General features: G+C 45.7%; 4 protein-coding genes across 4 annotated transcripts; 2 read left to right on the forward strand and 2 right to left on the reverse strand.

Annotated features, from left to right (window-relative positions):
• The first annotated feature begins 741 nt into the window (after positions 1 to 741).
• Positions 742 to 32,852, forward strand: LOC130474750 (beta/gamma crystallin domain-containing protein 2-like). The gene is made up of 19 exons (XM_056846445.1): positions 742 to 1,755; positions 7,348 to 7,392; positions 7,506 to 7,624; positions 9,394 to 9,550; positions 11,930 to 12,069; positions 13,219 to 13,345; positions 14,741 to 14,776; positions 15,558 to 15,694; positions 16,908 to 17,034; positions 17,949 to 18,091; positions 19,728 to 19,854; positions 21,939 to 21,971; positions 22,637 to 22,749; positions 23,406 to 23,535; positions 25,742 to 25,881; positions 27,350 to 27,473; positions 29,010 to 29,168; positions 29,982 to 30,141; positions 32,722 to 32,852. The coding sequence occupies exons 1-19, from the start codon at positions 742 to 744 to the stop codon at positions 32,808 to 32,810; spliced, it is 3,120 nt and encodes a 1,039-aa protein (XP_056702423.1). The 3' UTR covers positions 32,811 to 32,852.
• A 20,922-nt stretch (positions 32,853 to 53,774) lies between these two features.
• Positions 53,775 to 88,721, forward strand: UBXN11 (UBX domain protein 11). Its single transcript, XM_056847295.1, has 15 exons — positions 53,775 to 53,854; positions 56,736 to 56,827; positions 57,426 to 57,463; positions 58,426 to 58,536; positions 64,993 to 65,093; positions 67,257 to 67,311; positions 68,176 to 68,255; positions 69,429 to 69,543; positions 70,399 to 70,616; positions 72,724 to 72,801; positions 78,592 to 78,712; positions 80,309 to 80,412; positions 82,622 to 82,692; positions 83,455 to 83,601; positions 88,562 to 88,721. Exons 2-15 carry the CDS (start codon positions 56,763 to 56,765, stop codon positions 88,719 to 88,721), a joined length of 1,464 nt encoding a protein of 487 aa, XP_056703273.1. The 5' UTR covers positions 53,775 to 53,854; positions 56,736 to 56,762.
• A 2,990-nt stretch (positions 88,722 to 91,711) lies between these two features.
• Positions 91,712 to 95,233, reverse strand: SH3BGRL3 (SH3 domain binding glutamate rich protein like 3). The gene is made up of 3 exons (XM_056847296.1): positions 95,163 to 95,233; positions 94,269 to 94,436; positions 91,712 to 91,829 (listed from the first exon to the last, which is right to left on the reverse strand). The coding sequence occupies exons 1-3, from the start codon at positions 95,208 to 95,210 to the stop codon at positions 91,764 to 91,766; spliced, it is 282 nt and encodes a 93-aa protein (XP_056703274.1). The 5' UTR covers positions 95,211 to 95,233; the 3' UTR covers positions 91,712 to 91,763.
• Positions 95,234 to 100,720: 5,487 nt separating this feature from the next.
• On the reverse strand, positions 100,721 to 114,080 carry CEP85 (centrosomal protein 85). Its single transcript, XM_056846777.1, has 12 exons — positions 113,973 to 114,080; positions 109,276 to 109,955; positions 107,628 to 107,761; positions 106,787 to 106,904; positions 106,427 to 106,612; positions 105,508 to 105,660; positions 105,157 to 105,311; positions 103,099 to 103,216; positions 102,753 to 102,803; positions 102,551 to 102,658; positions 101,325 to 101,550; positions 100,721 to 101,000 (listed from the first exon to the last, which is right to left on the reverse strand). Exons 1-12 carry the CDS (start codon positions 114,025 to 114,027, stop codon positions 100,837 to 100,839), a joined length of 2,148 nt encoding a protein of 715 aa, XP_056702755.1. The 5' UTR covers positions 114,028 to 114,080; the 3' UTR covers positions 100,721 to 100,836.
• Positions 114,081 to 121,922: the final 7,842 nt, after the last annotated feature.

The raw sequence follows: 121,922 nt of genomic DNA on the forward strand, positions 1-121,922 counted from the left end.
TCCCAGACCCAGTGGTACAATTCGAAAGGGGGTAGCACAGTGGTCTTTAGATCTGAACGGCAAGTCATCGTGCCCAAAGGTGAAAGTGGAACTCTGTACAGAGCAGGTCGAGAAGTTATTGTGTCCAGTTCTGGGCCAGGGAGGCGGAGCAAATCCCAGCAACAGACGGGTCTTATGCCAAACGCCGCGGACAACGTTGTGCCGAAAGAAAACCACCACCAGCTGCAAGATGACCCCACTGATGCCAAGTCCTCTAAAATAAACCTCACATCCGTCACCGGTGTTTGCAACAGCTCCTCGGCGGAGCCACAACCACAAAATTGCATGACTCAACCCAGAAGTACTGGTGTGAACAATGCCCAAAGGCAAAGGTGTATGCTTGCGCCGAGCCCAATCCCATCAAACAGAGATGCTACCACATGTAGGGAGGGAGCAGTTCATTCTAGCACACCCCAAAGTGACTGCAGCATACACAACAAAGCCGTATTCCAAAAGCACAGCATCCCAGTCGCAGCAAGCACATCTGAGAAGGTAGGAAGCATGCCTGATTCAGGGGGCCCTCAAGCTAGAGGATCAAATCAGGAGAGTTATCTGACAAGAGGAGAGAAGGTTACTGCCTCTGGATTCAAAATAACTTGGTGCACATCTGGTGTTGGGGGAGCTGCAGGAGAAAGCAGCACGTCGAGAGCCTTACTAGGATCTCAGAAAACTGCTCCAGAGGGTCAGAAAGTCACCACCCAGATGGAGTTGAAGACAGAATGGAGTGATCCAGCCAAGGATGCCCACATCTTTGCACAAGGGCTGTCCGTTCATCTTATGGAGACAGACTCTTCCCATGAACCCCTGAGCCAGGAAACAGGAAGAAACGACACAACAGCAGAAGAGGAACCTGAGGAAGCTGTTGACATGGAACTTTTTGTGGACACTCTGCGCAACATGGAGCCTGCTGAATTCCACAAGCCTTTGAAGATTCATGCGAGGCCACCACGGCCTTCCATACTTGCCAAGCAGGCTGCCTTGCCGCCGATCCATGAACACCGTGTCACTCCCAAGTCCAAAGTTCCTCTCCCAACTGCCCTTGGTGAGCTGTTTGCTCTCACTGAAGAGAGGAGCTCAGAGAAGGAATCCAAGAAGGAAGACGATGGATTTGCAGAAGAGATAGAAGAGGTAGAGAATCCATACCTTATCGAAGATGAGAAGTCACAGGCTAACAAACAAGCCAAGAAACCCTACCCATGGGAAAACAAGCCATACAAGACTGAGGAGGAGATAGGCACGTTCTTGGGAAAGCTGCAGCAAGCCTCTGTGGAGTACAAAGTCATAGCTCCTAAAGCAGTAGGGAATCAGACCAATCTTATCAGGGCCAACATTCTCAAAGGGGCCTCACTTCTGTGTGGTTTTGTGGACAAGAAGGCTATGGAAGATAAGCCTTATTCCCGCCTGGACAACAGCCTCCTTTACAGCAAGTTCATCAGCTCTGAGAAGTCCCAAATCACAGCCCCAGAGAAAGGGAAGGATGGGAGCAGCTCACCTCTGCTACCTGTTGTTCTAAAGGTCAACCGGGAATGCCAGACATCCCCAAATGGGTCACAAGTTGGCACAAATGAACGCCTGAGGTCTGAGTCATCGCCGGCTGGGCTCCAAGTTCACTCTTCCTCCAGGACTCCGGCTGCAAAGATTAGTTCTAGCCAGATTCCTCTCCTTTCCAAGGAGGTACACCCTCTTCCCCAGTCACCGTCTTGCCTGGAAACTCAGGTGAGTAAATAAAAGTGTAAAAGCTTTGGGGGAAATAGACAAGTGAGGTTCTCCACTATCATCCTTCACTGGTAACAAGTGCAGTCATTTCCCACCACTGGAAGACCTTGTCTTGGTTGCTCAGGCCCATTTGATCTATTTGAGGCCAATTCTAGGAGGGGGTAGCCAGGTAGCTGTAGCACAGTACAAACAAACAGGAGTTATGTCCCCAGAATTTCCCCTTTCATCCTGCAAGAGGACTGATGATACAGCATCATATTTGCACTAAGAGGACTGACAAACCTTCAGGGTAACTGGTTGGCCACTGTGTGAGACAGGATGCTTGGCTAGATGGACCTCTGGTCTGATCCAGCAGGGCTCTTATATTCAGTTCAAAAGGACTGGGATTACAGGATGAAAACCACCGACATCTTTACTCAGGTGTACAGATCCACCCGAGCAAAGGGTGCAGGAGCTTAAGTGTCATTATTTTGTTATTGGTTTTCTTCTTTACTGGGTGCTACTGAGTCAGTGATGCTCATTAAAGAAATTGACCCAGGGGGTGATGGGAAACCAAGAGATGTTGTAAGGACAGGAATATGTGAAGAAAGGCTACATATAGACTGATTGGTCGGTTGGTCCATGACACAAATCATGATGCTTTTAAATTTGGGTACCCACTTTTGGCACTAGCTCACAGCATGGCCCCCTCATTTAATGCTTTACCATAGATGGGTATCTCTTTCTGTCTTTCTCTTTTTCTGTCTTTTCCTTCTTCTGAAAGATGTAAATTAAAAGAGAAATGGGCATTCCTTGATCTCTATTTCATTTAAGCTGAAAATTACTTGCCTCCCCTCTACAAGCTGCAAGTAGTTGTTTTATAAATAATACCAATAGGACCTTTGTTAACATTACCAGCCCACATCAATTCAAAAGCAGGACCGAAACAGGCATTGACCGGTATCCTGTACCACTACCAAAACGGACAACAGCCTAACTTTATTCAAAAGGAAGAAAGAACTTAAGAATATTAGATAATTATTTTGTGCCTCTTTGCAGTTATATATAGCTTTATTAACTGGTGGTGTATTATGTACATGGTGAAGAACATAACCATGATGCATTTATGTTAACATTATGAAATTAATAATGTGATTACAACATACATCTCATACTAAATATTCAATTGAAAAATATACTGATTTATTGATTTATTTTATACCCTATAAGTTGTCTATAACTTTTAAAAAATAAGCCTACAACTGTAATCTTGATTACTACCATTATCTACACAGCTGAAATTACTTGTTTGAATAATATCCCCTCTACAAGCTGCAAGTAGTTGTTTTATAAATAATACCAATAGGACCTTTGTTAACATTACCAACCCACATCAATTCAAAAGCAGACTTATCCCTTATATGGTAATATTTCCATTGCAATGCTATAATAATACTTTGCTTTAATGTCTCAATTGCTATATAATAGAAGACTGGATTCAAGTTTATAAAATCATAGATATTGAAAGAAAAGGGTATTGTTTGTAATGTTTTGGAATAACAAATACTAGGGAAATGTTCAGCCCTAGGTTGTTTTTGCAATGGTTGTGATTCCACTAGTGTAAGCCTGAGCTCGATACACTGGCTGCTCACAACCCACTAGTTGGAAGACCAATGATCTATGAGAGTAATCCTAAACAAGTTAATTTTATTTATGCATTTATTTGTTTCATTTATACTCACCTTTCTCCCCGACGGGAACCAAAAAGCGGGTTAAATTGTTCTCCTCTGCTCCATTTTATCCTCATGAAAAACCTGTGAGGTAGGTCAGGATAAGATTGTTTGACTGGCCCAAAATCATCCAGCAAGCTTCCACGGCAGAGTAGGGATTTGCGCCTGGGTCTCCCAGATCCTAGTCCGACTACAATACAACAATCGGAACTTAGTTTCATTTTATTCAGCAGGGCTTCGCTGCTGTCATCTTAGGGCCGAACCATGTGTTGTGCTGGAAGGTTTTATTTAGATATACCCTGCTTTTCTCCTCAGTGAGACCCAAGGCGGCCTTACATCACTCTCCTCTGCTCCATTGCACCCTTACAATAACAACCCTGTGAAGCAGATTAGGCTGAGGGTATGGGACTGGCCCCAGGTCACCCTAGGGTTGCCAACCTCCCGGTACTAGCTGGAGATCTGCTATTACAGCTGATCTCCAGCTGATAGAGATCAGGTCACCTGGAGAAAACGGTCGCTTTGGCAATTGGACTCTATGGCAGTGAAGTTCCTCCCCTTCCCAAACCCTGCCCTCCTCAGGGTCCACTCCAAAAACCTCCCGCCGGTGGCGAAGAAAGACCTGGTAACCCTAAGTCACCCAGTGAATTTCCATGGGAGAGTGGGGATTAAAACCTGGGTCTCCCAGATTCTAGTTCAGCATTCTAACCACACTAGCTCTCTATGATTGGTCTCCCAGTTAAGACTATGGGGTACAGCTACTTGTGGTTGTCAGTTCAGAGTAGTTGTCGAGGGAGGGGAGAGTTTTCTTAATCCCTCCCCCTGTGCCATTTTCCAATCCAAAATCCCATCCCATTCCAAACACCTTGTGTGGGCAGGGGGAGCTACTCAGTTTGCCATGCTGTGCCTGGCAAGAGCTTGGGAGCAGTGCCATGGTGGACACATGGCAGTGTATGCACCATGGTGTTACTTCCGGGAAAACTCGGAAGTGATATCATGTTGCTCTAGGAAATGATGTCACGCTGCTCGTAATGCCGGCTTTTCCCACTACCACCACCACTTGGAGCAGAGGTGGGCAACAGTCGGGGCTGGTGGGAAGCCCCCCACCATAGCAACCCTAGGGGTTTCTCTGTTGTTTTCTCTGTAAGGCAAATAGCAGCTCAGGAGGGTTGGTTTTGATTAGGAAAATGGCATGTGGGGGGGGGGGAGAATGTGAAATGCCCTCCCTCCCTTGCCCCCACCACTTCAAACAAATTGCCAACCCCACTGATGTCTGCATTCCAGTAAAACAGGAAAATGAGATCAATCGGGGATCTCCCAGAGCTATGGGCATTTTGACCCACTAGCTCACAAGAATCCAGTTGCTTCCTAACCTTCATTCTTGCAAGGGTGTGACTGTCACTCATGTTCAGAGAAGCACCTTTCCTCTCCTGTTTATCACTGAGGTTGGTAGCACAGACCGACATGCAATTGATACAGCTGAAGAAGGGTAGAAGAAGAGACACCAGGCTTTTCATGTGTGAGTAACAAGCACAACACAGAAATTAAGATGAAAGATACAAAAGGTGGACAGGTAGGGCAGAGTATTTATGGGTGGCACACAGGTATGAGCAGATACCTGGGGATTTGGAAGGAATAACGATATTAAAATACACAATATTTTATTGTTACCAGCATAGGGTACTGACTAGAGGGTCGGACTAGGGTCTGGGAGACCCAGGTTCAAATCCCCTCTCTGCCACTCCGCTGGGTGACCAATCACACATTCGCAGACTAACCTTCTTCACAGGGTTGTTGTTGAGAGGATAAAATGGAGGCGGGTAGAATGCTTTGGGTTTCCATTGGGGAGAAAAGTGGGATATAAATGAAGTAAATTAATATTTTGGGTTTCACAACAAGCACGTGCAAATCATTTCCCAGTAAGTACAGGGCTGTAGCCAGGGTTAAAGATCAAAATTGACGTGATGTTGAGGATCTGTGATTGGACCCCTCCCTGGAGTATTGTTTAGCCTTTAAAAGTTGCCACAGGAGATGAGGGGAATTAGATCTGGGTGTCAAGCTGAGAAATGGGGGAGATGTACTCTTTCTGTTTCCCTGATCGAAAATGCCTCCTGCCCCAGGCTGCCATTATTCTACCTTGGGGGAAACCATCAAACAAATATATGGTTTTTTCGTTTTTTTCCTGGGAGGGGGAAAGGAGACAAGGGTTTCAGTTAAAGAAATAGGGGGAACTCCCTCTCTTAAAGCTCCCTGAAAGCAAACTAAATATTGGGGCACCCTGTCACCAATCCCTGGGGAAATGTGTAGTTTGTCTCACATTTTCCCCAATTTACAGATCGAGTGCTAAGAGTGAGCACACCTAAGGACATCCAGTGAATTCACTGAATGGCTGAGGTGAAATTCGAACTAGGGACAGCACAGCCCATGACTTGCAGTCTGAGATAATACACTGAGTGCCAAGTTTCTAATGGACACGGGCAGATATATATTCTGATAATGACAGTGGAGTAAGAAGTTTGTTTGAGCTGCGGAGGATACTGGAATTTGAAACTTGCTCTCAGGCATATCTCCTCTAGTGACAGTTTTAAGTTATTCCATCTCCTCCAGGGAACCCTGGGAACCCTGAAGTTCTGTGGAGCGGAACTGAAATCTCTACCAGAAATCTCTACCCTTGCCAAATGATCATTCCCAGGACTCCTTGGGGGCAGCCACTGGGATTGCCTGCCTGTGGCAGGTAACCGGTGGGAATTCAGTGGGGGCAGGAACTTACCTTTTTGGCATAATCCCGACGTGATGTCATCCCTTCCGGCATGACCTGGAAATGACATCATTGTATCAGGGTGATGCTCTAGCATTCTCCTCAATCTCTGTGGTTTAAACTTATTTTTGGGTGTGCCAATCCTGGTATTGCTTTGGCTGTGGCCAAATTCCTGGCATCGGTTGCTCTTCTATGCATGGATGGACATACAGGGTGATATTTCTCCCTAGAAGCTACAATTGGAACAAAACCAATATTTACTTGTAGAAAGTCAACACAGGGTAGTGTAGGCTTTTCATTAACCCACATAAGACATGTGGTAGGTTAACCTCTGCCCCCACACCCTTGATAAACTGAGGAGCAGGACAAAACATGGCCAGAAAATGGCTGCCATAGTGATGCTTTAGGAATTTTCCCATGTGTTGGTGGTCTTTACAATATAGATTAGGGGAGGTTCCTAGACCATCACATGGAAGTACCATCACATCCTCCCCAAGCTCCACCCACCCCAGGCACCAACCCCAAAATCTCCTGCATTTGTAGAGGCAGTGCTAGCAACTCTTTGGGGTTGCCAACTTTGAGATGGGAAATTCCTGGAGATTTGGGGGTGGAGCCTGGGGAGGGTGGAGTTTGAAGAGGTGAGGGGGCTCAGCAAGGATAGGAAGCCACAAACTCTGAAGCTGCCATTTTCTCCAAGGGAACTGATCTCTGGTCTGGAGATCATAATTCTGGGAGAACTCCATGCCTCACCTGGAGGCACCCCTAGACCATAGTGTAGTGGTTAGCCTGTTGGCGGAAAAGTAGGAAAAAAAATCAGCTGTGGTGTAGTTATACCTACAGAAGCCTGGTGACATTCTTATCATTTTCTTCAAGGAATAACTACCCACCCCTTCCCCTGTGGAGGGTCATGCCTGGTCTCTGCTTGCAACAGAATGAGATGGTGACTAGGGGCAAAGGGCTGAGGTGAAAGAATGGACTATTCCACTTCACATTGTAGGGAAGGGTTTCCACAAGTATTAGGGTTGCCACCCTCCAAGTGCTCCAGGTGAGGCATTTCTCATGAGGAATTCAAACCCTTCTGGATATGTGATCTCACACTGTTTTCCCGTATTTATTTTTAAATTATAGCAAACGGAGGACAGAGTTTTGAAGATTAACGTGCGACCTGGGAAGGTATGTTTGCAAAAAGTGAAATTGGCTGGGGTGGTAAGTATGTGGAGAAGGGAGGGGTGACACCACCCAGTTTGATAATTATTCTCCCCACCACCATTTCTCTCCCACTCAAGATCATCTTGTACTCCGAGGCAGCCTTTGGGGGACAGAAGAGAGAAATCTGGGGTGATATCATCGATGCTACAGCCTGGGTCCTTTCCCACACCATCTCCGTCCGAGTTATCCGAGGAGGGTAAGTGAACCACGAGTGTTGACGTGCTCCCCCCATTATCGTAGAGTCCAATAAGAGCAATGAGGGCAAGGCGGTTGGTTGATTACAGCTTGCTTTATTGGCCAAGAAGTCATAACTGGGTGAGCCAGGATCCAGACAAACAGCTCTGCAATCCTGTCACCCCGAGGCAGGGCAAATGCAATAGGTTTTATAGACATTTGACATTCCAATACAACAATGATACATTTTCTTAACATCCGATGTTAGCTTGTCAATGCCACGTCATTAGTTTCTACAGCGCGTGCGTGAGCCTCGCTACATTAATGAATGGAGCCTATCTTATTGAGCAGTTCAGAGTGTTCCCTTGCAGGGCGAAGGGAAAGTATCAAAAAGGAGGAATAGGTGGGAGGGATGCTGTTGGAGCGTTCCCTTATGTGAGAGGAAAGTTTCCAGCCTTTGGAATGTGTGTGTGCCTATGTGCTTGGTGCCAAAGGAAAGGGGGGGGGCACTGGGAAGCGACTTCTGTGATTTTGCTTGTAAGCAGCTTATGTGTATAGCTTGCGTGTATATCTGTGATTCAGGTATGATTACTCAGGCACAACAGTGTTGAGCTCAAGAGGAGAGGATTGAGCACTGTCTAGATGGGCAGAAAGTTATGGGGGAAAGCTGTGGCTCAGGGGAAGAGCACATATTTGGCATGTGGAAGGTCCCAGGATAAAGGATCACTGAAAAGACCTTTCTGTACCTGAGACCTTGGAGTGATGCTGATAATCAGGCCCAAGTCACACATTACAAAGTCTTGTGGCTCCCATAAGGAGTTTCTATCAGACATGCACCTGGAGTGCCTTGCTGGAAACTTAATCCCCTGGTACACACAAGCCCAATTCAGATCAGGACCATGTCACACAGGGAGGCTTAAACTTTAGTATAGTTTTTCCAACCTCAGATGGCCAGAGAGCTGCTATTTGCTGTGATAAGCAATGAATAGTTCCCCAGGTCCATTTGAAGTAAGCAAATGGGCAAGGAGGAAAGCTTTAAGCCCCTTCTCCCTATGCATTATGGTCCCAATCTAAATCAGGTCCACACATGCCTGGGAACTACTAGGCCACAGCTTCTCCTCTAACCAGGTCTGGGTGTTCTTTGACTGCTCTGGAATCCAGGAGCCACAGCTGCTCCAGCTAGGGTTGCCAAGTGCCAGGTGGTGGAGGGCAAACCCCCGCCAATCCACCCGGCTGCCCGCCAACCAGCTGAGGGTTGGCGGGCAACAGCGTGCACGCGCGCCTGCCCATGGCACCACGTCATTTCCGGTTTACACCCGGATGTGCTGCATCGCAAGGGGCTGTTTACCACTCAAACTCTCAGTTTGAGTGGTAAAGGCTCCTTGCGAAGTGGCACTTCAGGGGGTAAACCGGAAGTAACACAATTGCGTTGGCACGGCCGCACACGCACGATCTCACCTCATCTTCACCCGAAAAACCTTCCTCCAGAGGAGGGAAGGGATCTGGTAAGCCTAGCTCCAGCTGATTTTACTGGACAGAAGCAGAGTCTGGACATTTCAAAGGACTGCCCTTGGAAAATGAGGACACAGAGAACAGACGCCAGAAAAGAGGACTGTACTCTGGCAGCCTTCGAAAAGAAAGCATCTGGGCAATACTCGACCTTTCACAAAGCCACAACTATAAGGGATCTCCCAGGCTATTCAGCTGTCATAATTCCTGGGCCACAGAATATTAGTTATGTGCATGACTCTCTGTGGGGTTTACCAAATGTCACCTTCTTGGATTCCCCAGCTGGGTGATGTATGAGAAACCTCGGTTCCTCGGGCGCAAGTGTGTACTGGCGGAAGGCGATGTGGAGATCACCAACCCTTGGAAAATGTACCATATAGAAGGAGAAGCAGTTGAGAATACGCCGTTCCATATTGGTTCCCTCAAGAGGGTTGTACGGGTAAGCAGGCCAGAGAGTAAGGTCTTTCTCCCCCTGGTAGTTAGTTGGTCAGTGATCCAGGTTGCACATGTGGAAAACTGTTCTTCTATACATTGGTACCTGGGCTGTTATTTGATTAAAGAAATCTTAGGGTCAAAATAGGTGAGACACTTGGAGATACATGAATAGATTTTTACTGACATCTTTTAAAGTTACATTTCAACTGTAGGGTCCCAATTTGGACCGTACTGGGGAGAGTGGGGCTCTCCCTAATCAGGAAGTAGACAATGGCAAACCACCTCTGTTAGTCTCTTGCCTTGAAAACCTTATGGGGTTGCCATAAATCAGCTGCGATTTGATGGCACTTTATACACATGGCTGAAATGTAGGATTGCCAACCTCCAGGTACTAGCTGGAGATCTCCTGCTATTACAACTGATCTCCAGCCAATAGAGATCAGGTTCCCTGGAGAAGATGGCCGCTTTGGCAATTGGACTCTATGGCGTGGCGAAGAGGGACCTGGCAAGCCTACATTGAAGTACTTCCCTCCCCAAACCCCGCCCTCCTCGGGCTCCGCCCCAAAAACCTCCTGCCGGTGGCAAAGAGGGATCTGGCAACCCTACTGAAATTTAGTTTTCAAAGATCTTCCCAGCATCTTGTCTGTTTTGACTCTTAGACAATTAGTTTAAGCTTGAAACTGATCAGTTGACAAAATCTGCATAGGTTTGTTCATTGGTAGAAAATTGTTCTGAAGGGGGGGGAATTGGATTTTTCCCCCACTTTGCTTTTGAATGATGCACATGTGTCCCAGTTGTTAGCCAATTGTTAACACTAGCAGAACAATGGCCTGCTTGGGCCCTACAATGATCAAGGTGGCCCTTCCATCCCTGTGGCTCCCTGGCTTATTTGGCCACCCCATTTTTACTAGTCCGCTTGAGTGGTAGACTTCAACCATCATATTTTCAGCCCCACCCTCGGCACAATTCATGAGATTTCTTGGGTATATCAGTCCCTTATTGGAAGGTGAGAGAGGTAGATTAAAATTTAAGGTGTATCTGGCCCCTCTGCTCCAAGTGGAGTGTTCTGCTAGATCCTACTAGAGCCCCACTCCCCCGAAAGTAATTGGTGCTGCCCACATTGTTGTTTTGCTGCCTTATGCGGCTGGGGGTGGGGGTGGGGATGCTGTCAGCAGGCAGGGACATTTCTCTGCTGTCACTAGAATACTGATTGTAGTTTTTTTGAAGATTCAGCAGCTGGCTTTAATTAAAAATACACAGAGTAAATAGGCAGACCCCTGCACACTAGCCATTTAGCCTATCGTTGCCGTCATCTAATCACTTAATTTTAATAGAGAATGCAGACAATGTTGTTGGTAGCCTATTGCGTTCAATTGTTTCCCTTGTCATCCTTTCATCTTCTTTCAGACCTGAGTTGTGGTGGGTTTTTTTTAAACATAAGATGCAATTGTCCAGTATGGATGTTTGACGTTTCCAAGAGTTACTGTTTCTTTAAAAAATTCTCCTTCCCTTCTACTTCCCCAAAATTGTCCATTATCTGTTCTTGGTGGGGTTTTGGGGAGGGGGTGGGGGAGAGAAAATTAAATATTGTTTTTCACTTGGCAGCCAAAGGCAGTCTCATTATTTTAAATATTTTTATCCTTAGTATGAAATTATGACAATGTTTTTTTAAAGAGCACTCTATTTTGTCTGCATGGTGAAATCAGTATTTAATCCAACCCTCCCCCCCCTTGATAATTAAACGTTGACTCAGGAATGCTGCAGCCCCAGGAAGCAACTAATTAAGTTATAAGGAAAATTGCACGGTGAACAGAACCTTTGCTGAATGGGAATTACTTCTAGATAAACATATAGTACAGCTTTGCTCATGGGGACAGGCATGGCTGGATTGTTATAGGGAAAGAGTGCTATTTTAAGTGCCAATTTCTGCTTGCACCCAATTGCAGAGAAGGAATGACTAAGAAGTAAAAAAAAGTGTATTCAATAGAGAAATTACTTGACCGTTCAAAGATTTAGAGGGCAGTACTGGAGTATATTTCTGTGAACGTGAACAAGAGATTGCCAGCTCTTTCCCTCTTAACTGGACAATAATACACCAGTTGGTGAGGTGTAGTGGTTAGAGGGCTGGACTAGGGTCTGGGAGACCCAGGTTCAAATCCCCACTCTTCCATGGAATATCACTGGGTGATCTTGGGTCAGTCACTCTCTCTCTCAGCCTAACCTACCTCACAGGGTTGCTGTTAGGTCAAAATGGGGAGAGAGAACAATGTTGTATTCCGTTTTGGGTCTGTGTGTGTGTGTGTGTGTGTGTGTGTGAGAGAGAGAGAGAGAGAGAGAGGGGTGTGTGTGTATAAATAAATAAATAAATGTACTCTGTTCACAGGACTACAGGATTCCTGAGATCAGTTTGTTTATGGAAGAAAATGGAGAAGGCTCCAAAAAGAAGTTCACTGATTCCTCAGAGGACATGCGGACTTATGGCCAGGCCTTGAAGGCAGCTTCTATCATTGTACACTCTGGCTTGTAAGGGACACATTTAAAGTGCTTTGGGCATTCACGGTATGAAGGGACCTTGAGTTCACAGAGTGTGAAGTGGACCACCGGGGCCATCACACTATGTATTGGTCCTTGAGGTGGAAAACTCCAAAAAGGGTCACCCTTTTCCATTAAATAATTTGGGGCATCCTCCACCGGGAGGTTCTCCTGCACAGCTTCCACTGAGATGAATCAGGAGCTGTGTAAGGGTTTAGCGGTTTAAGAGCTGAGCAGCACCCTTACAGATGGGCATTGAGAGGTGGTGATGGACCTGCTGAGGCCACAGCTGCAGCATCAAACACAAACATGCAGCTAACCGAGTGGCTGGTGCAAACTGGCATGGGCGCAGGGTGATGACATCAGTTGCTGGGGCCTGGTTCCACTAGCCACTGGGCAGCTGTGAGGCTCTGGCAAGAACTGGAAAGTCATGGCCCTAGCAAGTCCACTGTTCCCTTCCAATTCAGGTGGCTTGGATCAGACAATAAAGTCTCCCTCAGACCAAGCCAAAACAGTAAAACACTAAAATTCACTGAGCAGGCCAGATGATTACTTCAAAGTAAACACAGAGAAACCTTTTGGGCTCATAGGTGTGGGCCCCATAGATAGGGTTGCCAACCTCCAGGTACTAGCTGGAGATCCCCTGCTGTTACAACTGATCTCCAGCCAATAGAGATCAGTTTACCTGGAGAAAATGGCTGCTTTGGTAATCGGATTCTATGGCATTGAAGTCCCTCCCCTCTCCAAACTCCGCCCTCCTCAGACTCCACCCCCAAAACCTCCCACTGGTATGAAAGAGGGACCTGGCAACCCTACCCATAGGTCACAGCATGAGGCACAGGACCTAGAGTGTGTCTTCTCCAGGGTGGATGAAACATGTTGCTAGCCTGACCTGGCGGCTTCAGGCTGGAAATTTATCCGGTGAGAGGTTCTGCTGCAGTGACCTAGTGCTAAACAGAAGGCCAGGCTCCTGCCGTTTATATCTGGGCTGGCCAATCCAGAGGCCTCATCTTGTCTGCCTCCCAATTGCACAGATTGATGGAGCACACCTTTGTTCCCTTCTGGGGCTACTGTCTGAACTTGCTTTCCAGTTCAGGTTGCCAGCCATTCATTGGTTCTCTCTGTATTTCTGCACTGCAGGTGGCTTGTTTATTCAAAACCATTCTTTGATGATGACCCATATGTCTTAGAGCCGGGTGGATATCCCAGTTTGCAAGCCTGGGGGGCAAAGGACCCCACTGTCTGCTCCATTCATCCAATTAAGCTAGTAAGTATTTTATGGCAGTGTCTGATGAAATCTTAGGTACATGTAGGAGTGGGTGGTTCCCAGTAATCCACTTGCTCGCTGTAGAAAGCTTGTTTGTTGTAGGGGCTCATATAACATTAGGAGTGGGAAGACCCAGGTTCAGATCTCCTGTCAGCTTTGAAACGTGTTGGGCTAAAGAAGGTGATGTCCCTTGACCTAGGCCCGTGTTGGCACCTATGGCATGCATGCCAAGTCTGGCACGTCAAGCCCTCTCTGTGGGCACGCGCAGGGGCGGCAGGGGCTTTCAAGGGAGCGCGGAGCCCTTCAAAGCCCCCCCTTCCCTGGACTCCCTGCGCCCCCCCCCCTGCCGAGCTGGGAGGAAACCTCAGTATTCAGATTAAATTGCTGTGTTGGCACTTTATGATAAATAAGTGGGTTTTGGGTTGCAGTTTGGGCACTCGGTCTCTAAAAGGTTCTCCATCACTGACCTAGGCTAAAATCCATTTATATTTATCCAGTTCCAGTGCAAAAAGAACGCCTGTATGCAAATGAGCATTTAGGCGTAACTTGATTATAACTTTCGACGTTATCTTCAAAGCGGCTGTTAAGTAGTAAACTACTGATAGCTACTACTGATAAATAACCTTATCATTACCAGACAGCAGATAGATTAAGTGGTAGTCATGAGAACATACAGGAAAGTGTGAAATCAATGGAGTAATCAAAGAAGATCTTATAGAAGAATATAAATCACAACTGAATAAAAAAATGAGTAAGTATTTCTGTCTTTGCCTTTCCACATGGGCAGACCCTCTGTTCGATTGAGGTCTATTTATACTTATACCCCACCTTTCTTCCCAATGGGGACCCAAAGCAGTTTAAGTCGTTCTCTTTTCTTCCATTTTACCCTCACAACAATCCTGTGAGTTAGGTTAGGCTGAGAGTACGTGTCTAGCCCAAGGTCACCCAGCAAGCTTCTATGGAAGAGTGGGGATTTGAACCTGGGTCTCCCAGATACTAGTCTAAGCACTACACCACACTGGCTAGTGTAGTAGGTAGCTTGTACAGTACTTGGATGGTCTCATTAGATCTTGGCTGCTAAGCAGGGTCTGGCCTGGGTAGGTACTTAGATGGGTGACCACTAAGGAAGTCCAGGGTTGCTGAGCAGAGGCAGGCAATGGCAAACCACCTCTGATTGTCTCTTGCCTTGAAAAGTTCACGGGGTCACCATAAGTTGGCTGCAACTTGATGTCACTTTCCTCCACCACCACCAGGTGTTATCCACCACCACAAGGTAGTGTTTCTCCCAACAAAAACCAGAATATTTACAGATCCAATCCAGCAGAGAACTGAAAAGGAAGACACAGTGTGTGGATCCCCTCACAGAGCTCTCACTTTGATTTGTTCTAATTTCAGGGTTGTCCTGTTGTAGAGAAACCCGGGGAGCCCAAGGTAAGAGGAAAAGCAAACTGCTCCTACTTCTAAGCATAGGGTGGAAATATTTCCCAGCAGTAAAGGGCAGTAGAGATCCTAGGGCCATATTAGATGTGACGGCAGCTTCATGGCCACCACATAGGGTTGCCAACCTCCAAGTGGGGCCCGGAGGTCTCCTGGAATTACATCTGATCTCCAGATGACAGAGGTCAGTTTCACTGGAGAAAATGGCTGCTTTGGAGGGTGGACTCTATGGCATTATATCCCATTGGGGCCTCCTCCCTCTCCAAACCGCACCCTGAACTGTCATTCAGGAAGTGACTGCGAGGCCGGCGCATACCTGCTTCAAATTTCTTAAGAGCCCCTTTAATGCAACCTTTTGTGTTTGCTCCGCCCCCGCCTCGAAGAATCCCCTCAAGGAAGAATGCAAAATGACAGCCACATGTTAGCTATGCAAACGGTGATTGGCTAATGGAAGGAAGGATCAGGCGAGTGGGGGGGATTTCTCCTTTTGTGTTGGGACTGTGAATAGGCACTTTAAAGGTTGCAATTAAAAAAAGAGCTTTGAGCGAGCATCAACATTGACCCTGCATAAATGGTCTGGGACTTTTCCCAGTGGGCTGATGGCCTCCCACCCCACAACGTGGGCTGCACCAACCAAGTGGAAGCAGGCTGTCTCTCATCCCCCCTCCATTTTTTTTCCAGGTTGCTGGCTACACAAGGCATAAGCCGTGCTTGATGAAATAGCTCTTCCCCTCCACCTCTGATCCCTGTTTCTCACTCCTTGTTCTTGCTACAGGTTATGATTTATGAGCTGCCACATTTCCAGGGCCACTGCTGGGAAGTGAGTCGCGACATTTATGATTTAAAGAAGCTGGCAAACAATGAGGACTTCCAGATGGCCGCTATGGGATCTCTGAAAATTGAGGGAGGCTGGTGAGTGTCTGGCTGCTGCAGGCATCAAGAAGGGCCATTTAATGGAACATGTCAAGCCAGGTTGGCCCAGGTTGGTGCGCCCCCCTCCCCTTCAATAGAGAGAAAAGGGAGAAGTCTGGAATGAATGTTTTTACTGACTGGGCATTCAAAATGAACAATGTAAAAATCCTTCCATGTTCCAGCTGTAGAAGACCAGAATCAACAGATACAGGGATTGTAGAAGCCAGTTAATGCCAAGCTTCATTTCAAGCTGGTAGAGAAGGTTCCTCTTATCTTTTTGGTGCTCCTCAGAATCTGGCACCATAGGGGATCGCCTAGGTTTGCCTAGAGGTTGGGCCTACCCTGGTCTGAACAGACAATTTGGGTCTCTCTAGCTCAGGGTTATCTACTGGCAGTGGCTCTACAAGGCCTTGAGCCAAAGGCCTTTTATGCAGGGATGTTTCCCTGTATTCACCCCCACTGACTGCTTCGGGGTTTCCTTTTGATTATGCAAGCCTTTCCTGCCTGTCAGAGGTCACCTTGCTCTCCCCGCACGTTTTGCCTATGTTTTCCAGATGCTGTTTAGCCAGAATCTGGAAAACGCAGGCAAAATGCGTGGGGAGAGTGAGACGACCTCTGACAGGCGAAAAAGGCATAGGGCCCTGCATAAAAGGCCAAAGTCTTCCTTCACTGCCTTTTAACTGGAGATGTAAATGACTATTGAACCAGAAATAAATTCCTTCTGTCAGCAAATTGGCCTGCATTGACCTCCATTAGCTAGCACATCAATACGAGAGAGAGGAAGAAATTTATCTCCACTTGATGCTGCAGAAATAAATGGTCAGTAGCCTGAAGGTGCAGGAGAGATGCCAAGATGGCGAAGTTCTTCTTCTTTCTTTTTTTTTACACTGCCTCCTGGTAGAAGCTGCACAGCCTGTTTACTGCAGGCTGTGAGAAGACAGTCTATGCCCATAGGAACCCCGCTAAGATTGGAGACCTGTTAATGAGGACCTGCTTCAGTTTCCATCCCACCTTGTGGAATGACCTGCTTGTGGAGGTCAGGAGGGCTTCCACTCCTGTCATTCCACAAACTATGTAAAGTGGAGTTGTTCAGGAGAGGTTATAGGACGATACTAAAGTAGAGGCAATAAATAAATTGGAAGTGGTTATGTAGCTGAATGGCAAGGGTGAATTAACTTGTCCCCACCCTTTTCTGCCCACTTGCCCTGCTCAGCTGGGTCGGTTATGAGAAGGAAGGCTTCCGTGGCCATCAGTACTTGCTGGAGGAGGGAGAGTACTTTGACTCATCCCAGTGGGGAGGCTACAATAAACAGCTGGTGTCCCTTCGGCTGATCCGGACGGTGAGCATACCTGCCTGCTTGTAGAGCTGAGGAGTGGGGAACATAATGCTGCGGGGAAAGAAAGCGTCCCTTGCCTCTGTAGCCAGTGCTTAATTTCTAAAATTAGAAATCCTATGGCTCCCCTGGAAGTTGCAGCTGTATCTTAGGAACAGATGTAAGAGGGGGTAGTTTCTAAAGTTCTGGAGCTGTCTCCTAGCAAGCCCTGTGGGGTAAGGTTGACAGCTGGCCAGGAAAAAGAAATGTCCTGTTCCTTTAACTGAGATTTAATACATAGAAATGAGCCGTTGAAGCTTTTCATGGCATGAAGGTAAATAACATTGCCTAATAACTGCTGCAGATCAAACGGATACTAAAAAGACAGCTACAGGGACGTATATGAAAACTAGCAATCCTATATATGGGCACAATCTGTACTTAACAATGAACTGTTTATTTTCAAAAAAATCCCCTATCTGGACAATCCCGGAAAAAAGCTTAAGGCGGAGGCAGTCAACGACAAAACATCTTATTTCTGCATGCCTTTTGGGTCTACCTCCTCCTGCGTCTATTAAGATCAGTGGCCATCAGCCTTTCCAAAATCAGGATCCACCTTTCATTCTGAACTGGCAGCAGGGTTCCACTGAACCGCTGACATGTGACATCAGAGGTTACAACAGAGTCACGTGACAGGAAGAGGAGCGGAGGTCTCTGGACCTGCCTGCGCTAAAAAGGAATCCTCTTTGGATTCTCGGAGTGACCACTGAGTGGTGTGTAGGGCTGCCAACCTCCAGGTGGCGCCTGGAAATTCCCCAGAGTTGCAACTAATCTCTAGACTACAGAGATCAGTTCCCCTGGAGAAAATGGCCGCTTTGGAGGATGGGCGCTATGGCATTATACCCCGCTGCATTCTATGTCCGTTTTTCTCCCCTGAGCAGGATTTCTTGGACCCTGCACTTGTCCTGTTTGAGGCCATGGACCTCGAAGATGGCCCCAGCGTTGAGCTCTGTGAAGCCCTGCCGAATGTCGAGCTGGCTGGTTATGGGACCACAACGCAGTCTCTCCATGTACTGAGTGGCGTGTGAGTACCTCAGGGTAGGGTGGAGGCAAGTGGGCCAGGAGGGAGAAGGAGGTTGCCTGATTGGGAAGGTGATCCCACAGAAAACTGGCATTGATTTGGGACCATGGTGCATGAAGAGAGGCGGCTTCGGCCTTCACTCCCATGTTGTTTTTGCAGCTGAAAGGGCCCCAGACACCCACTCTTTGTCCCATTTGGGGAAACTTACGTGTAGCCTTCAGTGCACATTAAGTTTCCCAAGTGTGGCAAATAATGGCTCCTCAGGGCTATTTCAGATCTGGAAAATGGCAGGAAGGTGAAAGGTGACGCCTCTTCACCCCAAGTGCCATGGTTCTGATATAAATAAAGTTAACTTCCGGTCCACATCTGTGAACTGACCTTGTGGATTTTTGTGTGTGCATGGATTGTCTAACATCCTAATCAGTCATCTGTGAACTGGAGTTGGTTCACTCCACGCAAGTCAGATTTCTAAACTAGAATTCGAGGTTTAGGATCTGCATTGTTTTTGGGGAAAACAAACTGTAATTTGCCAAGGCGTTTACATTCAGGAGTAATGGCAAATTGGAACTTGGATAAAGCTGTTCTATTGAGATCCCTTGCTGTAGAGGAGGAAGGAGGTGGAAGCGGTATGTGCCAGCTCAGAAACAAACTTTGGGCGAAAACACATGGTCGCTTTAGCCTCCTTTATTCCCTGTTTCAGCCAGGATTCAGCCAGGATTGAACGCATGCGTTTCGCCGAACATGCATTCCATCCTGGCTGAATCCTGGCTGAAACAGGGAATAAAGGAGGCTAAAGCGACCATGCGTTTTCGCCCTTTATTTGTGTTGTTGGAGTTTAATTGCAACTTGTTGTATGTCTGAACACAGCTGGTGACTTGAGCAGAGTCCCATCTGTGGATTTTGGAAATTGAGACACTTCATATGAGAGTATTCCCTTCCTCAGGTACCTTGGTCTGAAACCGTTGGGAGCTTTAAAGGTCAAAATTGGCACCTTGAATCTTCTCAGGAGCAAATAGGTAGCTGAAAAGTTGATGAAGCACAAGAATAAGAGTCATCTGTCTTGATAGCAAACAGGCAGCATTTATTTGGACTAAAGTTTCTGGACAGTCTCTGAGGATGAAGAACTCAGACCCAAAATTGTTGCTGTTTATAGTGGAGTGAAGGGGTTATTACGCAGACTGGATTAGATTAGTCAATGCTTGGTGTACAAACTTCTCAGGTTGCACAAAGACTCCAGGGACAAAGAAGCCCGACTATATTCATCTGCTCTTAAGAAGAGGTATAGATTTCACATGTCAAGGCAGATTGGTCCCCAAGGCTGGGAAGGAAAGGTTTCCAGTACAAAGGGAATAGGGAATATTGAGATCTGGATTGAATTTAGGGAGCTGAGCTAATCCAGTTTGGTGTAGTGGATTAATTAAAGTGTCAGATTAGGAGACTCAGGTTCAGATCCTGTCTCTGCCTTGGGTGACCTTGGGTCTGTCACACTTTTAGCCTTAACTACCTTGAAGGATTGTTGTGAGGATACAATGGAGAAGAAGAGAATGATGCAAGCTACTTTGGGGTCCCGATTGGGGAGGAAGGCAGGGTATAAATGAAGTAAGTAAATAAATAAATCCTCTTCCATTTCCATGTCCAGGTGGGTGGCCTATGAAGACAAGAATTACTCAGGGGAGCAGTACATCCTAGAAAAAGGGGTGTACCGCAACTGTGAAGACTGGGGAGCTGGCAGCTGCAAGATCTCCTCTGTACAACCCATCCTTCAGGTGAGAATCCATGTTTCTGCATTCATCTCTCCCCAGAAGAAATCAGGTCTTCACACTCACCTGAAGCAAGAGCCTCGAGTCTCTTCCAATCTTATGGAGAGCCCGTGTGGTGTAGTGGTGAGAGTGGTGGACATTTGGGTTCCGGGACACTTGGGCCACTATGCAATCCCCATTCTGCTATGGAGCCTCTTTGAGTGACCTCAGGCCAGTCAAAGACTCACAGAGCTGATTCATACGTTACAAAATTCTTGTGGCCATCTCAAGGACTTTAGACAAATGGGTTCTGGGAGTTTCCTGTTGGGAAATTAACTCCCAGGTGCATATGGGCCCGATTTTGATCAGGACCATGCTTCATGGGGAGAGGCAGCTTATGACTTTCCTCCTGCAATGTTTTCCCTAGCTGAAATGGCCCCAGGGGAGTTGCTGTTTGCCCTGATAGGAAAACTTATGTGTAGCTGTCAGTACATACAGGTTTCCCCAACAGTCTAATATTGGCTTCATGGAGTTGTTTCAGGTCAGGAGAATGACATGGTGGGGAAGGCTTTCCCCTTTCCCCTGCATGCTGTGATTTCAATCTGAATTGGGTCACTGTGCGCCTGGGAATTAAATTCCCTGCAGAGAATTCACAATGTATGTCTGATTAAATGTCCTCACGTCAGCCACAAGGACTTTATAACATGTGAATCGGGCTTTAGTCAAGCCTACCTCACAAAATTGTTGTGAGGAGGAAGTGGAGAACATTGTACACTGTCCTGAGCTCCTTGGAGGAAGAGCAAGATAGAAATGTGCTAGATAGATCTAGATATCCAAATCTGCAGGTTATTATTCCCCCATTGGTTTGTGTTTCTCCCCCACCACTGAGAGCTCTGTTCCATCGAAAACATCTGTCATCCAGATGCCTGGCCTCTATCCCTGTGCTCCTCTGTGTGCATCTTGTGTCCAAGCATGTCCAAGCCTAAGGAGCAGCGGGCAAGGAAGGAATGACATAAAAGAAAAAAATAAGTTTAGTCTTCAATATACACATTTAAATGAATAAAAGTATATTGGCACAAAATATAACTTGCATCTTATGAAAACAAAAAGTTAACCTGTTCCTATTATTTCCTGTGTGGCTTGTGTAGGAGAACTTTCTGGTGGGTTATGCCCCATGCACGGGTCAGATATGCCTCTTCCTCTGCTGCCTTTGATGGCAACCAAATAGGTTGGCTCAGTGGTAGAGCATCTGCCTGGTATGCAGAAGGTCCCAGGTTCAATTCCCAGCATCTCCAATTCAAAATCAAGTAGCAAATTCGAAAGTTTCTACCTGAGACCCTGGAGAGCCAGTCAGAGTAGCCAAGACTGACCTTGATCGACCAATGGTCTGATTCAGAAGAAGACAGCTTCTTCTGGATCACACGTGTGGTCGTGTGATCCACTACAAGAGATGTCTTGTGATAGAACCATTCTTGCGGGCTCTGTGCTCTAAATGACACATAAGAACGGGAGATTCTGGAGACTCTGGAACTTTATTGTCTGGTAAAAGGGGGCTAAGGGGAGCCATGGTAGACATTTATAACATTATGCATGGGGATAGATAAAGTGGATAAAGAGCATTTTCTCCTCTCCTTCAGAGGCACCCAATGAGAAGTGGGTTTGGGACAGACAAAAAGAAACACTTCTTTATTCAACAAGTTATTAAGCTGCGGAAATCATTGTCAGTGGATGTCCTTGACCATAGATCACTTTAAAAAGGAGTTAGACAGATTCGTGGAGCAGAGGTCTATCAATGGCTACTAGCCATGACGACTGATGGAAGCCTCCACATACAGAGGCAAGACATCTCTGAAGACCAATGCTGGGGGGGGGGAGCAGCGGGGGGGAGCCTTGGCCTCTATGCCCTGTTTGTTTGGCCCTCAGTGCAGCTGGTTTGCTCCTGTGTTAACAATATGCTGGCTGGACTAGATGGGCCATTGGTCAGATTCATGTTCTTATGAGATAGATGCCTCTTTAGGGCACTTACCTTTGGAAACATCAAGGCACAAACATCCATTTCTCTATTTGTGGCCAAAAGTTGTCTCATGGACCCCCCCTCTTTTTTTTTCCAGGTTGGAGAACACAGTCTGCACTTTATTTCTGTGGTAAGTAGTATATAAGGTAGGAGGATGGTTCTTATGCCTACCATATAATGAACAGAAATGACAATTGGTTCTTGTAGGTTATCCGGGCTGTGTAACCGTGGTCTTGGCATTTTCTTTCCTGACATTTCAGGAAAGAAATGACAATATTTCTTTGTTTTTATGAAGGCAAAGGATGGATGTATAAATATATATTTGTAAATGTACACAGGTGGCATGTAAAAACAAAATCTGAAAAGGCAGCCTGCCTGAAACTTGTGGGATGTGGCAAGACAGACAACTGAACCAGCGTTGGGTTCATTGATATGTATAGCAGTCATTCAAATTGCAAAACTGGACGGGTAGTGCCAGGCTCAGACTGTGGATGAAGAACTTGCTGTTGCTTCTCTTTTATATTATATTGGTTTTTACCCTTACATATGGGTTGTGGCTCTCCACCAAAGAATCCTGGGAACTGTAGTTTGAGGCAGGTACAAAATATCCTCTGCTTGAGACTCGTAAACTCCATCACAGAATTACAGTTCCCAGGTTTCCTTGGGGAGAGGGAAAGACTATTGAATCCATCAGTGTCTATAAGTATGCAGATATTCTTCTGTGGTCAAGTTTTGAAGTTTGCACCTGTATTGTAACCCCCATGTGGCTTCATATATCACCTTTTGGCTCCCCAGATCCAGTTGTTTTCAGGCCCAGACTTCTCAGGGGTCCAGATGTCTTTCAAGGAAGACCAGTCTTCCCTGCCAGACCTTTTCATTCCTCGCTCCTGCAGGGTCCATGGAGGCAGGTAATGATGTTTCGCTGCTAGGGCATCTGAGTGTGTCTGAAGGCTGTGATGGGGAAAACTTATGCTGGTTCCAGGGACTAGGAGTTCTTTATATACAGTTGTACCATGGGTAACTTTTTAAAATATTACAAATGTCTTTTTATATAGTGCATCTGTCTTTATATTTATGTATGTCTGTTAGCTTTTTCACAGTGTGGCTTCCCCTAAAAAATCCTGGTTTGATGAAGATGCTGAGTAGCTTCTATTTGAAACCCTGAGACAGAACCACGGTTCCCAGGGCTCTTTGGGGAGGAGAAATGACCACCAAACCATTTTATTTCTGTGGTATTGACGTATTGTAAATATATTTTCTAGTGTGGTATGATTTGAAGTTTTCTGGGCAGGGAATTGCAGAGATGCCCCCCCCCCCCATACAGACCCTGTTCTGATCGCCTGTGGGACACTTAGGGCTGGACTTTAAACGATGATCTCAAAATTTGAAGGGTCACATAGGAGTAGGCAGTTTGTCAGTCCCAAGGCATTTAGGGTTTGAAAGGTCAAAAATGGCACTTTGAATGGTTCTTGAAAGCATATTGTGTTTTGAACCAGAGTTGCTATAGAGAGCATGGACTGCTGCCCCTTGTGTGACCATAGTTAAGTGTGTCTCTCCTTCACAGCTGGATTCTCTATGACAGCCACCATTTTGAGGGTGAGCAGCATGTGATCTCTGAAGGCGAGTATCCAACGCTGACCTCCATGGGCTGTCTCTCTGCCACAGCGATCTGCTCCCTGAAGAAGGTCCCCCTTGTAAGTTCCACACCCTGCAAGCTACCTGTTAAATAGGGCTCTTCATACAATGCAGTATTGGTCAGTGGTAAATTCAGTACTTTTCTCTTGCAATGCATAATAGTTGGTTTGTGGAATGTGCAACCAAAAGATGTAGCAATTAGAAGGCCATACGAAGCACAGGGAATGGGATTTCCCACTGATGTCACCACTGAGGTTCTCTACTCAGCCTAAATGGAATGTTTGACTTATCTTGCAGGATAGCTGTTGTGGGCTTAGGTCACAGACTCTTAAATTTGACAGGGTGCTGTTGGTGTCAGGGGTCAGCATCTGCCAAGACCTAAAGCCCAGCAGAGGGTCCATCAAAGATGCTTTGCCCATCAGCTCCCACCAGGAAATGAGAGACTGACACAGAGGATCCTGCTCCCCATGATGATGCAAGGCAAATGGGTCTCTGGGACAGTTTCCCATTTTCTGGCAATCTAGTTGTGGCATTCACTGCCAGTGGACATAGTGGGGTGGATCCAACCAACCAACCGAGGAGCCTTCATCCTAAGGAGCTTTCCTCCAGCTTAAGTGGCTCTTCCTTCAATGGAAGCCTCTTTAGGCTGGAGGAAGGCTTCCAAACTTTGCTCAGGGGAGTGGGAGGACATGGATCCACCCTGGTGATAACTAAGAGCACAGATGGCTTAAAAATGGGGTAAGACAGAACCATGGAAGAGAGGTCAATCCATGGCTGCTAGCCATGGAGCCTAAAGGAAGCCTTAATGTCCAGTCAGGGAAGCCCACAGCCAGGATCTGCATGCAGCAACCCTCACCTGATGATTGGATCTGACAGTCCTGCCCCTGAACCCAGAGGTCCCATTTGGCCGTTGTTGCTCATTGCCAATGACAGACCTGTTTTCCTTAAGTCTGTCCAACCCCCTTTTAACTCCAGCTAAGCCAGTGGCCACATGGGCGCCTGCTGCCCCTAGCCCACCGCTTGCCCCATCATTGTGACTGCTATACCACTAAAGGGCCTGCTAGGCCTCAGTGAGAAGAGGGGTGGGGGTTGCAGCACCAGGATCCTCCTCCTGTTCACTGTCCAGTACTCTGAGCAGGATCGGCTGCATCAGCCTTGGCCTGCTTCTGGGACCTTCTTAAACAACCAGTGTAGGAAAGTTCTCATTGGCCTGGGCAGGTTCCTCCCACCCCTGCCCCATCTGACATTATGCCAGATGCCTTTCCCCACCACCTCTCTGCAGGGCTGCCTCCTGCTTCAGAGGCCAGCCCCCCATTGCTGCTTACAGCTCCACCCCCATCTAGAGTTGCCCACTCTGGGTTGGGAAGCCCTGGGAAATACCTGGGGTGGAGCCTAGGAAGGGTGAGGTTTGTGATGGGGAGGGACCTCAGCAGGGTATAATGCTTTAAAGTCCATCCTCCATAGCAGCCATTTTCTCCAGGGGAACTGATCTTGGGCATCTGGGGATCAGTTGTAATAGTGGGAGATCTCCAAGTGCCATTTGTAGGGTTGCCAGCTCTGGGTTGGGAAATACCTGGAGATTTTTGGGACGGAGCCTGAGGAGGGGAGGGACTTCAATGGCATAGAGTCCAGTGGCCACAGCTGCCATTTTCTCCAGGTGAACTGGCCTCTATCGTCTGGAGATCAGTTGTAATAGCAGGAGATTTCCATCTAGTACCTGGAGGTTGGCAACCCTGGCCACTTGGAGGTTGGCAATCGTAAGACAGGGTGGTGGGGATCGGGGAGGGGAGGGGCTTCAGTGGGGTATAATGCCATAGAGTCCACCTTCCAAAGCAGCCATTTTTTCCAGGTGAACCGAACTTTATCTCCTGGAGATCTCCGGCCACCCCCTGGAGGTTGGCAACCCTAGCCCGCCTTCTAGATAGCTTCTTTCCTCAGGCTCCATGCCCGCAGCCTGCCCCTTCCTCACCCTCCATGAGCCCACTCTGGTTGTCCTGTGGCTCGGGTGGGTGGCGCCAGGCCAGCCTCGCTCCTGGTCAAGCAGTGGAGCACGGCCTGGCTAGTGGTGCAAGAGGGCTGTCTTGGCTGTCTCTGCTATAATCATGGAGGAGAAAGGAGGGCCTTGCATTGCAGCAGTTGATAAGGTTGGGTGGGGACCTACTGCCCGAAAGGCCATCAGTGCATCTCGCGGCAAGTCAATAATCCATTGTGAGATGTAGCACTTTGGTTCCCTCTCTACCTGTCACCCGTCTCCCTTTTTCACAGTTCTTCTCGGAGCCCTCCATCTCCCTGCACGGGCTGGAATGTTTCGAAGGGAAGGAGATTGAGCTGAACGGCGAAGTGCGTAGCCTGCAGGCTGAGGGGTTCAACAACCACGTGCTCTCTGTGCGCGTCAAGGGAGGCATGTAAGTGCACAGTCACCCGTTCTTGCTCGTGCCAGCCTCCTCTTGTGGGACTGCCAGCTGTGAGACCTGAGGAGCCTTGTCCAGCCTTTTGTAATCAAAGAGCCAAGCTACGTCAAAATTCAGAGCAAGAGATCAACAAAAAGCCATGATAAGAAACGCTGTTTGCATAACTGAAAATATACAGTTTAGCTTTACCGGTAATGACATGTTGATCAATAATCCATGAAGTTTCTACAGCCCAAATGCTGATTGCTGCAAGTCCTTTATCAGGAAATGGCACAAGTGAGGTCTTACAATCAGTAATAAATAGACATGGGAGTGTCCTAAGAGATGGTTTAGAGTAGCGGTATAAATCTGCGCATGTTTTGCACTTGTTTTCCTGGCAACTGATGGCTTCTATCATATCTCTCAAAAGTCCTTTAGTCGCAAAAGAATTGTTGCTTGCCATTCCTTTGACGCACAGTTTATTCTAGCATCCACCTTGCCCTTTCAGTGGACCCGGACATAAAGATTTCTTGGTTCTGTGCTGAGCCACATTTGGTCCTTGAGCCGCAGTTTGCAGAGCTCTGTGCCTGGGAGGTCAAGGAGCTGCTACTGCGAGCCTTTCCAAGATGATGGCCGAGGGGCAGCCGTGTTGATCTGTTATAGCACATTAAAACAAAAATCCACTGGCATCCTAAAGACGAACAACGTTTATTTAAGTCCGAGTTTTCCTGAGTCACACTGAAATAAATGTTGTTCGCTTGTAGGGTGCCAATGGATTTTTGTCACACTTCTGAGGAATTCAGCACTGACACTTGAAAACTCAAACTGAAATAAAGATGTAGAAAAGACAAGAGTCCAGTAGCACCTTAAAGACTAACAAAATTTCTGGCAGGGTGTGAGCTTTCATGAGGTAAAATGAGGTAAAGTCCAGTTGATCAGGCAAAATGCAGGATATAAATATCATAAACAAACAAAACGAACACTAAAGGAATTGTAAAGTGCAGCCGAGCCCCTAGACTCAGAATTCCAGACTCGTAGAAGGCCTTATAGGCTGACTGTTCTGACCCTCTGCTCAGCACAGGAATCTCAGACCTTGACTATTCCCGGTGGATGGCTGTCCTCTGTTCGAAGGCCTCCACTAAGTGAGACCCCATTACCCCCTAGTATTTTTGTTTTACCATCGAACCACTCTCAGCCACCAAAACCTACCCTCTGGTAACCTAAAACCTATTTGGCCTAGTCTTGTCCACTGGAGAAACAGGGAACGAGTCCTTCTTCCTTGGTACTTCCTGTAGGATATTTCAAGAGGACGATCATGTCTCTCTTCAGGGTTCTCCAGTTGTGGTTACGCCACCCACACCACAATTGCTCTTGTGATTGTCCTTGGTGTCTGCAAGCAAGGGATGGGGCTGTGTGCTCCTTAAAAACATGGGCTAATTATCTTTCTCTCCCATGCTTTCCCCCCGCTGATTTCCCCGTGCAGATGGGTGCTGTGTGAACACAGCGACTTTCGAGGCCGGCAGTGGATGCTGGACTGCACGGAGATCACCAACTGGCAGACATACAGTGGGCTTCAGCACATTGGATCCCTTTATCCCATCAGGCAGGTAAGTGCCCTGTTCTGTGGTCCAAAGAGTTTGGGAGGGGGGAATGCTGTATCTTCTATGGTTAGGGTTGCCAACCTCCAGCTAGTAGCTGGAGATCTCCCGCTATCACAACTGAGCTCCAGCTGATAGAGATCAGTTAACTTTGGCAATTGGGCTCTACGGCATTGAAGTCCCTCCCCTCCCCAAACCCCACCCACCTCAGGCTCCACCCCCAAAACCTCCCGTCGGTGGCGAAGAGGGACCTGGCAACCCTATCCATGGTGGGAGAATTAACTGAAGCCTTGCCACCAAGTATTTCTCTATGTCTGGGGTCCCCAACCTTTTTGAGCCTGCGGGCACATTTGTAATTCTGGCACAGCATGGTGGGCGCAGCAACAAAATGGCTGCCACAAAATGGCTGCTGCAGGAGGTGGAGCCAGCCACAATTGTCACAGCTTAACTTCAGTAACACAGTGCAGATCCTTGTGCTGCGGTGGCAGCTGCTGCCAAACAGGGCCGGATTTAGGTTTGATGAGGCCCTAAACTATTGAAGGTAATGGGGCCCTTTATATGTCCAGATGTCCTTTGTCAACAACAAATTGTCGCTGTTTTTTGTGTTGAATATATGCTATATGGTAATTTATGGACCTAATAGGTATCTAAAGCCATTTGCACATAACAAAATATGTATTTTATCAAAGTAATTGTTGAACTGAAATACAATTAAGATAACCAGTGATATTTTAGGGAGCAAACCAGTGATATTTTAGGGAGCAGGCTGTCAGGCAGGGCCCATTACTTACATCATAGGAGCCTACACAACACAAAACACTGTTGCTCTATGTAGGTTTTATTGTATTTGTTTTTTATCTTATATTTTGGAAATGTACATCCAGACTTTTTTTCCTTTAAATTTTTTTGGGGGCCCCAAGAGAGTGGGGCCCTAAGCTATAGCTTGTTTAGCTTATACGTAAATCCGGCACTGCTGCCAAAGCACCATTTAAAAAAATCTGCACAGCCAATCCAGTCTCCAGTAGTCAATCAGAAGCCTTGCGAAGCAAAAGCCCTACCTGGCCCTGCCCACTTCTCAAAAACACTTGGCAGCCACCAGAAAAGGTGTTGATGGGCACCATGCTGGGGACCCTTGCTTTATGCCCTATTGAGTTGATGCTGTGCAGGTGGGTAGTTCTTGTTGCCAGAGATGATAGATCTGGGGGTGCCTTGAGATCGATTCTCACTTTTTGATACACAGATGGAGGCATGGCTCCTGCTGATGTTAACATCCTGTGGGATGGCCTGACTCAGTGACCTTGGGCCAGTGGCTCTCACAGGGCATTGGAGAGGATAATACAGGGAAGGGAGAACCGTGGACACTTCTGATTTTCTTGGAGGAAGGGCATGATAAAATGCAACTGAGAAATAGATGTTTAGATACATAGACAGCCCCGGCAACATGTGCTGTGGAGAGATTGCTCCGCTTAATTAAGGTACTTGTAGGACTAATGAGCTTGGACATGAGAGATTCCTTTCTGCTTTTACCATCACCGCTCCTCACAGAGGCGGGTCTACTTTCGAATGAAGAACGGAGAGCTGAAGTCCTTCCTGTCTGTCCCGGACGATGTGGAAGACATGAAAGCAGGACGTGTGCTGGTCTCGGAGCTCAATGACCAGAGCAGCTCCATCTGGTACTACGAGGAAGGACTCCTGAAGAACCAGGTGAGGGTTCCCCACTTCCCTTTGAACTAGGAGAGTAACACTGAACTGATGAGTTGCATGGATATATTGCTACACCTCCTGATCCGGGGCTTGTGTTTTGTGTTTCTAATGCTCTCTTGTACCCATAGTCTTGTACTTTGACCCTGGTGAAGTCATAACTCTTCCCGTCATGTGACATTGCGTAACTGTCATGTGTTTGCAGCTCAGTGGGCCTCATGCTGCTTGTGTGTGTTATGTGTGAAGTGCCATCAAGTCGCTTCCGACTCATGGTGACCCTATGAGTCAATGTCGTCCAAAATGTCCTATCTTTGACAGCCTTGCTCAGGTCTTGCAAATTGAGGGCTGTGGCTTCCTTTATTGAGTCAATCCATGTCTTGTTGGGTCTTCCTCTTTTCCTGCTGCCCTCAACTTTTCCTAGTATGACTGTCTTTTCTAGTGACGTTTGCCTTCTCATAATGTGACCAAAATACGATAGCCTCAGTTGTCATTTTAGCTTTTAGGGTCAGTTCAGGCTTGATTTGATCTATAACCCTCTGATTTGTTTTTTTGGCAGTCCACGGTATCCATAATACTCTCCTCCAACACCACATTTCAAAGGAGTCTACTTTCTTCCTGTCAGCTTTCTTCTTGCTGCTTCCTGGGGGTTAAAGACGTATCTGGAAAGGTTGAAAACCACTGGGGTAGACTAATATTGGTGCACACCTGTCATGTGTGAAGCAGATTCAAACCCTTCTGAGTCCTTTCAGTGAGGGTAAGGTCTTTGTCACGTGTCTGTTTTCATTGTGCCTTCCCTTGCTCTTTCTCCCTGTTTAGATCGCTCCTGGCATGAGCTTGCAAGTGATTGGTCCAGCCAAGATGGGTACCAAGGTGGTATTATGGTCTGAGACCCGAACGCCGAGGCAGACATGGCGAATTGATTCTTTTGGGAGGATCTGCAGCCAGATGTTTGAGAACATGGTTGTAGATGTGAAAGGTAAGAGCTTATTTTCTGGGGAATCCAGAATTAAGTATCAGGAGAAGGTTCCTGAAGACAGGGGGAAAGTACTTGGACTCTATGGTTGTTTATGCATAGGAGTTTCACCTGTGGTTCGTTGCTCGCTGGACCCACACTTTCCTGTTGGGAATCTATGCACCAGCAGTCTCCAAGCTCAACTCAAGAAGCATTTGAGTCCCCGACCCTTGAAATTCTGCTTTTTAATTGGCTGTAGTGAGAGAAAAGCCCCCCCAACCCAATTGCCACATAAAAAAGTATTTTAAGAACAAAAAACAGAGCTATCTGAAAGGAACGGGATTGGGGGAGAAACCCGAGCTTCGTTTTTAAAAGCTTTCTTCTGCTCAGACCTCTGAGGAAGCATTTGAATCCCCGCCCCGTGACACACTGCTTTGTAATTGGCTGTACTGCTTGCTGTGAGAAAAGCCAAGCTTCTGTGGCCTGCGCTTTGCCTTATGCATGGGGATTTCACCCTGGCTGAGCTCAGGGGAGATGGAAGAATTGAATTAATAGAGGAACGGAAAGTCCCTGGATTTGTGAGGGCTGGCAACAAGGTCATCTCTAATGGATGGAAAACTCATGCATAACTCCAAGAAAAAACTGAGACAGACCAGGGGCAAACTTGAGTGAAAGTACCCATGCATAAATGACCTATGTGTCTCTTCCATTACTTCTGCATGGTGTGACAGCAGGTAGACTTCCCCTGACTATGGAAGATCCACTGATTTAGCAATTTGTAATAATCTCTTTTCCTTTCTGTAAAATGTATTAGGACAGCCAGGGAATAGCTTGTTGCTGGGCAGAATATCCCTGTATGTCTGTGTGCTAAGGAAGTGGGTTAAGAGTCATGGAGAGTCAGAGTGAACTATAAACATTGATAGGAGAAACTGGATAGAACTGAACTGTACTGCGCCGCCTCTATGTCTGGAGTGTTATCAATGCTACCCTGAATGTTGATGGGTTGTCATATCTTGAATTTGGATAAATATCCCTTCCTCAGTATGATCGGGGCTCAGAGATTTCTGCCCATTAGGGCCTCTGAGTCAGCAGCTGCAATAAACTGTTTTCTTGTAATATTGATCTCAGGTCTCTCTCTCCCCCCACGAACGCTTGTTTGCCGTATCAATGGGGAGACCCATTTTGGTCTCATTGCTGCTGCAAATGCAAAGTTGTTCACAGTAGCAAGGGAGCTTCCACACAGGGAAATTCCCTGTTCTTTCCCTCATGCCTACCATCCCCCCACACACACACACACCTCTGGCAGGCTTTTGGAAGTCTGAATATCACTATGTTGAAACACTACCAATAGTTTTAAAAAGGCAAAAAGCCTACCAGCAGTGTGTGTGTGTGTGTGGGATGGGGCCAGATGTGGGTGGAGAGGACCGGAAATTCACAGCTCCCCCCAAAAAAACTTTACCAAGCCCACTCTGGATATGGTCTTTCAAAAAAGATCATACCAAATTAGGTTTGGAAAAACCTGCAGAGGAGCTGGGAACATCCAGAAGGGGACAACCAGATTTTGATGTCATGAAGAAGCTGCAGAAAGATACGCTGTAGTTTGGGAGGCAGTGTGGATGGAGCAAGAGCTCCATTTGGAAGGAACCTAGCAGGAGGTGCAAACAGGGTGGTTGCCTCGGCTGGCTCACAGGCCGGATAAGAGCTCTCAAGGGGCCGGATCCAGCCCGTGGACACCCCTGCTCTAGTCCTTTGCCTTGAGAAAGGCATATCTCTGTGAGGAAAAGGGATAGAGACCTACTTTTTTTTCCTAAATTAAAGCTGAGAATTCAGAGAACTTGCTAAACCTAAAACTTTTGTGCATGCTTCTATCAATATATCAATATAAGGGTTGTGGGTTTGTTTGTTTTTAAATAGAAAACAAAACCACTCATCTTCAGGGTGGGGCAGAACAACCGCCCAGTAATTGAAAAGTGGGCGGGACAAAGAAAACCGACAGAAACATTATGCATGAGGGAAAAGGTGGCTCAAAATCGGCTTCCAGAAAAAGATTGGCGTAACAGTGGCATCAAAAGAACAAAAAAAAGTGGGGGGGGCTGGGGACACAAACAAACGAAGTGAAAACTAAGGGCACAAAAATGTGTGCGGAAATCAAGGGATAAACTGAACTGATTGGGGGGGGGGGAAACATGTGGAAAAGCCCCTGGCATGTGGCATAGCTACAGTTCAGTTTGGGGCTGTGTAGGGAAGTTGGAAGGGTTGAACTCTTCAGTCTCTGGTCTGTTTCACTAATCAAACTTGCGATTCCTGTGTTTTTATTACCATTTTAAAGGGTGGGGAGGTATGTTTTTTAGGAACATGTTCCCCCTTTCAAACACTAATAACAGCACAGGGACCCCAGTTTCAGTGAGCCGAAGTGAATGTGACTTGAAGGGTTAATTCCCAACCCCTGCAGGTCTGATCTGAATCCTTTCAGCACAGTGTACCCTACAGACGGACGCAGAGACCTCAATTTTGCCCCTCAGAAGGGATGGAGAGAAGGCGCTGAGTGTGGGAGAGATGGAGAGAAATTTATTTCTCATGTCACATTCTCTTTGTTTTCCACAGGAGGACAAACCTATGACCAGCATCATGCCATCTTATGGGATTCGTTTGACGAAAGACCCACACAGATATGGGATATTCAGGTGCTCTGAAGAAGGCAGAGACAGGAGGGCATGTGTCACACACAGAACTTAATTTTATTGGGGGGTGATACAGATGCTTGTCCCTGCATGACTGAGGTTTATGGCCAAAATGGAGGTGTGTGTGGTTTGCATCGTCGGATCAGCACAGGCAATCCTTTCCCCACAGAGCACGGTCCAGAAAGTCATGATGGTTCTGAACGTGGACCCAGAAGTGACTCTGCTCTCTTGAGTTTCTTCATTCTTCCAGCAATGGGCCTGTGTTGGGGAAAGGAGGCAGAAGCAAATCGTGTTTTTTGCAGATCTAAGCTGCTCAAGGCAGAGAGCATTTGAGAGCTCCAAGATGCGGTTCATTCATGGAAGGGCACGTGGCATCTGTGTGAGCCATAGGGAAAGAGCCAACGAACGTGGATAGGTGGCCTGAACCCAGATGCCTTCGCTTTCCAAGGCAAAATCTGAAATGGACACTCACTTTGCACACAAATAAACTTGCTTTTGTCTCTCTTCTTTCTAAAGGGATGGCTTCCCTGAACTCTATTTATGTACTTGTGTATTATAGGATGTCTTTTATAAAGCTATTTGTCTGCCTCATATTGTTTAATTGCGTTATTTACCACAAGGTTATGCATGCATGGTATCAGGTACCAAAGGGCTGCTCTATGCCCAACAAGAGACCGTGTGGACTTGGACCAGCGTGTCTTGGGTTCAAATATGCACTCAGCTGAGAAGGATATACTCAGCTGAGAAGGACCTGCGGCCAGTTTCTCTCTCGTGGGTTAAACTACGTCAGAGGGTTGTTGTGAAGGTAAAAGTAGAGGTCAGGTTATATATGCTGCCCATAGAAGAAGGGTGGGATTAAAAAATGTATTTAATATATGTACCCCTCCGCTCTGCACCTGGAGAGAACTGTTCTGCTCCCTTTAATGGAGGCTTAACGTGGAAATAGGCAGCTGAAGCTTTTCATGGCCTAGAGGTAAACAACATGCATTAAGTCTCTGTAAAAACGGTCAGGACATTATTCTCCAGGCCTGTTGGCAACCTGTTACCCAAATTAGGCAGTCTCCACTTTAACTGGGGGAATTAGCTGTAGAAACTGAGTTTAGCAAGAGGTGGGTAACGGATCTGTAATCTATGTACACCAGCATTAATCCTGGGGGAAACTCTCAAATGATCAGGCAGTAATTCAATAAAATGGATTTTTATTACAAAATAATAAAGCATATTTCTTTCAAGCAGTGATAAAACGCACACACAATTCATACAAGAGCTAAGAAGGTAAGGGTGGGAAACTGGATGAATAGCCTTAGGGCTGGGCGATATTTACCAGTCCACAAGAGACATCTAGGGAAAGCAGCACTGAAGACGGAAACGGCCAGCATTTCTGAGAGCGAAAAGGAGAAACCCACATGCAAATGGGGGTGTATGCTCAGATCCAGGACACACACATGCTATAAATGCCAACAGGACTAGTATTTATACTCCAAAATGAGTCTTGAGGCAGTATGAGGTAAGCTGGCGGTGGAAACTCATCAGGGACAAAGATTTGATTGCTTTTCCAGGGTCCGAACAAAAAGACAGGAGAGGTTTGATGAGTCATCAGGATGCAAGAGAATATCTAGACTATTCTCCTGAATACTGATTGATTGCCCAGATGGGTGCAGCTGAGATAATTAATGGTCAGCTGGGAGTGCTGATTAAATCAGATTAGTTAGCTCCGTTGTGTAGCCAGGCGTACACCTTGGACCATGGGAAAATGCATAGCTGCCAACCACCTTCCTGTCTGTGTGTATCATGTGCACAAAATAGCTCCTAAACATCTCTAAGAGGCCTCCATTTTGTGTGGAGCAGTGTCTTGCTCTTTGCCAGGCTTTTGGCCTCGTGCCTTTATGGCACCCTTTAGCAGGAGAGATCTGGCTGCTGACAAACCTTAAGGATGGCACAGCAGCTTACCAAAATCTGAATATATGAAACATATATACAGATTTTAGTAAGGTCATGTCTGCATCCCCACATCGTTGAATATTGTGCAATCATGGCACTATAGCAATCATGCACAACTGAGTTTTCCCTGTATAGACAAGACCAGTTGTGAATCATTACTATAGCACAATACCCAGCAATGTGTGGATGAAGCTTAATATTTCCTAGTGTTCAGATCATCAAGGTTGATGCTCTGCTATTGATGATCGCTATAATAGGATCTGCTTCATCCCTCTGATAGATGTCGGGCCCTTAAATAGCTGGGAAAGCAGAGATGTTCTGTTGTTCCCCCTTTCACTCAGTAGAGGTCACTGTGTGTTTCAAAACAACATATTGCACATGGATTTGTCGAGAGGGCGCATCTGCAGGCTGCTTCAGATGGATGTGTTAAGAGATGGGGTGGAGGAAGTAACTTAAATTTCTTACCCATTCTCTTGGGGTCTCAGAGGAAAAGATGGACTTACCACTTCCTTTCTTACCGGGATGCAGTACTGGTGTGTACTGGTTTACTTTCCTCCTGGGTGCCTATGCATATTAATTTCCCAGCAGGGACATTGCAAAGGCAAACCTTGCAGAGCTGGGGCTGACTTGCTCCTAAATCCCCACGGCACTTTGTGAAATAAATAAATGCATTTTCTTAACTTGTTACAGAATTCACTGTGGGTACAGGCTAACTGATGAAAGGGTACATCACCTGCGCTGACATGGTTGATGGGCCAACCATGTAGGATATATTTTCACTATATTGGAGAAATTGAGTCATTTCTACCACACATTCAGTTCTTACGGATCAGGCCAGCCCTTTTAGGGGAGGCACGAAGGAAGCCTAACTGATTTTGTGGTTTTCTTTCAAAACTGAAACCATTTCAGAGGCAACAATACATTGTTCTCTCTGCGGTTTCTCCATGACCTTGGTACAAGGTGTTCCGTTTTCTGAGAGAACGAGAACCAAAGAGTCTGAGTTAAAAGCGCAGTCCCCCTCCCTATAACTGAATAGAAGAAAATGTGAGTGAATTTTAAGTTTGCATAAGTGCAGGATTTTTGGGAAAGTTCAAACCCTTTACTTCTATCCCTGGCACGAGGGAGGCTCATAGCTCACCCACCCTCCAGCCTCTTCAGTGGCAGCTGTATTAAGGTAAGAACCGCCTGCCAACCATAAACCCAACTGGGCAATGGCCTTTATGGCACCCTTTAGCAGGAGAGGTCTGGCTGCTGACAAACCTTGCCCAGTTTCCTGGAACATGGAACAGATGCCACCTTGGAAAACAATGTTCAGAAGAGCCACATGTGGCTTTTGAGTAACTGAATATCACTGGAGTGTCGGGCTAGGATCCCGGATACCAAATCCCCACACTGCCATAGAAGCTCGATGGCTGCCCTTGGGCCAGTCGCATACTCTCAACCTAACTTACTTCACAGGGTTGTTACGAGGAGGAAATGGAGGAAAAGAGAACAATGTAAGCCGCTTTGGTCCCCCGTGGGGGAGAAGGGCAGAGAGTAAATGAAGTAAAGTAAAGTAAATAAATAAACTTGAACCAGACCTCACTTTGAGTCCTAGCTCCTCATTTCCCTGGCAGGATTCAACTAAAGAACACATCAAATATGGATGCGCTGAAGTCAGCCTCTCCTGCTGGGAGCATCTCCTAGGTCCTGCTTGGGAAGGGAAATTCTTACTCAAGAGGAAGCCATAATCCAGGCTAGAACAGTGTGCCACAAGCGCAGACTGAGAAATACAAATGTGTGCAGAGCCGGTCATAATATACTCTGCTTAATGTGTGTGTGTGGAAAACATTCGGATTAAAATAAAATTACCATCCCTCCCAATTAATTTTCTATGTATTTCTTTGGTTTTTTGTCAAGCATAAGTAAAAGGGTTAAAAGAGACTCGAAATAATGAATAACTAGATAGGCCAGGGCCACTGTTTAAAATAACTAGGTAAGCCAGTATGGACGTAACATGTGTCTGGCTTTAAGACTGATTGGTGGGGGAGGTTTTTTAAGGCATTAGCCTCACCCTGGGGACAACTGCCCCCCCCCCCATCTTCTGACGGCCTTCACTAGAGAGTAGGACGGTTTCATTTGCTTGTTATTAATCGAGAGCATTTTCTTTCTTTTCTTTAAAATAGACACCGTTTTACAAAACTAACGAGAGGAGCTGTGGGTGTTGTGAGTGCAGCTTTCCCGGGGATGAACCGAAGGCCAGAGAGAGAAGGCTTTGGCAAAGAAAAGCTCTCGGCCTAATTATTAACGAACCACACGTTGCCCATTGGGAGTCTGAAAGGGCTGTCGTCAGCATTTTGGACCTGGGCGAGAGGTTGCCAGTTGACCCAAAGCCCCACCACCCCATTTTAGTCCTGACCCTGCTTGTGGGAATAGAGTCTCTGGGCGGAAACGCATGGGAGGCTTTGCCTTGGGTTTGCCGCTCTCTGGATGCACATTTTCCCCATCCGAATTCTGGAAACTCTGCATGGGGGCTTATTTTTGAGTTTTGAGAATTTGGCTGGAGAAAATGTGCATTTTTAGAGAGTGGCAAATCCAAGGCAAAACCTCCCATGCGTTTTCACCCTCTAAGAGCAGGATTCTGGTATACGATTTCAAAGGAGATGTAACCAAAGGAGCACCTTCTCTGACTAGATTTTGTAGCGTGTGGATGGCCAGGCTAGGCTACGTGTGTCATTTTGTGTTGAAATGCCGTTATTCTGACAGGAATGTTTCCAAGTCTGACTTTTTGTGTTATGTATGTTGGCAGGGTGGTGGTGAAGTTTTTCTTTTCCTTGTTGTCTGCCGTGAATTATTGTTTTGTGTTCTTTATTGTGTAAGCCACTTTGAGTTTTAGGTATGAGGTGGGATGTTTACCTATCTAACCCTTTTTTTATCAGGGTGCTGAAGGTGGTATACTATGCTGCTCAAGATTTATGACTAGAGCCCCGCTTGCAACAGAAAGTGACATGTTTAAACCAGCAGAGCGACAGCATCCTGTTTTGGGGGGTGTCGGCCGTTAAACTAGCAGGCACCACATACTGACTTAGCAACCTCACTAAAGTGGAACTCACCTCTGAACGTGTACAGAATAACTTGAAATCCGGGGGTGGGGGGGAGAGAGAGATTCAATTGCTAAAGAGATTCAGAAACCAAACCTGCTTCCCATCTCCATCCTCCTGCATGAATCCCACCAATGGGAATCAGTTCACCTGTGGTTGAAAATGGGGTGGGGGACTTATCTTTAGTTGATCTGAAAGTGCCGTTTGTGGTTTTTCATGCATTTCATAGGAAACACTGCATGGGTGTGTATATGTATCACAGCAGAATAAATAAGCCACACAGGCATCCTGTTTTAAACAGGAAAAAAACCCTAACCCATTTGCAGCTGCAGAAGTTCCATCACCTACAACTGGGGTTCTGTGAAGCTGAGCTTTGAAGAAAAAAAGAAAGAAGAAATGTACCGCCCTTTGATTTCGTTTTCAACTGTTCAGGCTGTAGCCTTTTTGCTTAGGGCTTGGATATGAAGATCCATAAGTGAATGATTTGTGAAATAATGTCTGCAATAGATAGTAGGTTCAATCCCATGATTCACCCACCCTCATCCTACTCGTCTTGTACTGCACTAAACAAGCATGTCCTGACATTATTATAAATCAGACTTATAGCTGGCCGACATCTACGCACTGGCCCCAACAACTCCATGTGCTGATTTCTATGCATCAGCCTCTGTTAAAGATTCAGGAACAATCTCAGTCAAACTCTTCCCTGGCTTAGAACCCATCTGCTGAGGAATCTGGGGTGGGTGTTAAATAGGGATGCCAGCCTCCAGGTGGGACCTGGAGAGCCCCCAGAATTACAGCTCATCTCCAGACTACAGAGATCAGTTCCCCTGGAGAAAATGGCAGCTTTGGAGGGTGGACTCTATGGCATTGTACCCCACTAAAGTCCCCGTCCTCCCAAGGCTCCATCCCCAAATATCCAGGAGTGACCCAACCTGGATATGGCAACCTTACACCCCCATCCCCCACCAGTGGCCAGGGGCGACCTGGCAACCTCAAAATCGTACAAGAACATGCATCTTCCTTCTGTGATTTTGCACTGGTCCCAACTGGGCTTGCTAGAATAAGACAAGTCTGGCCTGCCCATATATGTTTGACTGATAGACAGAAATCAGCGCTTGAATCTTTTTGTGGCCTGGAGTTCAAGCTGACAATTTGTTGTTTGCTGCAGCTCTCATGGATTAAAGGGTCTGTTTAGGCCTAACCCTGAGATAAACACTTCTGAAGAAGCCATATGTCGTCATTTACCGGCATCTGCAGATTTTCTGAAATCCCTAAATCTGTGTCTCTCTTCTTGCCTTTTAGAGAACTGTTGCAGATACCCTTTTGAAAAGGTAAATCAGTCTTGTAGGGCACCTTAAAGACAAGATTTTATTCCAAGTATAAAATGTTGCGCACTAGAGCCTAGTTGTGTCATCTATGGACAAAGTGGCTCTATGTGAGTTTTCAGGCTTCATCTCTCTCCCCAGGCTCTCTCAAAATTAAATTTCTGACAGCGGAGGTGGATGCCTCTAGTTTCTAGAGGACATCCACCCGTGCGAACTGTAGAGTCAGTGAGGTCAGAGCTAGGGTTGCCAGGTCACTCTTCACCACTGGCGGGAGGTTTTTTGGGCGGAGCCTAAGGAGGGGAGGGTTTGGGGAGAGGAGGGACTTCAATGCCATAGAGTCCAATAGCCAAAGTGGCCATTTTCTCCAAGGGAACTGATCTCTATTGGCTGAAGATCAGTTGTAATAGTAGGAGATCTCCAGCTAGTACCTGGAGGTTGGCAACCCTAGTCAGAGCTTTAGCCAGGTTGGGTCTAGAGGGTGCACTGGCTCATCTCAAATTAGATTTTATTTACATGTTTTAATTTGCAATATAAATATTAGAACAGGAAACTGCTTGTTCGTTGTTGTTTTTTAAAGTAGTGGCTGATGGTTATTTCCCTGGCGGTAGTACTCTATCTTTCACTTTCCTGACCACAGCCACCACTGACGCAGAGTGGCTTTTTCGAGATCACTGTCACCCTTGTGCTCTGACTGAGTTGCCAACCCTTGGAAGGAATAAATCTGGTGAGGGACTGGTTGGGGGGGGGGCATTTACCCAAAGTTAGGACCAGTGGGACCAAGGGGTGGGGCCTATATGCCCAAGGACAGCTGAGGGGCTCAGAGGGCAGGGCCAGCGGAAAATACAAATTCATCTAAGGTCAGCCTTGATCAGTACTTGGAAGTGAGACATCGATTGCTATGCAGAGGCAGGCAATGGCAAACCACCTCTGTTTGTCTCTTGCCTTGAAAACCCTGCGGGGTTGCCATAGCTTGGCTGCAACTTGGCAGCACTTTTCACCTCCAGCAGAGACAACAAAAAGGCAGGTTTGTCAGCTATGAAGACTTCATTTTATTGAATAAACCAAGCAGGCAGCACCCTGACTTTGGGAGAGGGGGGGAGTACAGAAGGCAGTAGAGCTTGAAGGGGTATCACTTTTATCTTGCATTTGCATCTGATCTTGAACCATTTTTTGCAATCATGTGAGGTCTGCCAGTTTACCAGAGGCTTCATCTTCTCAGACTGCACAACTCAAGGATGGGACTTCCAGTCTTGGCCACTGGACATTTCCCCAAACGCTTCTGGAGCCAGGTGAGAACATACAGCAGATCTTCTCAGGAACAGCAGATCTTCTTAGGAGACACAGAATGGGACTGCTTGAGGTGGTCCATTTGGGTACCATTAAGGATGGCAGATCTTGAACCATCATGGGCATGATCCTCCATGATATTCTTCTGTGCACGCCCCACTTCAATGGACAGGAGCCCTTTCTGTCCAGTCGTGGCCTAGGATAACAAGAATGCTTGGGGAGGCGCCATCTGGGTTTTCTGCCTTGGTCATCAAGACACTGTTATGAAGTCTTTGGTGTGGTGACTTTTTCTAAGCAGGCTTCTGCTTCTGAGAGAAAACCGTCCACCATTCTGGCTTTCTTGGTATGAACCTCGGGCACTTGGAAAGGGATCCTTTCTGGCATTTATTTTGTGGGCAAGGAGCCTCGGATCACGGAGAAGAGCACATGGCACAGCGTTACGGAAGGACGACAATTACAGTACAGCCGGTTTGTCAGGGGGTCAGCAGCGGCAAGGAGGGATTCTTCCAAGGTGGATAAGAGTGGGAGGATCCTCCTGGGATTTCCCTTAGAGGAGGGAAGCTCCAGGCTCAGAAGACTTGCAGAAAGTGACCCAAGGCCATCAGGAATGACAGAAGGAAAGAAGCTGGTCCAGGGAAGAAGCACATGGCCTGGCTCTGAGTTGGGGCAGGGGCAACGGCAGGTTCATCAACTTTAGTATTTTTGTCTGAGCTGGGGTCCTGGAAGAGGGATTCATAAGAACATTTTATACAGAATGAGAGGTATTTGGAACAACCAGTGATTTATAGTTGCAGGCTAATACCATGAAACTTGAGTGAACTTCCCTTCCTGAACTCATAACTTACCATGAAAATCTAAAACTTCCCCCCTGCACAGATCCTAGATTCCACCCTTTGCATGCTATTAGGGTATGCCATTCCAGCTTACCCAAGAGCATCATTAACATTCAAAGCGTCTTTTCTTATTGTACCAGGTCCAGTTGCACGCAAGCACGTGTGATGGATCCCTGACAACCTTTTGTTTGCTAGAGAAAACTGCTTTGGGAGAAACACAAGTTGCCTCACACTAAGGTCATTTATGCATGGGTACTTGGACTCATGTTCGTCCCTGGACTGTCTCTGTTGTTGGAGTAATGCATGAGTTTTCTGTCCATTAGAGATGACCTCACGCTCAGCCCTCACAAACCCGATTCTTCGATCTCCCCTGAGATCAGCCTGGGTGAAATCTTGATGCATAAACCAAAGCACGAGAAAATGAAGCTGGGGGAAGTTACTTTTCTCTCCCAGCAAGCACTGCAGCCAATCTTAAATGCTTCCTGGTTTGTCTCCCATGGAGTTCTTTACTGAGCAGACATTTGCCTCAGTACTGGCTTTTATAACGGCTTGTGTTTCTCTCCCCCCTTCCATTTCGTTCCTTTTACAGAGTCTCTGTTTGTGGATTTTAGCACGACACTTGGGTTTCCGCCAGGGGGAAGAGAGAATCTGGGCACTGAAGCCAGCTACAAAGCAGCGTTTTCAAGGCGCAGGGACTCATGCTTCTGGGTGCGAGCAAGCATTGAGCAACAGGTAAAACGCCCATGCATAAACGACCTAAAGCTATTTATGCATGGGATGTTTGTGTTGGGTTTGCCGCTCTGCAGATGCACACTTTTCTAATCCAAATTTTCAAAAATCTATGCATGGGGGCTTTTTGTCCTGAAGAAATTTTAGGAGTACCTTTTGATCAATTATGCATCCCCAGCAAAACTGTGGAGCTTCAGAGTCCCTCTCCTTGAAAACGCTGCTTTGTAATTGGCTGTAGTGTATTTTTTTGAAATACGCCACCAGCTCCCGCCAGTCCTGCAGTGGGATTCTTTCATTTTAACTGAACCGAGCGGCCATTTTACAGCCAGCAGAGAAGGGTCCGAACAGACACCTCCCTCAACCAATTTGTTCCTGGCTATCTCGCTGCAGGGATCATAAGAAAACTTCTGCTGTGAAACTAAGAGTGGGGGAGGGGAATCAGCCCAACTCTGTTTGCTCCCTGGGGTGAAAACGCATGGTCGCTTTAGCCTCCTTTATTCCCTGTTTCAGCCAGGATTCAGCCAGGATCGAACCACATTTGGTGAAACGCATGCGTTCGATCCTGGCTGAATCCTGGCTGAAACAGGGAACAAAGGAGGCTAAAGCGACCATGCGTTTTTGCCCCTGATGTCTGTAAGCACTGTGAAATTGACCAAGAGGACATTTATGAGCGGAGGGCAGGAAATCTTGTCCTGGTCAGCTAGCACCCCCAAGTTTTTTGTTTTCTACTGTAATTTTAGTGAAAAAATGCTAAAATGGTAAATATAAATGAAGAGCAGCAGAGAAAGACCCTGCATTCCCTCACACACACACACCCAAAATTTGGGCAACTGGGCAAGGTGGACCTGGAAACGGTATGACAAGCAGTTACATTCCTGAGATCCTGGAGAGCTGCTGCCAGTCAGAGTAGGCAAGACCGACCTTCATAGACAAGCTTCTAATTCGGTAGCTTCATGAGTTCAATATAATCATTATCATCTTTTATTTATATCCTGCCCTCCCCTGACCAGGCTCAGGGCAGCTACCAAAAAAAGTTAATATACATAGATGTTTAATTACAAAATTTAAAATATTAAACATTAAAACATTCTGGTACGCTGCATACGCTATAACCCCAGTGAAATAACTGCATTCGAGAGCCACTGGGTGGATCCAAACTGTGAATCAATTTTATGTGACACCCCCTCCCACCCAGTACTTGGGTCTGATTTATATTGCAGAGTTTAAATGCCTAATTGTGCATTTAATGTGCTGGCCATGCCTGAGCATATGTGCTGAATTTCTGTGATGCATTCACTTTGTAGGAAGCTCCGACTTTACGGTGGTTTGAGCTTGCAGAGAAAAAGAGAAGTTTATTCAGCTCTGTGTTAGATACTGTTGCCAAGCTTTGGAGCTGGCCCATGCAGCCTGTGTCTTGGGCGAAAACGCATGGTCGCTTCAGCCTCCTTTATTCCCTGTTTCAGCCATGATTCAGCCAGGATTGAACGCACGTTTGGCGAAACACATGCGTTTGATCCTGGCTGAAACAGGGAATAAAGGAGGCTAAAGCGACCATGCGTTTTCGCCCTTGAACTGCTGTTGGATCAGCATCCATTAGCTGGCAAATAATCTTTCATTCCTTGCCATGAAAATCTTCACCAGCTGATTTCTGCAGATCATGCCCCTTTTAAAGCCACTGGAGTAGGCTGGGCTGATTTCCCCTGGTCAGTTGGCAACCCTATGTAATGGATTTTTAAAAACTGAAATATTTTGTTTTCATTATTCATTGTAAGTTGCCTTCAGCCACAAAGGGAAAGGCAGGATGTAAACATTTTAATTAATAAATAACTTTGGAGCTTGTGCATTCCACATGAAGCTACCTTACACTGAATCAGACCCTTGGTCCATCAAAGTCAGTATTGTCCACTCAGACTGGCAGCAGCTCTCCAGGGCCTCAGGCAGGGGTCTTTCACATCACCTACTTGCCTAGTCCCTAGGGGCTTTACCGGTCTTTCTCCCACTCAAAGAGATCTTTAAGTTGGAGTTTGCGTGGGCATACATTTGCAATGGGTTGGATAGAAGTTGCCATGCTTTCTGCACAGTAGCAGTCCTGCTGACAAAATGGCATTTCCATTTGCGGAGGAGGAGAGGGCGATTTTTATCGATTCCCGTTTGGGTCCGCTGACTCAATTTTTGAGGGCACACAGGTTACAGTGGTGGGTGGGGAATGTTGCCTTCCTGTCCTACGGCTCTACTCCATGCTAGCTAAGACCCAAGACAATCGGTCTAAAGAAAAAGTAATGTTTCCTTTGTTCTCAAATGGGATTAGGGTTGCCAAGCAGCGGGTACTAGCAGGAGATTACAACCTGCTGTTACAACTGATCTCCAGCCGATAGAGATCAGTTCACCTGGGGAAAAATGGCCACTTTGGCAATTGGACTCTATGGCATTGAAGTCCCTCCCCTCCCCAAATCCCACCTTCCTCAGACTCTGCCCCAAAAACCTCCTGCCAATGGCGAAGAGGAACCTGGCAACTCTAAATGGGATATACATATATATTGCAATAGGCCCCATTTTAGAAGAGGTATTCCTTCAGAGAGTCAGTGTGGTGTTGTGGTTACAATGTCAGAGTAGTGTCAGGGGGGCCCAGGTTTGAATCCCCACTCTGCCATGGAAGCTTGCTGGGTGACCTCGGGCCAGTCCCACATTTTTAGCCTCACCTACCTAACAGGGTTGTTGTGAGGATAAAATGGAGGAGAGAAGAAGGATGTGAGGCTCTTTGGCTTCCCATTGGGGACAAAGGCAGGATATAAATGAAGTAATTAAATAAATAGTGAAGGCAGATGCTTCTTCTGGCACTTCTATTTTTAAAAATGTGTTGCTTGGGTCATTGGGAGGTGCCTTGTTACTTGATCAAAAGATTTTTGAGCAATTAATCTCCCTGATCAATGGATCCCAGGTTTGGCAGGCCTTGTTTTTATCTGTACTAGTATAGTTTCTATTTAGAAGTTGGTAAAAACAGCAAATAACTTAACTTTTTTTAATGCTAGAGATAGCTTACCTTTCAAGATTCTCAGTGCAATCCACAATGGGGTTACACCCTTCTAAATCCATTGGGCTTAGAACAGTGTAACTCTGTTTAGGATTGCACTGTAGATTTGTTATACTATTAAAAGCTGTGCATATAATGGAATTTGATGTGATTTCAGCTTTAAAAGCATAGGAGCCCCAGCAGGAAAAAAAAAGATGCAGCCCCATACAGTCTGCTAGAGATCATTATCTCTATGGATGGATGACAGGAAGAAAAAATGTCTCATAAAATATTACTTGTGGTTTTAAAATACCATCTGGGGACACCTGTGGTCCTTGGTAGGCTTTATAGATGGTCAGCAGTGAACCATGGTGAAAAGCAAGGAGGAAAACAGTGAAGGGCCACAAGTCTTTGGAATCCCCAACTCTACGGTGAAGCAGCAACCCTTCCCCCTTTTCAACTTAACTTTTAAAATCTTCAGCCTTGCTCAAGGCTGTAGCAGAAACTGCAAAGAAGCCTCATCCCTTTCTGCGCCAGCCACTGGGGATAGGCAACCCCTAGCACATGTGGCAACAGTGGCATACCAGGCCATTTTGCTTGGCACCCAGGGCCAGATCTCTGCCCAAGCAACCAAGGGACTGGCAGCATTGCTGTGGCCAGAGGTGCAGGAGAAAGAAACAGGCCTGGCTTATGCACATCTTCAAGGGAATGTCAAGGGAATAACTCCCCCCTTGGGGAAAAAATCCCTGATCCGGATAAAGTAGAAGAATCTATGTGGGGCAATCTGTCCAGACTGCAAGTGGTAGTTTGTACAAATGAGATCTGTTACACTATTTTTTTAATGTGAAGATGTAACAGAAATATAAGAATGTTCATACAGATTGAGACAGTTCAAAAGGACATGATTTGGATCACTCCTGGAATGAGCTTTTGCCATTTGCACAGTAAATATGACCCTGAACTTCCTAAATACTTAATTGGCCAATGTTGCAATGACTAGCTACTCTGAGAATGACCTGAGGAGAAAGAGAACTATCAAAACTATAAAAAGAGGTGAGGTAAAAGGGATTAGCAAAACCTCAGGGTATTAATAATCTCCAGCATTGACAGATAAGCATTTAGGGCCAATCCAGCCAAAAGGCAGCTCACTTTCATCCTCTGTACATGTACTCAGATATAATTCAATAGGATTGTCTGCCAAGAAAATAGGTATGGCCATTACTTTGAATGAGAAATTTAGCAACTGTGTAGTTCTTCCACACTGACCCTAGGTGGGACAAGGGCTGTTACTGCACTAGGTATTCCCAGCGATGTATCAAGAGTTTGGAAATATTATAAAAAACATTGACGGTTACCGCACTTATATTCCCAGCAATGTATTAAGAGTTTGAAAACGTTATAAAAAATACTGTTCGCACTTTCTATGTATTCCCACCGATGTATTAAGAGTTTGAAAACGTTATAAAAAATACTGTTCGCACTTTGTTTGGCCCCTCTAGCTGTGAAGACGTCTTCCAACCATTTATAAACCATGGTATCCAAAAACCCTTTTAAAGCGATGTCTTTTATAACATTTTCAAACTCTTAATACATCGCTGGGAATACAAAGTGCGGAAACCCCCATCAATTTAAAAGGGTTTTTGGATGCCACGGTTTAAAAATGGTTGGAAGACGTCTTCACAGCTAAAGGGGCCAAACAAAGTGCGAACAGTATTTTTTATAACAGTTTCAGACTCTTAATACATCACTGGGAATACCTAGTGGGGTAACAGCCATTGTTTCCGCTGGATTATACCTTTCCTAATGCCAGATTCTGATCACTTTATCTGGTCTACAAGGCAATCAACACCACCAATGTCATACTTTATAACTTGGGCAAGCTTACTTGGGAATAAGCATTCTTGAACTCAATGAGAGGTTCATCTGAGTAAAGAACACAGGAAAGGGCTGTTGGTGTGACCAACAGGTGATATGTAAAGGTTTCTCCCTGTGTTCATTCACCTTCCAAACTCTGCAGCCAGCGTTAAGATAACAGATACTGCCTCTAACACCTGAATGGCCTTTGATCACCCTTTAAAACAACTTAAGCTTTTAAAAAAATTCAACTGCCACTTTAATGAATGGCTTTTGACATCTAGCCCATGAAGCAAGCGCAGTTCTTACCCCGTCTGTAGAGGTTGCTGGCGCAAAAAGATTAATCATCAGGATGGCACCAACAAGCAGAGCGGCCTTCATGGTCCAGCTGTGTGGCACTCAGATGGAGCTTTTGCAAGTGAACTTCCTCATCTGCTAGAAGAAGCTCGGAGGTTTTACACATTGATAGTGAAGAGGCAGGAGGAGCTCACCAATCACATCGTTCCTTTTTTTTTTTTAAGGTTTATTTTTATAGTTAAGGGGATACAAAAGGGGAAAAAAGGGAAGGGTAAAAACAATATAGCAGATTCAATAAAAAAAAATAAACTTAGTCGAATACAATACTGTATAACAAGCATGAATATTAATCAAGTAAGATAAAACATATCTAAATATGTAATTGTAAAAATATAAAAATCAATCAGATTATTTACCTATTACATAATAAAAGTGTATTAAACCATTTGAGAATGGTTGGAACATAATAGATAAAACATTGCCTATAACTCATTCTAGTATTATTCAGTATATATCAATCATTTGTTTGACTGGAAGTAATGTAAATGTAAAATGATTCCCACTTTTCATCAAATTGTTCTGTAGTTTTGTTATGATTGGGGTTCAACATAAAAGTCATTTTGGCCATACTGGCGTAGTCTAGCAGTTTTTCTTTCCAATCTTCTATTTCGGGTATTTGCATTTGCTTCCAGGTTCTTGCCAGAACCACTCTGGCTGCCGTTGTAGCATACTTAAAAACATCATGAAATCCCGAAGGCAAATTTGATGGGACCATACTGAGCAGGAAATATTTAGGGTCTATTGTTATCTTAGTTTTTGTCAATGTCTGTAATTCTCGTTGGATCTTTTTCCAGAAAGTTTGTAGTTTAGAACAAGTCCACCAGACATGAAAGTAAGAACCATCCATTTCTTGACAATCACATCGTTCCTTAACTTGCTGCTCTCAAGAGCTGCCTTTGATGTGGAAGGTGCTCTTTGGAATAGACTGCCAATGTTTTAAACGTTCGTTTAAAAGGACACATCCCACTTGAAAAAGTGGACATGGGAGCAATTATGGGCCTTTACACATTATGTGCCGCTCCTAGTCAGGAAGGTTTTCATTTTGTCTGCAGTTACCCTAACAGGAAAGCTTGGTGTTTCACCACAGCAATACTCCAGTAACAGAATGGATCACTTTTCTTAGCCCTGTTCACAATTATAGTGAACACACATACAATCCATGTACACTGTTCTTTGTATGTGCTTGGGAGTGATTCTCAGGTTACATTCAAAGCATGCAAGCATGCACAGCTCAATGTATGACTGAAATTTCACATTTATCCATGGACTGGTCTCCTGGTTTAGTTTGTAAAGTGAATGAATATTGGCTCTTACCAATAGAAGTACGTGCTTACATGCAGAATGTACCTGCGTTCACACTGATTTGTGAACAGGGGGGCTACTAAATTATCTTTTTAAGGCTCAGTGTACTCTTGTAACGTGTGTTTAAATCCTGAGATGGTAGACTGACAGTGCCATGCTAAACAGAGTTACCCTTTCTAAATGCAGTGATTTCAATGGACTTAGAAAGGTGTGACTCTATTTAGAGTGGTATACTACTTCAGACAGTGGCTAATTCAGCAAATAAAAAGCTAGCATATCAGATAGCATATGCCCTCGTGGCATGGGTTTTCTTCTTGCAGGGATTTTTTTTAATGCAAGGGAGCATTGCACGGGAACATGTGATTTCCCCACTGGCCATCTAAAATGGTTCAATTCTACCACCACAGATCTGATTCATGCTTGTTGGAGAACAAGGTGGTAGAATGGATTGAGGGGTTGAGCCAGTGTTCAGTTTTAATGTTAAAGGGAGAGATCTCCTTTTAACTGGAGATTCCAGAGCTTGAAGCTGAGATTTTCTGCATGCCACATAGGTGCTTTACTGCTAGGCCATGGCCCCTCTATGGCCTGCTCATTCACCAGTCTTCCCTGAGGTAGAAGGCCAAGCAATACGTGCCTCTGCTTCTTAGTGCTTGCTGCCTACATGCCCACAGCTGCCCCATAATTAGGGTTGCCAGATCTCTCTTTGCCACCGGCGGGTGATTTTTGGGATGGAGCCTGAGTAGGGCTGGGTTTGGGGAGGGGAGGGACTTCAATGCCATAGAGTCCAATTGCCAAAGCAGCCATTTTCTCCAGGTGAACTGATCTCTGTCAGCTGGAGATCAGTTGTAATAACTGGAGATCTCCATCTACTACCTTGGTTGTAGGGAGGTTGGCAACCCTACCCATAATCCTGCCATTGGACAGAGGGCCTCACTAGGTTGAGTAGGTCGTTTCAGATACCTGAAGGTGCTCACTGCTGACACCAGATCTGCTTCTAATAGCCTGTGAAGCAATCCATTCGCCCAAGATTTAGTTCATTTATTTATGTAGTTTATTTCTTTATTTACATATGTATACCTCAGTTTTGTCCCCAATGGGGACCCAGTAGGGGCATCCTTTTCCTTGCCTCCATTTTATCCTCACAACAACAATCCTGTGAGGTAGGTTAGGCTGAGAAAGAATGTCTGGCCCAAGGTAACCCTCGAATCTCCATCTCCCAGATCCTACGCTAAAATTCTAACAGTAATAGAGTAAGTGGCCCAATGTCACCCAGCAAGCTTCCATGGCAGGGTGGGATTCGATGAGGTAAAAGACATCTACTTGACAACCTGGGGAACTAGTGGAAGTCAGGGTAGACAATGCTGGCCTTAGAAGTCAGGTTCATATGCTAACTGGGAATCTATTGAATGCTGATTGGGAATCTATTTAATGCATCTGGCTTAGTGGACTGTAATCCACAAAAGTGCATCTTGTGTGAATGTCATGTTGATATTATGAACAGTTATATCTGCATAAATGTGTAATGGGTAAATGAGGCAAATATTTAGAACCAGCTCAAAAGAAGGAGATAATAAACTTTAGTGCTGAGTGTTTGCACAGAAGCAAAACTGAGGTTGTTGCGGCACAACTTCACACCCCTTAAGAACATTTCTGGCCCCGTTAGACTTACAACCCACTTCCTTATTCAAAAACATGATTCATTGCGGTCAATCACACGACAGCTTCTCCATATACTACATCAGCCCCTACTTTCCACAGATGAATTTCTGGGTTATGGAACCAGTTTCTGGTCTCATGTTGTTGCTATTTTTCCATGTGGGGAAGCTGACAGGGAAGTCTTTATTAACATTTGCTAAGTATGCATTTCTCAGCTTTTAGCTCCTTTCCCTGCATCTTTACAAGTGAAACCTTGGAGGGTGTGCATGGTGCATCTAACTCTAAATGCATTTACGGTGACACATAAGGCTAATGCACTTCTACCCTCCCGTAGCTACTGACTCAGCTAGTGAATGTTTGCGTTGCAACGTTCCATTAAGAAGCCAAATGCCCTGAGAAAGAGTCATCCTGGGAACCTCCCAACACTACGATTGGCCCCATGGCAGTCTTTTCGTAATCAACTGCTCCCCACAGATGGCAGCCATTTTGTGGTGGTGCCCATTGATTATTTTCAATATTCAAATTCTAGCAAATGCTCTTTATAATCATACTTGTATCAAATGTACACACCGGGTTACCCTGCTTTTAGTAGGGTAAAAGGGTTACCCTGCTTTTAGTAGGGTAAAGGGATATAACAGTGACCCCGCAAGGTGGCCATGGCTGTCACGGTGCCCACCAGTGTATTTCTTGGTGCCCACTTCCTTTTCCCAAAAAGCATCTATTCCCTAAAGCAAAGAGCCAATCTGTGCTTTCTTCCTTCTCACTGGAACAGGATGGGCTTCAGAAGACGCCAGGAGGAATCACCTTTATGTCTTCAGGGAGCACACATTCAAGAACACCTACTCAAGCATAAGAGGATACTTAGCTTGATACTTCCCAATACTCTGTGATTGGCCCTATAGCAGCCATTTTGCGCTAGTGTCCACTGCTTGTTTTCAAAATCCAAGAGTTTCCACAGGCTCAACAAAGTTGGGTATCTCTGGGGTACAACATACAGTCCCAATGAACTCTATGGGTCTTACTTCTGAGTAAAGTAGAAAGCCCACACATTTATTCATTTAATCCCACCATTCCTCTAAGAAGGGTGTATCTGGTTCTCCCCTCTTCTATGTTATCCTCACAACAACCCTGTGAGGTAGTCTGGGCTGAGAGAGAGTGTGACTGACCCCAAGGTCACCCAGTCAGCTGCCATGGTCTCCCCAGACTGAGGCTGCTTCCATATGCAGGTTTGATTCCCAGTACACCAACTACCCATCCCTTTCCTGCAACTGGAGATTTGTTACCTTAGTATAAATTCTGAGTTTTGTTGCAGTTTGTGACATGTTCCTAAATATATCCAAAAATCAGAGCAGGCGAAAGCATCTTTATTAAGACCAACTAAAAAAGACACAAAGACCAGAACAACTTTTTGAGTTCATCAGAACTTTTCATCAGGATAGATGTGAAAAAGGGTGCGTGGGTGACCAGTTTTCAGGTTAACAGTTTCAAAAGGGAAGTGAGTAGGAGTTACAACCCGGCTGGAGCCTATGAACGTTTTATCGCATCGTTCATTATATGTATTATACTGTCTTTTAAAGCTCTGTAATCCACCCTGAGCCTCAACAAGAAAGGTGGACAAGAAATAAAGTAATATAAAATAAAAAAATACTTGGCAGTAAGTCCTGTTTTATTTAATGGGGCTTACTCTCCAGAAAAAAGTTCTTTGGATTGTAACATGAAGCAGAAGTCCAGTGGCACCTTAAAGACTAGCAACAATTATTTAGATATGAGCTTTAAGGTGCTACTGGACATGTGTTTTATTTTGCTATAAAAGACTAATAATCTGCAAGTATGTTAAACTTGCAGTTTTGTCTGTTGCAGCAAAAGTAAACAGGAGGCTTGTAGCACCTTAACCCCTAGCAAAAGTTTATTTCAGCATCAGTTTTTGTGAACTAAAGACCACTTTTTCAGATGCTCGGAGTGACTTCTTACTATGCAGCAGAGCCAGCACGTCTGGTACCTTTAAATTGGCTTAGCACATCCAGTGAATGTCTCAGTAATGTTTTAAAAAGATCTACTTCCTGTTTTTCAGGGCCCTTTGACACTATAGGGCACGCAGGGGGGGGGGAGTTTTGCCCCGTATCGCCTACATAAACTTCCACTCAAAGGCTGCAATCCTAACGTCTCTTACCTGGGAGTAAAAGGTAACAGTCCCCTATGCAAGCATCAGGTCATTCCTGACCCATGGGGTGACGTCACATCCCGACGTTTCCTAGGCAGACTTTTGTTTGCGGGGTGGTTTGCCAGGGCCTTCCCCAGTCATCTTCCCTTTACCCCCAGCCCCACTGAATAACAGGGTTTACTTCTGAGTAGACCTGTTTAGGACTGCTCCCGCAGCTTCTGAAGAAGTGGGCTCTAGTCAGTGAAAGCTGACGCTGGAATAAAAATATAATCCCATAAGGCCATTTTTGCATTCCAAGAAGAGGACTCTACGCGAAGGTTTATGCTGGAATAAAAGGTCCTTAAAGCCTGTGCCTTCTATTGCGCCTTCTTCTTGCACACTACTCTCGGGGCAGCATAGGATCGTAGCCTCAGTCCGCCTCTCATCTGATGCTCGCCAGGCTGGTTTGGCTAAGATGCATGCCAGCCTTTCTTGTCCTTCCTTAGTAGTAGAAAAGAGCAAGAGTCCAGTAGCCCCTTAAAGACTAACAAAAATATTTTCTGGTAGGGTATGAGCTTTCGTGAGCCACAGCTCCCTTCTTCAGATACTTCAGATACTATATACCATATAGTATCTGGATACTATATGATCCTACCTGAAAGACTAACAAAAATATTTTCTGGCAGGGTATGAGCTTTCGTGAGCCACAGCTCACTTCTTCAGATACAGCTAGAATGCGAATCCATCTTTCTTTAAGTAGAGGAGAGTGAATTCAGACAAGCATTAGTATGTAAATGTTAACAGTATGTAAATGTAATGTAATTTAGTATTTAGTATGTAAATGTTCACAGTATGTAAATGTGAATAGCAGGCGTGATGGGATGAGGTGTGGTCTGCAGAAGAGTCTGTGATGTCCAGGGGAGAGATGGGTGTGGAGAAATCAGCATTGGTCATGAGCCATGAATGCAAGGCCTTTATTCAGCCCAGGTAAATGCATTGACTTTAGTTTGAATATCAACTGTAATTGTCCTTCCTTGCCAACGATGCTGAAAAGCGCCTCTAGCCCTGTACATTTCAAGTGTGCCGAAAGCCGGTGTGTGCGTTAGGAAGTTTTGTTTCCCTCAAGCCTCGCCCTCGCTGCAAACCAAATAAAATTAAAAAATAAGAATGATGATAATCTTGCGCCGAAGCGCAGCATGCTGGGAATTGTAGTTTGCGGTGAACGAGGCCGGCGCGTGCGACGTCGCCTTGGCAACCACTTGTAAACAAGATGGCGGCCCTGGCCCCAGGCCTCCGAGCAGGAGCGCGCGTCCTTTGTTGCAGCCCTCGTGCAAAAGCTTAGGAAGGAGGAAGGTGGGGACGCATCCTTCCCATCGGCTCAGGAGGGATTGCTGGGGTTATCCTCGCAGGGGGCTGTTCTCTGTTGAGTTGTGTGTTTGTGCTCTCTCTCTCTCTCTCTGGTTGCAAACAAACAAACAAAAAAAGTGTCCCTCTTGGGAAGGTCTACTCGGATGTAAGCTCCATGGCATTTACACGCAGGTAAGTGCGGAGGGTCTTAGTAGCCAGGCTGGTTTAAGGGGTTGCTGGCATTTCCAGATGGACCCCAAAGAAACGTATGGAAAAATCTGTGATTTCTTCTCCTCCTCCATAAATATAATGCAGTAGCCATGTGTCTAGCTGTGTGTGTGTATACAGTATATGCAGTATACAGTGTATGCAGTAGCCAAGTGTCTGTATACAGCATATGCAGTATACAGTGTATGCAGTAGCCAAGTGTCTGTATACAGTATATGCAGTATACAGTGTATGCAGTAGCCAAGTGTCTGTATACAGTATATGCAGTATATAGTGTATGCAGTAGCCAAGTGTCTGTATACAGTATATGCAGTATATAGTGTATGCAGTAGCCAAGTGTCTGTATACAGCATATGCAGTATACAGTGTATGCAGTAGCCAAGTGTCTGTATACAGTATATGCAGTATACAGTGTATGCAGTAGCCAAGTGTCTAGCTGTGTGTGTGTGTATACACACACACACAGCTAGACACTTGACTATTGCATTATATTTATGGAGGAGGAGAAAAAATCACTGATACACACACACACACGTATGTTAGAACAAAAGCCCTATAATACCTTTAATTAAGACCATGTGTTGTATAAGCAAGCTACGGTGCCATCTGAAGTAGAGGTACACTCTTCTAAGGCCATTAAAGTCAGATTGTGCAGTAGGATTGCCAACTTCCAGGTGGAGCCAGGAAATCTGGAATTACATCTGATCTCCAGACTACAGTGGTCAGTTCCTCTGGAGAAAATGACTTCTTTGGAAGGTGGACTCTGAGGCATTATATCCCGTTGGGGTCTCCCCCCTCTCCAAACCCCACCCTCCCCAGGCTCCACCTCTAAATCTCTGGGAATTTCCCAACCTGGGGATGGCAATCCTATTGTGCGGTTATTTGGCTGTTGAATTTTTAACCATTTCCCTAAAAGCAGGCTCTCTACTAAACTGTCAGGTCACAAATAAAAAAAATGGGTTGTTTCAAAAGGAAACTAAGCTGGGGCATTAAACAAGGTTGCCAACTCTGGACTGGGAAATTCCTGGAGATTTGGGGCTTGGTTTGGTGGGTTTTGGGGAGGGATTTCAGCAGGGTCTAATGCCACAAAGTTTACCCCCCCCCAAAGCAGTGATTTTCTGCAGAGGAACTGATTTATGGAATCTAGAGATCAGTTGTCCTTCTGGGAGATCTCCAGGCCCCACCTGAATGTTGGCAAAACCACCATAAGCAGAGTAGCACCCTTCTAAGACCATTGTTTTCAATGGACATAGAAGGGTTTAACTCTTTTTAGGATGGCAGTGCAGGCAGTGGCGGACTGGCCATTGTGTCAGCTTGCCCAATGGCAAGTGGGCCCCCTTAATCATTAGACAATATGTTAAAAATAAAAATTAATAAAAATTAAACGATAGCCTTATAGTTGTGGGTGGGCCCCCTTTGTCTCCTGGCAACCAATATTTTTAGACCCAGTCCGCCATTGAGTGCAGGGGAGGTTACGTACTACTGTCCATACCTTGGCTATGGCTCTTCTCTGGTAATTATATGCTTTTGAGAAATATACAGATCTCCCACCTTGTTCCAAGGAACTTGAGATAGTATAACTAGGGTAAGGATAAACCTCTTTGAGCTTGCAGGCACGTTTGGAACTCTGATACAGGGTGGTGGGTACAACCATCAAATGGCTGCTGCAGGAGGTCGAGCAAGCAGAAAATGTCAGGAAGTGAGGTTGTGCACAACCCTAATAGTAACTGTTCAGCATTTCAGGCAGAAGCTCTGCTTAACCGGATGCCTTATAAAAAGGCATACACACCTGCAGTCATGCAGTGGAGCTCCTTGGGGTGGGATGGCAGCTGCTGCCAAAGCAACGTGTTGTTTTTTTAAAAAATCTGCACACCCAGTCAGATCTCTAATGGCCAACCAGAAGCTGTGCTATACAAAGCCCCACCTGGCCCCATCCACTTTGTAAAAACACTGGGCAGGTGCCAGGAAAAGTATTGGTGGGTGCCAGGGCATCCATGTATTCTGGCGCAATTCTGTGCTTCAGGTATGAACTTCAGTTGAACCTCTGCACCTGTTTTCAATGGGGACAGAAAAGCAGCATAAAATTTAGTGCGTTTCTATTATTTATAACATTTACAACATTTATAGTCTGTTTTTCTGCCCAATATCTCTTGAAGACTGAGTTATTGTAATTAATGGTAGGTATATCCTTTTATATTTCATACTAAAGTAAAACAGAAATCAAGTGTCACCTGTAAGCGTAACCAAATTTATTCCAACATGAGCTCTGACTCACAAAGGCTCATGCTGGAATAAACTTTGTTTTACTTTGCTACAGCAGGCTAACAAAGCTTCTCTTTTTAAATTATATTTCATATTGAAAGCCCCATATTTGATGTTTGTGCCTGGTTTTACTGGGTGGGGGAGGGAATCGTCACAGTATTCTATCTGGCTTGAAGACCGAGATCTCAGTGAGACACTGTATGTGTACTTGCAAGGTAACTCTTGACGTTTTAAAACCTTACTTGATCTCTACACTTGTCTTCAGACTGGGGAGAAAGAATGTGAAATATACTCTAATGGGGTTTGTTCTCCATCTCAAGAGGCCTGAGTAAATGAGACTTGTGAAACAATATGGCAGGAAGAGTTTTGGAAGGTGTGCCTTGTCATACAAGGTTGAGAAAACAGGTACTTGCTGAAACTCTCTGGTGTAACTTCTGGAGCCCTGCTGTCCTTTGGTCAGCCTATAGCAGCCATCCCTAACGTGTCTTCTGCAAATTGTGTTTTCTGGTGCTTGCTTTCTTCTTGAGCCTTGGGTAGGGGTGGGGGACAGAAACTGTAAAAGCTTGCTTCTTTTTCTTTCTAGGATCTAAACAACTGTTCAGGTTAAGGAATGACTTCTCCTCTCTCTTCTCTGGGGAAGATTCGAAGAATGCCACTCAACATGCATAGTCAAGGGTAAGCAGAAGCCAGTTTAGGCTGTGGGAGCCACAGGAAGAGCCTACCTGTGTTAGTTCCTGCCTGGCTCTGCACATGTCCAGGTCGTGGTGGGGAGAGGAGTGCAAATGTCATGGGCCATCTAGAGCTCCAAAACCCATTGGGCCAGTCCTGACCACCAGGGAACTTGTGGACATGTGCGTCTGCCTTATACACTAAGACAGAGCACTGTTCTTTGTCAACTCTGGCTGGCAGTGGCTCTCTGGGGTCTCATACACCTGCAGTTTAAAACTAGAGATGGCGAAGACTATATGCAGAAAGTCCCAGGTCTAAAAGATGTGCTTTTCTGCTGAGCTAAAGCTTTTATTCTATCTCTAGCTGCTAACCAGAACTGTTGCTCTCACCCCTTTAATGACCCTTCCTTCTACAATGATATGAAACGGGCTTGACCAATATACATCTATGGTGTGGTTTGTTCCCCCCTTCCTTTTAAAGAACACATTTGTAAATTCAAGCTTAAATTGTTTTCTCAACAATGAATTTGCAGGATGATACAACTCATCATGAGTCTCTAGGTTATTTTATGGGGGTTTGTCTCTTGATTCTTTTTTGATTCCAGGAAAAGGGCAGTGCCATTCAAAGAAAGTGCTCCAAATGGTATGTAATATACTTGTCCTTGGTTTGTATACCTTATTCTAATAATAATTGTTTATGCTATACTGTCAGGTTAGTCCTTCCTTCGTCAATTCCTTACAATACGCTGCCAGTCACGGCTTCCATTTCTGTAGACAAGGAACAAGACTGACAATGCAATCCTAAACAGAGTTACACCTTTCTAAGTCTATTTAAGTCAGTGGGCTTAGAAGGATGTAACTCTGTTTAGGATTGCGCTGTGAGAATGTTTGAGTTGCCCATTGAGTCTGTAGCAGAGCAGGGAATTCAACTCCACACTCTCAGCCTAACCTACTTCACAGGGTTGTTGTGAGAATAAAATAGAGGAGAGGAGGAGAATGATGGAAATGGCTTGGGTCCCTGTTGGGGAGGAGGGTGGGGAGACATGAAGTACATAAATAAACTCTGCCCCAATCTGCTTGTGAGATGGGGGGTAGTGGATATATTGTCCTTAAAAGCTCCATTTCGTTCAGATGTAGGTATGAGGTTTTAAGCTCTCTGAAACATAGCCCCACCTAAACACACATTTAAAGTTTGCCTGCATTTGAAATGTCAGGTCATCTGTGTGAGCATTCCTGTTTGTCTAATAAAAGCAAACCCACCCCCTCAGTAACCTGCATTTTCACAACTCTGTTAATTAAAATGGAGAATGGTCTGATGGGGTCCCTCTGCTTTCAGTGAGCTGGTAAATGCAGTGGATCTGAATTGGCTCTAGGTCTGCTGAATTTGGCCCAGAAAAAGACTGGACCACTTCTATTTATTGACTGCATCTTCTGCTTCCTTTAGATTCAGATCAGACACTTTAGGAAATGCCTCAGATCCTTAAACCTCATTCTCATAGCCAAATGCAGCATTTAACAGACCTCAGCCACCCATGCAGATACAATCCAGGTGAGGCAGGCTAAATGCCCTCCTTTGCTCTTCTTATTTGTTTGCTTGGTTTTCAGGGGATGAAGAAGCTCTGATGGATGAAATTCTAGGGCCAGGGGCCCAAATTCCAGTGCGAGTCAATGCCCCTTCCTGTTCAAGTGGAACTACAGATAAACCAGCTATCCATGGTACGAGAGGAAGGGATGTGAATAGAATTAGGATTGTGGGTAATGCCCTGTAGGTTTGGTACTCTTTTAAGATGCCCCTGGACTTTGGTTTTGTTTCAGTATAAGCTTTCGTGAATCTGATGCGCAGAGTGTACATCTGTAAGAAGCTGTATTCCTAGTTAAAGTTACAAGCAACAAGAAGGAAGGAGTGAGGACATGTTCACAGAGAGAGGCCACTTAGCAACAATAAACCAATCAAAAAGAAATCCGTACAGAATTAGTGAGGACCACTCCTGAATGCAGAACATGGGCAGAGTAGAATAAACATAAAATCTAATCAAGGAATTAGTGAAACGTGATGAGAACTAATTAACAACTGTAAAGGGTGAGTCATGGCTGAGATGTTAAGACCTATAATGATTGAGGAAATCCCAGTCTTTGCTCAAGTCTGTAAGAGATACTTCTGAACCTCTTGATGAATCCTAATTCAGGACAGTTGAATTCTCCCTTTGAAGCTTTTTTGATTTGAAAACAGTATCCTTTAGATCAACAATGGTGTATTATGGAAGATTAAGGTGTTCCCCACCCTGACCTAGATGGCCCAGGCTAGCCTGATTTCGTCAGACCTCAGAAGCTAAGCAGGGTCAGCCCTGGTTAGTATTTGGATGGGAGATCACCAAGGAATACCAGGGTTGCTGTGCAGAGGAAGGCACTGGCAAACCATCTCTGTTAGTCTCTTGCCATGAAAACCCCAAAAGGGGTCGCCATAGGTCAGCTGTGACTTGAAGGCACTTTACACACACACAAGGTGTTCCTCCACTGAATACAGTTTCTGAATACTGCACTTTCAAAAGATTTATGTCTTTTTATTCTCTTGTGTAGGGATTGTCCTGTGTAAAGTGAGCTCTGACTCAACAAAGCTTATGCTGGAATAGATTTTGTTAATCTTTAAAATGCTGCTGGAATTATGTTCTATTTTGCTGCAACAGATTAACATGACTAACCCTCTGGGTAATGCCAAGTATTGGATCAAAAATCTATTTTATTTTTATTTTAAACACTGTTATCCCACCTTCCTCCTAATAGGGATTCAAAGTGACTAGTATTAACATGTGGATTCTAGACCTGTGATGGACAGCGTGGTGTAGTGGTTAAGAGCTGTGGTTTGGAGCAGTGGACTTTAATCTGGAGAACCAGGTTTGATTCCCCACTCCTCCACATGAGCGGTGGGGGCTAATCTGGTGAACCAGGTTGGTTTCCCCACTCCTACACACGAAACCAGCCGGGTGACCTTGGGCTAGTCCCAGCTCTCTTAGAGCTCTCACAGCCCCACCTACCTCACAGGGTGTCTGTTGTGGGGAGGGGAAGGGAAGGTGGTTGTAAGCTGGTTTGATTCTGCCTTAAGTGCTAGAGAAAGTCAGCATATAAAAAACCAACTCTTCTTCTTGTCTGTTGCTTTTCTCCTTCCCTAGTTAACCTGGCAGTCGTGTGCTCCATCTGGCATCAGATTTAGATACCTGAGAACTCTAGCTTAGATTATTAGAACAAAATGCACCCATATGTTTCTAGCCCTCATGATAATGGAGATACGTTTCAATGTGTGCATGCACTGGGTAGGAACCAAAGAACCCAGGAGCCTTTTTAAAAGATCAGCTTGCCCACGCCACATGTCAAACTGTTTTTGGGACTGAGAGGAGTTTCCAAACTGTTTGTGACCTGTCTTAAAAGGGGGTCAAAGAGGGGGGGGAGGTCAAATATTCCCTGGGGGTGGGGGACTCAGACTTTTGGGCAAACTTAAAGTAGATCTCTCGGTCTCGAGCAAGCACCCTCACTTAACCAGAACTTTCCTGTTCTCACCAATTCAACCATTGTTACAGAGAAGGCAGGTTTTCCCCACCCCACTGCATTGGAGCCATTCTCTGTCATACTGTGAACACATGTTCCACTTTTGCTTCTGGAAAACAGATTTCACAGGCTTTCCCCCTTGTTTGGAAAACCTCCCAAACTTGGAACCGCCCCTCTCATGCCTACACTTGTTCGCCCAAAGAAGACAGTGAGATAAAATAAATGATGTGGCTCTCATGGGAAGCGAAACTACTCTATAACCACTTTCAACTCCCTTATTGTCTCCATCCTTCATTTAGAATTCATCCGCTGTATTGAGGAAGTATATGTAAACTTCGGCATCTTAATGTCAACGGTCTCAGTCTGTATGGTGTATTCTGAGTTCTATATATAGAGTCAACTTGTAAGTCTCCTTTCTACCTTGCTGAGCTGCCTTGGGAAGCTCCTCATCGAAAAATCATAAAATCGACATCAATCAATCAGTTTATTAAAACGGTCATCGACCAGACAGAATATGTACAAATACAGAAAGACATTAAAGTTTAAAAGGGATATATAAAATCCACAACTAATAACCTGATCATTTATAACTGACATTCTATAGGACATTTAGAGTCCTTACATAAATTTTTGTACATCAAAGGTCTGAATGACAAGCAGTCAGTGAGGGACCCAGATCGTTTATGATTGCCTTATGTTTAGTAAATGCAATGAACAAAAAGGTTTTAGAACCCTGTATGTGCTACTATTAGGGCTAATGGTATCCTTGTTTTTAATATATAATTGCACGAGCACTTTGTAATATATCTCATTGTTTAATTGCATTTTATTTCATCCAGCCTTTTGAGTACCCAACCTTAAAGGTAAAATCTAGCACTTTGAATTGGTCTCGGAAGCAATACTAGAGGCCAGGGGTATTGAAACGGTACCAATCGTATATGTTTGTAGTGGTGGACCCTGGTTAAAGCTCTAGCTGCAGCATTTTGAGCCTGCTTGAGCTTCCAAGCAGTCTTTAAGGACTGCCCGACATAGTCTAAACAGGATTTTATGAAGACTGAGCAATATACGTGGCGACTGACTTCTGTTTGGCATAGAATTTGGATCCTTTCAAATTGGTGCCGAGTGTGAGCAGCAGGTGGTTACCGCTGCTGAACTAAGACCAGGTGAACGGGAGCATTGTCTCTGCGCTACAAAGCTAAAACCAAACACGCTTAGCCACATGCAAATCAAGAGACGCCCCCACCCAGCCACCCTCTAGTTCATCCTGTTCCGCTGCTTTTAACACCTTCTATGCAAGGTCTTTTATTTTCAATTTCTAACCCGCCCTCCCTGGCCGCAGCCAGCTCAGGGTGGGTAACAACACTTAAAACTGTGCATGAAATCACATCAGTATCAACAATAAAACCCAATAACTTAAAATCATTAAAATCAGAGAGGGCGCACAATTTCCATTATGCCGGCTGAAGCAGACAGGCAGGCCAACCCTTCAGGTCCATACAAAGTTTAACATAGGAAGGGGAGGACGGTAGGGAGTCCAGTAAAGATGATACCCGCAGCTGTCCTCAACTATGGGCCTGGCGGAAAAGCTTTGTCTTACAGGCCCTGTGGAACTGTTTAAGGTCCCGCAGGGCCCTGATGTTACCAGGCAGAGCCTTCCACCAGGCCACAGCAAGGGCCGAAAAAGCCCTGGCTCTTGTCAAAGACCAATACAAACAAACAACCAGTGCTGAAATACTCAATGTAAACCCAACATCAGTCTACATATCATGCAATAAAGAGGAGATGTATGCATAAACAGCCTTCCTCACATAGGATCAGTGAGCAGCAGTCACCACTCGCTGGTCCTACGTGAGGAAGGTTGTTTATGGATACATCTCCTCTTTATTGCATGATATGTAGACTGATGAAGTCATTCTTCGAAACAGCAGACATCTGGTTCTCTGTCTCTTCTATCAACGTTATTGTTTATTTACTATATTATTGCTTTGTTGGGACTGTGATATACCCATTTACTTGCTCCAAGCAGAATTTGGACTATCTTGTCTCACTTTGAACTTTTCAGTACTAGCTCATGGATCTTAGTTCATGTTGATATGCCTTCTGTCATGCATTCACAATGAAATCATTATGTGCTTGAATGTTTGGGATTATATTTCTTATTGTTAGCCTGTTGTGCTGTTGTTGAGTTTATGTCTTGTCAAGGACAGCTGCACGCTCCTGGGGCCGGGGACCACCAGCAATATCATTGGAAGATCATAATGTCTTTCGGGGGTTATACCAGGAGAGGCAGTCCCAAAGACACGAGGGTCCCAGACTATGTATGGCAGGGTGTCGAACTCAGTCGTTGTTAGGGCTGGATATGCCATAAGTGGCACTTGGCTGGGCCATGCCTCGCCAGCCCAGATCGAGAGTGGGTGTGGGTGTGTGACTGCCATGGCTGGCTCGCAGGCCGGATAAGAGCTCTCAAGGAACCGCATCCGGGCCCCGCGCCGTATGTTTGACACCTCTGTTGTATGGTATTCAGTTCCTCTTAGAGGAGAACTGCATGTTAGGTGTGGTTCTGTGACCACACGAACACACGAAGCTGCCTTATACTGAATCAGACCCTTGGTCCATCAAAGTCAGTATTGTCTACTCTGACCTGCAGCAGCTCTCCAGAGTCTCAGGTGGAGGTCTTTCATGTCACCCTTTAACTGGAGGCGCCGGGGATTGAACCTGGGACCTTCTGCATGCCAAGCAAATGCTCTACCACAGCCCCTTTTTACTGGATCACATGCTAGAAATTGCTACACCCAAGCTGCTTTATTTCCCCCCACCCCACCCCCGCGCAAACAATGGGGAAACTTAACATGCGTCTGCAGGTGTTTCCCAGTGGGACCAAAAACAGCTTGAGGAAAAGGGAAACAATTTTCAGTTAGTTGGTGTGTGTGTGTGTGTGTTAAATGGCTGCTCTCTCTTTGTGCTGGTTTTCCATTTAGTTTGAGATCGGTGATACCGAGTGGCTTGGGAGCTACATGGGACTGGCATGCATAATCTTTCTTTGGCATGCTACCTGTGGCTCTTCTGAGCATTGTTCTCCAGTGTGGCACACACCCCATGTTCTGAAAAAGTGTGCAAGGCCATGGCCCGGTAGGGCTTGTGGGTGGCAACCACTGTCACATGGGCTGGAGGGCGGGTAAGCCGCAGACCTCGTGCCAGAGTTGAAAGGAAAGGGCCCGACTGTTCCCACAAGCCCCCTCCTTCGCTGTAGCCTCTGCATTTTGATTACTGCTGCCAGAAGGAGAGCAAGCTGGCTGCAGGGAAGAGAGAGTAAAACTCCACCGAAGCCACCTGAGGAAGAAAAACTAGCTAGCCACAATGGGATGGCCATGGTTTTGCTCCCCTTGCCCCACCACCAGCTTTCAGTCCTCTGGGGGTGTTGGCAATCTTCCTCTCTGTGCTGAGGCGAGAGCAGGAAGGCAGAGAGGGAAGTCCTTCCCCTCCCTCCAGATACACAAGGGCTGGCAGAAGTGGTCGGAAGAGACAGCGCTCCATGCTCAGAGAGACTCTAGCGATTAAAAAGGTTGTGGTTATATAGTTTAATATTAATAGCTATATTATTGGCTGTGTTGGGGGGTGGCGTACAGTAGTCACATGGCTCTTGAGTTGTTGGTGATTGGGAATGTGGCTTCCTGCAAGCAGCAGAGCGAGTATCGCTCCATTAGATGATCAGTAAAAGGGATCATGGTACCTACAACTAATGAGCCGTTCCGTCCTTAGCGGCCAGGCTGTTACATGCAATTAAGAGAAGGTGGTTTCTCTTCTCCTGGGATTCTGTTGGTCAGAGGAGCCAGACTTGTGCAAGAACTCTGTAAATCTTTTCCAGCTGTCTCTCTGGCTTCTTTCTGCACCCAGGATCCAACCACTTTAAGCCATATCTTCACATCCATAAAGACTAGAAACTTGCCTTTTTAAATGAAAGCAACTTGAGGGAGGCCACTTCTCTTTGGGGGAAACGGCACAGTAGGAGATTTAACCCTTGCTTGTCCTGAGTTCTACAGTCTTGAACCACATTGGGGCTGTTTTTTACACACCTGGGGGTCCAAACATGGATCCTTGGCATCATGTGTGGTTGGCCCAAATGGAATATGTTAAGGATTTTAAGTCCTCTGAAATCCAGGCACACAGCTGGTGTAACGTGTGTGTGTGTTAAGTGCCGTCAAGTCGCTTCCGACTCATGGCGACCCTATGAATGAAAGTCCTCCAAAATGTCCTATCTTTGACAGCCTTGCTCAGATCTTGCAAATTGAAAGCTGTGGCTTCCTTTATTGAGTCAATCCATCTCTTGTTGGGTCTTCCTCTTTTCCTGCTGCCCTCAACTTTTCCTAGCATGACTTTGTAACTTACTTGATTACAAAGGAGTTGAATATCAGAACCTTTGCTGTCATTGTCCATCACTGATTGACAAATGGATGCTCTGTTGTTCCTGCCAAGGACCCCGACTCAGTGCCAACTTAGGCAACTGACTGAACAACGTACTGAGGATTCTGGCCCTGTCCCCCCCCCCCCGGAGCATGGTGTGTCATTGCGGGACCAGACACTTGAAAAATGAATCTGACTGATTCCCACCACGTGTTGCCTTTGTGCTTTTAGGCGCTGCTCCCACAGACATGGAACTGATGGCCTCCATGATGCAGAAGATTGCTTCACTGGAACAGAAAGTCAAGAGCCAAGCCCTTGCCGTTCAGCACAAGGTAAAAAACAGGCCCGGTTAGGCACCAAGGAACGGCTTGTGCCCAGTGACAATTCAAACGTGTTTCAGGGCAGGTCAAAGCACTGTGGACTGAGGTTGAATTGTTCTTCAGATGAGGGTGGTCTTAGTGATTCTGGGGCCCTGGGCAAAACTTGAGGATGGGGCTACAGAACCATTCCGACAGTGCAGGGAGAAGGCCTACAGTGGAGACTGAGACAGTGCAGGGGTTCAGCTATAGGGCAGTAGGGGGCACCCCACCCAGATGCCCGATGGTGAAGGCCAGCCTTGATTCAGATATTTGATACAGATGGGCGTGCTGGATTAAAAAAAATTTTTTTTTGCTGTCAGGTCGCATCTGATTTATGATGACCCATAGGGTTTTCAAGGCAAGAGACGTTCAGAGGTGGTTTGCCATTGCCTGCCTCTGCGCAGTGACCCCAGTATTTTTGGTGATCTCTCATCCAAATACCGACCAGCACTGCAATTACACCCCACAGATGTAATGTAGTCTTGTGGCATCTGAAAGGATGACGAATGGCCAGAGTTCATTTTGCATGATGCAGTTACCTACGTGGGCATATGTTGTCTACCTTAAGGGTGATGAGAAAGAAGACTTTTCAGTGCAATCCTAAATAGAGTCTCATCCTAAATCCATAAAAATCTGTGGGCATATAATGGTTAGGGTTTCCAGGTCCCTCTTTGCCACTGGCAGGAGGTTTTTGGGGCAGAGCCTGAGGAGGGCGGGGTTTGGGAAGGGGAGGGACTTCAATGCCATGGAGTCCAATTGCCAAAGCGGCCATTTTCTCCTGGTGAACTGGTCTCTATCGGCTGGAGATCAGTTGTAATAGCAGGAGATCTCCAGCCACCACCTGGAGGTTGGCAACCCTAATAATGGTGTCAGTCTATTTAGGATTAAACTGTTTTTTTTATTTACACTGAAAAGCCAAGCAGCTCAAGAGGTAGCTGTTGCTGTGTCCCAGTTCTAGGCAGAGAACAGTATGAGGTCACATCAAGTACATCAGGAAGCATATGGTCCACACCTAATATGGGATGTGGCTTGCACAGGCCTGTGCCACGATAGACCTTTACAATGCCACAAAAGTCTTTACTGCAACAGACGAACAAAGCAAGAACTGGACTCTACAAGCAGAAGATTGTCCAACAGCATGACCCAAGTTCTATAAATTTTGAATAGATTTTTGCATGCGTGTCTGAGATGCAAAGCACGTGGAAAGCGGGCATTGAGCTCTAGCACTGAACATGATTGGTTCCTGGAAGATGGAGAAAATTGATCAGAATTTGCTAAAGCAGTATGAAAATGAATGCATGCCAATTGTATGTTTGGCCAAACTTTCCCTTGGTGTTTGCCCAGATTTTCCCCTTGATTATTTGGTATAGTGAACAATGTACCTGAAGACAGATCTATGCCAGTGAGCTTCTTGTAAGAGGAAAATTTGCCTGACCTAGCTGCTATTATTGTGTTGGAATTTAGCCTTAAAGGTGCCACCTGTTCTTGTCTGAAGCGAGGGAGACCTGTTTGTTTTGTTTTTAAACCAAAATGGAACATGGGGGCAAAAGGCGCTAATGCCCTGTCCTCTTCCCTACCTTATCTCATGTTTTTCTTACAGCCCAGCTCTCTTCCAAAATTGGAGCCAGGCTGGAAGAAAAGCTATTTATTTTGATATTAGAAATGGTTATTTTAATGTTTATTATTTTAAAATATTTTATACTGTTTATTATTTTAACGTTGGTTCTTTTATTTATTTATTTAGATATTTTAAAAGTTATTTTTAATCTCCCCCTTTCTCCTACCAAGTGGGACCCAAGGCTAATTTCTGGAAGTCACAAATAAAACTCTTAAATAAAAATCTTTTGCCTGTGACAAGCCTGAGGCCCTTCCCCAGAAACAGAGAAGGGCAGAGCTGAGCAGCCTTGGAAAGGCAAAGGATGAAGGGAAGGGTTTTTATGGAAAGCAAAGGAAGGTGGGAGAAGGGCAGAGTTCAGCTCCCCTTGTCTACATGCTCCATTAAAAAAAAAAAATACTTGCAGAGACTCTGCTTTCAGATGCACATAGGTAGACACTTATATAAATAAATGTGGATCTCCCCACCTGGTTATGTCTAATTTTGTCCCTTATCTTGCTCTTTTTCTTTCTGCTCTGCAGGACAAGACGATCAAAGAGCTTGAGGAGCAGATGAAAATCCTCCAGAAAGGCAGTGGTACCCTCAACCTTCTTCCCTCTTCTTTCTGCAGGGGGCAGGGGGCAAGTCCTGCTAGAGATGTGGGGTGGGGATTAGGGTTGCCAGGTCCCTCTTCGCCACCGACAGGAGGTTTTTGGGATGAGCCTGAGGAGGGTTTGGGAGGGGAGGGACTTCAGTGCCATAGAGTCCAGTTGCCAAAGTGGCCATTTTCTCCAGGTGATCTGATCTCTATCGGCTGGAGATCAGTTGTAATAGCAGGAGATCTCCATCTACTACCTCCATCTACTACCCATAATCCTTAATAATCCATAATTCTTAAATTTCCCTTTAAGTCCCGCGAGGGGAGTGCCGCACACCTGGCAAGGGTGAACGCTCTCCTGATGTTATTGGATTCCAATGTGACCAAACAGGCTGCTGGGGCGACCACATATTTGGTACTCTGTGGGCATATGAAATCTGGTGTTCTAGATATATCAGCTTGACTCTCGGTGTCTTCGATCCTCTGCCTGATCAGCTGTTTTGCTTGATCAAGCCCACTACTTAGAAGGGCTTGAGGGGATAAACCTAAGTTCCTAACATAATTCAAAACAGCCCGCAGCCATTTTGACTGGAAATTATCTCTAAATATCAAGGGGAAAAGGCCCTGAGAATTCAGATTTCCTTTTAGCCATAGATGAGTGGACATAATACCGACCCTGGCCTCCATCCTCAGCATTCCAGTTTCTAATCTGATCCAGGCATTTGAGACACTTTTTGGAACTTGTAAAATCGCTCTCAGAAATTTGGATTGGACTCTCTACAATGGGGCGTAACATTTTTTCTGCAGTTTGATGTTACACAAAAACCTGAGGAATCTTTACTGGGTTTGTTGTTTTTCCCTAGAGGAAACTTCAGGGTTGAGCAGAGTGGAGGAACTGGAAGTGATCTGCCTTCAGCTGCAGCATCAGATCTGGGAAATGGAGGTAATGGAAGCGGCTGGAGATGGAAACGGAGTTTCCTTCTTCTTTCAATGAAAAGGGATTTTATTTCTGACCTTGGATGGGATGCTGCTAAGTACTGCATGACTCAGTTCTGGGTGCCAAGAATGTGTTTCTTGGGAACATGCAAGACGTTTTTCTCAGGTAGCTTCTTTTTTTTTCTTTTGTGATTCAGAGTGCCATTTCAGAAGAGGCATTCCCAGCTGGAAAAGGAAGTTGGGTGAATACCTCTTCTAAAATGGTGCCTATACTTCTGTGAGAGTTTGTCTTATTTATTTAATTGCTTTATTAAAACATTTCTATCCTGCCTTTCCTCTTGGTTCATGGTGGCTTGCGAGAATAGTTGAAACATCCTCAGCTAAAACCAAAGATAAAACCCAATAAGCTGAGGGGGCACTTTTTTTTTTAATGAGCTGGGCAGCTGACTTGAAAAAAAAATTATACAAATGCTTGCAGAAATTGTTGGTGACATTTTTAGAATGGGCGTTCCCCTTCCTTCTCTCAAACAAGGGAACACTTCTAACCATTTTGACCCTAGTAGGCATGAAAATATTTTGTGTGTGCTTGCAAATAAGCTCAGGCATGAGGCGGCCAGAAAAGTCTTACTGCTTTGAAGAAGAAAAAATACAGAGGTCCCAATCCAAAGTTACTTGCGCCTAAATTGCCATTGAAAATAATGGGATTTAAATTAGCTGTTACTAATTGGTTCTGTTAGCTTCAGTCAGACCACGCCATGACTAACTCGTAGAGCTACCCTTTGCAGAGTTACTGCAGTCTAAACTCACGGATGCTATGCCGTTGTAGAGGTAACATAATCATCTTTGGCTCCATACAGGGGAGAAGTTGCAGCAGGAATTATTCCTGGGACCCATCAGGGAAGTATTTGCATCTGTCACCCAGATGAACTGCTGATACGGCTAACAGTGCATTGTTAGGACCCAGAGAAATGAAGGTGCTGGGCAGCTGGAGGTTCAGCTTCTTGGCACTTTGATCCCTGAGCATTTAGTGTTCACAAAAAAAGTTTTAAAGAAAACTCTCCTTAGGCCAGTAGCCGCTTTACCTTGTCGGTTGCATCGCAGAATTCTAAAGGTTTCCTTTTTCAGCCCTCAGTCATGATCCTCCCCCTCCCCTAAACTGTTCCCATTTCTCCCCACACAGCGGTTTCTGAATGACTATGGATTGATCTGGGTGGGAGAAGGGAATGAATCTGCAGAAGATATGGCGTCACGGGACGGAGAAGGGAATCGGTCATCCAGGGGTCTCTGGAAGCCAGGTTTGCAAGAAGAAATAACAGCCCGTTGAAAACTATTGGTGTCCTTTAAGATAACCTGTGTTGGCTCCTCTAATGTTGAAGCTTTGACAGTAATCACCCTGGGGTGGGGACCCAGCTTTTTGCTCATAAAACTCCATAAAACGCTCTGTGCGTTAATTAAATAATGATGCAAACTATCGGGTTGTGCTAGGGTGGCCAACCTCCAGGTACTAGCTGGAGATCTGCTATTACAACTGATCTCCAGCCGATAGAGATCAGTTCACCTGGAGAAAATGGCCTCTTTGGCAATTGGACTCTATGGCATTGAAGTCCCTCCCCTCCTCAAACCCCGCCCTCCTCAGGCTCCACCCCAAAAACGGTGGTAAAGAGGGACCTGACAACCCTAGGTTGTGCAAGCCAATGTGGTGTAGAGGCTGGGCCAGGGTCTGAGAGATCTGGGTTTGGATCTCTACTCTGCCATGAAGTTTGCTGCACAACCTCAGGCCAGTAATTCTCAGCTAGTCTAACCTACCTTGCTGGCTTGTTGGGATAAAATAGGGAAGGGGAGGATTATGTTTGCTGCCCTGAGTTCCTTGGAGGGGGATTGATAGCTTCTCGTATGGTCTGAGAGCAACGAGGCCGGTTTCCAATATAAAACTGCATTTTCCCCTCTGTGTTTTTACAGTTTCCATAACTGCTGCACCTTCCCAAAAAAAGCCTCTCCATATCTGGAGCCTAAGGTTCAAATTTGTAACTGTATATATGTAGCCTATTGCTGATTGCTTAATTTATCATGGTCCTGGTTTTGCAGCACTCTTCTCACAAAAGTTGGCCGTTTCCTTCTCCTTTAGTAATCTCCTTTTTTCGTCGCCACAGGCAACTCTGTTGTTTCAGAATCTTCAATAAACTTTGATACTATCTTTGAAAACCTGAAGGATTTAAATGTGCTGGCTGGGGAGGGTGTGTCCCAAATCGAACATGTGGCAGGAGGGGCTCGGTTGAGACAGCTGGACCCAATCCCTCTCACCTTCTATCAGAATGGGATCGTCATGTTCAACGGTCCCTTCCGGTCATATGAGGAACCTTCCACGCAGGTATGGATCAGGCCAGGGAGCAAAGGTAATCACTGACTGGCAGTGTCCCTGCAGTCATTGCTAGGTTGGTATGCCTTTTGGGGGCACACCTGTCTTCATGCAGTTCCCAGCTTCTGCCAAGAAGGCGATGGATAAGACCCATGTCTCTTGTGAGAACTCTCACTGCCTTGTTGGTTTATTGTAAGAAGCCACATAAAGAGGAGAAGGATGTGTACATAAATAAATAGGACAGTGAAACTGCAGTGGAACCACAATTTTCCTTATTTGTTCAGTTGGAGGATTGAGGTCTGTCAAAACCAGTTCTGGTAGTTTCCAGCAGTAGTTGGGTGTGCACAGCACTGATTGGCTAGCACTTGTTACATGGCAAAGTCATCCATCTCCACTATTTTTCAACTCAGAAGTAAATAGGGCAGAACACACATTTAAATAAAAATGCAAGGTGATTATGTGTGTGTGTGTAGGGGGGGAATAACAAGCCTGGGTGGGAGGACAAAAGGAAGAAGAAATCAGCGTTGGATTTGGAGGCAAGTCCATTTGTTGTTTGTAGAAGGAAGGTAGGGGCAAGTGGAGCTCCTCTTTCACCAGGGAAAAAAACCTGCACTGACTTCTGTTGGTTTGTAACCTGGATACACCTCTAGTTTGGGTCAGGTAGAATGTGGGTTTGCTTTCTCTCACGCTTTGGGTTCAGCAGAAAATGGATCTCCAAGTTCTTAAACACAAACCCTAACCCAGAGCCACAGCACACCTGATTCCTTTTATTAATCACTGAGGACGGGAGAAATAGCTGCCTGGGAAGTTACTGAAGTGGTGAGATGTGAGGAGTTTTTCAGAAAGGGGAATGGGTTACTGGTTCAGTAAGAGCCAGGTGATAATTTGAGGGCCCATGCCCCTTTTGTTTTATATCAGGCCTCTTTTGACGTGATTTGGGCAGTTCAGTGTTTCAATGTGATGGAACTTGATTGAGGAAGGACTTGCAGAAAGTTTTGTCATGAACAACTGCCTTGTTTGTCTCCAGCTTTGAAAACAGAGCAGTTTTGACATTGGAGCCTGCTGAACTGGTTAAGCATCAGAAAGGATGACTGAGCCTTTCTTGCCCCCAAGAAATTGAGCAGCAGGAGAAAAAATGGCCTCCACATAGTGAAACTCTAGGAATTTTCTCTATTGAAAATACCATAGAGACTAAGGGAGAGAGCACAGAGCATCACCCCAAAGTGATATCACATCCTCCCCAAATTTCACCTCTAAAATCTCCTGGAATTTTTTCCCCAAGTCACAGCACCTAATTTGTAGCAGCTGCTTGGTTTATTAGAGCCTCTTGCATCTCCCAGGCTCAGCTTACAATGAAACAGCTTGCATTCTTCACCCTGAGCAAGACCTGGAATTTTGCATGCCATTGGTCAACCTCCACAGAGGTGACTGAACAATTTCAGGTTTTCTTCAGGAGGAAATCAGTCTGTTCTTCATGTGCCTGGAGCTGTTTTTAGGCAGCTGCAAATAGAAGAAAAAAAATAACTCGGTGTAGTCTTGAGCATTTGATTTTGTTGTAGCTATGCAGCTCCTGCATCTGTTAACCAGGGAAGTAAGCTTCTCCTTTCATTTGGTAGACTCCTGAGTAAAGCTTGATTTCCATTGTAATAAAAGTTGCTAGTCCTTATGGCCAGGAGGAGCAGCACCAAGATGATGGTGAGCCGAAATATGGACCTTATCAGTTGCCGAGCTATACTGACTCTTGTTACTAGCCCTGGCTCAAGATGTGGGGGAAATCATACATCCCGAGGGAAGGGGGAACTTAGTCATGGGCCTGCTCTTTTGAGCAGCAAGCCCATCTTTCTTGTAATGTGTAGTTCTGTCCTAAAGCCCTCCAATTTCAACTCTGTGATAAAGTATTTTGCATACAAATTGGAGACTTTGCATTCAAAATGGGATTGGTACAATTGGAAATTCTGGAAATTTCAATTCCCCTTCTCAAAAAAAAAAAAAAACTTCTTTTGGAGCTTTAGCTGTGAATCTAAATGATATCAAGATGTTCACTGATGAGGAATGAGTTTATAGAGGTTACAGAGGTTAAGAGGGGAATCTGACGCTTGGGCCCTGCTTGTGATTTCAGCAATGCCTACGAGATCTCATGGATGGCTTTTTCCCTTCTGAGCTGCAGAGGCGTTACCCAGAAGGTGTTCCGTTTCAGGTATAGCACCTCTCTCTTCCCGACAACTTCCTGTTTATCAGGGTTGTGCTTTGCAGTTTTATTTGCTTATCAAAATGCTGTCTGAACTTGGTACAGCTTTTAAGTCAAGGAGCTGTCTTGGGCTTTCTTCTGAAAGAACTGAGAGTTGCTGTCAGTTTTAGTGTTTCCAGTTTAGAGAACTAAGCAGTAGGATCCTTTCTCTTCTGAGACAAATATAATTTGTTATAAGGAACTGAAACTGGGGTTTTTCATTTTATTTTATTTGCTTAAGAAACTGAAATAGTTTCCAATTTAAAGAACTGAGAAGGTTCCCCTTTATTTTTGTTCGTGACTTTATCTGATATCTTCTGTGATTAATATTTATTATCCATGAAATGTAGTTAAACAGAAGGAAATTTGCATGCATGTGGCACCAACACAATGGGAGAAATACCGCCCCCAGGTCCATTTTGGGTTGGGAAAATGGTGAGAGGCAAAAGGAAGAATTCCAGAAGTTATGTGTTGCTGTGGGCACAGAGAGGGCATCTGGGTATCAATTCAAGGTTAGCTCATAGGAAAAGGCTGTTGAAAGGTATTTTTGTTAATCTTATCTGTTACTGAATTAAATATACTATTTTAAATATAATGTAGAATAGGTAACCCATTTGCAAAAAGTGATGTTAAAAAAACAAACACTAATCTTCTAGGAGATAATGATGCTATTTTGAAAAGAAGAAATATTCATTTTTTTGCATCTGCTTAAAACAATGAGGAATATGATATAGATGGGGAAATACCCTTTTGATGACACTTCTATTGCTGATGACTTGGGTTGTTGTACACGCCTCTGAAGAAGCTCAATAGTAATTGCAACCGTAACGACATCTCAAGCTGTGCAGACTGCTCCATCTCAGGAGAATTTTTCTGTGACGATCTCCTCTATAGCGACAAAATCCAGAGGGGTAGCCTGCGACAGGGCCACCCTACATGCAAGCCTGAGATTCCCATGACTGGAGACGTGGTTCTAAAAACCTACCTGGGGGAGGGGGGCTGTTCTGGTTTGAGGCTGTGTGGTTGGGGGAAGGTGGTCAGTTTCTCCCCCCCCAATACCATTTTCCTCATGGGAAATACACCTGCCCAGGTAACTGTTTTAAGTCCTGCTAGGGCAAAAAAGGCATAAGAAGAGCAGCGCTGGGTCAGACGAGTGCTCCATCTAGTCCAGCATCCCGTCTCACACAGTGACCAACCCAGTTGACCTGGAGGGCCAAGAAACAGGGCATCGAGCCTCTCCATGATTTTGCCTAGTAGCACTGGGTTTCAGAGTTTACTGCCTCTGAATATGGAGGTTCTCCGTACTAACCATGGCTAGTAGTATCGATTAACCTACCCTCCATGAATCTCATCATAGGGTTTTCAAGATAAAGGTTGGTCAGAAGTGGTTTACCAGTGCCTTCTTCTGCACAGTACCAACCAGGGTTAGCTGTAGTGGCACTGCCATTGTCTACAAAAGATCCTCCACCAGTGCCACCTTCCACTACTGCTGCTGCCCAGTATCAAACCTTCAAGGATTCCTCAGCCCTATCACCATTGGAACTGCCTGTTCTCTTCTGCGGATGTGGCCATTGATCCCTTAAGGGGGTGGATGCATCTTCGTCTGGTGTCTCAGTTGAGACCATTCCGTCTTGAGTGACTCTGCTAGGGGTTTAGTCTCTTGATAGAGTCTAGACTCCTTACGGTATTGCTCTCAGCTTCCCTGACACGCACAAAGGTGTGCATCCAAAAGGGGGACTTTCTATTCCTTGGCTCCATCATCAACCAAAAGGGAGCCAAGAAATCAGAAGGAGATTGAGACTGGGCAGGGCAGCCATGAAGGAGCTAGAAAAGATTCTGAAGTGTTGGCCACCAAGATTAAGTTAATTCATGCCATCGTATTCCCTATTACTATGTATGGGTGTGAAAGCTGGACATTGAAGAAAGCTGATGGGAAGAAAGTAGATTCCTTTGTCAAAGGCTGTCAAAGATAGGACATTTTGGAGGACATTGATTCATAGGGTCTACATGAGTCGGCAGCGACTTGAAGGCACTTAACACACACACACACACCATGAATCTCACTTCCTGTTAAAGCCATCCGTGTTGACAACTATCACTTCGCCCACCAACTACCACTTCATCCCCCTCCAACTAGCTCAGGGAATCTGACTCAGAGTCCTCAAGGGAGGAACCTGAGGCCCAAAGGCCAGGAGCTGAGGAGGACCAGAGGGACCAGCACTATAGAGGTGCCTGCCAAGGATGTACCAGCAGCATGAGAGGGCATCCTGCCAGAGCCTGCTAGGGGAATCTCTCCACCAGTCCTTGAGTTAGCCGCTAGCTCTCCACTGGGCAGCACTCGAACCTGAGTCCTCACAAACCTCTCCCACTCCGCAGGAACTGTGGTGGTGGAAGGCCCGGGCTGAGGTGGCACAAAGGAGATGAGACGCCAGACTGGCTGTGCACCCTTCCCCCCCGCAGGTCTAGAACAGAGTGCTGAGGATAGCACTTCCTTGCAGGATCCTGGTCAATGTACAACGTGGCCTCAGGAACTCCAGCACCTACCAGCAGTGCAGCTGGGCCCAATTACCTGCCAGCCGACTTAAACTGAGCCCTGGGAAGACAGCTTTGCTGGCTGAAATGTGCCATTGGGTGCAAGCCTTGTAGCTCCAGTTCTTCAAGCCTGGCCAGCCCCAGGGCCTGGTACTACTGGAGGGAAGAAGAAGAAAAAAAAGAGTTGGTTTTTATATGCCAACTTTCTCTACTATTTAAGGGAGACTCAAACCGGCTTACAATCACCTTCCCCTCCCCACAACAGACACCCTGTGAGGTAGGTGGGACTGAGAGAGCTCTAACTAGAGCTGTAACTAGCCCAAGATCACCCAGCTGGCTTCGTGTGTAGGACTGGAGAAACAAATCCAGTTCACCAGATTAGCCTCCGCCGCTCATGTGGAGGAGTGTGGAATCAAACCTAGTTCTCCAGATCAGAGTCCACCGCTCCAAACCACCGCTCTTAGCCACTACGCCACACTGGCTGGGGCTCACTGCAGAATACAGGACACAGTGAATGCCACCACTTAATTCCTCATGGAGTAAAGAAGCATTTCCTTTTGTCTGTTCTGAACCTATTTCCCAACATTTCATTGGGTGCCCCCGAGTTCTAGTATTATGGGAGAAAGAGAAAAATCTCCCTCCATCTACTGTCTCCACTCCAAGGCATCATTTTAGAAACTTCCGTCATGTCTTCATTTAATACAGGTTAGGGAAAGGAGGGAAACTAGACACTCCTTCACGGGTAACTGGAGTTTATTATTAACCTCTTGGAATAGAAGTTTTGGATAACATTTCCAGGAACTTAAACAAAGTGTATTTATAGGAGTACCAGAAATGTTCAGCTAAAAACATGTAAAGCCAGTGATGTCTTCTGAGGTTTCTATAATGAGCCTTAAAGCTGGGCTTTTGACAGCAACTGTGGAAGAAAACACCTGCTCGCTTAGCTGTGGCAGGAAAAGAGTTGGTTTGTGGGTGCCAGAATTGAACAGTCAGTTGGCATTAGTAAAGAAACAGAAGCAGGATGCAGAAAGAGTGAGCAAGAGAAAGAGAGCATAGCAGACTCCAGAGAGACAGAAGGGAGCTGGAGTTAGGGATAGCTTGGATAGTAAAGCCAGTGTGGTGTAGAGAGGCAGCGTGGTTAAGAGCGGCGGACTCTAATCTGGAGAACCGGGTTTGATTCCCCGCTCCTCCACATGAAGCCTCTGCGTGACCTTGGGTCAGTCACAGTTCTCTCAGAACTCTCTCAGCCTCACCTACCTCACAAGGTGCCTGTTGTGGGGAGGGGAAGGGAAGGCAATTGTAAGCCACTCTGAGACTCCTTAAAGGTAGAGAAAAGTAGGGTATAAAAACCAACTATTTTTCTTCTTATTCTTTGACACATACCACTCCAGGCTGTGATGGGGAATGGCATGGATGCTATGAAATAAAATGGTTTGCACACAGAAGAACTTATATTGTATTGTGACTGATTAAAACAACCCATTCACATCTTAAAGCTTTCTACCTCTGGCATCCATTCTTGGAAAAATCGATGGAGGAAGTTGGTTTGTTTATTACAATGTTTATATCCTGGCTCAAGGCAGCGTACAAATTACAATTTGAAACAGCACAATTCTAAAACAAACATTCAAAATAAAACCAGCAACAGCCCCCTCCCATAAAAGTTGTACTTGTGAACTAAGGAATTTTTGTTATTGTAAAGTTGTGTACCATGTTGTTTCTCATATTTTACAAACTGGGCACCTGCAAGGCATGCTGGTGAAGGTATTTTGGAACTCCTCCCCAAATCCATCCCCTTCAAGGGCCTTCAAAAAGCTAATTTCTTCTGCCTCTGCTTACTTTCCTTAAATGTCTCCACCGCACTATAAATTTATTTATGTATCTTGCACTCACTCCCCAGCCAAGGCCGGGCTCAGGGCAGCTCACATCGTAATCAATACAATAAAACAATAATTACAATAAAATCACCATAAAAATCACAAAACGTCCGCCCCATAAACATACTTAATTTAACAGAATGGCGCTCCTTTGCAATATAAAGGCCACTACAGGGGCTGTTGACGGCCAGAACCCCCACATTTCGGTTGGTAATAGATAGAAAGCAGTAAACGAGGGGGAAAGAGTAGGGAGGCCAGCACTGATGGAAGACTGCAGCTGTCCATAAGCTTGGTGGAATAACTCTGTCTTGTAGGCCCTGCAGAATGCTTTAAGATCCCCCAGGGCCCTGGTCTCAGAAGGAAGGGAGTTCCACTAGGCTGGGGCCAGGGCCGAGAAAGCCCTAGTCCTGGTTGAGAACAGTCTAACACTCTTTGGGAGTTCTGTGCCTCTTGTAGCATGCTCAGTCCTCATTGTGCTGTTGCTGTGATAGCAATTAAGAAAGAAGCTGCTTCTCTGGCTCCAGAGAAATTGTCATAGGATTGTCCATCAGAAATATTTGCTTACATAGAAAGGAGGGGTTTTGCGATCTTAATTGTTTCCAGAGGCTCTTCAGAGTGAACCTTGTAGCATTTCACACATTACTTTCATGCAACTTTACTGTTTGATCTTAGGTTTATTTGGGGTGTGTGTGTTCTAAATTAATTTTGTACGAGATGGCTATCTAAAACAGGCTCACAATCAGAAGCCTTCCCCAAATGGGGATGATTTTTGTGTGGCTGCAGCTCTTCCAGAGCCTGTAGTTATGAATTCTATTGGCACAAGCTTGTGTGTACACAGATTCCCTGCATTGGCATTTAGACGGTAGAATATCCGGTAGAAGCTCCAGAAACTGGAATGTGTGGACAAGCCCAGAATCCTCCTCACTGACATGCCGTATCAAGGTTTCCTTAGGGCAAAAAAACTGAATGGCTTTGTTGGACGTTGGGTAGGGATGGAACTTGTCTCCTGTCCCCGGTGGTTTTCCCAATGGCAGCCTCTTGCTCCAGTCGTGGACAGGGTACAGAGAAGGAGCCACAGAGCAATGGGTGGTCTCCCAGACACTGTGCCCCTCCCTCACTGAAGGTTTTTCCAGGTTGGTCCTGTCTGATTCTCTAAATTTTGAGCGCAGCGGCATGCTCTGCCTTACCCGTAACCTCCTTTAAAGTTTACCCAGAGAGAAGTGGAGACTTCTGTTTGCCTCTCCATTCCTACCAATTAATGTTTGCACTGAGTAATGCTTGCCGAACACTGACCTCTGGAGTCCAGAGGCAGGCAGGGCACTTACCAGCAACTGGTGCCTATGTTCAATAGGTCACCGACAAGAGAGAGGTCTTCTTTCTGGAGAGGCAGCTGCCAGAGAGTTTTCCAGGCCAGGGCCAGGTCATTGGCAATCCAAAACCGAGCGGGATGAAGGAAACAACTGTGATCCCAGGTGAAACAGTGGTATGGTTTTCTTTCCTTCTCCTTCTCTCTCTCTCTCTCTCTCTCTCTCTCTCTCTCTCTCTCTCTCTCTCTCTCTCTCTCTCTCCCCTCCCTCCCTTGTTTTTTGAGCTTCTCCAATCCAGAAGTGGTATTTTCCATGCTTTAAAATGTTTTATTTGTTTCATTGATAGTACATCTTTCTCACTGAAACTCAAGGCAGATTGCATGATTGAAAACAATGCAATCGGAGCATCATCAGTAATGCAGTAAAGCAGGATTATAAAATTATGTACAATAAATGTTTGTCTTTCATCATACTCAACCCTTCTCCCCTCCTGGGTTCATTTCTTATACGGCTTTTTTTTTTTTTTTTTAGCATGGTTGTCTTTTGTGAATGATCCGAGCCACTTGGTGGGGGGCAGCTGAAAAGCTGGAATGCAGATCTAAAAATAAGTAAGGCCAAAGTATATGTAAACCCAGAGGTCTCTGGTTATGAAATGGATGATAACAAATTGCAACTATTGAAAGGGAAAAGGGGGAGTCGAGAAGTGGCTGGACATCACTGTGGATAGATGAAGGGCTTATCCTTGCTGGAGTCTGGCAGTTGGGCAAATAGGATCAGAGCTGTTAACTTGTTCAATTTCCACCTCCTTTTGATCAGGTGTCTGAACCAGCCTCTCTTAGCTAAGGAGGGAAGCCTGTACCTTTCCCCTTAATTCGGAAGGGGATTTGGTTCAGTGATCACACAGCCTTTGCATACAGAAGACCCCTAGATTGAGTTCATGGCATTGCCAGTAAAGGATCTCAGCTATCAGATGCTGGGAAAGCCCTTTGTCCGTATAGAAGTCTAGAGCCACTGACAGTCCCAGTAGACAACACTGAGCTAGAGGAACTAGCTTCCCCACTTCCATAACTCCATTTTTGGAGCCTGTTGGATCTCCCAAACCAGACTGCAAGAAACTGCTTTGTTAGACTACAGGCCTCTCAACATCAGTAGTGTCTCTTTTGGCAGGCATTGGCTCTCTAGGATCTTAGGCTGATGTCTTTCACATCGCCTATTACCAGACCTTTAAGTGGTTGTGCCTGGGATTGAACCTAGGGCCTCCTGTGAGCCAAGCATATGTTCTGTCATTGATAGGGTTGCCAACCTCCAGGTACTAGCTGGCGATCTCCTGCTATTACAACTGATCTCCAGCTGATAGAGATCAGTTCGCCTGGAGAAAATGGCCACTTTAGCAATTGGACTCTATGGCATTGAAGTCCCTCCCCAAACCACGCCCTCCTCAGGCTCCGCCCCAAAAACCTCCCGCCGGTGGTGAAGAGGGACCTGGCAACCCTAGTAACTGAGCCATAGCCCCTTCCCAATGGAGAAATACATCCACAAACTTCTTCTGCCTCCCTTCTACCTTACCTCCCACTAAGCGCTGCTGATCACGGTGAACATCTGGGATAGTAAAGGGTGAAGCTGACAATAAGAGTACCACCATTAAAAAACAAAAAAGACTTGGCAGGCCCTCAGGGCAAGGGCCCCTCCTTTTGCAAGTGGCTCATTCCTCACTCTTCTATGCACTGAAGCTTCTACACTTGGCATCCTTTCTTGTGGCAGGTCCCAAGCTCACTGTAGAGCAGTTTGTGAACAAACTTCCAAGGTCGCTGATCCGAGATGGGCAAGTGATCGATATTCGGAGAGAAATCGGAGAAACCCTTCAGGTAGCATGCAACCCATTCTCCTGTGTGCGATAGACCTTAATCTTGCCATGGTGTAAGGGCTAAGAGACTGACCGATGAATCAGGAAGTCCCTGGTGCAAATCCTGCCTCTAGTTGACTTTAGGCAAGTCTAGCCCCCCCTCTGTATCTCTGTGCCTCATCCGCCATCAGCAATATGGGGGTCATAATGCAACAGCCCTTATAGGGTTGTTATAAGAACTATGTCAAGAGCTTTGGACTCTTAAAAGCACTATATAAAAACTTGCCAGGCATAAAACCAGCATAAAACGAACGGGAGTCTAAAATGATATTGGTAAAATGGGCCTCTGGCTCAGAGTAGATCATGAAGCAGTTTAAAAAAACACCTTAGATCATAAAACAGTTTAAAAAAACACCTTAGTTTAAAGCCTGAGTAAAGACAAATGTTTTGGCCTGGTGTCTAAAAGAAAGTCAGGTGGGCACCAGGTGAGCCTTAAGGGGAAAGGCGTTCTGAAGACAAGGTGCCACCACCAAAAAAATATGTCTCTGAATATTATACATGTAACACCATCAGTGGCCAAATTGTGCTTTATAGAGTAACATAGTCTTGGTTCAGACATTGCATAAAACCATGAGTGAATACAATCAGTTGGTGTGATTGTCTGCATGAAACTGGTTTCTCAGTTACAGTTGGTCTTAACCATGGTTTTGCATGATGTGGGAATGCAGACATCCTGATTTGCTCCCCTTTGCTGCCCTCCCAGGATACAGAAGTCAGGATTTAAGTGATCATCTGCAAGCTGAATCCTGGTTTTACAAAGTATTGATAACTAAAAAAAAGCATGGTTTGGCATGTTGTCTGAACCAAGCTTTTAGGTCCCTGCCCTGAGAAGATTTCAATCTAAATGTTGACAATGCAACAACTAAAGGAGGAAAAGGAGAATGCCAATCACTCAGTGGTAGAGCTCACACTTTACATATTTTTTAAAAAATTATTTATTTTTTTATTTATATCCTTCTCTATTCCGGCCAAAGCTGGGCTCAGAGCAGCTTACATGATAAAACATCATATTACAATACAATTCCCAGTTATACCAGTATACAATAAATATAGTTTAACAGTTAAAACCCACAATTCTAAAAACTGACTCTGAAATCTGATGGCGTCCATTACATTGGCACAAAGGTCAGCAGCCAGTCTAGAGGAGAGGTAATCAACTCACAATAACTAATAAAGTAGGGGAATGTAGGGCAGCTTCAATGGAAACTGTTGCTGCCCTCAGCCATAGGCCTGGCAGAACATCTCAGTCTTACAGGCCATACGGAACTGTACCAAATCCCGCAGGGCCCAGGTTGCACTGGATAGAGAGTTCCACCTGGTTGAGGACAGCCAGATACTCCTCGGTCTGGGGACTACCAGCAAGTGTTCACTGAGCATAACACTCTTTAGAAGATCCCAGGTTCAGTCTCAGCATCTCCAATTTAGGGTCACACCAGAGAATACATTTGACACAAGTCAGGTGTGCTGCTGGGACCCTATTTGGCTCAGGAATGCAGTGGGAGAAGGGGCTTCAGCCTCCCTACCCCTGCTGTTTTCCTGAGCCAAAATGAAACTGCATATATACTGACTGCTGCACATGGAGCCCTACAGTAGGACTAAATGGTCCCCTGCAGCTGTTTCGGTTTGGGAAAATGGCACAGGCGGGAATGCTGAAGCTATGCTCCTGAGCCAAAGGTGGCATAAGGCAGAGTCTGCCTTTCAGCTTAGTTTTGGTCAGGGGTGAAGGCCAAGGGGCAGAGCTTCCTGGAATGGGTGGGTCTTTGGGGGGTGCAACAAACAGAACTTCAGCTCTTGCTTTACAGTCTCCATTAGAAAGAAGCAGGATTGTGGTATGCAGCCCTCCCCCCTTCTGGGAAGGGGAAAAAGATTTTTGACCTTGTGATCTCCGAAAGCATCTTGTGATCACAGCATGTCTCTGCCTGCTGTTTAAAACAAATAGATCGACTGATGGAGAAGGTCAGGGATCTGCTTTGAAAGGGGTCTTGATGATCTAGTGGGTGAGTTGGAAAGTTATAATTAGCACCAGATGACCCAGGACTAAGCCTACTTCCTGGTCCTCATAAAAGCAGCTTTGTTTCTTCTCTAGATTTTGGTGGGGAGTAGAGTAATCAGTTACATTGTGTCTCTCTGACTGGTCAGGTCTTAGCCCAGATTTCTCTCTTTAATTCCAGGGCTCTAGCGGGACGCAGAAGCATGAAGTAATTCTGGTGGAGACGCCCAGCCTCATGGCAATAAAAAAGAAGTAAAGATCCATAGCCTGCTGTTTTTGCACAGTAGGATGTAGTCTTGAATCTGGGATGATAAAAGGGTGTGATGTAATTCTTCTGTCTCTGCTTTCATGATGAAGTCCTGGATCTGACTTTTCAAGTGAGCCAGAATGGCCGGGGGGGGGGGGGGGCGGCGGCGGCGGTGCTTGGCTCACTCTTTCCTTGGGCTGGGAGATACCGTGTGTGTGTGTGTCGCAATCCAGCCCCTTCTGTGTGCAGAGACAAAACGCAGAGGGGTGTTCCTCAGAGCAGTATATTGTAGTCCTCACACCCTGGGCTAAGCTTGCCCCAGGTGTTCTGCTGCCTGCAGTGTGCCTGGCCATTCTTGGTGAGCCAAGGCCCTTCCCCTCTCACAGCCCTCCAGGCTAATGTGCTGCTGAGTATAGCCTGGAGAGCAGTCTGTGACAAAAACATACATAATTCTAGTAAAACAATTGTCCTTTAATTTAAAAAATACACAAGATATATATATATATGAAAGCATTCAAAGAAAAAAAATCATACAAATCCCAGTTCCAAACTACTTTGGTCTGAATGACTTCTCTTATTTAAAAGCTTTTCTTCATGTGTTTGTGTGTGGGTGAATCTTCACTGGTATGACCAGGATGCACCTTGCAGCGCCATTCTGGCTGCTTGTAACCCAACCAAAGTGATTCTCTAAGGCAGTAATTTGAATCTGTCTGGGTTTCTCTGACACAAACTCGGTTTTTCCCTAATAAACCTTCCTGGATTTTCAGGTTGGAAGGGGACAATCAACAGAAGACTGCTGATCCCAACATCTCAACCCTTCGAATAAAGTCTGAGAATGGGGAGAAGACGTATATCATCAAAATGCCATTCACAGAGACCATTGGAGACCTGCGCCAGCACCTTGCCCGGAGCAGGTAGGGATAGAGGACATTCTAGTGGTTTTTATGCCTTGCGTTTGTCAGGGTGCACTGAAAAAAGATTATTTCTTTGCTGACTTCTGAATCTAAGCTCCTGATTCAGAACCAGAAGGTCTATGTTCAGCATTAAGCAAAATTAGAAAGCAAATGCATGTTTGCTCGTTTTTCCCCAATTTATTCAAGCTGTGAAGCCTTGGGGTTCGGTGTTGTGAGTCTTTTCTGCTAGCAGAGGTAATTTCCCCTGATGCAAGTCACTCTTCTGAGCACTTTGCATTGCAGGCAAGCACCTTCAATCAGAGGAAAAGGCTTCTGCAATGAATCTGCAAGATCAATGTTAGATTTTTTGGAGGTGTGGAAAACAATGTGTGTGGAGTCCAGGTCTACCACCAAGAAAGCCAGTGGGTAGACATGGCCTCCCAATGGGACTCAGCCGGAGGCCAGGTCTACCAAAGGAAGCCTGCCCCACCCAACAGCTGATGGGCGGGGGGGCAGGAACCGCTGAGCCGCCCGCCCAGCCATCGCGCGGCTAGAGGGGAGGGGGGGCTTTAGCCTCCCAACCATTGAGGGCAAGGGAAAGGGGGACCTGGCCATTCTCCACGGCGGGGGGGGGGGGGAGAGACAGCGCGTCCGCTCGCCTGCTCTCTCTCGCGCTCGCTCTCTCTCTCTCTCCCAGGCACGCCAGCTCCGCAGCCCAGCTGCCGGCGCGAGAGCAGGGACTCCGAACCAAGTTCGGAGAGCCGCACTCAACCGGCCAAAGAGCCGCAGTTTGCAGACCCCTGTCCTAGTGGTTCTGAGCTATAACCTGAAAGGTTAGAGGGCACGACATCCTGTGTTGTGTTTGAAATCCTAGGATAGAAGAAGAGTTGGTTTTTATATGCCGACTTTCTCTACCACTTAAGGAAGACTCAAACCGGCTTACAATCACCTTCCCTTCCCCTCCTCACAACAGACACCCTGTGAGGTAGGTGGAGCTGAGAGAGTTTGACAAGCACAAGGTCACCCAGTTGGCTTCATGTGGAGGAGCGGGGAAACAAATCCAGTTCACCAGATTAGCCTCCACTACTGATGTGGAGGAGTGGGGAATCAAACCCGATTCTCCAGATCAGAGTCCACTGCTCCAAACCACTGCTCATAACCACTACACCACACTGGATATTGGGGGAGTTGATAGACCTACCTAGCCAAGATGGATTCAGACTTTTTCCCACACCCTCAGTGTTGCTTATTACAAGTGCTTCCCCTTTTCTCATGTGTCCTCCACCCCATCTAGTTTCTTCCTGGATTCCCTGACTGTATATTAATCATCTATTTTCAACTTTGCTGATGGAATGAGGAAGAGGGCTATTTGTCATGTGCCCAAATGATAGGATCCTCCACTTCCTCACACTGCCTGGGCCCTTTTCATGAAGTTGCTGCTCTGTTTGTTGTTTTCTTAGAACTGCAGTCAGCTGGGCACAAAACACTGAGGATCCCAGCAAATGTTTAACAGCCCAGCTACTTCTATGCTCAGTAGTTGTGGTAGAACCAGCTGGGAAATGATGGACCCATCTGTCCCAGGGGATGACCCGCAAAAGAGCTAACCCTGGTGGGCCATCCAGAGAAGCTGCCTAGCTCAGTTACAGAAATACTGAAACTGCTGCAGATAAGGCTCTTATGGCTTAACGCCAGCCACTGTAAGAAACTTTTACATCTCCTCCCCCTTTTTGTTTTAACTTCTCTTGACATCCCTTTTGGTCTGGTGACTCTCTAAAGAGTCACTGTTACAGGGTCTAGATCTCTTTCTAACCACCCTTTCTCTTTAAAATCCTATAATGATGTTTAGAGCTGGCCACAAACCAATCAGTTCACTGGGGGAAGAACATCTGCTGTGCCCTCTTCCAATTTAGCTTAACTTCTGAATACTTAATTTCATGACTTCGATGCACAATTGGTAAGAATGATTTCTTCCTGTCATAACACAAGATTCGGTTACAAATATCCATTAACAAATTAACATAATTTGTTAATGGATATTTGTAACTGAATATGAACTAACTTGTAAAAAATAAAAAAATTATTAAAAAAATAACACAAGATTCGGTAAACCCAAAATGAGCACTGTGTTAATAAGGGCTGGATTATTTCCAATGTCATGGATTTTTTTAATGGTATCACAGTCATTCACATGTCACTTTAATAAATGGGCACTGATGCACTGTGAGACCTCAGTAACACGTTGCGTTTCTTGCAAAAGGGAACGTCACTCCAGACGTTGCAGCGAGTTAAAAGTTTTATTCAGAAAGTCAGCAAGTTCAGCAAGTCATAGAAACCTACGGCTAGAATACAGGAATGGGGAAATGTCGGTACATATATAGGGTAAATACAATGGGATTGAGTAGGTTTTTGATACAAAGAAACAATACAGAAGTTAACTGCCAGTAACGACTTAAGACAACGCATACAGGAACTTCACGCATGCAATAACTGGCTGATCTTCCCGAGCTCCCGGCATTGTTCCGCGGGACCTGGTATCAGATCAGCGATTACTTGGGCGGGTCTTCATTGAGGTGCAGATGCTGGGCGGGGGACCGAGTGCAAACGGGGAGGGACGGAGTGCACAAAAAACTCCATTTTGTTTGTGCGGGGAACCATCTTGATTTTACCCGGGGTCGACAGAGAGTCTAGCTGACATCTCACCTCCCCAAAGGCCCCCCCCCCCCGGGTTTCCCGGTTTGTCGGGACAACTTCGGTGGAATTCAGCGGTCAGGATGGGGGCGTTTACGTGCATTGCGGAAACCCATTCGTCATGACTAGAGTTCAGGTGCTTCCAGTGTACAAGATATTCCAGCTGACCCCTTCGCAGTCTGGAATCCAGGACCTTAGAGATTTCAAAGTGCTGTTCCCCTTGAACCATGATAGGGGTTGCAGCCGTGGGTTCGAAATGCCAATCGGGGGCAGGCAAAAAGGGTTTCAAAAGACTAACATGGAACACCGGGTGTACTCCCTGTAAGGTCTTAGGGAGGTCCAATTCCACGGTGACCTCATTTATAACCCGGGATATTGGGAACAGACCCGCATACTTCTGACACAATTTTTTACACGGGCGCAAGGACCTTAGTTCTTTGTGGAGAGATAGACCTTTTCCCCGACCTTAAGGTCCCACTGGGGCGCACGGTGCTTATCCGCCTGTACCTTGTACTTCTCCTTTGCCTGATCCAAATATTTTATTAACCAGGGCCAGGTATTTCTTATGGTGTTAGCCCATGCGGATACTTCCAGGGGGTCTCCCCCCGGCGGGAGAGGGACAGCCCCCAAAGGATCAAATTCTATCCCATAAACTGCCTTGAACGGGCTCAAGCCAGTCGCGGAGTGTACCGAGTTGTTGTAGGCATACTCCGCTATCGGTAGCAGGTCGACCCAATTGTCCTGGTGGTAGTTAGCAAAACAACGCAAGTAGCATTCGATCACTGCATTGACCCTTTCAGTCTGCCCATCCGTCTGCAGGTGATAGGCAGATGACAAACCCTGTTGTACTCCAACCAGCCCTAGGAATGCCTTCCAAAATTTACATATGAATACCGAGCCCCTGTCGCTCACGATCTTCCGTGGAAAGCCGTGTAGGTGGAAGATCTGTTGTACAAACTAACAGGCCAATTTGTGGGCTGAGGGCATTCCTTCGCACGGTATTAGGTGGACTTGTTTTGAAAAAAGATCAGTGATAACCCAAAGAACCGACTTGCTCTGACTAGGGGGGAGGCTAGTGATGAAATCCATTCCGATCACTCGCCAGGGTGCCTCCGGAGTCTCTAGAGGTTTTAACAATCCGGGAGACTTCCCCATCAGGCGTTTATTTGTGGCTCACGCTGGGCAAGACTTTATAAAACCATCGATGTCCTGGCGCATCCCTATTCACCAGAAACGACGTCTCACCAGGTGCAGGGTTTTGACAAAACCGAAATGCCCCCCCCCCCCGTCTTGGAGCTGTGGCTCCACTCTAGTACCTCTCGGCGCAGCTTCTGGGGGACATAAGTTTTACCCTCTGGGGTACCGTTCTCCTCTTCCCCCTGAGGAGACAGGGGCTTATCCCCTCGCTCCTCCTGAAGAGCTTCCTCCCACCTGGCTTGGATGGCCGCGGGAAGGTCCCCTGGAGTCGTCGGGGGCGGAGCCAGCCCCACCCTGTGGGGGGTCCGGGGCTGGGTTCGAGGCCGCCGCACGGGTCAGAACTCCTGCGCTGGCCCCTTCCGGGTCCAAGCCTAGGTGTTCCGGGGTAAAGAGGGACCCTACCGGCCGTTCGACTATGCAGTTGTATTACGGCATGCGGGACAATCCGTCCGCCAAACTATTTTGTTTTGTGCGGGGAACCATCTTGTTTTTACCCAGGGTCAACAGAGAGCCTAGCTGACATGCACGTTTTCCCAATGAATTTTTTTTTTAAAATAGAGATCATCAATACAACACTGGGCATGAAGCTCAGCCCTGGCAGTTTCACAATGGAAGAGATGTCGTTAAGCTACAAGAGTACAATCAGGGAGTCAAGGGGGATATGCAATGTTAGATATTGCATTTACTTAATACTATGCATTACTCTTCTTTGATGCCCCATTTCATGACAAAGGTTACGGTCTTGATAGATAACAGTGCAGTAAATTTTAGTAGTTGACTGTTGCTTCTTGTTCCGGTGGGTACAAAACGGATGGTATGTGTACCTCGGTTCGGAGGCAAAATAGAGGTTTTTTTCATTTTCTCTATTGGGACAACTCTGCTGTAGGAACTTGAATGAAAGTAATTATAGTTGACTGTTTAGGCAGTTTCATCATTGGATGCCTGCTGAGATCATGGCTGTGATAATATTTGAGCATCAAAGCAAAATTTCATTCTGAACGTGCATTCGAATTTTTAAAATCTGAATGGCAAACTACTTTGCAGGCAGACTCCTTTTTGCATTCAGTTTACAAGACCTGTTCTGGATTTCTTTTAGGGGAGGAGAGCTGGAGTCGTATGAGATCCTCAGCATCTTCCCCCAACAGGTGTACAACAACAATTCTATGACCCTGGAGGAGTGTGGGTTGGTCCCCAACGCCTCCCTTCTTCTGAGGAGAAAGGCCTCTCCAACAAAATTGCAAGGGCAACAGCTGTAACGGTTTGCAGTGGATGATTCATCAGGCTTGGCTGCTGTTCATCTGTCAAGGAAGTAGCGTGCCTCATTCTCCTTCCCTGGGTAGTCTCTGCTCTTGGCAAGAAGGCTGTTCCTTATGGTCAGAGGGAACCATGATAGGACTGCTGTTTATGTTACATGAATGCAGCTTTCCTTTATGGGGAGATGTAGGGGTGCACAAATAACTTTGTTCCCTGGCGCTACTTTACACCCTACCCCAACCAGCCAAGTACTGTTGCCCCCCAGTGCAACCGCAGCTGCCCTGAATGTCTTTTCCTGTTATGATTGCTGGGGGTGCCCTAGAACTGGATATAAGCCAGAGAGAGCTCAGTTAGGCTAAGTGGTACAACTGGCTGCTTTTGGCATCCTTGCTGAGATTCGCAGCCTGCTGTCTTATTGGGGCCTATACTCCCCAATGGCTCCCAAGGTCGTGTGCTGCTGAAGAGTGCACGATAACTTCCTAGTATATTGTGGCCTTTCCTGGGGGGGTGGGGAATTCAAGGACATGATAAGTAAATTTGGTAGGGCACAGGTACTATTTTATGCCCTGTCATGGGAAGGGTTAAGCAGAAGAGAACCTGGAAGCCTGGCCTTCCAACTATTCTTCTTGGGTGCGATGTGCCGGGAAGGGCAAACTGGACACTCAGAACAGAAGCTCTTCCCCTTTTACAAGCTATGGTCTTTAACTAAGCCCTCTTGTTTTGCTCAACAAGGCTATGACTAAGTTCAGCCCCTCATTTGACAGAGTAGAGTTGCTCTCTTCCTACAACATGGACGCAGCCTTAAATCATCCCATTCTACCTCCCATCCCCAGGTAGATGTTCACTTAACATTCACCTGACCCACGGTAAGCCGGCTGCCTCTTTTCAGGGCCAGGATGAAGTCTTCTAAACCATTCTCCCTTGCAGGGCTAGCTTTCTTCCTTCCATGTCTTACAGTCTTGGGGGGTGAGGGAGCCACAGAGTTCAGTTGTTTACCCTGCACATCTTCTCCCTCTTAGACAAAGACCAACACTGGATGGATATTCTTGCTGGGTCTTTGTAGCAGGTCAGCCGGGGTGGGTGGTATAATTCACTTGCTTCTTTACAGTCCTTACACCTTTGTATTGCTGGCAGGGGGAGAGTGCGTGTTTGAAAACTCCCTTCCATGTAGAACAGTCAAAAAACGTTTTCTTTAAGAACAGAGTGTTCAGCCTAGAGTGGCGTCTAACACCGTATGGGCTTCGTCTTCTTCCTGCTGCGTTTACCTTTCAAGGGGCAGACAGAAAGGACTTTCACACATGCAAGTCCCCCATTTAAATTGTACTGTTCCTGAACACCGACTTAAGTCTGTTCTCTACGCCATGTCATCCAGTGGCTCAGCAACGTGCATTTCACCAGTCAAGCAGTCTCAAAGTCACAGCCTTCCTATGCCAACGTTAGACCCCCATTCCCTTTGTGTAAAACAGGTCATTGAACCAGCAAGGTCTGCCCCACGACTGCATTCCCCACCAGCAACAACTCTTCTGCTTCTCATACTTATACACCGGGAACATCCTGCTCTTCTGACATAGCAGGTTACTGGCTCCTAACGTTTACCCACCCCCAGGACCTTTGAGAAGCCAAGGTCCTCTCTCCATGACAGCTAACAAATGTTTATCTTGAGATTGGCTCTTGCCTTTCTTATGGTAAGCTCATGGACTGACTTGAGCAATGATCTAGTGTCCTTGTATGAAATACCCCCTGTCCAGCTGTGGCCTTGTAACTCTAGAAAACCTATCAAGATATTGAGAGAACAAAGCCATTTTAACAGGTAGTTCAAGCACAGATAATACAAATCTCACACCCTTTCCACCCCACCATGGCTCTAGTATAGCAGTCAGGACATCAGGTTTTTAGGTCTACTTGCCTTGTTTCGGGTGGCAGTTAGTACCACCCGATTGATTCTTCTCACTTTATTGGTTTAGCTGCTGCCCTATATCCTTCCTACCCTTTGCACAAAATCCTATTTTAGAAAAATGAACTGGCTTAAGACAGCTGTGCCAGACCTTTTCTGGCATTTAGCAAATGAATACACTTAAGCTTCCCAAACAGAGCTGGCAAATGGATTGTGGAATCAATAAGCAGGGCCCTACTCAACTTTTATCTTCCAAGTAAACATTTTTTTTAAAAGCACAGGAAGCCACAGCAGAGGTTTTTAGCAACATTTAATAGCATCTCTGAAGAGAGTACCCTTTTACAAACTTTGCTTTTAGCAGGGGGAAAAAACACCAAAAACAGCAACAAAAAAAATGCACTTGGTCCATGTTTGCGAAACGCCCACTCCCAAGAGGAAAGCATCAATTTTGGACGCAACAGCTACTGGCAGAACAGACTTCAGAAGTCATGCGCATTCTATCAGGGCACTCTGTGACTGCCCTGAATGGAATCTGAGGTCTACTCTAACCATTGGCTTAAAGCTGCTTCCCTTAAGTCTGGGCTACGCTGAAGTAGTTTTAAGACACACACCCACCCCTGTTCCTCTGGCCCAGAAGGATGTTTCAGCCCACAACCTGGTGCAGTGCTTTTGCATTACGGTATTAAAAAAAAAAGCAGGCTTTCTGCCACACTTGTTTCCTGCAACAGAACCGAAGAGGCCATGTGAAAAATAAGTGTTTGCACGTCGGAGGCAACACCCAAGCCCACGTTCAGCTTTTATAACAAAAATGGTGAAGAAAAGCTCTGATTTCTGACATCCTTGGACTGGGCAGATTTCTCTATCCAGAGAGGCACTAGAAGCAAGGCCCGGCTGCATTCAAGGGAATGTGCAAAGTGTCTTTTGGTGGATCCCCTTTCACGGCCATACTGTGTGAAGCAGGCAACAGAAGTCAGGCAGCTGGAGGTGGGGGGGGGAAAGGAGGTTCGGTTGCGCAGGGCTGGGGCAGGCTTGACGCTGACTTACAAGGTGTAGGTGGTGATCCGTCCGGAATGCAAAGTTCAAGTTTTGGATGGGAGAAGGGGAAGGGGGCTGGGGTGGTGGAAGGAAAGGAACATGCTCTGGCTAACTCTCAGGCTAACTTCAGGAACTCCTTCAGGGTGTTCTGTTCCACCGCCTCCACAAACAACTCGTAGTCCTGCCAGGTGGGAGAAACAAAGAAGCAAAACTCAATTTCAAGAATAAAGGGGGGGACACAAAGGGCTGGATCTCAAGGGTCTGTTCCACCAGTGGAGGCGCTTTCCTTCAACACAAGCCTTCCACTCATGCAGGATAAGTGTCTCCCACTGCGGACAGCACCTTCTATTGGAGAAGAGCACCACTACTAGTGGAAGAGACCCACCAGGTCCAACCCCTGGGGACTAACACACGAGCGTGATAGCTCCCAGGCTATGAGGTACTGAATGAGTTTTTACAACCCAGCAGAGGACTCCTGTAGAGCAGCAAAACCCCTCAAGCAACTTCTGTCCGCATTTCGGGGGTTACCGCACTTTGTTTTCCCAGCGATGTATTAAGAGTTTGAAAATGTTATAAAAAACATCGCTTTAAACGGGTTTATGGATACCACGGCTTATAAATGGTTGGAAGACGTCTTCACAGCTAAAGGGGCCAAACAAAGTGCTAACAGTATTTTTCATAACGTTTTCAAACTCTTAATACATCGCTGGGAATACAAGTGCGGTAACCCCCTTACTTTTCTCTTGTCTCTACTCCTGGGGTGTTTGGCAGAACCTGCCAAAGAAAAAGTGGGGGCCCAGACTGATCACAGGCTCCTCCGTGTCACTTCAATTTAGAATAAATGGGGGCATGAACAGTAGCACTGCCTCTGGTATGCAGAAGCAGACACTGTTTAAAGCTCATTACAAAGAGAACGAGGAAGGGTGTGTCATCCAGAGACAAAAGGTTGTAGAATAGAGATAAATCTGCAAGGCTGGATCCAAAGTTTTGCTTGCCAAATTAGACTTCCCGGCTTTCTGCCTCCTAAAAAATAGCTCCTGGGGTCAGGGGAGCCTAATATGCAGCTGGAGGAAGACATCGGCAGAAATCAAGGGTTTTCTACCCTCTTGCATTTCTACTTGGACACGGAGAGCCTTGGATGCTCCCATCTTGAGTTATTTTTTTAAAATCCTTTATTCAATATAAGACAAGCCAAATTGCTCAGATCGTTTCAGGAGAGCTCTCTTTCTTACTGAGATTTGGCTAAGTACCACACTGGAAATTTACCACCAGCTAGAGGACTGCAGCTTGTCTGACTATTTTTAACAACTTTTCATGCTGGCTGTTTGAGACAAGCCCCTCTCTTACCAAGCTAGGCTCCAATTCAGACGGGCAGGTCAAAGGGAATTTGCAGAACCTTAGCAATGCCTTTCTGTCAGGAATGAGTACTGGTGACTGTCATGAATGTAAGGCTTCACTGCATCCCTTCCAGGGGATTGTTGGGTATGGGGAGACCATCCTTGTGATAGTATGCACAGGGGCAGGTCACCTTAACAGAGGGTACTGGAAGTGTGGAAGTGTGCAAATAGGACTGCCTGACGAGAGTAATACCCATTCCTGGCCCAGGCAGCCATCAGGTGCCTACTGACTGCAGCAGCAGTCCTGTGGATACCATATCCTCCTCCCTGTACTTTATCAGTGTGCAGTGGCAGCAGTTGATGGTCTTCCAGCAAACCGATGCAGGAGCCATCCCTGGCCACAGGAGCTGTCCTGGCTAAAGCAAATGCACTGTTACCTGGAAGTGGCACAAAAGAATGCTGACAGCTGCATCTCCTGTCTCCCCTTTGGCCACCCCCTCCCCCAGCCAGCCACTGAGTTCATCAGACTTGTTCGGTACACCCAACCCTCTGCACCACTAGCTTTGGAGAGCTCTGCAATAAGGAGACCTGGGCAGAAGGTTAGAAAAGAGGCAAATGGTCCCCTTCTCCACCTCAGTGATTCCCTAGATTTTGTAGCTGGGAGGAGCGTAGCCTTCAAGGGGCAGCCTTCTAATACTCATATGTGTTTGGAACTAGACCACACTTCTGACTTACAAAAATCCATTTCAGGATCCTGCAATTAAAACCTAATACCCAAACACCACTCAGTATGCAATGCTCTTAAAACCACTCACAACGGCCATACCAGTGTATATGGGTGCCATCTGAATTTTGCGCCGCTGATCGTTTTATATGGGCTGTTTTATGCAGGGTAGGTATTATACACACAGTAGGCTGTAAAAACAAGCCTCGCCTGCCCCAACCTTGAGTATGAAGTTGGGTCTATAAAGGTCAAGCCGGGCTTATGCAATTTTACAGCAGCCAAGTTGTACAAACAGGATTGACTTGTGTAGATCATTATATACCAAGGGCCTAGTTTACACTGAAGCTTCTGAACATACTGTTGCATCCTCATATGTATGACGCACACGTTGTGTCCATGACTGGTCCTTATAAATCTGCAAGCTTCCAATGTACATCAAGCATCAGAAAATTCTCTTGGCAAACTAAACTGGTTACACCCACCATGAAGTACAAGCTACCCTTGTCTTTCATACATAGCCGTTAGCAAGACTCCAGGTAGCCAGTTGCCTTCTACTCACCCCACAGTACTCATCCCCATTGAAAATCTGAGGAGGAATGGCTTTTGGGTTGCCCGATTTGGCCCTCATTTCTTCCCGCAAGGCATTATCCTGGGAAATATCCACCAGATTGTACTTTATGTTCTTTCCATCCAGAATCCTGGTCACTTCGCTCTGTTGGGATTTGATCTGCAAAACACCCACCCACAAAAGGAGAAGAGTTTCCCATCTGAGCTCCCCACGCACAGCGGCAGTACAGAACACCACAGCAAAACAAAAGAGCCAGGAGCCGCTAATGTCACAGCCACACCTTGCTGGGCATGAGGACGACTCAAAACCTGGCATACAGACTGAGACCAGGAAATATAACTGCCTACGGCAGGCAGAGGAATTTTTGACTTCCATGCAAGGCCCACAAAACGGAGGCAGAAAAGTGGGTCCTGATCGAGCGTGGGAATGAGTGGGGTGGGGAAAGAAGGATCCACTCTTAAGGGGGAAAGCTGTGGGCCTCTTCCTCCGCTACCCTTCCACGGGGGTGGATTACTCCCAGTTCAGATTTCCTTCCGATTTCTCGTATGTCATATCAAGAGGTCTGGGAGAGAAAGCAGAAAAGGTTCTCCCATCTAGAGAGAAATATACACGCGCGCGCCCCCCTTGGAAAGCAAAGACGGGAGGCACATCTGGAGCCAAGAGGCGGAGACGCGGAAGCACAGCTGGAACTAGGCAAAAGGAGCCAAGGCAAGCCAGCTCCATGGCACAAAACAAAACAAAAAAGCCCAGGAAAGCGCACGCTGGCAGGAGGGAGGCGGAAAGCCCCGCGGCGGCGTTGCAGAGGAGTTTGGCTCGGGGAGAGGAGGGGGGGTAAGAGAAGGAGCCACCGCGCTCTCCTTCTCGATGGGGCAGGTCGCTGCTTACCTCCCGAGAGCCGGTCACCGAGGTGCTGTAGACGGTTAGGGAAGCCATGGTGCTGGGATCGTAGCCGCTCCCTCTCCTTTGGCCGCTGATTGTATGAGATCGGAGGGGAGGGAAGGCAAGGAAAGGGGGGAGGGAGGGAGCTGCTTCCTTCCCGCCTTGCATGTGATCGCGGAGACCAATGGAGCCGGCGGCCGTGGGCATGCGGGGGAGGAGGTATGGGAGCCGGCTGCCAGGCGATGCCTTGGAGACGACGAAGCCGGGAGGCGCCTCTCCCCCCCCCCCGCCCGCGCCCAGCAGTTTGCGGGTACCGTTTCGCTCGCAGTCTGGGCGGGTCTACTCGGAAGTAAGCTTTCATGAGGTCAGTGGGCTCCCCAATCGGCGGGCACGGGGTTGCAGCCTTCACTTTAAGATTGCTATGGTACGTGTTCCTCTAAGGCGAGTGGAGACTCCCTCCTGCTCCGCAGTACGGGATGTGCGAGTTCGTGAATTCTCCTGTATTAGGCCAGCCTTCTCTTTCTGCCCATCGTCTGCATTTAGGGTTGCCGGGCGGCAGGCCTGGAGAAAGGTGTCCTGTCCCTTTAACGAGAGCCAGCGTGGTGTAGTGGTTACGAGCGGTGGTTTGGAGCTGTGGACTCTGATCTGGAGAACCGGGTTTGATCCCCTGCTCCTCCACATGAGCGGCGGACACTAGTCTGGTGAACTGGAATTTGTTTCCCCACTCGTACACACGAAGCCAGCTGGATGACCTTGGGGCTAGTCACAGCTCTCTCAGCCCCAACTACCTCACAGGGTATCTGTTGTGGGGAGGGGAAGGTGATTGTAAGCTGCTTTGATCTTTCCTTAAGTGGTAGAGGAAAGTTGGCATATAAAAACCAGCTCTTCTTCTAATAGTGTGGAAATGGGCAGCTTAAGTTTTCTCGGTGTGGAGGTAAATAACATCCTATTAAGCCTCTATTAAAGGGACAGGACATTTTCTCCAGGCTGTTGGCAAACCTAGATTAGACCCAAGTGCTTCCTGTAAACTGAGCAGGGACCTGAATTTGGCTCCGCCAAGATCTGCTAGCTCCTGAGTATGCCACAACCAGAAAAGAGAGACCAACACTCACCCCAGCAGAGTTCCCTGAGATCCAAGCATGTTTTGTTATTTTTATGCCTTGGTATGTATTTTGGCTCTGGTTCGGTTTTAATGATGTGTTTTTCAGGGGTTGATTTGTGGTTTGATTATTTATGATGTAATTTGTTAGCCGTTTGTTAGCCTTATGAGGGCAGAAAGGCAGGATATACGTTTTGTAAATTTAATTAAACAAATCTGATGCACAGGGGCCAATCAGTGGGTCACTTTAGTGATCACCCACCATGGCCCTGGTATCCATGACTTCCCCACAAATACATGCACTCTCCAACCCACCCACTGCTCTCTGTGTGCAAAAGTTTTAGCACAAAATCTAAATTTCTTCCTTTAAAACTCAGTCTACAGCTTTCTGCCCCACTCTTCCTCTGAAGAACTCAGGATACCATGCACAATTCACCCCTTCTGTTTTATCCCTAGAACAATCTTGTGGGGTAGGTTAAGATGATGAGAGAAACTGGCTGAGAAAGAACTCACTGCATTTGGTTGGTAGAGTGAGAATTTGAACATCGATCTCCCAGCACCTCCAGATTCACATAACCAGCTCTAAAACTTAGATATTCTGATGCCTAATAAATGAAAAACACAACTGAAGCCCCGCCCAATTTTCAAGGGCACACTTTTTAAAAAACTCGCTGTGATTTCCCAAGAACAGGCCAGGAGCCCTTCATAGCTTCCCCTTAAAACACAGCTGAGCCACTTCCACACATTAAAAGATTAAAACACACAGCAGCTGTAATGGAACAGTGTGAGTGAGAGCACAACACTATACAGGTGCAGCTACTTGGATCATGTCTTCTAAGGAGAACAGTATAGATACAGGTCCATCCTGTGTACTGAGCAGAGATTTGAACTCAGCTCCCTGGCTCATACACTACCAAGAGTACATATACTACCAAGACTAGCAATGCTGCACACGCAACTATCCATGCACACACAGAAAACATCAGTACTCTAAATTCAATCCCACTTGTCACCTTGCACTGTACCTGTGAAGCCGTTCCTGAGGTTAAATACCGGCCTCTGCAGCAGCACCAAGATGGTGTACCGGCTAGTTTTAGTACATGTGAATTTGCTCTCCTGCAAAGACAACAGGGTAGGGCCCTGCATCCTCATCCAGAACTTCCTGGGACTGTTTACCATCACCCCCTCCCCATCTTTAGTTACTGCTGTATGTTTTTGTATTTCTGTACCCCAAAAGGTGGGATTTGTGAAACTACAGGAATTAAGGGGCATGTGGAATCTTTCTGACTTTGTGCCTGCACTTTTTCATGGACTCTGAACTAGTTGGGGATAAAGCAATGATAGTTGCTTTATGTTATTGCTAGCATTATCCGCAACTAGTTCAGAGTCAGAAAGATTCCACTGAAGTGATGGGAGGTAAACTCATCCCTTCCATTCCCTTTGTGCTCTCTCTCCTGGCATGTTCTTGTATCTTCTTCCTCTCTTGCCAAAAGCAACCCAGTTTCTTAAAAAGGCAGAATAGAGTTGTTTAACTTGTATGCTTTGTGTGCAGCCGGTGTACCATTTTGGTTTTTCTACTGCAAAACTTGGCTATTTGGATCAAGAGAACCATTGTTTTAAATGGTCTGGGCACAGCTTTAAAACAACCTGCTGGCTCAACTCTACTGAAGTCAAACGAACCAGGTTAAGAAGGCAAAAGCCATCACTTGACTGGGGCGGGTGAGGGATTGATTCTTGGTGGTGAAACAGGAAGCTGGCAGGTCAGAGAAACAGTTGAGTGGGGCAAAGTACAACCTTAGAGCAAGACTCAATAAAGCAGTGCCTCCACCTGAACAGCACACCTTTTGAAAACGAGAAAACCCACTTTTATTGAAAAATATTATGTACAAATGCAAGGAAAAGGTGTCCTCTTTGGATTCGAGCACAACCGCGTTTAAAACTATGTACCTGAGAATTTGCATATGTGTTATGCAAGCTCTGCCAAATATTGCAACAACCACGCAGCAAAGGTCCTTTGGCTTGCCTATGGTTAAAGAGCCCCTTCTCACTCAAGAACCGGCCCTGAGGAGGCAGACATTATTAAAGGATGACGTACCAAATTTCTGAGAACCAATGGGAATTTGGCATTTTCTTTTACTCTAGAAAAAGCTCTCTTAGGCAACAACAGTACTGGAAAACAGGGCCTTCTACAAGCTCACACAATGCAGGTGCTATCCAGGCACCTCAAACAGAAAAGCCTTCAACACTCAGCCCCAAAGTGAAACTTAAGCTAAACCTCAAATTAATTTTAAGCAGCTTAAAGTGATCTAGAATTTTAAAAAGATGTTGGGTTGGATCCTCTGAATTTGTTCTTGCTCTGGCATGGAAAGAATCTTTTGTAAATGACCAGAACCTGGTAAAGTTCCTTTCTATACCGGCTGTTTGGAAAATAAAAATGGATTGAACCTTCAAGCAGGGCGACAGAGCCTCACTTTCTGGTGGTTCAGTACATGTTCACATGTCTTTGTTCTCTAAAGGCTGACAGGAGACTTAAATACACTGCAGTAACCCAATGACCAAGACTCCCCTTGTCAACTCATGGTACTTTCATCAATAGCCATGCGTCAGGTGGTCTCTGAAGCTTAAATTAGGGATGTGCATTCAGATATTCCCAAATTGAAATTAAACCCAGAATTTCCAGTTTCGTTTTGGGAAGGGAGCCTGCCCCAGCTGGGCCACAGTGCATTGGCCTTTTAAAGAGCCATTATTTTCAGCGAGTGGTAGATCTAGCATCCAGAGTCTACTGCCAATACACTGCAGACCAGGTGAGGCAGGCTTCCTCTTTCCTTTCCGGCTGCTTGGGAGTGAGTAGCACAGCCACTAAAAATAATGTTCTAATTTCTTTTTTTAAAAGTATGATTTTTCACATGCCAAAAATTGCAGAACCAAAAGAAGTGTGCCCAAAATGATTTCCTAAAGCAATATTGCCCCATTTCAGCATAATGATAATCATGCCTTTTTAGACAACCCAGAATGAAATTAAAACAAATTGTTTTGCACACACCTCTTAAGTGCACTTGTAAGAAGTATGGAGAGATTATGCACTTTTTAGATCAGACAAAAGTATTGAAGCAAAGAGTATATACTGGGGTGTCACAGGACTTTTAAGTTACTGGTTTTGCAAAGCAGTTTTACTCTGAGGATAGCAGAGCTGCAGGATGGGGCAGTACAAGCATCTCCCATAAAAGGCCATTTAAATTAGCAGGTGCATCTGTAATTCATACACCATAGGCAGAGAAGATGTTACAGTATATGTATCACTTCAGGTTACAATATATATATCGCTTCAGTAGGCTGAGGAAACTGCTGCATGGCTATCCCCCCCTCAAAGCTGTGCAACAGTAACAAGTCAGGGAGAAAGGGCCTGGCTTAGCTTTCTTCCAGGGTACCAATTTTCTCTATGCAAGCTGTGGTCATGTAAGGCCACACTGATCCTTCCCACCTATATTCTATACCACTTCATTTCCTGGATTTGTAGAGCAACTCAGTCAATGATTAACCACCAAGCCTCCAGTAGCCTGTCTTTCATGAAAATCAAAGCAAATTTTAGACTGGAAGGCAGATTCACATGATGGATAGAAAGTATGCCAGGAGCTACTCGGAGGGGGACTGTGGTGGCTAAGTATAAAGGTATCCAGCACATGCTGCCATGTAGGCAAATTTAATTGTTGTTGCATTGTGAAATATATATGCTTTCAAAAAAGGCACGTCTGTGTGAAAATCCACACTCTAGAATGGCAAGCTTGTACTTGCATAGAGGGGCACCTGCACAGTACAGTCCCTGTAAAAATGTGCAGTGTGACTGAGAACTCGTGCAACTGCACAGGCTATATTTCCCCCTGCCCTGTAATTAGGCAAGTAAAGGCACAGATGTAGTTAAAAGGCTTCCGGCTATGAATTCATTAAATCAGCAAGGAGTTGTACAAGACTTCTGACTGGTTCCTTTCAAACCAGAGAACTGCAGAATTGAGTGAAATCTTTTATCTGAAATTTCCCAGTTATCCAGTGCTGCTGGCATGCATTTTCCTCATGTACAACCTTTGTGGAACAACTTTGCACAAAGGCAGCTAGCCAGACAATCTTTTCTGCATAAAGCTGCCATACACCCTTAGTCACATACATGCCCACAACTGGGTCAGGAAACAGAGCAAACTGGGCCAAACCACTGGCCATCTCCACACCCACCAATATTTCCCCCATGAGACAACAAACACGTGGCTGAGGAGGGTGCATAGTAGCAAGCAAGTAGAAGAACCTGTTTGTGTAAAGCAGCCCTAGAACAGCAGTCAATTTAAGAAGAAGCAGCGATTGAGCAACTCACCCAGTATCTGAACCAGATATAGTAAAGAAATCTTTAGGATTTCTCACAAGGCTGCCAAAGATACCTTGTTAGAGATGAATATTCATGGCATGAGAAATGCTCAGATTCTCAGTTGTGGAAAATATGTTTCACTTGGCACCCAAGCAAAAATAATTTAAGCAATTTCCAACCCCCTCCCCCAGCAGCTCCAATCTGAGTCCCCAAGTCCTATCTTTTTGTCTTCACTGCGTGATACAGTTATCCCCCATGTCCTGGGCGTATCGGTCAGAGATAGTGGTCCGCAAATCCTCGATCTCCTTGTGCAGCTGTTTGACATCATCCAGCTTCTTTGCAAGTACGTCTGGCTTCAACGACTCACACTTTTCTTTAACTGAGCACTGCACAGCTGTAAAGGCAGAGCACATAACAGAGAAAGCCACAGATTAGCTACTGAGCTGCTTAGTCTACACATGGCTCAGAAGCCAGAGAGAGGAGCACAAAATGTCAGTGGCCGGAGATTCTGTAACAATTGCTAAGTCCTGCAAAAAGTAAAACTTGCAATACTGCAAGCTAACTATATACTTGGATTGGCCAAAACTCCAAGGATATAAAGTTCTCCTAAATCCCTCTGGCCACTAAAATCTGAATAGCAACTAGGAAAGCAAGAGAAGCTCCTGAAAAACTGTCTCGATCCAGTTTTCTGCATGAGAGGTACCTCAAAATTACTTACAGTGAATGCCTAGCAGCAAAGACAAATTGGGGTCCTTCCCTTGAGCCCTCTGAGTCACAACACTGTAGACAGACCGCAGGTCTTGCAAGCAGTTGGCCAGCTCCTTGTGCAGCTCTTCAGCAAGCTGGGCCATCTCACCAGGCAGCTGCTGGCTCGGTTCAATCTGTCGGAGGTGCTCCTGGAGCGTCAGGTTCTTCTCAATCAGTTCCTGATTCTGTGCAGACAACTGAAGAAAAGGATGTACAGAAGTTGGAGCATTATGGACAAATGCCAGGCTCTCTATCACCCCCTAGTGTGTTGCTGTTAATTCACAGCTAAGCTAGAGCAGCAACCACAAGTCAGTGTCCGTTTCTAATGTTCTCTCCTAAAGCCTTAGATTGCAAAGAATGTGGTCTCTATTTTAGTCATACTAAAATGATATGAAGGGGGGATTAGATGCTGATCCTGCATGATGTAGTGATAGTTACAGTCAGCGTTATATTTGTCCATTCTGTATTGTAACCTACCCTGTGAGCCATGGAGTGAGGATGGGGTATATAATATTTTGTACATAAATGTGTGAAGGAGAAACTTGTTCCAAGCAAAGATTTTCCAGAAATGCTGAAGCCATGAAGTGGAAAAAAGCTGAAATATTCTTGGCTACTGGCCTCCAGCTGCTATCTCTAGGAAGCTGGCGGAGAGGGAGGCTGGAGAGACAAATACATGCAAGGCATGGCTTATCTGTTAAGGATTCTAGTCAACTGGCCCTTTGGGAAGTTAAGCAGTATCAGCTCTGTTGCCTTATGCAGAGCGATTGGGCTTAACCATTCATTTTGTGTTATTTATCTAGACTCCTGTTGGCTGTATTTGAGCCATTTAAGTGAACGCCAAAGCTTCTCAAAGCATAAAGACTAGGTCCACAAAGCAGACTATGGTTTATGGTGCTGGCAATTAGAACCAGTGGTTCTCTACTCAGCCTCCTTTTCTAACAAAATGGTTCCTGTGCTCCCACTGAAGCAGAATGGAAAACCAATTGGCAGCAGGTTCAGTGTGCCGCAACTGTAGAAGCCATACCCCATCCTGCTAAAAGGATTATGGGACCAAGAATCTGAAAGCACGCAAACCACAGCTCATTAGGACAATAAAATATTAGAACTAATCAGCAAGCTGGGGCATTCAAATTCTGCGCTGGACTGAAGCCCTGATCAATGTGACATGATCAGAAAAGCCATGTGAAGGGGGCTTACCTCTTTCACAGCCAAGTGCAGCTGCTGCAATGCATTCTCCTGCCTCATGGCTTCCACTCTCAGCGCCTGGCCTGTGCCCTCCTCTTGAGCAATCTGTTCCTCCAGGTCCTGGTGTATCATGGAGACACTAGATCAGATTATCATACAGGTGATACTGAAACATACAAACCAAATGTCTGATCTGCAAACAAGGACCTCTCACCTTCACTTGTGAGGACAACTGATCCATTTTCTTCTTTTGATTGTCCACAATCTGAAATCAAGTGAGATACATGAAAAATTCATTCACTACCATCATCCAGATGTACACTTGTTTTAAAACACTAAAATGCTTCAATTACATGGAGAGAGACCACATATACGTTTACAGTAATGGGTATGATCCAGTGCCAAAGGTTAGAGAAATGGTGTGATGGCTCTCGTTCATGCAATGTCCTCGGGGAGGCAGGCAATGGCAAACCACCTCTGAACGTCTCTTGCCTTGAAAACCCCACCAGGGGGTCGCCATAAGTCAGGTGTGACTTGATAGGGGGGAAAAGTATGGCTACCTTCCTGAGGAGATCACATTCTTTTTGCAGAGAATCCTTCTCCCGTTTCCTTTTCTCCATCTCCTGGGCATAGCCTTCTCCTGGCAGCAACTTCCCACACTGCATCTTCTCTTGTAAACTGAGAAAACATGGTACAGCTACTAAACTGAGTGACCTCAGTAAGCTCATCATTTGAGGGTGGGTTCCGTCAGTCATGCCTGAGAACAATAACCATCCCAGAATGACAAATAAGAAATCCTTCTTCAGGCAAAAGGGCACACAAATCTTCACGCTTTACTGCATGTTTAGCTGAGCGGTGCACATTACTTTATAAAATAAGAGAAGAGCAGGACCTTTTTTGCTAGCTCTGCCTCATCCCTCTTCCAGTGTCAAGAACCACCCTAGTTTAGCATGGGAAGATGAGTCCTCATCAGAGGAGGAGGAAGAGGACAAGCCCTGCCTTGGCAGACGCTCGTGAGTCTAGTGAGTCCCTGAGACCCTGAAGAGCCACTGCCGGTCTGAGTAGACAATACTGACTTTAATGGACCAAGGGTCTGATTCAGCGTAAGGCAGCTTCATGTGTTAGTGTCTCAGGCTCTCCCCAAAGGGACCCTGTTAGAACTGGCACCGCCCTCTGAGCCAGCAAAGACTCATCCACTGCCAGACCCACCATGGTCTCCTGAAGGACCCCAGGAGCAGCAAAGGCAATGGCTGAAGCTTGGACCAGGCACAGGAGTGCATGCTTGGTGGCCTGAGGCCTCCCTTCTGCTGAGGGAATGCCAGGAGAAACTAATGAGTCATTGCAGAATCTGGCCACTACTCCTCCTCATGAGAAAAGGAGCTGAGTCATCTTGTGGAGAGAAGCTTAATGTGGGATCAGCTTCACCTATAGGGAAACACTCTCTATAAGGCTGCAGTGAGACTAGAGCCAGTGTGGGATCAATACGTCTGCAGTCTTGATAATGGTCCCACCAGTTGCTTGATGTGCTCAAGATCAATTTGTGGAACCTTGTTATCTGACCCTTGGACTGGTTTTGGACCCAGGACTGAGACCTTGGACTGCCTTCTGACCTTGCATTTGGATTGTATTATCTGACCCTTGACTTTGATCTTGGACTGACCTGTGAACTCCTGCTGTGAGACCCTATGGTTGCTTGGTCTTGCCTCCCACCTAGTGGCCAGGACATCTAGCACAGGAAGAGTTCCACAGTATGACCAAGGCAACGAGACAGTTTCCTTAACTAATTCAGTCCTTAACCTTCAAGGTAACTTCCAATGCAAAATGCTATATCAAGACACCACTCAGGGCCAAGCTCAAACCAACAGCAACAGATACATTCCCTGTTTTAAAAGAGTGGTGTGTGAAAATGAAGTACAGAACCCACACCCCCCCCACACCTACACTACTTATTACCTTGGCAGCTCCTTTTTCCTATTTGCTTTTCTCCCATCAGTGCTCAGATAGGAGAAATGCATCTGGAAAGACAAAGGCTAATACAGCATACATTTTTCTGCTATTATGATTAGACACCCATCAACTTTGCTTTCTAGTGAAATAGAACAGATTGAGGTTTAAACACATGGATCTGCTGCATCTGGCTTAGCTCTTATTAGCACCCTCAAACACTGTATCATGAGCTCCTCTGGTTCCCAAGCTAGAATGCTCACCATTTTACGCTGTCCCTTACCAATCAGTTTTCTCCATCTCTCTCCTCCTCGGCTCCTGAACTATCTTGCTACTTCTGAAAACGTGAAGCTGCCTTCTACCGAATCAGACTATTGGAAGCCAATATTGCCTCCTCTGTCTAGCAGCAACTCTCCAGGGTCTTAGGCAGAGGCCTTTCCCATCACTTACTTCCTCACCCTTTTAACTGGAGATGCTGGGGACTGAACCTGGAATCTTCTGCATGCCAAGCAAATTTTCTACCACTGAGTCACAGCCCCCCCCCCCATCATGCTGCCTGTGGTAAGGCTTCACTGTCATAAGTGCAATATAATGGAAGAGGTCTAAATGGCACTGCAAGGCAATATTACCTCATTTCATTCTGCCTGTCATCTCCTGGCCCCAGGAAATGTTACCTGTGCACAGTGGAAAGTAGTTCCATTTCTTTGTGTTTCTGTGTTTCTAGCTGTAATTCCTTTTCTCTGCAACTGGCACGAATACCCACAAGCTCCTTCTCAAGGGTAGTCACTGTTTCCTGCAAGGCTGCAACGGTCTGCTGGGATTCCTTTAACTAGTAAGAAGGGAGAGAAAACTCCAGAACCAACCAATCAAGGCCACACGATACAACAGTATTGCAGATGCTGCTGCATCTACCTGAAGAACTGCAAATAACCTAGATCAGGATGTTTTCCTGCCAATCCATTTAGCCACACCCACCCACAGTTATACCATAGGCCCTTTCTTGGATCCAGGAGATTACATCCTACCTGTTGACTTTGTTTCTGGTGATCCTCCAACACAGGAAGGTCAGCAAGGTAGCGCTCCAAGGTCTCTATTCGCTGCTGTTTCTCCCGATTCTGTTCAGATTCTTTTTGGCATTTCTTCTTCAGATGCTCAATGTGTTTATCTCTTGCCTTAACCTGCACCAACAAAACAGCATGATAGTGGTTCTCCACCCCAGCAACACACAAATCAGGTTCAGATTCCCAAAGTGCGGGTGGCCTTCCTTCAGCAGCAAATGAAGTACATATCTGGGCCTTCATTTGAGCACGGCACTCCAAGACAGAATGAAGAGGCCATCAACAAGCACTTTAATTCTACTCCAAGCTTCACATGAGTAAATGTTTGGCTTGAGGGTACAAGCTGCATCAGCCAAAACAGGTCAAAATTCACTCCTCATGAGATATGGCAATGAGGACTGTTGTGCTTATCACACCCAGAATACCCAGCTTTATGTTTAGTAGTAAAGGGTTTTACTATCTCCAACAGTTCTTATGCTCTCCGTATCCCTTCCTGACTCCTCAGTTTCCCATTCAGAACCTCCCACACAGAAACCATTCTCATTACCCACACCAACAGTTCATGACATAAATCAGCATGTGCTTTGAGGCTCTTGTAGGTACAGAGGCCAGAGCACCAAGTATATTCTTGGCTCTCAGATCAATACAAAATAAAGTTCCCAAAGCAGCTGCCCCCTCCTTCCCACCCAAAAGAGCTGGTTAATCTGCTGGGGGCGAATTCAGGCAGGCTCTGAATAATACAGCAGTTTCTTACTGCCCTGCATTAAAACATTGTATCCCCCCTCCATGTGCGAAAAGGTTCCTGAAAAGGCATTTTCCTTCTTTGGCAAGGATCTTAAATGGAAACCAGAAGAGTCATCTAACACTGTTAGCTTAGATAGCCTACCCTCTCTTCTTGCTTTTTCAGCTCTGCTGTATACGTCTGTACTGTCTCCTTGTGGAACTCCTGGATCTGCTTTTCACCTGCTTCTGAAGCGGCCAATTTCCTCTCCAGTTCAACCTTTTCTTTACTCAGCAACTCTGTCTTTTCAGTAAACTGAGCACGCAAGAATACATTCTCCCGTTGCAACTCCTGCAAAACGCATATAGTGAAACACAACAGTTCCCAAGTGTCCTCCCCCCAAAGGACATCCCCACAGAAGCAGCCAAACTGCTGTGCTCCAGCACAGCCAAAAAAAAGGATGTGACTCACATAGACCATATGGAGCACCAGAGCCATCAACCCTGTTGCCTTGCTTGTGCTTACCTGCATTCTGAGCAAGTAGATGTCTCCATAAGGGGCAGGGGGGGCAAAAAGAGCACTGTGGACCTGCAGCTCACTTTCTCGTACCTTCTGCTCCAGCTGTGAAATGTGCTGCCTCTGCCTTTAAAATAGAAGGGCCCCAACACAAAATTTACAAAATCACTCTGATACATTTAGACTGATAAAATTATCAGAAAACAGGATAGAAAGTTGCCTTCAGCAAAGGCATTTTCAGTAAAGCACTTTAAATTGTGTTCGTAACCTAAAAAATGGGAAGGGTGGTGTGTGAAGATAATGGGAGGTAACTGAAAAAAAGGATTACCAACCCAGGGCGTCCAGAATAGGCCGAACAGCTCCGATTTATGCAGTTTCTGACCTTGATTGAGAAAGCACCCCTTTTTGAAAAGGATGGCGGTTTCCTCCCCCATTATGTACCACAGGAAATTACCAGGCACCTGTCATTTCCCCTAACTGGTCAATGATTTAGTGAACATACTCCCAACATGAAACGGAAAGCGTTTTCTTTGTTGTGGCACCAAAACTTTGGAATTCCCTCCTCAAGGAGATTTGCCAGTCTCCCTTTATCGGTATTTTCCATCAGCAGGTCAGGACTTTTTCATCTATCATACCCCCAATAAAAGTTACTGACCCTCCCCCCTGGTTCTGGTGTTGTATATTTACATGTTTTTATTGAATTAATTTACATTTTAATTTTTTTAATTGTTCAACTGTTCTAATGCTTTTATGTTCACCACCTCGGGGATCCTGATCGGATGAAAATATGGCATAAAATTTTTTAAATAAATAAAATCACAGGGATACATTGTAGGTTTCTGTTTCCTACCTGTCAATCAGCATTTCCTTCTCCCTGAGTAGATTCTCATTTGCATTCGCAACACCAACCCACTGGGTCGGCTCAAGAGAGTGCAATGAAGTGCTGTTTACCAGGGGATGGTAGCAAGCAGCTTTGTTTTGCAGCTGGAATAATGAAATTCAGACAGACAAGACACGAGTTTAGCTCTCAAATGCAGCTGCAATATCACTGAGGCTATGTTGTTCTCAGCATTCTTCTCAATCTATCAATATACAGAAGGCTCATCCTATATTCAACTATTTCAGATTCACATCCAAGCACTCTGTGTACTACTGAGAGGAATAATTTTAGATCACTGCATGTCACATGAAACTCATGAGAACCTTTGCCTGATATCACTGAACAAAAATTGTTTCCTACTATAAAGGGTGTGCGGACCTTATGGCATGATGATTTAAACAAAATAAGGAAAATGAGTCACACACACTGTGCTAATTCATAGACTTGTATTTTTCCTATTTAATGTCCAAGAGAACTGTTTCAACATACCAGAAACACTTAGTAAACTAACAGTGCAATACTACGCAGAGTTACTCCAATCTAAATCAGTTGAATTAACGTTTAGACTAGTTAACTCTGTATAGGATTGCAGAGCCTATTCATGCCTTGCAAGGACTCCCAAAGTGCTTAGTATGAGATTCCTCCAAATTTAATTTAAACAAGTACACACTGAAACAATCAAGTATCTGATTCTGAACTTAGTCCCACTATGCAGATCAAGTAATAAGCACAATGGGGCATGGTATGGAAAAGAGATTAGGCAGTCCTCCCCCCAAAAGTAGTTTGTGTACACCAAAACTCTAAAAATAATATCAAATAAGATGTCACAAGATCATGGTTGCTGCTATGCCATACACAAGGCTTTTTTTTTAAAGGGGGGAGGAGTAGAAAGTGGCAGTGGGTGGAGAGAGAAAGCAGTAATGGAAGGATGGCAAGGGAAGAAACCTCATTCATGGAGAGTAAGCAAGAGGGGAGGAAGCAGGGGTAAGCAAGGGTGACATTTCTCTCCCCCACGATTCCCCACAAGTTCCCCTCTTGTTATTGCCTAGTCTCCCATAATGCCTGGAATTAAAATAGCTGTAATGGTATTGTTGTACTTTTCCTCCAGATCTCCCCTGAAAACCCAGGAAAGTGTTACATACACAGATAGCACTCTCATCTTCCTCACCACACATTAATAGAAGCAATATATTGTAATAGTGTTGTGCTCTTTCAACACACAGACTAAGAGCAAAAAGGTGGAAAGAATATGCAACAGTTTAGGCAATGACAACCATATGTACATTTCCATTTTTATCCAGTAGTCTGTCAAAGATAGGACATTTTGGAGGACTTTCATTCATAGGGTCGCCAAGAGTCAGAAGCGACTTGACGGCACTTAACACACACACAGTCCCTGGAAGGGTTCAGGGTAGATAACTGTTTAATGGAGAAAGAACGGCAGTAAAAATAGGATACCCTAGTTATACACAATATATTTAAGACAACTACAAGTCAAAACTGAATACCCAACTAACGAACAACTATGGATAATAGAAGCCTTATTCTGATGCAAGCAGCTATTTATACATATAGGCAAGGTTTAGCTAACACATATGGTTTTAACAGGGCATTGTACCTGCATCTGATCTAGTTGCAGTCGAACCCGGTCCAAGTGATGTTTCCAGGCACTGAATGCACAGTTCTCATGTGAATGTAGTGTACAGGTTTGCTGTGTCCACACCTGAGAAGCTACTGAGCTGGAATATGTAATGGCAGGATTAGACCCCAAGGAGAGCTGCTTTTCACAGATTTTGCTGGCCTCGGTTATTGGCTTAGAATCGAGCTGCACTCTACGCAGTTCTTTTTCTAGGTCAGCGGCCCTGATGCTTGAATTGCACATTTGGAGCTGGGTCCAAGGACCATCAGACTGCCTTTCTAGTACAGCAGAATGGTTAAAAGTGTGTTCCGCAGCAAGCCTGCCAGATTTCTGAGCATCTTCCATTCTTGCTTGATCTGATGAAGGGAACAAGGATCGATCAAAATCATTTTCCAGTGAAGCCTGGTACATAGGAAGATGGCCCCTGGAAAATGCCTGGGAGTGCCTCGAAGCTTTACCGTTTGTCACCGGCCCTGCCATGTCATCTGAAGGGCCTGGCAGGAAGGAGGTCAGAGCAGCCAGAGGTGCTCCTGATTTGCCCACTGTGCAGGGCTTGCAGGGAGGACTCTCCAGCATGGAAGGCATGACATGAGCCGTAGGAATGGCCACCTGGGTTTTGATGGGCTGAAAGGAAGAGCCGTCGCTGGAATTGCAGAATGCTGTGGAAAGAAAGAGAGTTAGAATCAAGATTGCTTTCTTTCTGCACAAGCCTGTCTTTTGCTGTGATTCTTCTGTAAACCTGGTGAACTAGAAGACACATATCCTAGTAATACTTTCAAAAAGGAAAGGCCATGTGCCTTTCTGTCTCCTAACATACAAACTATTTTCTGATCACAACTGAATTGAGACATACAACCAAATTATCTTAATTTGATCAAATTAGATTGTGTAACAAAGTATACCTTTCCAGTTGTTCACACACAGGTCTTGAAGTTGGCTTTTAAGAACAAATACTGAGGCTTACTCAAGAACCAGGACTTGAGCTCTTGGTTACATTCCCAACCCTGGGCCTTGCAACTCACTTGCTGCCAGATTTGTAAGTGAAGTTGGATGCAGCCCCTAGAAGCAAAAGAACGGAATGCTCCCTAGGAAAATGAAGCAACTGCTGTTCTGTTAGGAATTAAACGTCCTCCAAAATCAGCTTCAGTTCTCTCCCAACAAGCATATAGAATACAGCAGAGTGGAATACTGAAAATCCTGACGCTGAAACACCAGATCAGACTAGATGGAAGTGTGAAGTTATTCTTAGCAACTCTCAGGTTTCAATACAGGAAAAACAACAACAGCTTAACCAATCATTTTGGCACCTTATTTTCTATCAAAGTTCCTTCCTTTCTAGATGATTGGGTATGACCACATGAACTTCTGGTTCTCGTGCAAGATAAAGACAGTAGAAAATCAATTTAAAGTCGGAGGTATTGCTTCTCTTATGTAGGGCAACGACTTCATACCACCATGTGTCAGTTAATAGCCATTTGCCAGTACTAGAAGGAACACAGGACTCAAATCTGGTCATCACAGGAATGAGGCTACTACATACACCTAGTCTAAATATCTGCAGACAAGAGACCAACATATGGTAAAAATATTCAGAGCCAGTGAACCTAAAACTCCTTCAAGAACACATAATTATATGGGATGGCACTGTTTAGAGTTTCATAAGCAAGCTACACAAAGAGGCAAAGGGCATTTCCTGTGTGGGTAAGAAACAAGACTTGGCAGAGCTGTATCTAGGGCAGAGCTGCAATACAGTGACAGAGTGCACATCTCCATGGGTAAGGCCTCTCCTCTGGTCCCTAGCATCTCTAATTATTATGACAGAAGGGCCAGTAAAGACCTGATGCATTCTGGAGAACAAAAACAAACAACAACACATTCTGCCCTTTCATTAAAGCCACTGGGACATGTATGTGTGAAGTGCTGTCAAGTCACTTCCGACTTCTGGCAACTCTATGAATAAAAGACCTCCAAAATGTCCTATAGTTAACAGCCTTGCTCAACTCTTGCAAACTGAGGGCCGTGGCTTCCTTGATTGAGTCAATCCATCTCATTCATGTTGAGTCTTCCTCTTTTCCTGCTGCCTTCAATTTTTCCTAGCATTATCATCTTTACTAGTAACTTCTGTCTTCTCATAATGTGACCAAAGTATAATAACCTCAGTTTAGTCATTTTAGCATCTAGGAAGAGTTCAGCCTTGATTTGATCTAGAACTCACTTATTTATCTTTTTGGCGGTCCATTGTATCCATAAAATTCTCCTCCAACACCACAATTCAAATGAATCAATGGTCTTCCTGTCAGGTTTCTTCACAACTTTCACCCATACATAGTAATAGGGAACACTATGGCATGAATTATCTTGGTTGCCAGCGACACTTAAGAATCTTTTCTAGATCATTCATGTTTGGCCTTCCCAGTCTCAATCTCCTTCTGATTGAACTGACAGGGAGATAAAATACACCCTTGTGTATTTTGCCAATTGGAAACTGTGTATTTTGCCAATTGGAAACTATTCCATTTCTCCATATTCTGTCCTAACAGTAGCCTCTTGTCCAGAGTACAGGTTGTGCATCAAAACAATCAAATATTGTGACACCCCCTTTTATTTTAAAACCATAGGTTTTCATGATCAACACAATCAAGAGTTTTACTGTAATCTATGAAACACAAGCTGATTTTCTTCTGAAATTATCTCGTATGCTCCAGTAACCATTGTAAATTTGCAATATGATACCTAGTGCCTCTTCCTTTTCTAAATCCAACATCTGGCCTTTCAGGTTCCATACATGGAAGCAGTCTTTGTTGTAAGATTTTGAGCATCAGTTTACTCACATGATAAATTAATGCGATGGTCCAATAGTTGCTGCCATCTTTGACGTCTCCTTTTTTTCAGAATTGGAATGTACACTGAGCATTTCCAGTTTGTGGACCATTGTTTTGTTTTCCATATTTGTTGGCATATTCTTGTTAAGATTTTGATGGACTCCGTTTCTGTGGATTGGAATAGCTCTATTGATACCCCATCTGCTCCTGGTGATTTGTTTCTCCCACTGGCTCTCAGTGCAGCTTTCACTTCACTTTCTATAACTGTAGGTTCTTCAAAAGTTTCTTCTTTGAAGGAATCTGTAATTCTTTCATATTTTCTGTATAGTTCCTCAGTGTATTGTTCCTATCTTTTCTTTATTTAGTCCTGTTCAGGTAACATTTTTCCGTGTTGATTTTTCAGCATGCCTAATGGTCCTTTAAATTTCCCTTTGATTTCTTGGAACTTGTGGAATAGATATCTTGTTCTTCCTTTTTTGTTGTTCTACTTCTTTACACTGGTTATTATAATTGTTCTCTTTGTCTCTATGCCAAAGTTGTAAGAATGCTGCATTTAGGCTTCCGATTCTATTTCTGTCACCTTTACTTTTGCTTCTTATCTGTCTTTAGCAATTTTAAGAGTTTCATAGTAATCCATCAAGGCTTTTCATTTCTTTGGCTACAGAAATAGTCTTTGCATATTCTTCCTTGATAATATTTCTGGTTTCGACCCATAGTTCTTCAGGTTCACGTTCACTTGAATTTAGTAATGCAAATCTATTCTTTACATAGTCTTGAAACTCTTCAGGAATGTTGTTTAGATTTCATTTTGGCACTATGAATGTTTTGGTGTTTTTCTTCAGCTTTATGCTAATTTTTGATATTACAATTCATGGTCTGTACCACAAAACTCCTGCTCTTGTTTTAGCAGAGCGTATAGAGATTCTACATCTTCTGTTTCCGATTATGTAATCTATCTGGTTTCTATATTGGCCATCTGGTGATGTTCATATGTACGATCATGTTTAGTTACCTGAAACGTGTTTGCAATAAACAAATTGTTGTCTTCACAGAATTCTATGACTTGCTCTCCTGCTTCATTTTATGCTCCTAGCCCAAATCTTCCAACAATATTTGATTCTGTTTTGTTTCCTACTTTTGTTTTCCAGTCATTTGTTATTACAAGCATATCTTGTTTAAATGTGTGATCAATTTCTTCCTGGACACTTGCATAGAAGCTTTCTATTTCTTCCTTATCAGCATCTGAGAATATGTGCACTGGAGAGAACATTCACACCTCAGCCAGGTGTGAACCTTGCTACTTCATCTGGAACTTGGCAGAATTGAAGAGTGGCAATATAGGGCAGCTTCATACAATGCTTTCCCTACCAGTGTAAGTATACTGCACTAGAGTATGCCTGTGTAGGGAAAACATATGCAGAGCAGCTCTATACTGAAATGGCATGTCCAGTTCCTTAACCTGCAAAAGAGTTACCCCAAGGATGATTTTTTCTATTTCAGGTATATTCAATGGAATTAACTCACTAGCTAACTGGACACTGACCAACATCAAGGGAGAACTTATGCTCAGTTAAAATAAACCCCAAGGACTGTATGCAACAAGAATGAGTTGATGACTAGCTGGGATATTAAAAGCTTAGAAAGTGGAAGATATTTGAAGTTAGCAATTTGTTGGAGAATCTTACAGTGCACTCCTCTGCAGAATTATTCCAATAACTACTCCAGAGTTACTCACTGAAACTGTTGGGGTTAGAGTGGAGTAACTCTGAATAAAGTTGTGCTGTAAGACAGCCACAGTCTTCCTGTCAACTGTAATAATCTAAATAGGATGAAGGAATCAAAACAAAAACTTACCTTCTGCACTGTTAGAACCAGAGGTCCCATTTAGCGTGCCCCCATAGGCAGCCATAGTTGAATTACAACCAGAATGTTTCCAGACTTTCAGATAGGACTTTCAAGACTGTCTCTAGAGAATCTTCTGGACTGAACTAGAAGGGTGGGGGAGAGACATGTTATGAAATTTACACGGGAATTCATGAGCCAATTCAACACTTTCAGACCAAGGCTCAGCAGAGACTGGGAGTGGCTCTGCTCACAACAGAAATGATTTGTCCCTCTAATCATTTTACTTTACAAATTTGTCAGCAGTTGAGTGTCATGCACACCTACCCTGGTTGGACTGTTTGCTCTGGATCTTGTTTTTACTTGTGCTCTGCAGTGCAATATACCTATCATTTGGAATGCTAGACCTTCTAGACTCTCTTCGTAACAACTCCTCAACCCTGTCCCACAGCAGCGTTTGTGTGCACACCTAAGAATGTGAATGCATGCACGATATATATGCTCAGCTGTGTATATGTATCTACAAGTATAATATTTCATGCATCTTGATATGATCCCTGTACCCTGCCCGACAGTAGCCCAGCTGTTGTGTTTTGGGCCAACTGAAGTTTACAAAGGCAGCTCCACCTACAACATATTACAGTAATCTAACCTGGATGTAACAAATGCATGGATCACAGTGGCCAGATCACACTTTTCAAGGAACAGCTTCTGTAGCTGGTGCATCAGTCACAGCTAGTAAAACGTGTTACATACCATAGAGCAGACCTGCACCTTCAACTATTGGCCTTGGATCCAGTGGCACCTCAAGCTATGAACCTGCTCCTTCAAATGGAGTGCAGCTCTCTCCGGGCAGGCCGATTTCTCAGTAAGGCCCTCCTCCCTGGTCCTGGTGCTACTTGTTTGTGTGTTTTTACTGAGAGCAATGTAAGCCCAACGGGGAGAAAGGTGGGGTACAAATGAAGTAAAATAAAAAACGAATAAGTGAAAACTGAAAGATAGCAAACAATCCAGACCAGTTCTTGCAAAAAGTTGGAAACCTTTTATTGACTTTCAGAAGCTAACACTTCATATAACATGTTTCTCTAATCCAGTATAAATATATCTGAGGTGATTGCTCATGGGATTTGTTTTCTGTTGGTCTATGTGATGTTGTGTATAAAAATCACATACAAAGACAAAACTGGCAACTTTTTCTGCTGTTACATTTCAAAGCCTTTTGGTGCCTACATGTAGATCGGTGGACCAAAAGGCGACGAAATATACAAGAAAGCCAAAAACAAGTTTCCCTTTTTGCATGCTCGTGTGTACGCTCACAAATAAAGTACAGATATATAGATTTCATTTACACCCCATCTTTCTTCCCAGTGGGGACCCAAAGCGGCTTACGCTCTTCTCCGCGCCTTGATTTTATGCTTACCACAACCCTGCGAGGTAGGCTAGACGGAGAAAGACGGGCCCAAGTTCACCCATGGCAGGGGTGGGCATTCAAACCTGTTCTCTCAGATCCTATCCCAGCACGGGCCATTTATGCACAGGAGGTTTTGCCTTGGATTTGCTGCTCTCTAGATGCACATTTCCCCCCATCTGAATTCTCCAAACTCTGCACTTACTGATGAGTTTTGAGAATTTGGATGGGGGAAACGCGCATCGAAAGAGGGGCAAATCCAAGGCAAAACCTCCCGCGCGTAAATGGCCACACTGACCACTGCATCCCTAAAGGAGGACCTGCGTCTGACAGAGAGGCTGCTCCTCCACGTCACAGACGCATCTATTTAAGGCACCACAAGCCCCCGCTTTGTTTTCAATCCAATTAAGCCCTTCTCTTGTTGCAGGCTAAGCTGGGACGGCTCAGGAGGACTCCCTTCCCCCCCCCCCGCGCGCCTCAGAGAGGGGCACGCGGGGTCTTTTAACCAAAGGCCGCGAACGGGGAAGCGCTTTTGAAAAGCCCCATGCCGGCCAGGCTGGGGAGTGGGCTTGAGCTTCCCCCAACGCCCACGTGCCAAAGGCGGCCCCCCCCCCAGCCCGCCACGAGTTCGCGCCGCGGACCAAACTCCGGAGCACAAAAGAAGGCCGGAGCGGCGGTCAGGCCGACGAGAAGAGCCCAAAATCTAACCCCCCAAGCGGCAAAAGGTCGGTTTACCTTGGGGGGGGGGTGCGAACGCGGAGCCTCCAAACGAGAGAGCCCCTCCGCCGAAGCGGAGCCGAGCCAAGCCAAGCCTGTTCAATCTCCACAGCCAGAGAACAGCGACGACCGTTGGAGGCGAGGGGAAGGAAAGGTCACGCCCCCTGCGGCGCGTCTCCAGCAGCGGAGGCGGGGGAAGGCCTTTCTGCCAGCGTTCCAGCCACGCCCTCCGGCCCTTGTCACCGACCGAGACCGTTATTGGCGCGCGGTGGAGCGCGCGGCCGGCCCTTCCCTACTTTCGCAGGCGGTGGGACAGCGCGTGTGAGGGGAAGGGCCTTGTGAGGATAAAGGGGAAGAGGCGAGGATAACGTTCAAGCATTAGGGGACTAGAGCAACTGCCCTATGAGGAGCGGTTAAAACACTTAGAGATGTTTAGCTTGGAAAGAAGGCGGCTGAGGGGAGACATGCTAGAGGTCTATAAAATTGGGCATGGTATGGAGAGAGTGGACAGGGAGAAGCTTTTCTCCCTCTCTCATCATACTAGAACGCGGGGTCATCTGCTGAAGCTGGAGGGCGAGAGATTCAAAACTGATGAAAGGAAAGGGCGAGAGTCCGGTAGCACCTTAAAGGCTAACAAGAATATTTTCTGGTAGGGTATGAGCTTTCGTGAGCCACAGCTCACTTCTTCAGATACAGCTAGAATGTGAATCCATCTATTCTAACTGTACCTGAAGAAGTGAGCTGTGGCTCACGAAAGCTCATACTCTGCCAGAAAATATTTTTGTTAAGTCTTTAAGGTGCTACTGGACTCTTGCCCTTTTCTATTACTGCAGACAGACTAACACGGCTACCCACTGTGATAAAAGGAAGTATTTCTTCACACAACACATAGTTAAATTGTGGAACTCCCTGCCCCAGGATGTAGTGATGGCTGCCAGCTTGGAGGGCTTTAAGAGGGGAGTGGACACGTTCATGGAGGAGAGGGCTATTCATGGCTACTAGTTGAAATGGATGCTAGTCATGATGCATACCTATTCTCTCCAGGATCAGAGGAGTATATATGCCAAATATATTAGGTGCTGTGGAATACAGGCAAAACAATGCTGCTGCAGTCGTCTTGTTTGGGGGCTTCCAGGAGGCCCCTGGTTGGCCACTGTGTGAACAGTGCTGGACTTGATGGGCCTTGGTCTGATCCAGCAGGGCTTTTCTTATGTTCTTAAGCATAATTAATGGGGAGATGCAAGCAGGGACAGTGATTCATTCAGGCCATTATAGTATTGGCCTTTGCTACATCAAGTTTTAAACATCTTGCAGACCGAAAGTAAACAGTAAAATCCGGATCCTCATGGATCCTCTCGTTTTTGTTGTTTTTTAAGCAGAACGCCACAAAATCCAGCATCAAATCACTTGTCAAAACTAGGTTCACAGACTGAACCATTAAAAAAAACACAGATCCAGCACTTTGCGGTGCTACAGCGATGGAGAAACATGGATCCGAGGCATGGATCCTCTTGAATTCATATGCTTTTTTTAATACTGAAACAAAATAAAACCACCATCAGGTTGTAGATCGTATCTTGATCCAAAGATAGCACAATAAAAATCACGAATCCACAGCTTCATGGCACTGCCAGGGCACAAAAACATGGTTCCAAGGTGCTGATCCTCATGACTATTATGTGGGGTTACCCGAAGCTCACCATCAAACCACATCACATCAGTGGCCACGGACTGCACTACAGAAATCACAGGTCTGCCGTTTTGTGGCTCTGACATGGCTCAAAAACATGGATCTAAGACAAGGATCCTGATGGATAGCTGGCGTAGCCACGTGAAACTCGGTGGGGGATTTTCATGCAGGGGGTTTTCAAAGTTTTTTTTGTTGTTGTTAATTTTTTGCGCTGGGAAGCCTTTTTGGAGGTAGTGTTGTCCCCGGCCATCAACTAACTACCCCCCCCCATTTCAGGAATGGGCTGCCTGTGTGAAAGACTTTTTAAAAATCCAGAAGTACAATGGATAATCTCTGGCAGGGAGGGTCAGCTGGAGGTGGTGTGTCATGTATGCAGGTAGACATAGGGACACAGAGAGAGCAAATTCTTAGTGATTCTTGTGAAAACCCTGCAACTGTTTATTTATTTTACCCTGCCCTTTCCCAACCAAAGTCAGGCTCAAGGCGACAACCAATAAAATAATATACAATTAAGTTTTTTTTTTTTGCCATCAAGTGACAGCTGATTTATGGCAACCACATAGGGTTTTCAAGGCAAAAGACTTTTCGAGGTGGTTTGCCATTGCCTGCCTCCACGTCATGACTCTGGTACAGGATGCGCTATACAAGCAAATAGATTAAAACATTAAAAATCCTAACTAAAATTAAATTTCAGATGGTGCCCCTATAATAATAATAATAACAACGAGGAGAAATAATCAAGGAGGGGAAGAAAAAAAGGAAGGGAAAGGAAAGGAAAGAGGGGAAACAAAGGAACGGGGAGGGGCAGGGAGGTCTTGCAGACCCTGCAGAACTGAACCAGGGCCCGCAGGGTCTCATTTGATAAAGAGTTCCACCAGGCCAGAGCCAGAGCTGAAAAGAGTTCCCAGTTCAGAGCTGGCAACCTTATGTATATCATTGATAACCTTGGTCAGGTCTTGCAGACTGAGGGCCATGGCTTCCTTTATTGAGTCAATCCATCTAAAGTTGGGTCTTCCTCTTTTCCTCCTGCCTTAAACTTTTTAGCACATGGTAATGTTCATCCCCATTGCTGTGAAAAGTGTCACCAGCCAATTCTTGTGTATTAAGCTACTGTCAAAGGCACAAGAGCAAACCGTGCCATCTTTTCCTCTGGCCAGTTGGCAACCTTAGACCTAACACATGTTCTAACAAAGCATGCCAACGTTTTGTTTCTGGCAGGGGCCCTGGGTTGTTAATAGCTGCATAATATCCAAGAAAAGGCCAGTGAAACTTTTCCTGGCATGCATATTCAGTTAATCTTTGCCTGCTGATTGTGAGCTGTTGTACAACTTTTTACAGTCAACACAAAGAAAAAAGGTTTGCTGAGCCCTTTTGGAAGCTGTGGAGTGTCTGGACAGGGAAAATGGGCGGAAAACTAAGGGCTAGCAGTCTAGGTAGATGAGGAGGTTAAGCACAGACTGGGTTAAAAATAATTCCTGCATTTTAGATTTAATTTAGAATAGCCAACCAGCAGCCCAGCCAACAAAACCATGTTCTGTCAAGTAACCAGTATTCGGACCTGAAAATCCAGTATGCTCTTAAGTTTGGCCGTGGCTTCTCTCCTCACCCCCCTCCCCTTTCTGAAATTCTGTTCTAACCCCTGCCATCCCTCTAGGCATTGCCTGGCTCTGCCTTGGCACTACTTCCCCTGGCTCTGCCTGCTGGCCTCATTTGGTTCTCAAATAAAGTGGCATTATACCCTGCTGAGGCTTCTCCCAAGCCTGGAATCTGTGGTTGTCTAGCAACAGCTACTTAAAGCTACAGGCGCTCCTTTTATCATTTTTGAATGTATTAACCCCTCCAGTTTAAAAAAAAATAGATTTCAGATTTTTCTGCAAACATGGGACACTTTTCAGGTTTGTAACTTTGATAACAGTTTATTGTTTGTGGTTGAAGGCCATCACAATCTGTCATATAAAACCCATTCATAAATAATAACATTAAAACAGTCAGACCAAGAAAAATAAGCTAGTAATTAAATACATTAAACACCCTAATCAGAGACAGCTTTAGCCCAAATTTTCTTGGCTGCTAAGGCAAACAGTGACACTTTGTAGGAAACAACTGGATCAGCGTCTGAGAGGAGAAAGAGCAGCTTCTTTGAATCTGAAAGAAGATTTAGGCCCTTTAGAAATGCTGCAAGAAATTTAGATCTAGGCTCTGTATAAAGAGGACAGAATAAAGTGTAATGCATTAGGTCCTCTGGAACTGCGGCTCCACAAATACATAGACAAGAAGCCCATGGTGTTTGAGAGTAATATCCAGCTAACAAAGCCGTTGGCATAGTTTGAAACCGGAGTGAGGTAAAAGCTATTCTGAGATTATGGAAGGGGATACTGACCAGGTATGAAGCTCTGACATGATCCCTTTTAAACGGTTTAACCCACATTGAGAATTTGGACTGGGAAATTGATTGCCTGTCTGATGCAGCATCACACTTAAAACACCCAATCACAAATGTTGGTACCTGCTAAGGGGACAGCCTGGGTGGCATCCGATATGGAGTAGCAATGCAGGATGTTGTTATAGCAGGCTAGCTTGGCAGTGTCATTTTACATCATCAGTTTAAAACATTGCCTACAATCTAGGTTGCTGGTGTCATTGCTTTGCTTTCTCCAAAATCTTAACAGGGCTAAATGTACACGGGCAATGATTGAGGGCAAACCGAGTTCTGCTCGCATCAAGGCAGCAGGAGTGTTTCAGGTTTGTAGAAAGATCTGTCTTCACAGCTCCAGTCACCAGGTTTAAGTATCCAAAGATTTGGCAAACTTCGCTATTAGAGTATAAGATAAGATGAAGGACACAGTGTCCTTCAGTGTTACTCCTCTGAAGATGCCGGCCACAGCTGCTGGCGAAAGTCAGGAAAGAAAATACCAAGACCACGGTTACACAGCCCGGATAACCTATGAGAACCAATGAACTCTGACCGTGAAAGCCTTCGACAATATTAGAAGTCACTTTGATTAGGACTTCAGCACCTTACAAGAACTTCTCCCATCACCTGAGCAGCCAGATTTGAGAAACTACAGCTGCTAACCAAGTGGGAGTCAAGGAGCATCCCAAAGATTACTGGCATTTTGTTCCAGCAATAGCTTTTGGCTCAATTAATCAGATTAGGGTTGCCAACCTCCTGATACTAGCTGGAGATCTCCTGCTGTTACAACTGATTTCCAGCCAACAGAGATCAGTTCACCTGGAGAAAAGGGCTGCTTAGGCAATTGGACTCTATGGCATTGAAGTCCCTCGCCGCCCCAAACCCCGCCCTCCTCAGGCTCCGCCCCAAAAACCTCCCGCCGGTGGCGAAGAGGGGCCTGGTAGCCCTACATCAGATGCATGGCAGTATACACTCATAACTATAGATCAGGGGTGGGGAACGTCAGGCCCGGGGGCCGTTTAAGGCCCGCAAAATCATTTGGTCTGCCCCTTCGTGGGTCCTGGCAGATCTCTAGCTCAGAATGATCTAAGACTGGTGATCCACCCCCTCCCGCGGACAGGAATAGCTTCTATTCAAGGCAGGTGTGAGTTTGTTTTGCCATGAAAAGGAACCTTTTCCCCCCTTGCAGAAGAGTCATTAGCTATGGAGCTGCTAGGACTGCCCAAGAAACTGTGTGAACCCTTTCCCACCCGGGCCATGCAGAAATGTATTCCCTCTGTACTACAAGAGGGCTGGGGGCGGAAGTGGTGACAATAGAGAGGTTAAAGAAGGCAGGGCCAGAATGCACGGGGGGGGGGGGGGAGAGTTCTTAGCCAGTGTATCCTCATTTCACCCCTGCAGACGGAGGTAGCAAGAGCCGGCTGTAGACTCTGGCCCCGACCCTGCGGAGCAGGAGCAACTCTGGCGGCTGGATGGCTATGCCCAGCTGGTACAACAGACCATCCTGTGCCACCAGGTGGGCGAGTGCTCCACTGGTTGGATGCCTGCCTGCTTGCCCACGTGGGGGGCGGGGGTGTCATCTGGGGCAGCTGCCTGCTTGGGGCTTGGTCAGCTAATTTTTAAGTTGATAATTTTGTATGGCCCACGAATTATGTCATAAATATTGTCGAAGGCTTTCACGGTCATAGTTCATTGGTTCTTGTAGGTTATCCGGGCTGTGTAACCGTGGTTGTA

The sequence above is a fragment of the Euleptes europaea genome, chromosome 3 (genome assembly GCF_029931775.1).
Source record: "Euleptes europaea isolate rEulEur1 chromosome 3, rEulEur1.hap1, whole genome shotgun sequence".
Lineage (NCBI taxonomy): Eukaryota > Metazoa > Chordata > Lepidosauria > Squamata > Sphaerodactylidae > Euleptes > Euleptes europaea.

Excerpts from the sequence above, each read along its gene's own strand:
- UBXN11 (XM_056847295.1), top strand. The coding sequence starts at position 56,763 with ATGACTTCTCCTCTCTCTTCTCTGGGGAAGATTCGAAGAATGCCACTC. Across the intron at positions 57,464-58,425 it reads CAAAGAAAGTGCTCCAAATG|GGGATGAAGAAGCTCTGATG; the intron begins GTATGTAATATA and ends CTTGGTTTTCAG. Across the intron at positions 65,094-67,256 it reads CCCTTGCCGTTCAGCACAAG|GACAAGACGATCAAAGAGCT; the intron begins GTAAAAAACAGG and ends TCTGCTCTGCAG.
- CEP85 (XM_056846777.1), bottom strand. The coding sequence starts at position 114,027 with ATGGCTGCCTATGGGGGCACGCTAAATGGGACCTCTGGTTCTAACAGT. Across the intron at positions 106,613-106,786 it reads TCTACTTGCTCAGAATGCAG|GAGTTGCAACGGGAGAATGT; the intron begins GTAAGCACAAGC and ends TGCGTTTTGCAG. Across the intron at positions 105,312-105,507 it reads ACCAGAAACAAAGTCAACAG|TTAAAGGAATCCCAGCAGAC; the intron begins GTAGGATGTAAT and ends CCTTCTTACTAG.
- LOC130474750 (XM_056846445.1), top strand. The coding sequence starts at position 742 with ATGGAGTTGAAGACAGAATGGAGTGATCCAGCCAAGGATGCCCACATC. Across the intron at positions 13,346-14,740 it reads CCATTCATCCAATTAAGCTA|GGTTGTCCTGTTGTAGAGAA; the intron begins GTAAGTATTTTA and ends TTCTAATTTCAG. Across the intron at positions 27,474-29,009 it reads CCCTTTATCCCATCAGGCAG|AGGCGGGTCTACTTTCGAAT; the intron begins GTAAGTGCCCTG and ends CGCTCCTCACAG.
- SH3BGRL3 (XM_056847296.1), bottom strand. The coding sequence starts at position 95,210 with ATGGCTTCCCTAACCGTCTACAGCACCTCGGTGACCGGCTCTCGGGAG. Across the intron at positions 94,437-95,162 it reads CGGTGACCGGCTCTCGGGAG|ATCAAATCCCAACAGAGCGA; the intron begins GTAAGCAGCGAC and ends GGTGTTTTGCAG. Across the intron at positions 91,830-94,268 it reads ATGGGGATGAGTACTGTGGG|GACTACGAGTTGTTTGTGGA; the intron begins GTGAGTAGAAGG and ends CCCACCTGGCAG.